The sequence below is a fragment of the Oncorhynchus kisutch genome, linkage group LG1 (genome assembly GCF_002021735.2).
Source record: "Oncorhynchus kisutch isolate 150728-3 linkage group LG1, Okis_V2, whole genome shotgun sequence".
NCBI lineage: Eukaryota > Metazoa > Chordata > Actinopteri > Salmoniformes > Salmonidae > Oncorhynchus > Oncorhynchus kisutch.
In genome coordinates this window covers 19,040,463-19,184,641 of record NC_034174.2, presented here as the reverse complement: position 1 = coordinate 19,184,641, position 144,179 = coordinate 19,040,463, and the positions used below count along the sequence as shown (strand labels likewise).

Genomic DNA, 144,179 nt, shown 5'->3' with positions numbered 1-144,179 from the left:
ATCTGGATGGAAAATTACTGAGGATAATAGCGGACAATATTGCCACTCCTATTTGCCACATCTTCAATTTAAGCCTACAAGAAAGTGTGTGCCCTCAGGCCTGGAGTGAAGCTAAAGTCATTCTGCTACCCAAGAATAGTAAAGCCCCCTTTACTGGCTCAGCAGACCAATCAGCCTGTTACCAACCCTCATATATTTCACAGTAAAAAAATTGACAACAGACTTTCAGCACGCTTATAGGGAAGAACACTCAACAAGCACAGCACTTACACAAATGGCTAACGATTGGCTTAGAGAAATCAATGATACAATTATTGTGGGGGCTGTCTTGTTAGACTTCAGTGCAGCTTTTGACATTATCGATCATACGAGCGGTTTGCTGCTGGAAAAACATATGTTTTATGGCTTTACACCCCCTGCTATAATGTGGATAATGAGTTACTTGTCTAATAGACCACAGAGGGTGTTCATTAATGGAAGCCTCTCAAACAAAATTCAGGTAGATTCAGGAGTTCCCCAGGGTAGCTGTTTAGGCCCCTTATTTTTTTCAGTCTTTACTAACCTCTCTGGTATAAGTGGGACGGTAGCGTCTCACCTCGACAACAGCCAGTGAAATTGCAGGGTGTCAAATTCAAAACAACAGAAATCCTATAATTAAAATTCCTCAAACATACAAGTATTGTACACCATTTTAAAGATAAACTTCTTGTAAATTCAACCACAGTGTCCGATTTGAAAAAGGCTTTACGGAGAAAGCACACCATGCGATTATGTTAGGTCAGCGCCCAGTCACAGAAAACCATACAGCCATTTTCCAGCCAAGGAGAGGGCTCACAAAAGTCAGAAATAGCGATTAAATTTGTCACTAACCTTTGATCTTGTCCAAAAACCTCAGTTGAAATTGGCGCGTTATGTACAGTAATCGTTATCTCAAACAAACATCCGGTGAAAATGCAGAGCCACATCAGATTACAGAAATACTCATAAACATTGATGAAAGATTAACATACATTTAGAGAAACTTATCCTTAATGCAACCGCTGTGTCAGATTTCAAAAAGGCTTTACGGCGAAAACACACCACGTGACTATGTTAGGTCTGCGCTTAGCCACAAAAACCATACAGCCATTTTCCAACCAAGGAGAGGTGTCACAAAAGTCAGAAATAGCATTAAAATTAATCACTTACCTTTGATCTTCAACTGGTGGCAATCCCAGGTCTCCATGTTAGGCAATAAATGTTTGTTTTGTTTGATAATGTCCCGGTTTATGTCCAAAAACCTCAGTTTTGTTTGTGCGTTGCCTAAAGACTGGCCACATGTAGAGGAAGCTGTAGAAATCGTGAACTGGGTCCTAAGTCTTTGTATGGTGGATAGGCTTTCAATGGAAAAACAACCTTTCAAAATAATAGTACTTCCTGGTTGGATTTTCCTCAGGTTTTCGCCTGCCATATCAGTTCTGTTATACTCACAGACATTATTTTAACGGTTTTATTAAACTTTAGAGTGTTTTCTATCCAAGTCGACTAATTATATGCATATCCTAGCTTATGGGCCTTAGTAGCAGGCAGTTTAATTTGGACACGCTTTTCATCCGGAGGTGAAAATACTGCCCCCTACCCAAGAGAGGCTAACGACATGCCACTTGAATAATGCCAGTGTGTCTATGTATGCAGATGACTCAACACTATACACGTCAGCTACTACAGCAACTGAAATGACTGCAATATTTAACAAAGAGCTGCAGTTAGTTTCTAAATGGGTAGCAAGGAATAAGTTAATCCTAAATATTTCCAAAACCAAAAGCATTGTATTTGGGACAAATCATTTACTAAACCCAAAGATTCAACTACATCTCATAATGAATAATGTGGAACTTTAGCAAGTTGAGGTGACTAAACTGCTTGGAGTAACCCTGGATTGTAACTGTCATGGTCAAAACATATTGACACAACAGTAGCTAAGATGGGGAGAAGTATGTCCATAATAATGCACTGCTCTGCCTTCTTAATAACAACACTAGTATTATTTCTTACATTGTTACCCCAGGAAATCTTAAGTCTTATTACATACAGCCGGGAAGAACTATTGGATATAAGAGCAACGTCAACTTACCAACATTACGACCAGGAATACGACTTTCCCTAAGCAAATCCTCTGTTTGGACCACCACCCAGGACAATGGATCTAATTCCAGTAGTCGACTCAAAACAACAGCGCTGCAGAAGGGGCAGATGAAGCGGCCCCCTGATCAGGCTCCGTAGACGTGCACATCGCCCACCGCTCCCGGGTATACTACTAGCCAATGTCCAGTCTCTTGACAACAAGGTATACGAAATTTGAGCAAGGGTTGCCTTCTAGAGAGACATCAGAGCTGGTAACATTCATGGAAGTATGGCTCTCTCGGGTCATGTTGTCAGAATCAGCCACCGGGCTTCTCCATGCATCGCGCCAACAGAGATTAAACACGTCTCTGGAAAGAGGAAGGGTGTGGGTGTATGCTTCATGATCAACGACTCATGGTGTAATCATAACAACATACAGAAACTCAAGTCCTTCTGCTCACCAGACCTAGAATTCCTTACAATCAAATGCCAGCCATTTTACCTACCAAGAGAATTCTCGTCAGTTATAGTCACAGCTGTATACATTTCCCCCTCAAGTAGACACCAAGACGGCCATTAAGGAACTTCACTGGACTATATTCCAACTGGAAACCATATATCCTGATGCTGCATTTATTGTAGCTGGGGATTTTAACAAGGCAAATTTGAGAACAAGGCTACCTAAATTCTTCCAGGGTGTAGATTGCGCTACGCGCAAGTGCAATACGCTCGACCACTGCTACTCTAACTTCCGCGATGCAAACAAAGCCCTCCCCCGCCCTCCCTTTGGCAAATCCAACCATCTTGCTCCTACCGTCTTATTAGCAGAAACTCAAACAGGATGTACCATCGACAAGAACCATTCAACGCTGGTCCGATCAATCAGTAGCCACGCTTCAAGATTGTTTTGGTCACGCAGACTGGAATATGTTCCGGTCAGCCTCAGAGAACAACATCGACCTATACACTAACTCAGTGAGTGCGTTAATAAAGAAGTGGATTGGAGATGTTGTACCCACTGTGACTATTAAAACCTACCTTAACCATAAACCAGGGATGGATGGCGGATTTGCGCAAAACTGAAAGCGCAATTTACTGCATTTCACCACGGAAAGAAGTCTGGGAATGTGACTGAATATAAACAGTGTAATTATTCCCTCCGCAAGGCAATCAAACAAGCAAATTGCCAGTACAGGGACAGGGTGGAGTCGCAATTCAACCGCTCAGACATGAGACATATGTAGCAGGGTCTAGAGGAAATCACGGACTGCAAAAAGAATACCAGCCCCGTCATGGACACAGACGTCACTCTTCCAGACAAAGTAAACACCTTCTTTGCCTGCTTTGAGGATAATACAGTGCCACCATCGTGGCCCGCTAACAAGGGCTATGCCCCTCCCCCTTTCCTTCTCCGTGGCTGACGTGAGAAAAACATTTAAATATGTTAACCCTCACAAGGCTGCTGGCCCAGACTGCATCCCTAGCCGTGTCCTCAGAGCATGCGCAGACCACCTGGCTGGTGTGTTTATTGACATATTCAATCGCTCCCTATCCCAGTCTGTTGTCCCCACATGCTTCAAGATGGAAACCATTGTTCCCGTACCCAAGAAGGCAAAGATAACTGAATGAAATGACTATCGCCCCGTAGCACTCACTTCTGTCATCATGAAGTGCTTTGAGAGACTAGTCAAGGATCATATCACCTCCACTTACCGGACACCCTAGACCCACTTCAGTTTGCATACCGCCCCAAAAGATCCACAGACGACGCAATCGCCATCACACTGCAAACTGCCCTATCCCATCAGGACAAAAGGAATACCTATGTAAGAAATCTGTTCATTGACTACAGCTCAGCATTCAACACCAAATCAAGCTGGATGTCACGCCCTGGCCTTAGTATTCTGTGTTTTCGTTAGTATTTTGGTGAGGCCAGGGTGTGACATGGGGATTTGTGGTTTGTTTTGTCTGGGGTTGTTTGCAGTAATGGGATTGTGGTTAGAGTAGTACTCTAGGTAAGTCTATGGTTGCCTAGAGTGGTTCTCAATCAGAGGCAGGTGTTTATCGTTGTCTCTGATTGGGAACCATATTTAGGCAGCCATATTCTTTAGGTCTCTTGTGGGTGATTGTTCCTGTCTTTGTGTTTGTGGCACCAGATAGGACTGTTTTGTTTTTTTCACATTTCTTGTTTTGTAGATTGTTGTATTTTCATCTTTATTAAAGATGTACAAAACTAACCACGCTGCATTTTGGTCCGCCTCTCTTTCACCAGAAGAAAACCGTTACACTGGAGGCCCTGGGTCTCAACCCCGTCCTGTGCCATTGCGTCCTGGACTTTCTAACGGGCCGCCCCCAGGTGGTGAATGTAGGAAACAACATCTCCACTCGCTGACACTGGGACCCCACAAGGGTGCGTGCTCAGCCCCCTCCTGTACTCCCTGTTCACCCACGACTGTGTGGCCATGCACGCCTCCAACTCAATCATCAAGTTTGCAGATGACACAACAGCAGTGGGCTTTATTACCAGCAACAACGAGACAGCCTACAGGGAGGAGGTGAGGGAACTCGGAGTGTGGTGTCAGGAAAACAACCTCCCACTCAACGTAAACAAAACAAAGGAGATGATCGTGGACTTCAGGAAACAGCAGAGCACCCCTCCTATCCATATCGAAGGGACAGTAGTGGAGAAGGTGGAAAGTTTTAAGTTCCTCGGTGTACACCTCACAGACGAACTGATATGGGCCACCAACACAGTGTGGTGAAGAAGGCGCAAAGGCTCTGGAGCAACGAACCGCCCTTGCTGTCTCTGCCTGGCCGGTTCCCCTCTTTCCACTGGGATTCTCTGCCTCTAACCCTATTACAGGGGCTGAGTCACTGGCTTGCAGGGGCTCTCTCATGCCGTCCCTGGAGGGGGTGCGTCACCTGAGTGGGTTGATTCACTGTTGTGGTCATCCTGTCTGGGTTGGCGGCCCCCCTCCCCCCCTTGGGTTGTGCCGTGGCGGAGATCTTTGTGGGCTATACTCAGCCTTGTCTCAGGATGGTAAGTTGGTGGTTGAAGATATCCCTCTAGTGGTGTGGGGGCTGTGCTTTGGCAAAGTGGGTGGGGTTATATCCTTCCTGTTTGGCCCTGTCCGGGGGTGTCCATGGATGGGGCCACAGTGTCACACTGTCTCAGCCTCCAGTATTTATGCTGCAGTAGTTTATGTGTCGGGGGGCTGGGGTCAGTTTGTTATATCTGGAGTACTTCTCCTGTCCTATTCGGTGTCCTGTGTGAATCTAAGTGTGCGTTCTCTAATTCTCTCCTTCTTTCTTTCTCTCTCTCGGAGGACCTGAGCCCTAGGACCATGCCCCAGGACTACCTGACATGATGACTCCTTGCTGTCCCCAGTCCACCTGGCCATGCTGCTGTTCCAGTTTCAACTGACCTGAGCCCTAGGACCATGCCCCAGGACTACCTGACATGATGACTCCTTGCTGTCCCCAGTCTACCTGGCCATGCTGCTGCTCCAGTTTCAACTTCCACCTGACTGTGCTGCTGCTCTAGTTTCAACTGTTCTGCCTTATTATTATTTGACCATGCTGGTCATTTATGAACATTGAACATCTTGACCATGTTCTGTTATAATCTCCACCCGGCACAGCCAGAAGAGGACTGGCCACCCCACATAGCCTGGTTCCTCTCTAGGTTTCTTCCTAGGTATTGGCCTTTCTAGGGAGTTTTTCCTAGCCACCGTGCTTCTACACCTGCATTGCTTGCTGTTTGGGGTTTTAGGCTGGGTTTCTGTACAGCACTTTGAGATATCAGCTGATGTACGAAGGGCTATATGAATAAATTTGATTTGATTTGATTCAACCTCGGAGTCTGAAGAAATTTGGCTTGTCACCCAAAACCCTGACAAACTTTCACAGACACCTACAGCACCCGATGTCACAGTAAGATCAAAAAGATCATTAAGGACAACAACCACCTGAGCCACTGCCTGTTCACACCATCCAGAAGGCGAGGTCAGTACAGGTGCATCAAAGCTGGGACCGAGAGACTGAAAAACAGCTTCTATCTCAAGGCAATCAGACTGCTAAACAGCAATCACTAACTCAGTGAGTCTGCTGCCTACATTGACACCCAATCACTGGCCACTTTAAGAAATGGATCACTAGTCACTTTATACAATGCACTCTAAATAATGCCACTTTAACAATGTTGCATGTATATACTGTATTTTATTTATAATGTTTACATATCATACATTACTCATATCACATGTATATACTGTATTTTATACCATCTATTGCACCTTGCCTATGCCGCTCGGCCATCACTCATCCATATACTTATGTACATGTACATATTCTTATTCACCCCTTTAGATTTGTGTGTATTAGGTAGTTGTTGGGGATTGTTAGATTACTTGTTAGATATTCCTGCACTGTCGGAACTAGAAGCACAAGCATTTATCTACACTCACATTAACATCTGCTATCCATGTGTGTGACAAGTAAAATTAGATTTGAACCAGGTTTAAAGGCATACACAAAGGTACAGACACATGCACGTTCATTGTGATTGTTTTATGGTGGTATCAAACATGTTGTATTGTAGACATGTGGTGGTGTAATAATGTTACATGATGCCTGTTTTATCTTTTGTTTTCTATGTAATGTAAGTGCTTTAATATGTTTGGACCCCAGGACGAGTAGCTGTTGCCTTGGCAGCAGCTAATGGAAATCCCTAATAAATATAAATCCAAATACCTTGATGAATAGACCTCTCAGAAAACGTTTTTGGACAGAAATGAAATCCTTAATCACAGGAGTGAAAAAATGTAACAGTATTTCTCAAAGACTTTCTCACACCGAGAAGTGTCATGTGAGTGGTCCTCAGTCTCTCATTGCTTTTCCCCATGCGTGTGTACATAGATGTTAATACTGACTTAGGCATAGCGATGAGTCATATAGGGCCCCCAGCATCCCTTGCTGCCTGCCTATTTGCCTAGGCAGGCCTCCAGGCAGGCAACTATCTGCCTTCCTTCCTTCCTTCCTGCCTGCCTGTCTGAAGCATTAGGACGGTCGCACCAGGGCTAATTGATCAGCGGATGTCTCCTCAGAGAGTGCTAATGAGGGACTTTCACATTGCAAGCCCACGCATGAGTCCAGCTCCATCTCTGTGGATACCAAACAATGCAAGTTTTCCTTCTAAAAGAATACAAAAGAAAGTACATTAGGGAGGGAAAATGGTTTAATATATCCCTTCTAGAGGTCAAGAGTCACGTTTTGATTATGAGGTGACAAACTGCCCTTGCCCTGAAAACGGTGTCATCACCAATATCCTCACTAAAATCCACAGCAGGTTTTCCTTTCTCACTCTGTCAATGATGGTTTTACTACCATTTTTTGGGATGAGCATTTGTTCCCCCTGTATGATGTATGGCAGAGAAATCAGCTGATGTTTGAACCATTCCTGCCAATCACCATGGTTCACTTGAGATGTGTCCTGCCTACCATGCCCCTATCCCTCCTCTCCTCTCACTCATGGAGCTGCTTCTCAAAGATAGATGGAAGGAGGTAGGGAGAATCACTTTAAAGATTTATCACAAAGTGACTCTCAACTAGCATCACTTTCTCTATGAAATCTCACCTGATATAAACCCTCCTGAACTCAGCAAGGTTGTCAAGCAAATAGGCTATACACACCATGGAACAATATGTTGTTTTTTACGCTCTTTAGTTCAAGCCTTTAAGATCTATGGTTTGGTACAATAACTGTAAAGTAATAGCATGTTTTCCAGTGGTTTATTCACTTGAGATACACTTTGCTAAATAGATTTTTTATCATTTTCCCAGCTTGTCTCACAGCTCTATATGTACATATGATATGATGAAGATTCACACCACATCCATACGATATGTCCTAATTTGCAGCCCCACTAGCACAGCAGGCTCTATGGGAAGTACAGGGTTAACATCTGACGTGTTTCTATCATCTCCTTCAGTGGCGTATGCTCAGGGAGTTATTTACACAGCCCTCTGCAGCCCTCCCAGTTCCAGAGACAGGCCCGTCACACAGAAACCAGGGACAAGCACAGAGCTGACAGAAAGAAAAAAACATACAAATCTGACTCCAGTCAACAGATGGCCAATTAAATGTTTGCATAATTCTAATGATGTGGTGGGGTGGTGATGAAGATGTAAGGGCCCAGCTGTTGTTGTCCATCTCAGGCAGAGCTGAGCAGAGGAGGCAGATGAATATTCATGCGGCATTTTACGACTTTTCAATTGCTCCGTACTCATCACAATGTGCTTTACTAACTAATTAAATGATCTTGATGCTCATGTTCATTAACGATGGCCATGGAGATACGTATAATTAACAATGGCCGTGGAGATACGTAACCGTCAGGGCAAAAGTGTTTCTATAAGCAATTTAAAATGCCAAAAGACAAATGTAAAACTTATAGGTCATAGTCCACCGGAAGTTATGGGGCAATGCATATAAATACATATGGGCTACATACAGTATTTACATCCAACCTACATCATCGTCCTTATGTGCGTCATTGTCAAGAAACATTTCACACTGCTTCAACTGCTTTCAGTATCAGAGAGAGAGGGGGGGGGGGGGAGAGAGGGGGGGGGGGAGAGAGGGGGGGGGGGGAGAGAGAGAGAGGGGGGGGGGAGAGAGAGAGAGAGAGAGAGAGAGAGAGAGAGAGAGAGAGAGAGAGAGAAGACTCACATAAAGGCAGATTCCGTTTTGACACTTGAATAGCCTGATAATAAACAGTATTTTAATAATATATGCAATATGAGCTTGGCTTGTTGATGCAGAATAAGTATGTTAGAGTCAACTCCATTGGCCTATGAGTAACAAAGGTCTCCATAGCCCAGGAAATGTCCCTCTGCTATCATAGGGAAATACCTTTGCATTTCTGACATTGACTGACTTGCATGTTTGAGTCTAACTCAGTCTAAAACCCTGGTAACACTTTATTTGGATAGTCCATCTGTAAATGCTCTACAGACTATCGATAACATTTAAACTAACTATCTACTAACCCTAACCACAGTTCTAAACATAACCTTAACCCTGACCCTGACTGTAACCTTAGTAAACAGCTGCTTATCAAGAGATAGTTTGTTTATCCAAATAGTGTGATCAAAACCCTTAATTTTTCTGAGACATCCATGACTTCCAATTTCCAAATGTGTAAATTGAAAGAAAACATAACACTGGACAAAACAGCCAAGGTAAGAGGTTTGTTTTTGAGTGCAAATTTGTTCCAGCACAGCAGTGCTGTGATCCCTATGTTAGTAGTGTAATAGAGGGTGAAGGAAGTCAAACACAAGCTCCAAATAGCTCTTAACTTCTGAGTGAAGAGCTCTGCACTGTGTTCCTCTTTGTCAAAAGCTTCTGCTCCAATAACTCTGTCTATACAGTTATCAGGCTTTCTTCCTTTATGACGCAGGAACTGGGTACTTTCAGATAAATGATTCAGATGGATCTCCTATAAATACCACTCTGTTAAAAGGAGTGAGGAGATGTGTCCCCAAAATGTGTCTACAGTATGTTGCATCGGCTTTACGTAGCGCTACGGTTTCATTTATGTCTCACTAAGAATTTTGGTGAGTAAGACAAAGCTAACTTCAGAGCTTTGGGATTTGACAGAGTCATGTATTCATTAAAATGAAAGAATGACAAGACTGCACACAGAGAGAAACTGCCTGTATGTTGTGTTTGCAACGTGTGTATTTTCTATATAATATATAATTATTTTATCTGTTTTAAAGTCTAAAAACAACATCCTACCTGAATTCCCTACGAAACAGATTAAAAAATATATTTAAAAGAAAATGTGCCTGTAATTCTAAAACCGATGATCTCGTGATACATCAAAAGCATAAGTATAGTCCAGTATTTTGAAAATTGTATTTATGAGCTGAATGTGTCTCTGAAAATGTACAGAATGTGTGAATGAGAAAGTGAAGGCAAAGTGGGGCGTTGTTCCTCTGCTGGTAAAGCAGGAGAAAGACAGTACGGCAGGAGTCCAGCCTCCTACAGATACACTCAAGGGATGCACTACTGGTTGAAGATTTATACCTCTATTAACATGTACAGTACACACTCACAGGACAAAAACGTTATCCCCGAAGTATTGTAGACGCCAGGGTTCAATAACAGAAGGAACATGATGTTTTTGATTTGATTAAATCAGTAGCTGAAACTTCACAAGGTTTTTCTGAAGTTCATGTTTTTCTGAAGTTTCTAAAAATTAAACAACTATGTCGTATTCCGTATGTGGTTATGTGCCATGGATCTCTTATAATGTGATGGTTGATAAGTGATATTGGGGAGTCCCTAAAACGAAGCAGAACAAATAAGTGACGTCTGACAGCAATCCCAGTTTACTGCCAGCTTAGTGCCAGCGTGCTGACTGACTCATAAGTAGTGAATAATAATAATTAACATACCAATTAGACATCTGCTCCATCTCCAGCACTGTCGTGAGGATTAAGTGATTACAATTAAAGTCAAGTGCTCAAATGAGCAAAGAAACACACATCATCCCTTAATTGGCAGCGATCAACAGGCCGATGGGCTTTAAAGTGATGGGCTGAGGAGTGGAGTTTGATTGTTTTGTGAAGAGGGGGCCCACAGAGCTTGTCATATCTGATTAAGTGAAGGGAGATAAGGGGCCAAATGAGCTGGATTGAGCTGTGAGCACCACATGTGGCACAACCACTGGGTGTCAGCACCAATCACATCACGTCACAGCGTCCCTCCATCTGACAACTAAATCAATGGTCTAATTGACCGGCACCAAGGCCACTGTCACAGCAGCATTAAACACACAGGACGTAGGGACCATCCAGTTATGGCCTGTGCTTTATGATAAACCAGTTATAGTTCAGGGATAACCAAGGGAGGGCAGTGAGCGAGCCAAGTACTCAGGTTTAACCACGAGATGGCACAGTTAGACCACAAAAAGTAAAGCCAAAATGTAATCTATAGTCCATTGACGGGAGTTCATGTTTCAAACTGGCTTTTGTTTTATGATGTACAGATTAATTACTTGAATTCATTCAATATACTAACACAAACTGAGGAGGGAGAAATTAATTAACACTTCAATATTATCATAAATGGGCCATCTACACTGTACTTTTAGAGTGTAAGCACTCATCAATATCACCATCAGTGTGGGAGTTGCATTGTACTGTACAGTGCATAATCAGGAATGCAACCTCAGTCGATATTTTGAAAGAGTGAAATCTATCACCCGGCCCTCTGACCTCTGCTTGTCCAGGTTCACAGGGGTCACATGACAGAGGGGAGGGAAACTCTAGCTCATATTTCCAGCTATTTACCCCCTGGGCCAGGGAATTCAATGTGTCCAACGTGTTTACATTCAGCGTATGTCTGCCCTCTTCTTTAATACTTCTCTGAATGAAAAGGTGTCAAATGTAGAAAAATAGATTTTAGATTTTGATTCAATGTTTATTTAGTCAAATGCACAGAGTTGCAGATGTAGTTGCAGAGTACAGTGAAACTCTTAAGGTCTGAGCTCCAGCAGTGCAGGGGTGAATGAAACAATAAAACAAACAATAATCATTCTAATAATATATACATGTTTACAACTGTGTGATGTGACTATGGTCTTCATCAAAACCTTTGAATACATTGCTTTGTCAAATATTGACTAAGTAGGCCTATATAATCACAGAGCATGTATATACTTTTAGAAACATCCTGATGGGAACAAGGAAATATTTTCAACATTTCTTACAACCTTCCAAATGACCAAGAGTTCATGTCATCTATCTTTGTATCTTTGTTATAATTCAACACTATTATTACAATTTGTTAGAACAGACCGTAAGAAGATCACATGAGAGCACCAAGCCAATGCACTGAGAAAGAGCAACACCACTCATTTCAGAGGCTTCTGTCTATCTGCATATCGACAGACAGACAGAGCATGTTGATCTGTCTGCAGTCTCTGCACCCATCCCTGTTTCCACGGCAGCGCAGCAGCCTGCTTGTGCATTCATAGAAATCCTGCCTATTAATTTCCAAGAACCAAGGTTAGCTCTACGCTGATGAAATATGTGCGAGGAGGAGCAGAAGCAATTTCTATCTTTAAGCAAACAGACACCCCTTCAGTTTATTCTGTTTTGGTTGGCTGGGGCTGGTAGGGGGATGGGGAGGGTGGCTGGGGTTGGCTGGGGTTGGCTGGGGCTGGTAGGGGGATGGGGAGGGTGGCTGATCATTTTTTAGCCCGGCTGTGGGTTCCTGCATTTCAATCAGACTGAGAAAACACAATCTGGCCGAGGTCGGAGGGATGTTTACTCAAAACATACAATATATAACAGTGTGCACATACAGGCTGCCATCAAAGGAATCAATGACTTAATATCAATGTCTACACTTATATGTTGTATACAACATGAGAATGCTGATTTAGAGTTTTTTACGCTGTATTATGTCTATCCAAAAGTCCAAAGGTGTAAGTTTAGCCCAGTGTATTCTTTTCAGTTCATTTGTTCTTGTTTCATCAAGTAAAGGTTTATTTAACCTTTTGTTAACTAGGCAAGTCAGTTAAGAACAAATTCTTATTTACAATGACGGCCTACACCGGCCAAACACGTACGACGCTGGGCCAATTGTGTGCCGCCCTATGGGACTCCCAATCACGGCCGGATATGATACAGCCTGGAATGGAACCAGGGTGTCCGTAGTGACGCCTCTAGTACTGAGATGCAGTGCCTTAGACCTCTATGCCACTCAAGAGCCTATATATGACATCTCTTACATGCAGAGACTATATCACACAAGCCCTGCTAGGTTACTGTATGAATGATTCACCAGCACACTGACTATGGGTGCATGCACTGCTCTATGGCTGCTCTCTGGTGGAGTGAATCAGTATGCAGGGACAGAGTCAGAGGCATGCCTGCTTGCAGAGTGGAGCTGCAGGTTGGTACCCATCACACATCAGACAGGATCAAAACATCTCAACCTGTTCTTCCCTGGCTCCTGACTGACATCAAATCCATTCTATGGGAGTGTTGCCATCCTCAGTGGAGTCTGCAATAAGACTGCAGCTCATCCAAACTTTACATAACATCTATGCATCGAATTACGTTTCCCAGTTCCCACTGGAATGAAGCATGTGGGACTGACTGACTGACAAGCTGACTGCGTCAGAATGGCCTTGGGAATTATAAGCATGCAAGAACGGTTCCCAGTTCCCACAAGGGTGCGTGCTCAGCCCCTCCTATTCTCCCTGTTCACCCACGACTGCGTGGCCATGCACTCCTCCAACTCAATCATCAAGTTTGCAGATGACACAACAGTAGTGGGCTTTATTACCAGCAACAACGAGACAGCCTACAGGGAGGAGGTGAGGGAACTCGGAGTGTGGTGTCAGGAAAACAACCTCCCACTCAACGTAAACAAAACAAAGGAGATTATCGTGAACTTCAGGAGACAGCAGAGGGAGCACCCCCCCCTATCCACATCGAAGGGACAGTAGTGGAGAAGGTGGAAAGTTTTAAGTTCCTCGGTGTACACATCACAGACGAACTGAAATGGTCCACTCACACAGACAGTGTGGTGTAGAAGGTGCAACAGCGCCTCTTCAACCTCCGGAGGCTGAAGAAATTTGGCTTGTCACCCAAAACCCTGACAAACTTTTACAGATGCACAATCGTTAGCATCCTGTTGGGCTGTATCACAGCCTGGTACGGCAACTGCACCGCCCTCAACTGCAAGGCTCTCAAGAGAGTGGTGCGATCTGCACAAAGCATCACCAGGGGCAAACTACCTGCCCTCCATGACATCTACAGCACCCGATGTCACAGGAAGGCCAAAAAGATCATCAAGGACAACAACCACCCGAGCCACTGCCTGTTCACACCGCTATCATCTAGAAGGCGAGGTCAGTACAGGTGCATCAAATCTGGGACCGAGAGACTGAAAAAAAGCTTCAATCTCAAGGCAATCAAACTGCTTAACAGCAATCATTAACACAGAGAGGCTGCTGCCTACATGGAGACCCAATCACTGGCCACTTTAATAAATGGATCATGAGTCACTTTATACAATGCCACTTTAAATAATGCCACTTTAATAATGTTTACATATCTGGTATAACTCATATCACATGTATATACTGTATTTTATTTATAATGTTTACATATCTTACATTACTTATATTATAAGTATATACTGTATTTTATACCATCTATTGCACCTTGCCTATGCCGCTCGGCCATCGCTCATCCATAAACGTACATGTACATACTCTCATTCACCCCTTTAGATTTGTGTGTATTAGGTAGTTGTTATTACAGCACTGTCGGAACTGGAAGCTCAAGCATTTCTCTACACTCGCATTAACATCTGTTAACCATGTGTATGTGACAAATAAAATGTGATTTGATTTGACTAAATCAATGCACTCCTCAAATTCATCTAAGACTGACTTGGATGGATGGATTACATGTTAAAATATTCAGAAGGTCTTAAGCCCATCTACCTCATAGGTAGCACCTAAGGTTCCATTTGTAAAGGGTTTATAAAGGGTTAGTAATTACCTTATTAACAGTTATTTAATGATTTGTAAATGCATTATAAATCATTAATAAATGGGTTATAACAAATTGGTCCAAATAGTGCGATAAGTCCTTGCCAGATAGTGAGCCACTATTTATCTATTTCCTGCCTATTGCAGCTTTAAAAGTATCTTTTCAGAAGTTAAAAATGTTGATAACCCATTTGTTAATGGTCAGTGTATTGCCACTTTAAAATAAGGTATCATTTTAGCAATTATAAATGTTTATAGGTCTGTCACTTTAAAATCAGGAATAGTTTTAAAAGTTATTCATGTGGGTAATCATTTCTAGGTGATTTGAGAGTTCACTCAGAGCTTATACTTACAGGTAGTATTGGGTACTCATCACTTCATACATAAGAGAAGATTCAACACTTCACTCAATGAATGGTGGGTATGAAGACCAAAACATTCAATGTTGTGAGAGGATACCTCCTCCTCACCAACGTGATTATGGTTACCATTTCACAACAGAGCGTTCACCATACGTAGACTATCACAGAGAAGTGGGTGTTGATATAATCTGGTAAGGAGAAATAATGATTGAATAATGTTCTGGATGTAAATTTGGCCAGAGCATCAGGGTTTCAAAGACACATCATGAAAACCAACCTCTTCTGTTCCTGGGACAGAGCAACAATGCATCACACCCAAAAGTGAGAAAATAACTATAGTGCAACTGTGCAACTATTGCAAACAAGGTTACGTTATGATACATAAGAGTTCGTCTTAGAAGTGTTTTTGTAAGTGCATTTATAACTGGTTAATAACTGGAGGTAAATATTGGCTCACTGACCAATAATTTCACTATTTTGACCTTTGCGATATAACCGTTTATTAATGGTTTATAATGCATTTTCAAATGATTAAAATGCCATTAATAACATCATTATAACTCCTTTATTAACCCTTTACAAATGGAACCGTATTGTAAAGTGCTACATAAGCAAACACGTATGTACCAAATGGCAAATCAGAGTCAAAATAAAGGTAAAAGGAAGCTCATCCTTATCTGTACATTACTGAGCTTTTAACATCATCACCATTATGTCAACAGCTGATGCAGCATTATCACTGTCATCATGATTATCATCATCCATCCTCATCTCTATAAAAATCAAACACATTATCAAATGTAAAAAGTGGATACATAATCATACTACTCAGGGTGTCATATTGGAAGCTTTTATAAACAATCTCCCAGGCAGGAAGACAAAGAAACACTCATAAATCCCTATGGAAACAGAGGAGTCCATTATCAGTGAGTTGATAAAACAGCACTTCAGTAGCAGCGTTGCCATACTGCGGAGACGTGGAGTAGACGGCTCATCACCATCACAGAGCCCTCTCTCTGCCTCTCTCTCTCCCTCTCCCTGTCTCTCTGTCTCTCTCTGTCTCTCTCTCCCTCTCCCTCTCTCTGCCTCTCTCTCTCTCCCCCTCCCTCTCTCTGTCTCTCTCTCTCTCTCTCTCTCTCTCTCTCTTTCTCTCTCTGTCTCTCTCTGTCTCTCTCTACCTCTCTCTCTGTCTCTCTCTGTCTCTCTGTCTCTCTCTACCTCTCTCTCTCTCTCTGTCTCTCTCACTCTCTCTCTCTCTCTCTGCCTCTCTCTCTCTCTCTCTCTCTCTCTTTCTGCCTCTCTCTCTGCCTCTCTCTCTCTCTCTCTCTCCCTCTCCCTGTCTCTGTCTCTCTCTCTCTCTCTCTCTCTCTCTCAATTCAATTCAAGGGGCTTTATTGGCATGGGAAACATATGTTAACATTGCCAAAGTAAGTGAAGTAGATAATATACAGAAGTGAAATAAACAATAAAAATTAACAGTACACATTACACTCACAGAAGTTCCAAAAGGATAAAGACATTACAAATGTCATATTACATATATATACAGTGTTGCTCTCTCTCTCTCTCTCCTCCATCTTTGCCTCTCTCCATCTCTGCTTCTCTCTCTGCCTCCTATCTTTCTCTCTGCCTATCTCTCTCTCTTTTTCTTTCTCTCTGCCTCATTGTATCAGTTGGTATGCTGATGAAATAGAAACTCTCCTCTCTTGAGAGATAATGTGTACGGTCTCTTTCATAATTCAGTCTTGATGAATGAATAAGGGGTCTACAGTAGAAATTAATCACATCAGTGACTCGTCACCAAACATTTGTCAACGTGCAGAGAATACTATTTAATCAGGGGAGGAAAACACTGAGGCTGCATTGTCGAGAGCTATTGAGAGGTGGAAAATATATGTTGTCTTGTCCTCAGTGTGGATGAGAGGATCATTTGACAACCAAATAGAACAGCAATACAGATTAGGTTGCATGTGTGCACTAGCCATGCAACCTCTTGTGTAACTAAATACGGGCAAAATATCATTGATTGGAAAACCTAATTGATTATTTTTAATACTTTTAAAACCAGCCTTCAAAGTCTTCTACATTCTTGTAGATCTGAAGAATATGTAAATAACACAAAAAAGTCCCCCTCGCTACCCTGGCCTTTCGCCTTTCCTCTGCTGTGATGTGTTGATTCCAGAGGGAATTCTCTTAAGCCTTTGCCCCCCCCTCTCCTCATCCCTCCTCCTCCTCCCTCTACCCTCCTCCTCCTCATCCCCCCTCCTCCCACTCCTCGTCCCCCTCCTTGTCCTCATCCTACCCTCCCTCCCCCTCCCTCTCTCCCTCCCACTTCTCCTCATCCCCCTCCTTCTCCTCATTCTCTCCCACCTCCTCCTCCTCCTCCCCCTCCTAGATCGCTCATTAGGATTGGTTGGCCGGGCACTCAGAGTTTTGTTTGGATGGCTCCCAAATGGAAACACACATTTGGAGTGGTGCCAGGCTTTCAGCTTCTTACATGATTTGAAGTGTGAATAATGGCTGCTTGTTGGCGAGAGAGGCCCGACATACAGTACAGGGCAGTCACAGGAACCCATCACAATCCTCCAACAGTGTAACAGAGAAAGTTCTGAGTCAACTCAGGCAGAGTTTAAACATTTTCCTGGTGATGAATACTGTGAAGAAGAATTCCTGATTCTAAGAGAAGGCTTTAAAACAGACAATTCATTGCAACCTCCCTAAATGTACACAATCATACATCCAATAAGAGCGGTTTAGCAGTAATACTGAAAAACACCCTGATCACACATGAAAGCATGACCTAGTCCATCCAGCAGTAAGGCAGGTTGGAGAACACAACACAAATCCAAGGCCTGCACAGATTCTTTCTCTCCAGAATGAACCAAGCTGTGTGACTACAGTGATTAAGGCTTAAGACTAAATTGATGGTGCATCCACTGCAATTAAGTCCTATTAATTACTAAGTCGGCGATGTGGAGTATTATGCAGGTCACATACATGTATAAGTGAGGTTCAGTGAGTAGGTCAACAATGATTATACACTGCATCAAACAGGAGGTGAGCAGCCATTTGTTCAGTAGTAATTAGCCCCAATGATAAAGCAATGCACTACATTAAACGAAAGAGGATAGAACATGTCCATCCACTTTAACACTGGGAAATTAAGACGATAATAGACAATAAAGGTCAGACAATCTGAATGAAGACAACACAATCTTTTTCACCCTCTGATCACGGTAAGACAACAGCAGTTTTCAGAGAATTGCACTGGGTACTCATTAGTCCAGAATTGGTTCGTAACGAGTTCATTTCCACATGACATCAATCAAAAAGGATTCTGTAAAAAGAGACAGTGTATCGTAAAACATTTAGGCTAGCGTTGTGTAAGACTGCTTAGACAGGGACAGAGCCATATATCAGGTTGTCGGGCTGTGTAAATGGTCCCAGAGAGCAGCCGAAGCCATGCCCTGAGGTGCAGACAGATGGAGACATGACTACTATCAGAAGCTGGGTTTCTGACTTCCAGGTACATCTGCTTTACAAGCCTCTCAAGGCACCAGAGTTCATCAATAATTTACCGCACGGCCGCTGGTGTTAACACTATTCTTAAACGCAGTCATTATGTATAAGAAACACACACAGACGCACACATGAGCACGGACGAACACGCACACACACACACACACACACAGATAATGTGAATGTTATGAAATGATCCTCATTATCTCATGTCATCATGATAAGGTAGGTATAATAGGACAATAATGGCAGGCAAAGACGATACAATATGGCCAGTGTACAAATGAGGGCAAAAGAGGATTCAAGGCAGAGTCAAGTATCCTAGAAAGTATGGATTGTCTGAAATAAACTCTATACTCAATATCAGTTCAGTTCCTGGCACAAATATGAACAAAACACAGACCTGTTCTTGAACAGAGATTTACAGTCCCAGCTTTGCTCAATAAATCCTTTATCATTGGGATTTTTATGGCTGTTATGATCTCAGCAGACAGATAGATGGGAGACAGTGTTAAAATCGTTCTGACTTAACCAATCCATGTAGACGGGCACTATAAGACAATAGCAATAACTGCAATATAGTTAGTAGTTACGCATCTATCACAAATCATGTCTGCTCTTAATGTGCTACTTGTGTTTTTGTCAACTCATGAGGAACGGGTTGCTATCCATTTTTCTCACCAGCTCAGCTGTTGCTGCTGGCAAAATAAGGGAAAAGTGTTGAAAAGATAATTGGCAACAGTTATTAGCATCGTTCATCATCATCAACATTCATACGCCTAATGTAAGCTGCAGAGACTTTCTGTCTGGAAATGAGACCACGAAACAAACCACCATCTCTGCCAGTCATGATTAGTCTTGGTCATTAGAGGGGAATTCCTGTCCTCAGACTAGAGATCAGTGTCATATTGACTCTAACCCATCAAACTAAATGGCTATCCTTGCTGATTGCAGTAGATGAATGAGATGTGTGTGTGTGTGGTGTGTGTGACATGTATTCATAATAACAAATGCAAAGCTTTTCAGCTGAATATCTCAGCAACTACATTAGGGTTAGCAAAATGTAGCATGTTTGCTGGAGTCTTCTGTTGGAGTGAGAAAACCTAATGATGTTCAAGGAAGCAGTGGAGGAAAATGTCCTTTGTAAGCATGTGCTCAGTTCAATGTTCTGAAGTGATTTGTCTGTGCACCAAACAACAACATGTATCAAATGGACTATAATCATCTTTTCTGTCAGCTGTTAGAGTTCGAAGGGCATGTCCCACTGGTTGAATCAACTGGTTGAATCAACATTGTTTCCATGTCATTTCAACCAAACGATTGAATGTGATGATGTTGAATCAACATGGAAAACTGATTGGATTTGAAAAAAAGTTGTCAATGTCAGGCAATTGCGTCTTTTTTTCACCCAACTTTTTACCTAAATCCAAGTGATTTCTCATTGAATTCACGTTAGTTGACAACTCAACCAAATGTAAATCTAAACTAGACGTTGATCAGTGCCCAGTGGGGGGGAGGGCTTGTAGAGCTGGGCAGAGTCAACAACCTCTAATGCACTCCAAGCCACGGCAGTTATGAAGGTGTTAACACTGCGGTAAAAAATTATCCACCAGGAAATGAAAGAAATGCAGCAGAGATTGCACTCAAGAGATTCCGAGGCACGAAGAAACTGTTTATCTCAGCGGGGGTGCTTAACAAGAAGAGTGCTTTGATTTCAGTTCCTGACTGGTATACGGAGAGGCTCTCAGAGGGGTCTGACTTGTGAGGAGGGAGGGAGCGTGTTGAGTGGGTTGAGAGCTGCAGCTCAGTACAGGGCCTGGCTGTCTGAGGAGATGCAGGTGGCTGTCACCCCCAGGTGGTCCCCTCTCCTGCTACATTACCTGCTTAATACACACTGGTAACCATACTTCCAACCTGCCATACATACACATAGATAACACATGCATTCTGCAAAATGTCAACATCTAGTGGATGAGAATGCTAGAATCATGGGGCAACCTGGGAAACAAACATGAGAAAAATCGTTTCACATTTTCGCTGAACTAATTGCCTTGAGACAAATGCAAACTTGAAGTAAGGTCTGCATAGGGAGTGAAAAAGAAGATGGCCTTGCTCAGGGGCAAACTGGGTCAGAAATTCAGCCCAGGCATTTCAGCCATGCCAGCCCACATCACCGCTACTTACACACACAGGCAGTAATGCTACTGACAATGCCTTATAAATGGTATATTACCTTTAAAATAAAGTGTTACACTGTTTTCTTCTGTTTAATTATATGTAGCCTAATATTTAAACACTTATCAAATCAAAGTTTATTTGTCACATGCGCCGAATACAACAGGTTACCTTACAGTGAAATGTTTACTTACAGGCTCCAACCAATAGTGCAACAAGGTATTAGGTGAACAATAGGTAAGTAAAGACATAAAAACAACAGTAAAAAGACAGTGAAAAACAGTAGCGAGGCTACATACAGCAACGAGGCTACATACAGTAGCGAGGCTTTATACAGACACTGGTTAGTCAGGCTGATTGAGGTAGTATGTACATGTAGATATGGTTAAAGTGACTATGCATATATGATGAACAGAGAGTAGCAGCAGCGTAAAAGAGGGGTTGGGGCACACAGTGCAAATATTCTGGGTAGCCTTTGATTACCTGTTCAGGAGTCTTATGGCTTGGGGGTAAAAACAATTGAGAAGCCTTTTGTCCTAGACTTGGCACTCTGGTACAGCTTGCCATGCGGTAGTAGAGAGAACAGTCTATGACTGGGGTGGCTGGGGTCTTTGACAATTTTTAGGGCCTTCCTCTGACACCGCCTGGTGTAGAGGTCCTGGATGGCAGGCAGCTTAGCCCCAGTGATGTACTGGGCCGTACACACTACCCTCTGTAGTGCCTTGCGGTCGGAGGCCGAGCAATTGTCGTACCAGGCAGTGATGCAACCAAATCAAATCAAATCAAATTTATTTATATAGCCCTTCGTACATCAGCTGATATCTCAAAGTGCTGTACAGAAACCCAGCCTAAAACCCCAAACAGCAAGCAATGCAGGTGTAGAAGCACGGCCAGTCATGGCTCTCGATGTTGCAGCTGTAGAACCTTTTGAGAATCTCAGGACCCATACCAAATCTATTTCGTTTCCTGAGGGGGAATTGGCTTGCTTTGTCGTGACCTCTTCACGACTGTCTTAGTGTGTTTGGACCATGTTAGTTTGTTGGTGATGTGGACACCAAGGAACTTGAAGCTCTCAACCTGCTCCACTACAGCCCCGTCGATGAGAATGGGGGCATGCTCGGTCCTCCTTTTCCTTTTCCTGTAGTCCACAATCATCTCCTTAGTCTTGGTTAAGTTGAGGGATCTAAAGTGGGCAGGAGGGAACACTTGAAATGCACTATTTGAAATATGTATTTAGGCTGTTATAAGGTATTATATACAGTAAGCCAATGGTCACCTATAAGGCATTTATTCAGTGATTTTCTTCTTTGTCTAATATATGTGTTTATTCATTCACCACAGCTACATTATGGGAATGGGTCATTTCTCTCTTTCCCTCTCTCTCTGTTTTCTTCTATTGAATTCAATATCCAACATTCTATGTTGGTCAAAAAAGCAGTGACGGGCCTTTCAGCGAATGAAATAAGCGGGAGATAGGTGGGACTTTCCAGACTTCAGTTTAGTGGCTATTTTTATTTTTTTTATTTTTTTTATTTCACCTTTATTTAACCAGGTAGGCAAGTTGAGAACAAGTTCTCATGTACAACTGCGACCTGGCCAAGATAAAGCATAGCAGTGTGAGCATACAACAAAGAGTTACACATGGAGTAAACAATTAACAAGTCAATAACACAGTAGAAAACGAAGGGGGGGTCTATATACAATGTGTGCAAAAGGCATGAGGAGGTAGGCAAATAATTACAATTTTGCAGATTAACACTGGAGTGATAAAAGATCAGATGGTCATGTACAGGTAGAGATATTGGTGTGCAGAAGAGCAGAAAAGTAAATAAATAGAAACAGTACGGGGATGAGGTAGGTGAAAAGGGTGGGCTATTTACCAATAGACTATGTACAGCTGCAGCGATCGGTTAGCTGCTCAGATAGCTGATGTTTGAAGTTGGTGAGGGAGATAAAAGTCTCCAACTTCAGCGATTTTTGCAATTCGTTCCAGTCACAGGCAGCAGAGTACTGGAACGAAAGGCGGCCAAATGAGGTGTTGGCTTTAGGGATGATCAGTGAGATACACCTGCTGGAGCGCGTGCTACGGATGGGTGTTGCCATCGTGACCAGTGAGCTGAGATAAGGCGGAGCTTTACCTAGCATAGACTTGTAGATGACCTGGAGCCAGTGGGTCTGGCGACGAATATGTAGCGAGGGCCAGCCGACTAGAGCATACAAGTCGCAGTGGTGGGTAGTATAAGGTGCTTTAGTGACAAAACGGATGGCACTGTGATAGACTGCATCCAGTTTGCTGAGTAGAGTGTTGGAAGCCATTTTGTAGATGACATCGCCGAAGTCGAGGATCGGTAGGATAGTCAGTTTTACTAGGGTAAGCTTGGCGGCTTGAGTGAAGGAGGCTTTGTTGCGGAATAGAAAGCCGACTCTTGATTTGATTTTCGATTGGAGATGTTTGATATGAGTCTGGAAGGAGAGTTTGCAGTCTAGCCAGACACCTAGGTACTTATAGACGTCCACATATTCTAGGTCGGAACCATCCAGGGTGGTGATGCTAGTCGGGCATGCAGGTGCAGGCGGCGACCGGTTGAAAAGCATGCATTTGGTTTTACTAGCGTTTAAGAGCAGTTGGAGGCCACGGAAGGAGTGTTGTATGGCATTGAAGCTTGTTTGGAGGTTAGATAGCACAGAGTCCAAAGACGGGCCGAAAGTATATAGAATGGTGTCGTCTGCGTAGAGGTGGATCAGGGAATCGCCCGCAGCAAGAGCAACATCATTGATATACACAGAGAAAAGAGTCGGCCCGAGAATTGAACCCTGTGGCACCCCCATAGAGACTGCCAGAGGACCGGACAGCATGCCCTCCGATTTGACACACTGAACTCTGTCTGCAAAGTAATTGGTGAACCAGGCAAGGCAGTCATCCGAAAAACCGAGGCTACTGAGTCTGCCGATAAGAATATGGTGATTGACAGATCTATGTAATGTATGTATGTAATCCGACACTAGAGTTACTACAGCTCATAAACTCACTTGCTGGGCCGAAGAGACTGAGATACAAAAGCTAATAAATATTGATAAAACAATGAAAATACACAGTCCCCAAATTGTCCTTTATTGTAATCAGTGCTGGGAAAGTACCCAAACATCTTACTTGATTAAAAAAACTAAAGATACCTGAATAAAAAATGACTCCAAGAAAAATCACCCAGTAAGATACTACTTGAGTAAAAGTCTAAAAGTATTTGATTTTAAATATACTTAAGTATCTGAAGTAAATGTAATTGCTAAAATATACTTCAGTTTTAAAAGTAAAAGTATAAATCATTTCACATTCCTTATATTATGCAATGATTTTCTTGTCCTACTTAGCATTTGAAATGTAACAGGTACTTTTGGGTGTCAGGGAAAATGTATGGTGTAACAAGTACATTATTTTCTTTAGGAACGCAGTGGAATAAAAGGAAAAGTTGTCAAAAATATAAATAGTAAAGTAAAGTACAGATACTTAAGTAGTTCTTTAAAGTATTTTTCCTTAAGTACTTTTCATCACTGATTGTAATACATGATGACTTGTGTTTGGTAAACAACACTGGAAAGATGTCTAGTAGATACTATTGTCTTACCTATGTGTTATAAAAGCCAATCTAAAGACTTAAGCTATATTGCAATGTTCCCCTGAATGCCACTTCCCTAATTAGCATATACAGCCAAAATATTAGGCCTAACTGGCAGTAGTACGCTACATGATCTGTGTCAGTGTGCATGAGCGTGTCTTTGTCTGTTTTCTTCCTACTTTGACTGCATCACAGCAGATGATCTATAATTTCTCACAGACACAGACACAGTACTCGGACCAGCAGAATCAGAACTTTTAGCAAATAAGTTGGTTAATTTCACACATTTAGCAGCGTCTGCCTCAAGAGACGTTTTTTGGTATCTCCAACTTTTTTGGCAACACAATTTTTATTTATTTTGACTAAGCGACTGACAGTCAGAGCAGGTTTCACTCTCTTTGATGATATGCGTTTGACTTTGAATGTGAATTTGCACCACTTTATCTCAGCCAATCAGAATACTGGGCCAGGCGAAATAGCACAAAAGTACTTAGAAAAAACAGGCTCATGGGCCGCCAGCTGTGTCAATTATCGTATTTTACATCTCATTTTTTAGGTACATTTTGACCAGCCCACCCTACTAAAAGATGGTCCGGCCATTCTAGCATTTGCCAGACAGCCAATCCGCCCATGGCCTTGCTTTAAGACTAGTCTACCACTGATTATGCTTGGAAGCAGATTAGTGCTATCACATTTTGCAGATCATGGACAATACTTTGTCTCATACCCACTTAATCAAACTGGTGTTCTACCAATGCTCTGGATTCCCCGTTTAGCTAACACGCTAAACAGACTACACTTTATGTCTTGAGAATCATTAAAATACAATATATTTTCTGCCTAATCTCTACATGATAAATTAGCCATTACTGTACCATCAAAATATTTGGAATTGGAGAAACATCAGGCACATTTTCTTTCTGTTAAACAAATTGTTCAGCATTTGGTCTCATGATTTCCTCTGCGCATAAAAGCTGCTCTCTTATCTGCAGATGTTCTCCCCTTCCTCACCACATGGATCAATTCACAGTGCAGTGCAGGCCGGTGAAGTCTTGGCTGGAGGAGAGGTTCTCCAGGGGAAGAGAGCCATCTGTTGGGACCTGAGTGTAGCAGAAGCCATTCTGAAGACAGTCTCTCTCTTTAGGGGAGAGTCTGGAAGACAGGCAGAGTGGAGTAAGCAGCAGGGAAGCCCAAACCCTGTCACTGGATAGCCCAGACTTTACAAGGACTGTACTGAACCACAATAACTACTGCACAATCTGAGACTAGAGCCACAACAACAGGTGGAATAGGAGAAAGGGCAGCAAGGTTTTATGATTTATGTGTAAAATTCTACTTAGTTGCTCTTTATACTTAGTTGAGAAGCCTGGTCTCAGAGTAGACATAACATAGTAAATGTAAATCCGGGACACTCAAATTAGTATGATATGTTATGGTTGGTATGGTTACATAAGACAGATGGCTACTTATGGCAAAAACTAAAGTAGGTTGGTTGGTCAGTGGATGGTTGAGCGTATAACATGTCTAGCAACCTAAAGGTTGCAAGTTTGAATCTCGTCAAGGACAACTTTAGCCTTTCAGCTAATGAGTAACTTTTCAACTACTTACTTCTTTTTAGCTATTTTTCAACTACTTAGCGTGTTAGCTAAACCTAATCCGAACCCTTGCCTAAACTTAACCCTTTTAGCTAACCCTTCCCCTAACCACTACCCTAGCTATGGTTAACCAGGTAGCTAACGTTAGAATTCCTAACACGTTTTGCAAATTCGTAACATATTGTCATCCAGGTTATGACAGACAGCAGAGGGCTGCTGCTTCTGCTCTGAGCTCAGCCTCATCCCACTGCCTGAAAGAGCTTCACTGACCTGCTGCTCTGCGAAACAGCCTCTAGGGAGGAAGGTGCTCCCTAGCAGACTTTCCTGGGACCGTCTACGTGTAAGGATGGTTCTGCCCCTGAACAGGCAGTTAACCCACTGTTCCCAGGGTGTCATTGAAAATAAGAATTTGTTCTTAACTGAGTTGTCTGGTTAAATAAAGGTATAAAAAAAAAAATCTCAATCAGTGACAGTGCAGGAGACTGTCTTGACGGCTGATCTGTGAATGCAGCCAGATATGACTGATAAAACATGGAAGCTACAGCTCAGGTCACCTTGCTCAATCTGAGGAAGAAACACCCAAGGAATAGACAACTTTAACAATTTTATTTGTGAAAAACTACACTTAAAATGCATAAATAGACATTTCTATTTGAAGCAGAGGAAATGATAAGGTAGCCAATAAGCATAATGTCGTGCACATGCCAGGTAACATGTAGAATTCAACATTGTATAAGCTAGTAGACAAGAAGCGGTGATCCTGTGAAATTCACTCCATACATTTCCACATTATGGAAGTAATGGCACCATCTCACAGGGTGACCAATGACACATCAGCTAGTAGTAAGAAAGGAAACAGAAAGCAAAACATGTATAAATATACTGACCCTACATACTTTTACTGAGCATAAACTTTAAAAGCATTGTACAAGACATTGTAATAGAGGAAAATGAAAAGAGCTTGTATAATACATTTAAATTGGAAATTCACGAGATTAATGTTATGTAGTCAGTAAACAAGCATTCTATATTTGGGTCTCTGACAAACAAAGCTAAAAAATGTAACCATCTTTACACAGTAAATTAAGGTTACTGGTCGCACACAAGAACATAACTGCTTGCGCGTAAAAGAAACAAAGAAAACTGTTCAGCTTCAATGCCATTATTCTCACGATGGCTCTTGCACAATTTAAAATTATACATACAAGCAAAGTTTACAAAATGCCCATTTTTCAATAATTTAACATACAATTAATCAATTATATAATGTCACAGAAGTCAGTCAAGTGAATATGGTTACGGGTAAGGCATGTGAAAGATAGCTTTTTAGGCCAATTTCTTCTAGATTGCATTACAAAGCAAAGATTTAATATGCTCATTAAAAATGATTGATAACATAATTTTCTTTATATCTCAGCCAGACACCTCAATAATCCTGTTCACATTGCATATCCTCCCTCATTCAGTCTAGAGACTCCATATCTTTGCAAAATAATGTAGTTTAAATACATGACATATAATCATACGGCTGAACAGCAAAATGAAACTCATGGAAGAGTCTGAAGTTACAACGTATGCTTATTGGACAACAAACATTGCTTATTCACACTACACAAATATGATTATACTCTCTACAACTGAAAATAGACAGTAAGGCCTTTACCTCAACACTTGCCCTATAGACTCATGGTCATAGTAAATTAGAAGGGCATGCCCAACTTGCCTGACCTGCTTTAGAGGTCTGTAGGGAGAGATTAAACTAGCCTGCTCAGGCCAATTGGTTCTCTGCAGGGGCAGATACTATACGGAGGAGAGTGGAGCAGAGCAGAGGCTCAGATAACAGGGTTTTCCATGGCTCCAAGAACTTCTGGAAACACTGCCGAGTTCAATACAGCTCATTGCTTAATGACTGGTTCTCATTGCCTCTAGTCTAGTGTTCACTGAGCAGAGCAACTAACTTGTGTTCTCCGAGTAGACACTTGTGATTGAAATAATGGTTAGGTGTTCAAATACAGCTCAGAAAACATGTCAAGTTTTGCTGATCCTCAGGTTTATGTCAAAGTTGAGTTGTTAAAAAAGTGGAAAATAATTACACCGTTAAAATGGATTATATTAGTCTTTATTTAAAATGTATTTCATTTCACACATTTTATAATTGCATCTCAAATTGTTATTCATTTGTCTATGTATCATGTCATTATGAAATTCCTTTGGTCCTTCAATAAATAAAACTAAGATATCATATACACATTTATTCTTTATACAATTTATTACAGTTAAGAGGAAATTGTGTTTGTCTATATTTGTCTAAAGGAGAATTAGAACCATTTAATTGGTTATTTAGGTAAGCTGTAACTGCTTTGAAAATTCAAAACAAAATGCAATATTCTATTATATCATCTACTTGCAATGTTTCTGCCTTCATTTGCCTACATATTGGGAGTCTTAAATATATCTTATCAGAATAAGTCACTCAAATCAATTCTCAATCTGTCCAGGCATTTGCACAAAACGGACTGGAAAATGACAACTTTGTAAACAGAATTTGAAAAGAAGATTAGTAGGCTAAACATTAGCTAGGACTTATTACAAGCTGAAGTCCCTTAGCGTCAGCTGGATATTATAAACGGTACAGGGAATCACTATATTACAGTTCAAACTCTGGTCTTAACAGGTGGATCTAAACTTTCCTTCAGTCATTACAGAAATAAACCTGTCTCAAAGCAGAAGGTCCCGCTCCATCCCTCAAATGGCTAACCAATATTGAAGCGACGGAATGCAAAAAACATCAACAACTTTAGTGTTTTTCACTATCGCCTACACCATACAGTTAGACAGGCGATCAATTCTATATCAAACTAAATCATAGACAAAGAAAGCTAGAAGAAAACGTTTGGTGTGTTGAGTTTACATCGTAGGATTTTCAAATCAAACAGGTTACCTTTTTATGCTGCACATTGACCTCTACATATCAACCTGAAAGACCAGACTACAGAGGTCCACACTCTCACTGTAGGAGAGTGATAGTGTGAGAAAGAGTGGACGAGAGAAAGAGAACATTTCTGGGTTATTAGCACTTTGTTGTATTGTGTGAACGACCATCCCACGTTGGAAACTGTTTCACAGTCTGTCTCTATCTAGCACCATTGTGTGGGTGTATCAAGCCTTGTCCTATCCTACCAGTACAACCATCAAAACTAGTGTCAAAGGGAGCGATAGGTAGCACTACAAAGCAAAGCCTCAACAAAAAAAGTCTAAAAGTATACAGGTGAAACAAGTAATAAATAAGGGTAATAATATTTCAGAGTTGTTAAAATGGTGGTTATTGTGCAGATAATTTCTTTATACAAAAACAAAAATGTTGAATCAGCCACATATCCACATACAAATATAAAACAATACATTATTCCTGTCAGCCCCACTCTCCCGCATGGGCCATGCACAACGTGTACCCATGGTTAGACGTTAACCATCAGGCACACGCTGGGGCCGCTCCAATCAGCGAGCTCTCTCAGCATCCAGGGATGGTGATGGAATGGAGATGGATGCAGGGGGTAGGGCAGCAGTAGGAAGGTGAAATATCTCCCCCTAAGGGATCCCATCCACAGAGTCCTCTCAGAGCACCTGGACTGGAGGGCTCAGAAGGACTCATCTTGCCCCACAGAGAGCTCTCCTTTGGGAGTGGAGGTGCGAGTCGAGCTCTTGTCCATGCTCTCGGAGCCGGAGCTCTGATGCTGCTGCTCAGAGCCTGCGCTGGATGTCACGGTGGACGAGGATGTGGAGGAGGAGCGGGTCTTCTCCTTAAAGTCTGTTATGATGACCGTCACGTTCCCCACCGTTATCGCTAGCTGCTGGGCGGTGCTCCGGTCAATATTCTTCAGTTTGGGCCTAGTCGGCAGGGGAAAACACAGGGTTAGAATTACATTGATAAAACTGCCTTACTAAGATACAACCATAGATGTGGCCAGCCCAGTGTGGGTGATTAGACCCAACTGCTCATTCCAACAACAACGTGAGCAATAACAAGATCAACCAGAAGTAAGAGGGAGAAAGTGAGAGTGGATGTAGAACATACAAATATAATTTATGAATAACTCGATTTTTTTCCAACAGTGGCCTTTAAGAATAGCTTGAACGAGTGGCAATTTAAATGCCATGACAGGTTTTCACAATGTCCAACGGCAAGATACTGTCAGTACTAGTAGCAGAGAGAAGAATGACCAACCTGGAGATGTGAGAGTTGTTGGTCTTGGTTGTTGACTTCCCAGATTGTACACTGTGTTTATCACTAGGTGGACTCTGGTGAATGTCTGTCTTGGGTCTGCACAGGCAAACACAGGAGTTATATTAGTAAAGTTCATGTCTATAGACAGATGATGCTTAAACAAACACGTGCCTCTGTACAGACATATTATTTCTTTAACTACACACTGACCTGATCTTTTTGATGCTGGATTTCTTGGTGATGGGCCTGGCTAGGCTGATCTCTTTGATGTTGGGTTTCTTGATGATGGGCCTGGCTAGGCTGATCTCTTTGTTATTGGGTTTCTTGGTGATGGGGCTAGTTGGGTTGATCTCTTTGAGGCTGTTTTTCTTGGTGATGGGCGTGGTTGGGTTGATCTCCTTGAGGCTGTGTTTCTTGGTGATGGGTCTGGTTGGGCTGATCTCCTTGAGGCTGGGTTTCTTGGTGATGGGCCTTGTTGGGCTGATCTCCTTGAGGCTGGGTTTCTTGGTGATGGGCCTGGTTGGGCTGATCTCCTTGAGGCTGGGTCTCTTGGTGATGGGCCTGGTTGGGCTGATCTCCTTGAGGCTGGGTCTCTTGGTGATGGGCCTGGTTGGGCTGATCTCCTTGAGGCTGGGTCTCTTGGTGATGGGCCTGGTTGGGCTGATCTCCTTGAGGCTGGGTCTCTTGGTGATGGGCCTGGTTGGGCTGATCTCTATCTCCTCTTTCTCATCCTCTTTCACTTTCTCCTCCTCCACTTTCTCCTCCTCCTCCACTTTTACCTCTTTAACTTTCTCTGCTTTGTCATTGTCCGGTGTCTCCTTCCTGCCGTTATCCAGGGGAGATTCTCCTTCATCTGGCCTCACTCTCTCCGGACGCACTGCCTCATGGTGCTCCCCCTCCACATCCACCAGCTCCCCGTCTGGGTCGTGCTCCCTCTCAGGCCTCTCCTTCCTCTCCTTCTTGGGTGGGGGAGGCGTGGCGTACTGCTGAGCCACCTGCTGGGCCACCAGCTGGGAGTTGATCCTGGGTTTCCTGTAGAAAACAGGGAACAAACAGGGATTAGCCGGCAGCAGCGTCTCTAGGCTGGGCTCACTCAGGGCCAGGGCTGACATGACGATAGCCCCTGCCTGACCACATAGCAACACACACTGCATCATCTTATAAGGAGTTGGATGGATTGAGCCACAGGCTGGCTGGCTGAGTGTAAGTGACAGCTCTTGGTCGGCTAGTCTGGTTGAAGGGTAAACTCATTAGCTCAGTGCTGTAATAAAATGAATGTGGGGGATCACAAGGTGGGACATTTGCAGCCCGTCATTTACGTCCTCTAATCTGATTACTGCAGCGTTGGCCCCATTTGTCAGACTGGGATCCACAGGGACGTGCAGCCACTCACTCAAGCTGGCGCGACAACCAGAGCAAGCAGAATGAAGTCATTGTTGCCCTCTGTGGTCTCTCTCACACACACCTAGCCTATTATTTTTGAGCCCAACCATTCACATTCAGCAGGCAAATGCATCCTAAATCAGAGAGGGAGACAATTAGTGTCTTCGCGGATGAATACAAAGCTCTAGGATGAAAGGCTCAGTGGAAGCTCATCACTCTTCCACCTAAGAGGTTACAACGGGTGTTTCATGAAAAACTGTTTATTCTCCTAAAACACAAGTCAACTGTAAGGACAGCATATTTTAAGTCCCTACTTAAATTCAGAGCAGGGTCTCAGGGGGAAGAGACAGAAGACCAGAGAGCGACAGACAGGCTCCAAAGACCTGACTCTTGACAGGCCAGAGAATCACAGCTCCGTGAGAAATACCAGCGTAAACCAGACATGTATGCACCGACCCACCCACCCCAGAATGGTGCATGGTTTGCCAGTTACTCGGGAGGCACATCCACCCATGGCAAAGATGGTATAGCCTCCCCATCTCATCTACTGCATTGGCAGGAAGTCCTCCTTATTGTGTAGCTGTTCAGGGTGTCATGATTAAAGGAACTCTGCAGGACTGAGGACAGATGGGGAATTCCATAATTTCTGATGCTTCTCTCTAAGCCTCAGACTGAACTGATAAACAAGCTCTGTCTGGCTCATAGAAAATGTAGCCTACCTGTTGACTGCAATACAGATGAGGTACTGACTGAGGCTCTCGCTCTCAGTCTTATCTTTAAGTGGATCAGGTTCAGGGGCGGGAGGTAGCCTAGTGGTTAAAGCATTGGGCCAGTAACCAGAAAGGTTGCTAGATCGAATCCCCAAGCCGACAAGGTAAAAATCTGTCCTTCTGCACCTAACCCACTTTTCCTAGGCCGTCATTGTAAATAAAAAAATGGTCCTTAACCGACTTGCCTAGTCAAATAAAGGTTACATTTAAAAAGGTAAAACATGAGCAGAAACTTGATAACTGAGTGTGGCTGTTACAGCTGGCGCTGGCCAAGACATATTTTAGACAACATGGCCCTGAGGTTTGAGATGGTTCTTTTTCTGTCTAATTTGGTTGGGTACATTGTTAATGATGCATGGCTGAAGAGGTCTGTCGAGAGGAGAGTAGTTTTCACAAGGCTGCTGGAGTGGTTTAACTCAGAGATCGCACGTCCCAGATATCATCTCACATCTCTCTAATTCCCCGTGCTCCCACCATATCCCCAAACTGCCTATATATCCCCATTCTGCGACAGAGAACCCACCCTCTATCCCTCCAGCCGATAAAAAGGCAATCAATCGCTTATTGCGTCATGACATAGCGCACGTGACACGCTCCAAAACATGCAGACGGTGATGAATGCGCTGATGAGCAGGGCCCAGTGGCACCACCCACCACAGCTGCAACGGCTCTGGAACTACATGTAGCTAGCCTACTCACTCCACCTGCAGAGTCAATGCATGTCACACACTAGAGAAGAGGAGAGGGATCGACATGCTCACGTTCAGCAGCATCTGGATGATAAGACACTCATGGCAACCTAGTGACATAAGGTTAGAGCAACTTCATATCAATTTCAATTCTCGATCCCCCCCCCGAGGAGACTAGCTTGTACTGTCTGATTAGCACAGGTCACTTTGCAACACGCACTCAAACACACAAAACTATTTGTCTCTCTAACTGCAGTACTAACCCCATGAAGTGTCACTGATCAATCACAGGATTTGGCAGGATGCATGCAGCCCAAACACTCGTAAACATGTTCTCAGGTTCCCGTGTCCGACAGGCTCAGAAATAATTTCCTGTGGCAGGGTAAGCTTTTAGCAGAGAGCTGGAGGTAGAAAGTGAGTGTGATTGATTGATAATCTCACACCTCCTCGGTCCGTCACCCCAGTCCCAGAGATGTGTGTCAGAGGCAGCAGCAGAGCTCAGCTCAGAGAGAAGCAGTAGAAACAGCCCCAATAGTTAAGCTATGATTTAGTGCCAGCTGTAACTCAGCCATGGAGTTGTTGCTGGCATGATAGGAGCGCAGCTCCCAGTTGGCCTGCCCCATGGTGCTGTTACTGTACAGTATATTATTTATTTACCAGCTACGTCACCGCTGCTCTGAACACCACCACTGTGTCCCATTAACACTGCTTGCTGGATCCAGATCATGGGCCAGCCACACTCACCAACAGACTTAAATACGCACTCCAGCTATATTTACTCTTCCCATTGAAAAACAATATCCCACATAAATAAATCTACAGACAAAAATACATATTTTTTTAAACAAGTTGAAACTTCATGGTGTAGTCCATTCAAGGATTTGGTCTGATGGTTCCCTCTGATGTCGTCAGCTTCCCCCCTTGCTTGCGGGAACAATAGAGCACACAAGAGGTAATATGACACAAGTGGGGGGGTTTATGAGGACACCTTGAGCACCTTTTAAGATGTGCCTATGTTAAGTAAAACAGGTGATAAATGAGGTGAAAAGGAGACTGAGTGTGACTAATACATTTAAATATGCAGGACATCATAACCAAGGAGTCTGTACCAAGCCACTTCTCACTGAGAAACACCAGATAAGCCTAGATCAAAAACCTTCCTCCTTTTCACACCTCCATAGATAATGATTGACATCATCGCCTCTCTGACTGACACTTCAATTCTTCTTGATACAGTGGTGTGGAGTCTAACTCAGCACGAGCCAATGAAATGACTCATCAGCTCAAAACACTAAATCCAGGCGGATTGAGAACTATGGTTACACTGCCAGCCACACCCACGATATTGTCCCAATCATAAGAGTTCTGGACTTCACAGGAACTAGTCCTGCATGTCAATATTAGCCTCCTACCGAAAGAGCACAGAGAGTGTGGAAGATCGAGACAAATAATATACAGTTGAACAGTTTGTGACAGATTGACAGAAACAGATGACCACAGGAAAGCTCATTAACACAGCTCTTTATTTCAAGTGCTGTGTGGAGGACAGGCAATAACTCCCAGCCAGCAACAGACCAGGAGCATGCAGCAGTGGCAGCTCAAAGAGGGAGAAGACAGACAAAAATGTTTCCTCTACCAACTGCAGTCAGAAGGTAAGACATCAGAATCGAAAACTACTCATTTTCTTTTTTAATGTCAGGCTATGTAATAGCCTTTTTCTTAGTCAAGAGCGTTACATCTGCAAATTGAATTCTCTTGGTATAAAAAGTCACATTTCCTTCCTCGGTGTAGACCTAATCATGACCGGATTGTCTACTGTCACAGCCACATTGTGCTCAGGCTTCAGATTCAACATGGTGTGATCCATTGGGCTTCTGTTTGATCAGAACACTTCTCTACACCATGGCAACAGAGCATCAACATCTTGTTCCGCACCAACGTTCACAAGCTGCTGCAGTCGGTGCCTTGATCACTATGAATAAGTAACCCCTCAGCACAGAGATGGACTAGTGGAGCGGAGTGGAGAGGCAAAGCTGGCTGTTCTGTAATATGTTAAACAACCTGTGGGACCCAGCTCCCATAAACCAGTCTGTGAACTGTGCCTGTTGCCTCCAGCCGGTGATGAATACAGTACAGTACTATACTGTGTACGAGTATTCAGAAAGCACCTGGAGTGGAGAGAAGCTCCCGGCTGCAGCACTGCTTGCCTGCTAAAGTCAAGGACATTATTAAACATTAATCCATCCCCTCCAGACACAGGATACTGCCCCCCCCCCCCCCCTAAGGGGGATGCCTGCCTCCGCATGTCCCCCATGCCCCAGGTACTCAGTATACAAAGTGGGCCCCAGCACAAACCCCTCCACTAACACAGCCCTCCATTATGTTCCCTCAGAGAAGAGCACAAAACAAGGCATCTGAGCGTGACATTGTAGTTCCCACGGTGATGTGGTGAGACAACACTATTCGGGACAGTTGACAAGAGGGGGGAAGAGAGAATCCATAAATATCATTTATTTAAAGGGAAAAAAATTATGCAATTTTTCAATGAAGAATGTATTCATGTGTCTAACCTCCCACTGATAGACATTCCCTCCCATGTCTGACCTTCAGGCTACAAACTGCCTCATCAGGGTGATTGACAGCCAGTCGTGAAAGCAATAAGCATGTATGCGCTCCCTTCATCAGCTGCTCCATAGTGCATTCCTGTTTATCACTCTCTCCCCCTCTGTGGTATAATTTTCTCCTTCTCTTTACCTCTATGGTATCACCCACTTCCTCTTCAATCCCATTTTTCCATATGCATCCATTTCTTCCCTGCTATACCTTTTCGGTGCAATTTCACTCACTGCGTTTCCCTCTTCCGTCCATTGTTATTCCTCATTCAGTTCCTCTCTCCTCTGTGTTTGTCTCTGTCTGCTGGACCCAGTAACCCTGCTGCTGCCGTCCTTGGTTGGCCTGATTCAAATTAGTTCAACAAGTTATCAAGCAACACTGCTCAGGAAGCATGTTGTATCTTATAGTGTTTCATGTAGTGTCTATACAGGACCAAAACAAAAACAAAGCATGCAATTACAGAAACCCAACAGTGCTTAATGCTAGACAAACACTACAAATTCGCTTTCATGGAAATAACACTGCTCTAGTCTCCTAGTGACTAATTATTCTACACACAGATTGACATGACCTATTCAATGTCAATCTTGACTGAATAAACACAATCCAATATATTTCCTAGATGACTACTCCTGAGCTGTTCCTCTCCCCAGTCTCGTGTTAAGTGACTGACACCCACAGAGTTGTGATCCAGAGAGATAGCTGTGGTGGTAAGCAGCATGTGTGAGGGCCTGCCCAGTGCTTCCCTTCCTGGGTAATGATGTGCTCCATTCTGTCATCCCCCAGGAGACTCTTGGCTGAGTGAACACATGTCCCCCCCCGCCCGCCATCCATCACACCCAGCAGAACTCACCCCCCTCCTTCCCACAGCCTGGAAACACACTCTCCTAATAATGTATACAGTGCATTTGGAAAGTATTCAGGCACCTTGACTTTTTCCACATATTGTTACGTTGCATCCTTATTCTACAATTGATTTTTTTTTTATTATCTTATCAATCCACACACAATAGCCCATAATGACAAACCTTTACATAAGTATTCAGACCATTTACTTAGGACTGTTGAAGCAACTTTGCCAGTGATTATAGCCTCGAGTCTTCTTGGGTATCACGCTACAAAGCTTGGCACACCTGTATTGGGAGAGTTTCTCCCATTCTTCTCTGCAGATCCTCTCAAGCTCTGTCAGGTTGGATGGGGAGTGTTGCTGTACAGCTATTTTCAGGTCTCTCCAGAAATGTTTGATTGGGTTAAAGTCCGGGCTCTGGCTGGGCCACTCAAGGAAACTTCTGAGACGTGCCCCGATGCCACTCCTGCAATGTCTCGGCTGTGTGCTTAGGGTCATTGTCTTTTAGCAACTCCAAGTGGGCTGTGATGTGCCTTTTACTGAGGAGTGGCTTCTGTCTGGCCACTACCATAAAGGTCTGATTGGTGGAGTGCTGCAGAGATGGAAGGTTCTCCCATCTCCACAGAGGAACTCTGGAGCTCTGTCAGAGTGACCATCAGGTTCTTGGTCACATCCCCGACCAAGACCCACATCTCTCCATTAAGGAGTATGGCTTGGCAGAAGTCTTGATGGTTCCAAACTTCTTCAGTTTAAGAATGATGGAGGCCACTGTGTTCTTGTGTACCTTCAATGCTGCAGAAATGTTTCGACCTCATGGCTTCGTTTTTGCTCTGACATGCACTGTCAACTGTTGAAAATTATAGAAACAGGTTTGTGCCTTTCCAAATCATATTCAATCAATTGAATTTACCACAGGTGGACTCCAATGAAGCTGCAGTTACATCACGGATGAACAAAGGAAACAGGATGCGCCTGAGCTCAATTTCAAGTCTCATAGCAAAGGGTCTGAATACATACGTAAATAAGGTATATTTTTTATTTTAGAATAAGATTGTAACAAATTGTGGAAAAGTCAAGGGCTCTGAATACTTTCCAAATGCACTGTATAGCCTGTGCATCACATTCTCTTAAATCCCATGAAGTAATTAAGTACTTTTAAATCTGCCAATTAACACATTAAGACTAGGACCTACCCACTCATGCTTAAAGTTTAGTGCAGATGCTGATAATGCTGGATAAGCTAAAGCAGTACCTCTGAGCGAGTGGGGCTGGTGGTGTGGCGGGGATAGGAGATACAAATGGAGTCCGTGCCAGCATGTCCCACTCATGTAATTCCATTATCCCTGAAAATGTGTTAATGTGACAGTAGTAAAATCCAGAGATTATAATGACCTTATTGCATAATTTGAACCTCTCTGGGATATGTGGGACGGTAGCGTCCCACCTCGCCAACAGCCAGTGAAAGTCGGGGCCAAATTCAAAACAACCAAAATCTCATTATTAAAATTCCTCAAGCATACAAGTATTTTACACCATTTTAAAAAAAGATACAATTCTCATTAATCCAGCCAGTGTGATTTCAAAAATGCTTTACAGCGAAAGCACCACAAACGATTATGTTAGGTCACCACCAACTCACAGAAAAACACAGCCATTTTTCCAGCCAAAAAGATGTTGATGAAAATACAAATGTTCTACATGGAATTAGAGATGTACTTCCCCTTAATGCAACCGCTGTGTCAGATTTCAAAAAACCTTCACGGAAAAAGCAAACCATGCAATAATTTGAATACAGAGTTCAGACAACAAAACAGCCAAAAAGATATGCCATATTGTGTAGTCAACAGTCAGCATTATAAATATTCACTTACCTTTGATGATCATCAGAATGCACTCCCAGGAATCCCAGTTCGACGATAAATGTTTGATTTGTTCGTTTATGTCCAAATTTGTTTGGTAAATAAATCCAAACGAGCCTTCAGGTCCAGCCGAACGTCAGACGAAAAGTTCAAAAAGTTATATAACTAAGTATAGAATCAATCTTTAGGATATTTTTATCATAAATGTTCAATAATGTTCCAACCGGAGAATTCCATTGTCTGTAGAAAAGCAATGGAACAAGAGCTAACTCTCTCGTGACCACGCCTCAGAGCCTGTGGCACTCTGCCAGACACTTGGCTCAATCAGCTCTCATTCATCCCCACGTCACAGTAGAAGCCTGAAACAACGTTCTAAAGACTGTTGACATCTAGTGGAAGCCGTAGGAAGTGCAAGATGGCCCCATTTACACTGTATTTTGGAATAGCAAAGAGTTGAAAAACTACAAACCTCAGATTTCCTATTTGGATTTTTCTCAGGTTTGCGCCTGCCATATGAGTTGTTATACTCAGACATCATTCAGTTTTAGAAACTTCAGACTCACGAACATCACAACGTCGATATGACACATCAACAGGTTGCACTCTGTACATATCTAACAGCGGAGTTAACACAATACCAATAATTTGGTTTGGAACACAAGAATCACCAGCATTATGCACAACAGCACTGAGCAAAAATTCCTACCTCCTAAACATGTCTGGAATAAAGTGGCAAGCAACAAGTCACGGGGAACGTCCTATCCCCAAAACCACAGACAGCCAAACGGCACGGGTCCCCGATACCAACCATTAATCAAGTTAAAAAGGCCCTGATTGATTCTCCCTGGAACAGGGACCTGCAGCATAAACACAGCACAGTCATAAGGAAAACTGATCAATCCGCAAGGCATCACATTCTAGCAGCAGAGTGATTGGTTTTAGGTGCTGGCTACATCTGAATATGACAGCCGCAGGATAATAAATTATAATTTAGTCAGTGCTTATATTTTTTCAAGACCAAGGCCGAAGCAAATCGAGACATGGCCGAGACCAGAAAAATGCAACTCCAATTCAAGACCATGATTGTAATTGTCAAATCATCACCATAATGAGTTCAAAATGTCAAGTATTTCTGTGTTCATATTTTCAAAAAATAGATTTTTGTTGACATTCAGTGAAAAAAATGCATGCAGAGGGAAAATAGATACTCCACAAATTATTACTAACCCAAGTACAGCGGAGAACAATAGGCCTAGCTAGCTAATGTTAGGCGCTGTGTTTTTAACTTGCCACATAACACTGCTAATAGGCTAGCGTATCTATTTATGATTAAATTCATATTCCCAGCGTTAGTTACATTCGTCCGTTTTTGTCCAGAAGAGTGTCATTGAAACTGAAACGAATAGAAGCAGCAAACAATGTACCAGGCCAGCTGTGATTTACAATCTGATAGCAATATGTTTTGGACTACCAAGAAAGGTATTGGTGAATTAGATTAATCATGCATTGAAGTGCATCCATCTATTCTGCCAACAATGCCTTAGTGAAAGTCATGGAACATTGAGTCAAATAGAACCTATTTTTAAAACCTCTTATAAAGTTGGTTTTGTAGCATAAACTGGGAATTATATATTTTTGACTGTTTCATATCGGCAAAATAGTTCAAAGTGTTGTCAGCTCCACTTTAAAAACTTTAGGCGACTTTGCTAAACATTAAATGCTTTGTCCAATGGGAAGTAATCGTTGTACATTTCGATTGGGAAGTGCTTAATGGTTGTGCTTCTGCATTGTTTGCCGTTTTATAATGAGTTTCTGTATAAGTACTAACATCTGCTGATGTAAAATGGGCTTTATAAATATATTTGATTGATTTGAGTTTTTGTATTCTTATGATTGGGACCTACTGGCTTATTATGATGTCAGAGTTTATGGATTGTTATCCTTTAACATCATGCTGTATGTGATTGCGGTCTTCCCATCAGGCTCGATGCAGTGGTGTATACTCTAACTTCGCCTAAAAGTTCCCAAACTGCCCACCCAGCAAAGGAAAGGCACCCTGTGTGAAAAATCATGTTTTCCTAGGGCTTATGAGTTTTTCTAACTCTAAAAGCACTTTATGTTTTTGAAAAAAGGCAAATTGACTTCAAGGTAGGGCATAAAAGGGATAACGAATCCAGTTGCTTGTGTCATCCGTTTCAGGAAAGTACTTATGTAATTGCACACCCAACTCACTCAGGTGCTTTGCTATATGACATTTGACATTGTCCGAAAGCTTGAGTTCCTTTGCACACACAAAAATCATACAATGATGGAAATACCTGTGTGATGTCCTTGTTAATGCAAACAGAGGAGAGCTCCAACTTCTTAATCATAGCCTCAATTTTGCCCCGCACATTGAATATAGTTGCGGAGAGTCCCTGTAATCCTAGATTCAGATCATTCAGGCGAGAAAAAACATCACCCAGTCGTGTGAGAAACTCGTCATTATTCAAGTGGTCAGACAAGTGACAATTATGGTCAGTTAAGAAAACTTTAAGCTCATCTCTCAATTAAAAAAAACGTGGTAATACTTTGCCCCTTGATAACAGCGCACTTCTTTCTGTATGTTGTAAAAGCTTTACATGGGTCGCTGCCCATTTCATTGCATAATACAGGAAATACACAAGAGTTTAGCGGCCTTGCTTTAACAAAGTTAACCATTTTCACTGTAGTGTCCAAAACATATTTCAATCCGTCAGGCATTCCCCTTGGCAGCAAGAGCCTCTTGGTGGATGCTGCAGTGTACCCAAGTGGCGTGGGGAGCAACTGCTTGCATGCGCGTTACCACTCTACTATGTCTCCCTGTCATGGCTTTTGTGCCATCCGTACAGATACTAGAGGTCGACCGATTAAATCGGAATGGCCGATTAATTAGGGCCGATCAGTGTTTTTGGGCGTCGATTTCCGAATATATAAAAAAAATATAAAAAAATACACCTTTATTTAACTAGGCATGACAGCCTAGGAACGGTGGGTTAAAAGCCTTGTTCAGGGGCAGAACGACAGATTTTTACCTTGTCAGCTCAGGGTTCCAATCTTGCAACCGCACAGTTAACTAGTCCAACTCTAACCATTGCACTCCACGAGTAGCCTGCCTGTTACGTGAATGCAGTAGAAGCAAAGGTAAAATGCTAGCTAGCATTAAACTTATCTTATAAATTATATTATATAATTATATAATTGTATTATGACATACATTGAAGGTTGTGCAATGTAACAAGAATATTTAGACTTAGGGATGCCATCCATTAGATAAAATACCGAACGGTTCCTTATTTCACTGAACTAATAAAGGTTTTGATTTCGAAAGGATAGTTTCTGGATTCGACCATATTAATGACCAAAGGCTTGTATTTCTGTGTGTTATTATGTTATAATTAAGTCTGATTTGATAGCGCAGTCTGACTGAGCAGCAGCAGGCCCGTAATCATTCATTCAATCAGCACTTTGTGCGTTTTGCCAGCAGCTCTTCGCAAGCACAACGCTGTTTATGACTTCAAGCCTATCAGCCTAATGGCTGGTGTAACCAATGTGAAATGGCTAGCTAGTTAGCTGGGTGTGCGCTAATACGGTTTCAAACGTCACTCGCTTTTAGATTTGGACTAGTTATTCCCCTTGCGCTGCAAGGGCCGCGGCTTTTGTGGAGCGATGGATAACGATGCTTCGAGTGTGGCGGTTGTCGATGTGTTCCTGGTTCGAGCCCAGGTAGGGGCGAGGAGAGGGACGGAAGCTATACTGTTACACTGGCAATACTATAGTGCCTATAAGAACATCCAATAGTCAAAGGTATATGAAATATAGATAGTCCTATAAATAGTCCTATAAATACTATATTAACTACAACCTAAAACCTCTTAACTTGGCATATTGAAGTCTCATGTTAAAAGGAACCACCAACTTTCATATGTTCTCATGTTCTGAGCAAGGAACTTCAACGTTAGCTTTTTTACATGGCACATGACTTTCTTCTCCAACACTTTGTTTTTGCAATATTTAAACCAAATTGAACATGTTTCATTATTTATTTATTTGAGGCTAAATTGATTTTATTGATGTTTTATATTAAAGTTAAAATAAGTGTTAATTCAGTATTGTTGTAATTGTGATTATTACAAAAACAAAATAGAGGTCTTCCTTAATTTACCCCCTATACACGTAAACGGACATATACCAGGAGCTGTACCCAAGCCCGCCACGTCTGTTGACTCATCCAGCTGTCACGCATAGAATTCACTGGCTGGTATACGAAGCAGTAATTTTTTCAAAAGTTTTAGAACCTTCAGAGTGTTTTCTATCCACAACTACTAATAATATGCATATATTAGTATCTGGGACTGAGTAGGAGGCAGTTTACTCTGGGCACGCTTTTCATCCAAAAGTGAAAATGCTGCCCCCTATCCCAATGAAGTTAATTGCGAAATAACGCAATGTCAAATACAAGTACCCTAGACAAATAATTAACATCCAATCACATTAACCGGTACACTCTCTCGGGAATTCCGCTAACAGTGCAAACGTAGCTGCTGCTCCTTCCGTTTGCCCGAATTTTTTTTTTTTAAGTCTCAAAGCGTCCATAGACAGTAGCAGTACTACCAGTAGAGCTGGTATCTACCAGCGGTACTACGCCTGCACCTGTCGACAAGTTGTTGTGCTTCCACGAGCATATCCAATGCTAGCATCAGTAATTCTACATTTGTTAGCCCAGCTAGCATGGACAGTGACAGTTATGAATCTGATGCAGCTGAAGAGCTACTGCCCCCTTACCTGGGAAAGCACTGAACAACAGACAGGGAAGTTGGACCATCAAAGAGGCGCAAATATGATAACTACATTTATTTGGGGTTCACTTATATTGGGAGTAGTGCCTATCCTCAGCCAGTGTGTTATATCTCAAAACTCGATGAAACCTTCACTCTTACGCAGACATTTAGAAACAACATGCCAGTTTGACAAATAATCCAGGGGAATTTATTTAGCTAGAATTAAGACAGACACCTCTGCACAATGGCCAAGACCAGAGAGCTGTGTAAGGACAATAGGGCTCAAAATGTAGACCTGCACAAGGCTGGAATGGGCTACAGGCAATTATTAGAAAATGGAAGAAGTTCAAGATGATGGTCAATCACCCTCGGTCTGGGGCTCCATGCAAGATCTCACCTCGTGGGGCATCAATGATCATGAGGAAGGTGAGGGATCAGCCCAGAACTACACAGCAGGACCTGGTCAATGACCTGAAGAGAGCTGGGACCACAGTCTCAAAGAAAACCATTAGTAACACACTACGCCGTCATGGATTAAAATCCTGCAGTGCACGCAAGTTCCCCCTGCTCAAGCCAGCGCATGTCCAGGCCCGTCTGAAGTTTGCCAATGACCATCTGGATGATCCAGAGGAGGAATGGGAGAAGGTAATGTGGTCTGATGAGACAAAAATATAGCTTTTTTGGTCTGAACGCCATTCACCGTGTTTGGAGGAAGAAGGATGAGTACAACCCCAAGAACACCATCCCAACCGTGAAGCATGGAGGTGGAAACATCATTCTTTGGGGATGCTTTTCTGCAAAGGGGACAGGACGACTGCACCGTATTGAGGGGAGGATGGATGGGGCCATGTATCGCGAGATCTTGGCCAACAACCTCCATCCCTCAGTAAGAGCAGTGAAGACGGGTTGTGGCTGGGTCTTGCAGCATGACAACGACCCAAAACACACAGCCAGGGCAACTAAGGAGTGGCTCCGTAAGAAGCATCTCAAGGTCCTGGAGTGGCCTAGCATGTCTCCAGACCTGAACCCGATAGAAAATCTTTGGAGGGAGCTAAAAGTCTGTATTGCCCAGCGACAGCCCCGAAACCTGAAGGATCTGGAGAAGGTCTGTATGGAGGAGTGGGCCAAAATCTCTGCTGCAGTGTGTGCAAACCTGGTCAAGAACTACAGGAAATGTATGATCTCTGTAATTGCAAACAAAGGTTTCTGTACCAAATATTACATTCTGCTTTTCTGATGTATCAAATACTTATGCCATGCAATAAAATGCTAATTAATTACTTAAAAATCATACAATGTGATTTTATGGATTTTTGTTTTAGATTCCATCTCTCACAGTTGAAGTGTACCTATGATAAAAATTACAGACCTCTCCATGCTTTGTAAGTAGGAAAACCTGCAGTGTATCAAATACTTGTTCTCCCCACTGTATGTGTGTGTGTGTGATATATATATATATATATATATACACACACACACACACATATATATATACACATACATACACATACATACACACATACATATACATACATACATATACATATATACACATACAGTGAGAAGAACAAGTATTTGATACACATAAGCAACAGATACCATTTTAATAAGGGTCTAGAAGCGTCTTATTGGTGCGCTGCAGAGTGGCTAGGACAAGCTGCCGCAGATATAGCTGGGACAATGCTGCGGGAAAAGGCACAAAAAAACTACAGACATCCCACCAAAGTGTCCGATTTCAAATAGGCTTTACAGCGAAAGCACCACAAACGATTATGTTAGGTCACCACCAAGTCACAGAAAAATTCTGCCATTTTTCCAGCAAAAGAGGAGTCACAAAAAGCACAAAGAGATCAAATGAATCACTAACCTTTGATGATCTTCGTCAGATAACACTCATAGGACTTCATGTTACACAATACATGCATGTTTTGTTCGATAAAGCGCATATTTATGTAAAAAAAAAAAATCTCTGTACACATTGGCGCGTTACGTTCACTAGTTCCAAAAACATCCGGTGATAATGCAGAGAGCCACATCATTTTACAGAAATACTCATTAAAAATGTCGATGAAAATAAAATTGTTAGACAGGGAAATATAGATACACTTCTCCTTAACGCAACCGCTGTGTCAGATTTCAAAAAAACTTTATGGAAAAAGCCAACCATGCAATAATCTGAGTACAGCTTTCAGACAACAAAGCAGTCAAAAAGATATCCGCCACATTGGGTAGTCAACAGAAGTCAGAAATAGCATAAATATTCACTTACCTTTGATGATCTTCATCAGAATGCACTCCCAGGAATCCCAGTTCCACATTAAATGTTTGATTTAGTTTGAAATATGTCCATCATTTATGTCCAAAGAGCTACTTTTGTTAGCACGTATGGTAAACAAATCCAAAGTCATGAAACGTGTTCCCTAGTTGCAGACGAAATGTCAAAAAGTTCCGTTACTGTCCGTAGAAACATGTCAAACGATGTATGGAATCAATCTTTAAGGATGTTTTTAACATAAAAAGTCAATGTTCCAACCGGAGAATTCCTATGTCTGTAGAAAAGCAATGGAACAAGAGTTAACTCTCTCGTGACCGCGCCTCAGAGCCTGTGGCACTCTGCCAGACACCTGGCTCAAACAGCCCTTATGAGCCCCCACTTCACAGCAGAATCCTCAAACAAATTCCTAAAGACGGTTCACATCTAGTGGAAGCCCAATTTCAACTGCCTACAACTCATCCCCAGAAGATATGCATATTATTTGTTTCTAAATCTGTTTGAATCATGTCTGTGAGTATAACAGAATTTATGTAGCAGGCAAAACCCCGAGGACAAACCATTCAGATTATTATAAAAAATTGAAGGTCACCCTCTTTTCAATGATTTTTCATTGGGATTCCAGATTTCTAAGGGACTTGCTTGCAGTTCCTACCTCTTCCACTAGACGTTCAGTCTTTAGAAATTGGTTGAGGTTATTCCTGTGTAATTAAGAAGTACGGCCATCTTGTACGAGTGTCACGTCATGTGTTCTGTTTGATAGAGGCGCAAGACCAGAAAGCATGCTTGAGTTTGTTTTCTTCCTGTATTGAACACAGATCACCACATCTTCAATTTGATCGATTATTTAGTTGAGGTATTTTTAAAGTTCTATTACAAAAGTAGTTTGAAATGTTTTGGCAAAGTTTACAGGTAACTTTTGAGATATTTTGTCGTCATGTGCAAGTTGGAACCGGTGTTTTTCTGGATTAAACGCGCCAAATAAATTGACATTTTGGATAAATATGGTCGGAATTAATGGAACAAAAGGAACATTTGTGATATTTATGGCATGTCAAAGGCATGATTTATATTTTTATTTCTGCGTTTTGTGTCGCGCCTGCAGGGTTGAAATGTTCTCTCTTTTGTTTACTATGGTGCGATGCTCAGATAATAGCATCGGTTGCTTTTGCCAAAAAGCCTTTTTGAAATCTGACATGTTGGCTGGATTCACAAGATGTGTAGCTTTAACTTGGTATCTTACATGTGTAATTTCATGACAGTTTGATTTTTATAGGAATATATTTGAATTTGGCGCTCTGCATTTTCTCTGGCTTTTGGCCAAGTGGGACGCTACCGTCCCACATATCCCATCTTCTATTGCGGCTGAAAAAGATGGCTTATTCTCCCAGTATCCAACTCTGTAAGAAATGGATGGTTGAAAAACATTTGCGTCTCCTTTAAAATGCATTCGTAAATATCCTTTAGAGTCTCAACTACCTAGAGGCAGCTTCACTTTAACCTCTCTGCTGAGTGTGCCAAGTCTATATAACATACAAAAATCAATACACCTTTAAAGCTAGAACCCTAAATTTAAACAATAAGTTCTCCCCCGCCCGTTTCAATAAAAGGGCTAAGGGATGGGGCAGGAGAAACCACTCAAATTCATAGAGCTATCGATTCAAGGACTGACCATCCATGATTTCAAATGTATAGTTAACCATGTTGAGGATATACAGTATTTGTTTACATTTACGTTGTTAACTTATTTTGGATAGAGGGCAGCATTTTCACTTTTGGATGAATAGCATGCCCAGAGTGAACTGCCTCCTACTCAGTCCCAGATGCTAATATATGCATATTATTAGTAGTATTGGATAGGAAACCCTCTGAAGTTTCTAAAACTGTTTGAATGATGTCTGAGTATAAACAGAACTCATATGGCAGGCAAAAACCTGAGAAAAATGAGGAAGTGGGAAATCTGAGGTGTCGTTTTTGAACTCGCCCCTATCGAATACACAGTGGGATATTGGTTATTTTGCACTTCCTAAGGCTTCCACTAGATGTCAGCCATCTTTAGAACTTTGTTTCAGGCTTCTCATGTGAAGCGGGGCCGGGCCAGATGGGAGCTGGGTCTGCCTGCAGCCTCGTTCTCTGTCACGCGCTTTCACATGAGAGGTATCTCTCGTTCCATTGCTTTTCTACAGACAATGGAATTCTCCGGTTGGAACATTGAACTTTTATGATAAAAAACATCCTAAAGATTGATTCTATACTTAGTTCGACAAGTTTCTTCGACCTGTAATAACTTTTTGAACGTTTCCTCCGACTGGACCAGATTGCGCTTTTGGATTTGTTTACCAAACAAAAGAAGCTATGGACATAAATTAAGGATATTATCGAACAAAACAAGCATTTATTGTGGAACTGCGATTCCTGGGAGTGCATTCTGATGAAGATCATCATAGGTAAGTGAATATTTATAATGATATTTATGAACAATGTTGACTACCCAACATGGAGGATATTTCTATGGCTGGTTTGAGCTCTGAGCGCCGTTCTCAGACTATGCTTTTTCCGTAAAGTTTTTTTGAAATCTGACACAGCGGTCGCATTAAGGAGAAGTGTATCTAAAGTTCCATGCATAACACTTGAATTTTCAGCAACATTATTAATGAGTATTTCTGTGAATTCATGTGGCTCTCTGCACAATCACTGCATGTTTTGGAACTACTGAACATAATACGCCAAAGTAAAATGAGATTTGTGGATATAAATATGAACTTTCCCGAACAAAACATACATGTATTGTGTAACATGAAGTCCTATGAGTGTCATCTGATGAAGATCTTCAAAGGTTAGCGATTAATTTTCATCTCTATTTGTGCTTCTTGTGACCCCTCTCTTTGGCTGGAAAAATGGCTGGGATTTTCTGTGAGTTGGTGGTGACCTAACATCATCGTTTGTGGAGCTTTCGCTGTAAAGCATTTTTTGAAATCAGACACTGTGGCTGGATTAACAAGAATTGTATCTTTAAAATGGTGCCTAATACTTGTATGTTTGAGAAATTTGATTTATGAGATTTCTGTTGATTTGTATTTGGCGCCCTGCAATTTCATTGCTGCTAGCGGAACCCCAGTCCTAGACAGGTTAAGTCAATAAGTATTCAACCCCTTTGTTATGGCAAGCCTAAATAAGTTCAGTAGAACAAATTTGCTAAACAGGTCACATAAGTTACATGGACTGACTGTGTGCAATAGTATTTATCATCATTTTTGAATGGCTACCTCATCCCTGTACCCCAAACATACAGATAATTCTAAGGTCCTTCTGTCGAGCAGTGAATTTCAAACAAAGATTCAACCAGAAAGACCGGGGACATTTTCCAATGCCTCTCAAAAAATGGCAACTATTCGTAGATGTGTAAAGAAAAAAGCAGACATTCAATATCCCTTTGAGCATGGTGAAGTTATTAATTACACGTTGGATGGTGTATCAATACAGACAGTCACTACAAAGATAAAGGCGTCCCTTCCTACTTCAGTTGCCGGAGAGGAAGGAAACCGCTCAGGAATTTCACCATGAGGCTAATAGTGACTTTAAAACAGTTACAGAGTTCAATGACTGTGATAGGAGAACACTGAGGATGGATCAACAACATTGTAGTTACTCGACAATACTAACCTAATTGACAGAGTGCATAGTAGTAAAGAATAAAGTATTCTAAAACATGCATACTGCAAACAAGGCAGTAAAGTAATACATTTTTCTCCTGAATACAATGTGTTATGTTTGGGGCAAATTCAATAAAACATATGTACCACTACATATTTTCAAGCATAGTGGTGGCTGAATAATGTTATGGGTATGGTTGTAATCGTATAGGACTGGGGAGTCTTTCAGGATAAAATAAATTAATAAATGGAATGGAGCTAAGCACAGGCAAAATCCTAGAGGAAAACCTGCTTCAGTCTGCTTTCCACCAGACAATGGGAGATGAAGTCACCTTTCAGCAGGACAATAACCTAAAACAAGAACAAATCTACACTGGAGTTGCTATCCAAGAAGACAGGGAATGTTGCTGAGTAGCCAAGTTTACAGTTTGACTTAAATATACTTGAACATGTATGGCAAGACCTGAAAATGGTTGTCTAGCAATGATTAAAAATCAATGACAGAACAAAGAGTTTTGAAAAGAATGGGCAAATGTTGCACAACCCAGGTGTGGAAAGTTCTTAGCCAGAAAGACTCGCAGGTGCCAAATGTGTGACTACAAAGTATTGACTCAGGGGTGTGAATACCTATGTAAATGAAATATTTATGTATTTATAAAAACATGTTTTCACTTTTTCATTATGGTGTTTGTGTGTAGATGGGTAAAAAAATGAAATTGTAATCCATTTTGAACTCCGGCTGTAACAAAAATGTAGCATAAGTCAAGGGGTATGAATACTTTCTGAAGGCACTGTTTTTTGGGTTCTTTAGGAATACGACAGTTGAACTAAGCTCGAGGCATTTATAAGGTATATTCCTCAAGAATCAATGGCTATTTATAAGTTAAAGACGAGGATTCTAGCTTTAAAACAAACAAAATAACGACAATCTGAATGAGTGTGCGCATCCAAGCAAATAAGTCTACCTGCTTTCTTTGAACTCTCGACACCAGCAAAGATATACTGTAATTAGTGAGCAGATTATTACGTCATCTTCACACAAAGGCCCCTTCAGGCAAACTAACTAGCTAGATAAAAGGAGTAAAGACAAATCACCACCACACGCACTCCTAAAGTGTGGATCACTTGGCTGAGAGCAAGCTGCTCTCCCCATGCTCCACTGGATTACATCAAACAGAGAAAATATGCCCAATTAGTGCTCATTATAAATAAGAGACAGAGTTACAAATAGCAAACAATTGCATCAAAGGTGAACAATTGAGAACAAATGGGGATGTGACAAACCACTTCAGTGATGTCATGCGATTCCATTTAACAAATAAGAGGCAATTGGGCTGCTGCCAAAAGCTCAATAGTAAGGGGTTTTGACATGCTTCTCATCATTTCCTGCCATTAACAACAAAGCATGCTAACCCACATTGTGACATATTACCAGTATCAGCTGCAGGCAACAATTTAGTTAGAATAAATAAATAAATCAGAGGAGAATAAATAAATCAAAGGAGACAAAAAAAATGTAAATACAGTACCCACAACTTTCGATTAGTGGTAAAACCAGTCAGCGTTTTACCAGTGGCAGACTTAGAATGAGTGCTCTGCTGACAGCTTAACACAGCTGGAAAGGTGGGGGGACTCTTCTGCAGGCTCACAAATGACTCATCCATCTCTAGATCTCATCAGGCAGCTGATTAGAAGTGACTGAACTCACACTCTGACACAGACAACTTATCGGCAGTATCATTCCCCAGAACACAAGTGTGAGTGGTAAACATTCAAATACAGAATGCATATCTTGATTGTATCATCTCAGTTTCCCATAACAGAGGGCCTTCTGACAGCCATGAAATAGGTTTCTAACTGTGACTTCTCAGAGTGGCTCTATTTTACTCAAACAACAAACTATCAGGGGTTTGTACAGCTGTGGTATGCATATGACTGATCAGAAGTATGACAACTAAAGGAAAGGATTTCAAATAAGTAATTAACATGTTGTCAATCATATATTATTTATTGCCTTACCCGCTCATGCCATTTGCACACACTGTATATAGACTTGCTTTTTTCTATTGTGTTATTGACTGTACGCTTGTTTATTCCATATGTAAATCTGTATCGTTGTTTCTGTCACACTGCTTTGCTTTATCATGGCCAGGTCGCTGTTGTAAATGAGAACTTGTTCATAACTAGCCTACCAGGTTAAATAAAGGTGAAATAAAATTACAAAAAATGCTCATAACACCAATATCTAGCCAGCAAAATACTAATCAAGACATGTACTGCAGTGATATGGTAGATCTATGATAGGTCTCAAGTAGGCAATGTAGTAGTTAGTAACACTAATTGGTTGACAAGAAAAATGCATTAATTTCATAGATCAGAGAGTACCAACAACTTAACAGTTTCCATGGTATGGTATTTAATCCTACTGGTATGTGATACATTCTAACAGATATTTAAAGCAGCAGAATTCTTGTTTCGACCCGTTGATTGAAGTCAAATTCAGAGCTTTCATTGTAGCAGCTCTACAGCCATTATAAAGTAAAGTCCCTCATCTTCCTCCCACCCCTCTCTGTGCTACCGAGGCAACCGGCAGCACACCTAGCCGACTACATTCAGTCACTAGTATCCATACAATAATGAATTGCATGGCCACCCTGGAACATGTCTACAACAACATCGATCAAAATGTCCAAACATTAATATAAAAATTGGTAACCGATTAAATTCGATTTCAATAAATTGCTATGCTTTACAGCAGGAGTAAAGAAAATAACCTTAGACGTACCTTGTCGATGTGCCCTTCCTCACATCGCAGATGCTGCATTTAAAAGCCTCTGCACTGTTCTTGAAGGTGCAGACGCTACAGTCCCAATATCCGTCGTCAGCACTTGGTTTAGCTTGTCTTTTCGGCCTTAGAAAAAGAGACATGTCAAGTGAGTTGATTACATATCATTTATATGATTAGTTATGACTGTTAGTGGTGATGACATGCAGTACCCCCACCTTTCAATGAGCAAACTTAAACTAATACATAAAATATTGGTTGGTTGTCAAATTATCCATTCGAATTCCTAATAATAGTTAACCAGGGCGAGCTTCTTGAATAAATCCATCACTGGCTAAAATCAAGCGACCTAGATGATGTTGGTTAGCCAGTTAGCTAGCTAGATACAACATTTGGTTGCATCGCTAGTCTGGCTAGCAAGCAGACTAGCTACATATTTTAGCTCGGGGCTAAGCATGTTAGCTAGCAAAACGAATGTCAAATAATGTCCATTCGACATTGAGCTTCGAACGAGTTCTGTTGACACTGAATATCATTTCCTAGAATGCCAGGCGTATCCACAGAAATTTTCCCTTTGTCTGAGAGTGTCTGGTAGAGTAGGGAGCGAGAAGCCGCCATAGTGCCTGTGCACTATTCTAGCTCTGGCATACAAACTGAAAAAAGGAGAAACACTCCTTGAGAAAGCATCCGAATATCAACCCCAAACGGCACGGAATTCTCGCAAAACAAGTCTAAATCGACACAAAACGGACTGGGGTACGCGGTTAAATACCTGGTAGGGCTCTTCTTGTCGCCCATGGTGAGAACGGTCTTCCAAAAGAAGAAAAGGTCTTCAGTAATTATCAGTAATTGTCGTAGGTTGTGTACGGAGGATCCAGATAGAACCGCTGCTAAAGCTGGCAGACAAGATCGCGTTCAGCGACTGCTCGAGGTAGGGCAGAGCGATTGAACACCGCGTGACTCCATGACGCCCAATCACCGCATGCCTCGGTTTAAAAGTCTGGTTGGAAATAAGAAAAATGGTTAGCTTGCTAGAATATTCCCATAATATCCCATTTTGCAATTAGATTATGTGGTTTACATAGTCGAAATGTAGAATAGTGCATTCTCAGGATTCATGAGTGTCATACATTCCTGTGCTACAGCATGAGCTGGGTCGTATGTCATTGTATTTTATGCAGACTCGTACTGAAGATGGTTGTATTTTATGCAGACTCGTACTGAATATAGTTGTATTTTATGCAGATTCGTACTGAATATAGTTGTATTTTATGCATATTCGTACTGAATATAGTTGTATTTTATGCAGATTCGTACTGAATATAGTTGTATTTTATGCAGATTCGTACTGAATATAGTTGTATTTTATGCAGATTCGTACTGAATATAGTTGTATTTTATGCAGACTCGTACTGAATATAGTTGTATTTTATGCAGATTCGTACTGAAGATGGTGGTGAAGTTTATATTGGGACACTGCTGCATAGAAAGTTATTCATCACCATCCCCGTGCAATCTAACTGCTGTCTGTGTACTAACCAAATGCAAAAGTAATTGTTAAGTAAAAGCTCTCGAGCTGCTAGGTATTCTTTACCATTCCGTCATCAGATTTGCCACCAATTCTCCTTATAGGACACATCACATCACTGCACTCTATACTCTTCTGTAAACTGGTCATCTGTATAAACGTAGCAAGACACACTGGTTGTTGCTTATTTATAAAAACCCTCTTAGGCCTTGTGCTGTTGTCTGTGCCCAACAATGTCTACCATGTTTTGTGTTGCTACCATGTTGTGCTGCTGCCATGTTGTGTCGCTACAATGTTTTTGCCATGTTGTGTTGCTACCATGCTATGTTGTTGTCTTTGATCTCCCTTTATGTAGTGTTGTGTTGTCTCTCTTGTCATGATGTGTGTTTTGTCCTATATTTTTATTTATAAATAAATACATTTTAATCCCAGCCCCCATCTCCACAGGACTTTTACCTTTTGGTAGGCCACCATTGTAAATAAGAATTTGTTATTAACTGACTTTGACTAGTTAAATAAAAATATTAGATGTAACACACTGTGTAGTAAGGGCTGCATGGGACAAACACCTGCCTACTGTCATTGCATTTAGACGGAAATGTTTCAGTTGTTTCATTCTCTGTGGTTGTAGTGTGTCCACTTGACAACATTTGAAAGGACTCAAGATACTAGTGATTGCCTAATGTTTCAGAGATGGAAGGAAGGAATGCTAAGGAATCTCAGATACTCAGTGCTTGACTTGGGCAGGAGCTCACCGGAGCTGAGTACCGACACCTCACATTTTCTACTGCTTGAGCTTCTGTTTCTCTTATACAATATTAGCTCAAAAGTATTGTGGAGCTCCTGCACCTAAATATAAACAGTACCGGCACCCAAAATGAGTACTGGAAACTATTTCAGTCAAAGTCAAGCACTGCAGATACTAAACATTGACCTTGAATTAACATTTGTATTCAGATACAAATGTCCTTCTTGCTCTTAATTTCCATCAAAATTCCAGACATCTTGGAGGACCCCCTATATAATCTGCCTGTGCTCCTGGCTTTAGCGGGCTACTTCATCACGGAATGTGTGGGGGCAAACGTTGCACTCTTTGGAGGCCTCCCTCCCTCCTGCTCAGGACAAGGCTCTCTGTGGGGGAGATGAAGCGTGAATCATGTAGCCTCATTAGCCTCTTGCTACGGCTCCAGGACCTATTGTGAACCCCTCCCTTTTTCTGTTCACCAAGAGGAGAGAAGAGTATATGTACTGCTGCTGCTTCACTCCTGTCACACTGGCTTTGCCATCTACCTAGTGATTGTGTCTGCTTAGCTCATAGCATGCCGCTATAATAGAGGGTCATCATGTTACTGATAACCTGAATTAAATCAAAACAACATTCAGTGTTGCCTGGTTGATTCTGTCATTAATTCAAGTGAAAATTTGGCTTTTTGACCATACAGTAACAATAATAATGTGGGTGCTTATATTTGTACTATTTCAAATGTGTTTTTTTGCATATCCCAACTTTTTTGCATATCCCAATTAGGGTTAAGTGCCTTCAAGGGCAGGCACATCGACAGATTTTTCACCTTGTGAACTAGCAACCTATCGGTTGCCGAACCAATGTGCTAACCGCTAGGCTACCTGCCACCCCAATAAGGGAGACATTATAAAGAAACAGTGAAAAGAGAATTGGGGGGAGGGGAGGATGAGGAATCATACCAAACAGAGACAATAAATAGTACCGTGCATTAGGCAATACAAGAGTGTGACTGAAACAGCTCTACCCACCTCAGTGTTCCAATTCCCTTCACCGAATCTTGTTATTGTTCAGAAAAATCATCTGTTATTTGTCATGTTACTAAACTGTCAACATCCAAAAATGCACCATAGTTCTGACATACATTTCCTTTGACTGAATCTCACATGGTGGCAAATATAATTTTTTTTCTCAAATTAGACAATCTAATGTACTTGTCCTGCTCAGGTTTGCACCGGGGCCTCCCACTCCTCTTTCTATTCTGGTTAGAGACAGTTTGTGTTGTTCTGTGAAGGCAGTAGTACACAGTGTTGTGTACAGAACAAGTGTACAGAACAAGAATAGACTGACGAGTTTCAGAAGAAAGTTCTTCGTTTCTGGACATTTTGAGCCTGTAATCGAACCCACAAATGCTGATGCTCCAGATACTCAATTAGTCTAAAGAAGGCCAGTTTTATTGCTTCTTTAATCAGGACAACAGTTTTCAGCTGTGCTAACATAATTGCAAAAGGGTTTTCTTATGATCAATTAGCCGTTTAAAATTATAAACTTGGATTAGCTAACACAACATGCCATTGGAATACAGGAGGGATGGTTGCTGATAATGCCTCTGTATGCCTATGTAGATATTCCAGTTACAATAGTCATTTACAACATTAACAATGTCTACACTGTATTTCTGATCAATTTGATGTTATTTTAAAGGACAACATTTTTTGCTTTACTATCAAAAACAAGAACATTTCTAAGTGACCCCAAACTTTTGAACGATAGTGTATGTTTTTATTGATCACTGGAAATCTGTGGGCATCTTTGCAGGCAGTGAGAGGACAGGACTTATTTATGGCTGTCACACAAAATGGAGACCAGACCCCCCCCCTCCCCCTCCCACACACACACACACACACACACACACACACACACACACACACACACACACACAGACAAATTCCTTCTCCATTTAATCTCCATGCCCGGACAGTGTGGGTGTGGGGAGATTGTAGTGTGGTCAGGACCCTGAGGAGTTGAGGGTTGTGTTGAGAGTTGTGGGCGATGTGTTCAAGTGTCCAGGGAGGGGGTTAGGGGGCGGTGGCTGAGGACAGTTTCCTCCTCCAGCAGAGGAATGTCTCCATGCATGTTCCTGTTTGGAGAGGCAGCTCACAGCCCAATATGTTGGCAGGAAACCACATGCTGCTCACACTACACCGATAAGGAGCAGGGGGAGGCTTTGCCAAACCTTCAGGAAGGTAGATTATCCCATGAAATGCTGGCAGCGCTTCAATCTTTGTGCATCAGAGAGAGAGAGAGAGAGTGTGTGTGTGTGAGAATGTGAAAAAATGATTCTTCAGCTCACTCAGCAGTAGAGAGTTTCACTGAATTTAGGGAAGACTCCACAAAAGGCAGCAGTACAAAAGGCCTGCAAGCTGAGAATGTGCAACGCAGAGGCACGGCCCAATCTCACGGTTTGTTAACTCAGAAATGGTGAATAAAGAATAAGACAATCATGCATCACTTGTCAATTACCTCCCTGATGATAAAGAATAAGAGGGTGATTTCATTTGTGGGTGGTTTGCGTTTCCCAAATTCCCATATATCAAAGAGATTATATATTACATCTACTCCATTATCTCAAATTCACAAAATCATGCAATTTGCATTTTCAAAAATAGGTGAGAAATGAGCCAAGAGGGACACATATTTTAGGTAGAATAGTCAACCATAGTCAAATGTCAAAACATGAAAATATGACCAATGCATCTCCGGTGTACAGTATGTGCATCAGGTCGTCGCTGGCTAAGCATTGGGAGAGAGATTGGAAGGGTTTTCTGCAATGTTCTTATATAGTAATTCCCAGAAGTACACACAATCTACTGGACTATAAATCACTGGCCCTAGGGTGAGGTTTCAGCCAAGTATGGATAGTGTTTATAGTGTTTAGACTGGATCCAGCTGTTTGGTCACACACAATGCTGCAGAGATGCAATCAATTTGGCAGATTAGTGCATTGACAGACAGAGCAACATCCAACCAGCAATCAATACATACTTGTTAAGTGTTTACTTAAAGCACTGATACAGTAACCCAGGAACGATTCCCTCCATGGGCACTCATGTGTTGTATCTTTCACCCCCACCCCCCCAGGAATGGCTATCTAGCTGTCCTCTGAAACTAAACACTCTCCCCTTCTCACCAACTGCTAAGGGGTGTGCCTACCCCAAGTAGGACAGCCAAATCAAGAAATCAGACAAGACATCCATCACTATCTAGCAGGGTGGATGGAGTAAATGACCTTGATGCAGTCTTCAAACTCATTTTCAGATACCCTTGGACTCTATTATGGAGAGATTTAAGCAGGGGGAGAGTGGCCAGCCTTCACATTAGATTCTTATGATACTGGACACGATGCAGAGAGGCTTGAGAGTAAGAGGAGAGGCGAGGGAAAAAGAAAGGGTAAGGAAGGAAGGGTGCTAGGAAAGGAAGATAGAGATGGAAAGTGGTTACGGGCAGAGAGAGTTAGAGGTTGAGCGCTTGGCAGTAATAGGAGGTAGGTACAGGAGAAGGAATGGGGAGATGAGAGGATGAGGTTCAGAGGATGGACCTCTACCTCTCCTTTAATAGGCTCTATGGATAGAGTGTGAGGCGATCTTTATTCAGCAGACATTTTTTTGATGTGTATGGTTGACTTTACATGTAGTTTTAACGGGTTGTGAGCTCTAATTGATAATAATCTCAAGAGTGATTCATCACAAAAGCAGCACAGAGGATTTTGTGTTCTCCTGTAAGTGGCATGCAATAATTGAAAAAGCATTGTGTCTCCTCTTAACTTGAAAAACTCTTTGCACAGATGACTGTTCATAAACAGGGTCAAGAATAATTAGGTTGATTCGGTACTTCTGTATGAATAAAAATGTTGGAAATCTTAATAATTGAGCACCTCACAAGCAACCTGCTAGTTATAGTTTTAATTCAGATATAGCCCATCTTCTCATTTTGATCTCCTAAAGATTGAATCCATGTTCCTGCGTGTTACTCTGTTTTACACAATGAAAGGTGTGAGCCACTGTAGCGTTGAAGTGCATTGTGGTCTCCTTGGACTTAATTTAGCAGTCAGTGAAACACCATCTACAGCTTTGAGTGGCATCATTGGCAAAGGTCACATGTGCTCACTGTGAAATTATCCACACATGAATTTCTCATTGACTTCTTAATACACCTGCATTTACTTGCCTGAGGTGATAGTTTGCCCTTTCCTGTGTGAGGGGAAATTATGCTTGCCACTGTGTGTGTGTGTGTGCCTGATACATGATACAATTCACCAGTTGTTGTTATTACCACTGACTCCTGAGTTTGGAGTCTAGAATTGGACAATGAATACACACTGAAAAAGGTAATTGTCAAATACACCAAACTATGGAGAAGGATAGTGGATATTCAACAGTATATGGATACTGGACCTACTTATGCAATGTCAACCTTTCTTCTAAGGAAAATAAAGCAAGGGCCCAAATCATTCTCCACCCATTTTCATTGCATATATGCACACAATAGCGTTACAATGTGAACAGAAAATCTCATTTTGAACAGCGTACCATCACCATTTGGACAGGAGACAGAAAAGGGCTTTTTACACAGACCAGTGGTCAGAGGAGTCAGGGAGGGTTGTGGCATGTCCAATGGAGTGGGTGTTTTCACAGTAAAACATGTGCCTAGGGCAGGTCATGTGTAATGCATTGATCCATGTGCTGTAAGTGCAGTTGTAAAATCTCAAACTGATACAATGGCTGCTGCCAAGTGCCTAACCAGATTCATCCAATGAAATCTATGAGCATCAATCAGCTACATTGACAGAGCTCATCATTGACTTGATTCATGTTTAATATATGTTAAATAGATATTCCCACCACTTGGCAGATGACAACATGCCTCGTCTTCTCTCAATATAGTGATTTAAAATCAGTTCTGTTTATGATTAGAGGCTGTCACAATGTGCTCAGTGTTTCACATTCTTGTTCAGGCTGACCCTAACGCTGCCAAGCTGAGCACCTCCAAGAATGGGACAGTCAGAGTGCCAGGCCTACAGCAACTTCTGGCACCAAACCCTCTGACAGAGTATCTATCACAGACAAAGACAATCATCCTCTCATGGATTGAGTCACTGCAGCTGCCAAGAGCTGGAATTGTAGCTGTCAGTTGTATTTCAAAATCTTGAACCCTTGACAAAAGTAAACCTACATAATGTTAATGCTCTTAACTAAGATCATCTGTTCAGCAGACACACAACTCAGATACATTGTTGTCTGTGTAACAATCTAACAACAGCATGTGACATTTGAGTACCATTCAAAATTCTTTATACCTGTTTTGTATGCTGCACATTCCCACAAGCTTCATAATGTCTGTACTACGTACAGTAGAAAGTGTCCCTGCGTTACCCCATGCAGCTGGCCTGGGGGGGAAGGGAAGGTGTGTCCGTGTTCGTTTGTGGTTCTAATAAATCTGGGAGTGCTGCTAACACTGTACAGATGTGAGGAGGCTGGAGTTTCCCCTGACTTTAAACTGGGAGCCCACAGTCTACCACCACAGGAGATGAATGGTGTGTGGGTGGGCACCTAATTGATTAGTGCATATTAAGGTTACACACTCAGGGATGGGATATATTAGAGTGGAACATACCCCTTCAGCCACCGTGCAAATTCCTCCCATTTCCAGCTCAGAGGTTGGACTGGTCTGGTCCCATGCAGCAAGGACTTGTAGGACTTGTGTCTGTGGTAGCACAGTGTTAAGCTGCAAGGATACAGAGAGGATTCCTCTGCATAGATCGCAGAGCTGTGGGCTGTGATGCCTGCCACCATCACAGCCCTGCCTCTCCCTCAGCTCTACCTAGTGCTTAGTCACCAGCTCTACCTAGTGCTTACTGCTTAGTCACCACCTCTACCTCTGCCATTGGATCTCAAGCACTGCATACTCCTCTAACAACACAATCACACCACAATCAGCTGTGCTCAGCTGGACAATGCTGACTGGTGAAAACAGAACAGCTTTTGACCCATATTTCACCCTGATAAAAACAGCTTAAAACATTCAATAGTCCAAGTGAGGAATGCAATCCTCAGACTACCCCCATAAACAAAAAAGAGAATCACCCACAGGCCCATTTAATTATCAACAAGCACTATTGAGTGGCCCATCTAAAGGTCAGTTCCAGCTGGCAATTGCGTTATTGTTTGATTATGTAAGAGCCTGTTCCCCCAGTGGAGCTCTTACAGAAAACAGAGCAGTTTTATTACCCATTAGTACTCTTTATCTCATCTGACACACTTTCCAGGGAGTGACACAATGTAGGCTCAAACACCATTAGCATACTACATTGGTATTCCATTGCTGTGATGTCAGGAACATTTCATGAACTGCCAATCACACCACAGTAGACATACAGTACTGTACTCAGATGAACAGAGGTCTGTGCTTTACCACCCAGAATACTTAAAGAGCTGACGTCCCAATCTTTTTGTCGTTCCTGTCTTTCTTCTAACATGCTTATTTGAGTGTTTTATTTTGCCTCAGGTCTAATCCTTTGATGAGCATCAGCAGGCCCCAGACAGTCATGTGACATGCTGTAATGACATGCCACGCTGATGGGAATCTGCTGCTCCCTCCCACATTTCCTCCCGCATTTCCTCCCCCCGTCTAAACCTATTTTCTCTCTCTCTCTCTCTCTCTCTCTCTGTCTGTCTGTCTGTCTGTCTGTCTCCCTAACCTTTCCCACTCTCCCCCTCTCCGCGGCTGCTGTGTGTCAGCTGGGAGGCTCTCTGCATGCATACAGATGTAATCTACACCTCTTAGTGCTGTGAGCAGCAATGAATCGCAGAGGGTGGCCTCCTCGGTGACAGGCAGGCTTGGTGTAGCGACACGTAAGGAGATCTGCTTTCATACATGGTGTCCCAGGGGACTGCAGTGATGGCGACTCTTGTGATGTGTACAGGGGTGAAACAGAGGCAGCGGAACTCTGCAGGCATGTGACAGCCAGACTCATGGCATGGTGCAGAGACAGAGAGGGAGTGAGAGACAGAGGTAGAGACGGTGTGAGATGTCGAGAATTAGAGTGAGAGAGGCCAGGAGACAGGGAATAAAAGAGAGAGAGATAGGGAGGGGTGAGAGAAAGTGAGAGACATTGAGAAAGAGCGAGCATGATAGAAAGAGAGAGCGAGAGAGTGAGCTCATGGGCTCCTGAGTCCTTCTGCAAAAAAATATTGAATTAAAGTTGGATAAATGTAGATAAACTAGATTATTTTTTCTCGCAAGGACTTATACAGGATACTAACCTCAACATTAAAACCTTCAATCAAAATCAAAATTCCATACCTAAAAAACTTAGATTTTGGACTAAATTACTTGAATGGACTATTACTACTAAGAACTATCAAGAGAAAACGTCTAACGAATTTGCAGAAGAAACACAGCGGAACCTGGAAATACCATCCAACACAAAACTGAGTGAGTAATATTCAGTCTGATGCTACTTCTGAAGCCAAAAAGTAAAAGACAATAATCTCTAGGTAATTGTGTTATATAAAGCTAAGTAAATACGCATACTAAGCTACCCAGCTGCTATTACAGAACCGACCTGGAGGCACCTTCAATTAGCACTGAAGTGTGAAAACTTTTGAGCCCAACAATGGCAGGAGAGTTTCACAGGGTAGAAACAAGTCTGGGACAGTAATGGTGCAGGGCATACTCATGCAGTTTCAGCAGAACTATTACAGGATCAAAGAGCAAGCACAGCAGGAAAAGATCTCTCTCTGTGACGACTCCCCCATCCTGACTCAGATCACACCTCTTCAAACTGTCCTGCAGACGAGGATAGTCACCCCCAGCACTGAACACACACAGGCACCACAACTGCATTGCTCCTCCATAATTGAGAGTGATAAATTCACAGAGCTGGAGAGAGACATTGTGGAGCTCAGAGAGCTAGTCCACACAATCCAGACAGAACATACCCACAAAACAGACCAGCACAACAGACCAGCACAACAACTGTGCTTCAAAACCTGTAAACCTGGCCCACCACTCCACCCTGGACTTGAACAGCCTTTAGGACCAGGTCCACCTCTACAAGGCGGCAATCCCAACCTTTGCCAGGACCCTGAAGGACATCACCCTCAACCGTAGCCTCAGCGCCTCACACAGGAGCTATGGACACCCTTCCCAGACCAGCGAGACCCCCTCCCAGGCCTGCATTGAGAGAACCCATGCCAAGAGGACCTACACCTAGAACACAGCAGCACCAGCCACACCCCAAGCAAACCCTGGCCACACCTTATATAGGCCCCCCCATATCAGACCAATGTCCCATCTGCCCACACCATGCCCCCCGCCCCTGCGGCAAGGACCTCAACACGACAGCAGGATATATGCCCAGGGTGTGAGCAGAACAGGCCCAACCCCCGCCATTAAAACCACCCAAGCCCCATCCCTTAGCCTAAGAGGTATGTATCAACATGCTATGCTCACACCTACTGTGATGGTCCTATACCACAAAAAAAACAACACTAGACACTATGGAACACAAAGAGTCTCATCCTGCAATTTACAAGGTCTAAAGTCATCTGCCTTTGGCCTAAAGAGCAGAAACCCAGACTTTATAAAAGAAATCGGAAATACAGATTTTGTAATCTTACAAGAAACATGGTATAAAGGAGACAGACCCACTGGTTACCCTCTAGGTTACAGAGAGCTGGTAGTCCCAGCCACCAAACTACCAGGTGTGAAACAGGGGGTATGCTAATTTGGTATAGACCAAACCTAACCCACTCTATTAAATTAGTCAAAACAGGAACATTTTACATCTGTCTATCCCCCCAATAGAATACCAATACTTTAACGATGACCTCAACCCAGAGTCACTTAGAGGTGTCAGTGGACTGACTGAACGCTCTGTCAGATCACTCCAAAATCACACTCTACTTGAACAGAGTTATGATCAATCTTTAGGCAGCAAAGTCAAAATAACTGAATAATATTAAGAAATGCTATAGATGGAAGGAAAATAGTGTGGAAATCTACCAAAAAACAATTAGGTGTAATAGTTTTCTTCATCTGAAGGAGAGGCGGACCAAAGCACAGAAACACAGAAACTACACATGAGATAACTAACAAAAACAACAAATGTGAGAAAACCTAAAACAGTCCCATCTGGTGCAAAACACAAAGACAGGAACAATCACCCACAAACACAGTGAAACCCAGGCTACCTAAGTATGATTCTCAATCAGAGACAACTAATGACACCTGCCTCTGATTGAGAACCATACTAGGCCGAAACATAGAAATACCCAAATTATAGAAAAACAAACAGACTGCCCACCCAACTCACGCCCTGACCATACTAACTAAATACAAAACACAGGAAATAAAGGTCAGAACGTGACAGTACCCCCCCCCCCCCCCCAAAGGTGCGGACTCCGGCCGCAAAACCTTGACCTATAGGGGAGGGTCTGGGTGGGCGTCTGTCCGCGGTGGCGGCTCTGGCGCAGGACGCGGACCCCACTTCACCATTGTCTTAGTCCGCCTTATTGTCTGCCTCCGTGGCTTTCTCACCATGGCCACCCCTCTCAATGACCCCACTGGACAGAGGGGCAGAAGCTCTGGACAGAGGGGCAGAAGCTCTGGACAGAGGGGCAGAAGCTCTGGACAGAGGGGCAGAAGCTCTGGACAGAGGGGCAGGGGCTCTGGACAGAGGGGCAGGGGCTCTGGCGCCTCTGGGCTGAGGGGCTCTGGTGCCTCAGACTCCGGCAGCGGCGCCGGACAGGTGGTAGACTCCGGCCGCAGCGCCGGACAGGCGGGAGACTCCGGCCGCAGCGCCGGACAGGCGGGAGGCTCCGGACAGGCGGGAGGCTCCGGCAGCGGCGCCGGACAGGCGGGAGGCTCCGGCAGCGGCGCCGGACAGTCGGGAGGCTCCGGACAGGCGGGAGGCTCCGGCAGCGGCGCCGGACAGGCGGGACCACCTGCAGGGAGGAGACGGAGAGACAGCCTGGTGCGTGGGGCTGCCACAGGAACCACCAGGCTGGGGAGACCTTCAGGAGGCTTGGTGTTAGGAGGCACCTGAAGGACCGGGCTGTGGGGGAGCACTGGAGCTCTGGTGCGCAACCTTGGCACCACTTCCCCAGGCTGGACCACTACTCTAGCCCGGACCCTCCAGAGTGCAGGCACAGGTTGAACCGGGCTGTGGATAAGCACGGGAGATCTAGTGCTCACTACACGCACCTCTCCCCTAGGATCCACTCCCACATTTGCCCGGCACGAGCGGAGCACAGGCAGAGGACGCACTGCACCCTCCCAGCGCCCCGGAGACACAGCACGCAGAGCCGGCGCAGGATAACCTGGACCAAAACTGCGTACCGGCGACCAGACCCGCTGAGCAGGCACCATACGCCCTAGCTCAATGCCCACACTCGCATGGCACTTTCGGGGGGCTGCCCTATAGCGCACGGGGCTATGGGCACGCATAACACGGTGCCTGACCAGTAATGTGCGGCTTATAATAAGCACGAGGCGTGAGCTCAGGTCTGCTACCTGGCTTAGTACCACACCTCGTCTGCCCCCCCCCCATTTTTTGGGGGGGGGCTGCCTCTCGTACCTGTCGCACTGCCGTGCTGCCTCCTCATATCGCCGGCTCCTCTCTCCGGCTGCCTCTGTTCTCCTAGCTGCCTCCACCTGTTCGCATGGAAGGCGATCCTTTCCCGCCAGGATCTCCTCCCAGGTGTAGCAACCCTTGCCGTCCAATACATCCTCCCATGTCCATTCCTCCTGTGATGCTGGCCGCTGCTGCTGCTGTCGTCGCTGCTGTTTACCACGCCGCTTGGTCCGAGTTGGTTGGGTGACTCTGTAATGGTTTTCTTCATCTGAAGGATGAACCAAAGCGGACCAAAGCACAGCGGTTATTCATATTCTTTAATTTATAAAGAAACTACACATGAGATAACTAACAAAAACAACAAATGTGAGAAAACCTAAAACAGTCCCATCTGGTACAAAGACAGGAACAATCACCCACAAACACACAGTGACACCCAGGCTACCTAAGTATGATTCTCAATCAGAGACAACTAATGACACCTGCCTCTGATTGAGAACCATACTAGGCTGAAACATAGAAAACTCCAAATCATAGAAAATCAAACATAGACTGCCCACCCAACTCACGCCCTGACCATACTAACTAAATACAAAACACAGGAAATAAAGGTCAGAACGTGACATTAGGCAACAAAAAATGCAGTCCCTTCTAAACAATTCCCTGGACAAAAGGTTTCACTGTAATAGTGAAAGTGTAAACCTGGCAGTAGAAAACCTAAACAGTTCATTTAACCTCTCATCTCAAAAAATGTCAAGTTGACAACCTAAGAAAATGAACAACAATGACAAATGGTTTGATGAAGAATGCAAACACCTTAGAAAGAAATTTAGAAACCTATCCAACCAAAAACATAGAGACCCAGAAAACCTGTACCTACGCCTTCACTATGGGGAGACACTAAAACAGTACAGAAATACACTATGGAAAAAGAAGGAACTCAATGTAATTAAAGAATCCATAGAACCTAACTATTTCTGGGAAAATTGGAAAACTCAAACTAAACAAACAACAAAGAGTTGTCTATCCAAAACAGAAATGTATGGATAAACCACTTCTCCAATCTTTTTGTCTCTATAACAAAGCACAGCAAAAACATATACATGATCAAATACTAATCTTATAATCAACAATTAAAGACTACCAGAACCCACTGGATTCTCCAAATACATTGAATGAACTACAGGTCAAAATACAATCATCAATCATCATGTCAGGTAATCCTGGGGCATGGTCCTAGGGCTCAGGTCCTCCGAGAGAGAGAAAGAAAGAGAGAAGGAGAGAATTAGAGAACGCACACTTAAATTCACACAGGACACCGAATAGGACAGGAGAAGTACTCCAGATATAACAAACTGACCCTAGCCCCCCGACACAAACTACTGCAGCATAAATACTGGAGGCTGAGACAGGAGGGGTCAGGAGACACTGTGGACCCATCCGAGGACACCCCCGGACAGGGCCAAACAGGAAGGATATAACCCCACCCACTTTGCCAAAGCACAGCCCCCACACCACTATAGGGATATATTCAACCACCAACTTACCATCCTGAGACAGGGCCGAGTATAGCCCACAAAGATCTCCGCCATGGCACAACCCAAGGGGGGGCGCCAACGCAGACAGGATGACCACATCAGTGAATCAACCCACTCAGGTGACGCACCCCTTCCAGGGACGGCATGAGAGAGCCCCAGTAAGCCAGTGACTCAGCCCCTGTAATAGGGTTAGAGGCAGAGAATCCCAGTGGAAAGAGGGGAACCGGCCAGGCAGAGACAGCAAGGGCGGTTCGTTGCTCCAGAGCCTTTCCGTTCACCTTCCCACTCCTGGGCCAGACTACACTCAATCATATGACCCACTGAAGAGATGAGTCTTCAGTAAAGACTTAAAGGTTGAGACCGAGTTTGCGTCTCTTACATTGGTAGGCAGACCGTTCCATAAAAATGGAGCTCTATAGGAGAAAGCCCTGCCTCCAGCTGTTTGCTTAGAAATTCTAGGGACAATTAGGAGGCCTGCGTCTTGTGACCGTAGCGTACATGTAGGTATGTACGGCAGGACCAAATCAGAGAGAAAGATAGGAGCAAGCCCATGTAATGCTTTGTAGGTTAGCAGTAAAACCTTGAAATCAGCCCTTGCTTTGACAGGAAGCCAGTGTAGAGAGGCTAGCACTGGAGTAATATGATAATTTTTTTTGGTTCTAGTCAGGATTCTAGCAGCCGTATATAGCACCAACTGAAGTTTATTTAGTGCTTTATCCGGGTAGCCGGAAAGTAGAGCATTGCAGTAGTCTAACCTAGAAGTGACAAAAGCATGGATTAATTTTTCTGCATCATTTTTGGACAGAAAGTTTCTGATTTTTGCAATGTTACGTAGATGAAAAAAGCTGTCCTTGAAATGGTCTTGATATGTTCTTCAAAAGAGAGATCAGGGTCCAGAGTAACGCCGAGGTCCTTCACAGTTTTATTTGAGACGACTGTACAACCATTAAGATTAATTGTCAGATTCAACAGAAGATCTCTTTGTTTCTTGGGACCTAGAACAAGCATCTCTGTTTTGTCCAAGTTTAAAACTAGAAAGCTCGCAGCCATCCACGTCCTTATGTCTGAAACACCTGCTTCTAGCAAGGGCAATTTTGGGGCTTCACCATGTTTCATTGAAATGTACAGCTGTGTGTCATCCGCATAGCAGTCAAAGTTAACATTATGTTTTCGAATAACATCACCAAGAGGTAAAATATATAGTGAAAACAATAGTGGTCCTAAAACGTAACCTTGAGGAACACCGAAATGTACAGTTGATTTGTCAGAGGACAAACCATTCACAGAGACAAACTGATATCTTTCCGACAGATAAGATCTAAACCAGGCCAGAACTTGTCCGTGTAGACCAATTTGGGTTTCCAATCTCTCCAAAAGAATGTGGTGATCGATGGTATCAAAAGCAGCACTAAGGTCTAGGAGCACGAGGACAGATGCAGAGCCTCGGTCCGATGCCATTAAAATGTCATTTACCACCTTCACAAGTGCCGTCTCAGTGCTATGATGGGGTCTAAAACCAGACTGAAGCATTTCGTATACATTGTTTGTCTTCAGGAAGGCAGTAAGTTGCTGCGCAACAGCCTCTTCAAAAAAATTTGAGAGGAATGGAAGATTCGATATAGGCCAATAGTTTTTTTATATTTTCTGGATCAAGGTTTGGCTTTTTCAAGAGAGGCTTTATTACTGCCACTTTTAGTGAGTTTGGTACACATGACCATGCTGGTCATTTATGAACATTTGAACATCTTGGCCATGTTCTGTTATAATCTCCACCCGGCACAGCCAGAAGAGGACTGGCCACCCCACATAGCCTGGTTCCTCTCTAGGTTTCTTCCTAGGTTTTGGCCTTTCTAGGGAGTTTTTCCTAGCCACCGTGCTTCTACACCTGCATTGCTTGCTGTTTGGGGTTTTAGGCTGGGTTTCTGTACAGCACTTTGAGATATCAGCTGATGTACGAAGGGCTATATAAATACATTTGATTTGATTTGATTTGATACAAACCCTCCAACCCAAAAAGGCCTGTGGGGTTGATGGTTTTCTAAATTAAATGATTAAATATACAGACCACAAATTTCAATTGGCTATACTTAAACTCTTTAACATCATCCTCAGCTCTGGCATCTTCCCCAATATTTGGATCCAAGGACTGATCACCCCAATCCACAAAAGTGGAGACAAATTTGACCCTAGTAACTACAGCAATTTTGGGGAAATCCTATGCATTATCATTAACAGCAGACTTGTACATTTTCTCAGCTAAAACAATGTACTGAGCAAATGTCAAATTGGCTTTTTACCAAATTATTGTACAACAGACCACGTATTCACCCTGCACACCCAAATTGACAAACAAACAAACCAAAATTAAGGCAAAGTCTTCTCATACTTTGTTGATTTCAAAAAAGCTTTTGACTCAATTTGGCATGAGGGTCTGCTATACAAATTGATAGAAAGTGGTTGGGGGAAAAACATGACATCTTCCCCGCGAGCGCTCGAGCCGGGCTCCCCAGCATTACGCACTCCTGCCACCATCACTACGCACACCTGCCTTCCCTCGTCACGTGCATCAGCAATTTATTGGACTTACCTGGACTCAATCACCTGTTTATTACCTCCCCTATATTTGTCAGTTCTCCAGCTCTGTTCCCCGCTGCTGCATTGATTGTTGTCTGTCTTTGTATTCCCATGTTCTGACGCTATTCCTGTCTTGTTACATGTCTGTTCCTAACTAAATGTTGACTCCCCGTACCTGCTTCTCATCTCCAGCGTCGGTCCTTACATGACATTATAAAATCCATGTACACAAACAAGTGTGCGGTTAAAATTGGCAAAAACCACACGCATTTCTTTCCACAGGGCCGGGGGTGAGACAGGTATGCAGCTTAAACTCCACCCTCTTCAACATATATGTCAAATCAAACCAAATCATGAGAAAACAAAAAGATAACTACTTGAATTTACAAAAAAAAGAGGAAACTACAATGCTATTTGGCCTAAACAGAGAGTACACATTGGCAGAATACCTGACCACTGTGACTGACCCAAAATTAAGGAAATCTTTGACTATGTACAGACTCAGTGAGCATAGCCTTGCTATTGAGAAAGGATGCCAAAGGCAGACCTGGCTCTCAAGAGAAGACAGGCTATGTGCACACTACCCACAAAATTAAGTGGAAACTGAGCTGTACTTTCTATCCTCCTGCCAAATATTAGAGACACATATTTCCCTCAGATTATACAGATCCACAAATATTTTTTATTTTTTTTGGATAAAGTCCCATATCTATTGTGAATAATAATAATAAGAAAAGAGCAACCAGTGAAGAACAAACATCTTTGTAAATCAACCTATATTTATTTATCTTCCCTTTTGTACTTTAACTATTTGCACATCATTACAACACTGTATATAGACATAATGACATTTGAATTTTAAAAATTATTTTGGAACTTTTGTGAGTGTAATGTTTACTGTTACTTCTTTTTGTTTATTTCACTTTTGTTTATGATCTATTACACTTGCTTTGGCAATGTCAACATATGTTTCCCATGCCAATAAAGCCCCTTAAATTAAAATTGAGAGAGACATACAGAGAGGCTAATAAAAGGGAGAGAGACTGGGAGAGAGAGAGACAGCCTGAGTTTAGAGAGTGAGGTTCTAGAGACACAGCACTCATGTTATACTGAATGTGGATTATTAACAGAGTGAGATAAGCTCTTAGAGATTTACACAGAAAAACTCACAGCTGTAATCGCTGCCAAAGGTGATTCTGACATGTATTGACTCAGGGGTGTGAATAATTATGCAAATGAGATATTTCTGTATTTAATTTTCAATAAATTAGCAAAAATGTCTAAAAACATGTTTTCACTTTGTCATTATGGGGTATTGTATGTATGTGGGTGTTAATCCATTTTTAATTCAGGCTGTAACACTTTCTGAAGGCACCATATATTTTTTGATACATATTTAACCACTTTTTTTAGGTACTAAACTACTTCCATATATACAAAACGCTGTGTTCGAGAGTCTCATCTTTCCAAAGAGGGGTCATATTAGTTAGTTCGGAAGCTACAGACATTTTTGTGAGAAGACTGATTTTCGGGATGTCTCATGGCCTGACAAACACCTCAGTAGCTCTGCCACCTTCCACCGCAGATACAAAAGACCGACATGGACGGATACGATGGATTGAGACGTAGCCCATGCAAAAAAAAAACACATCTCTAGCTTGAACAGACTGATTTGTATGGGCATTTGCTATTATGCTAATTTGATTTCCGCAGTGGCACAGACATGGACTCTACTGTAGAGTGGATTTACAGAGAGTGTGCATGTGTGTAGAATCCGCTATCAACGCCAAAAGCCTGTGTTTAGAGTGTCAAGGGATCTCGTTTGCAGAGCGCGTAGGGATACGTGTGTGTGTGGAGAGCCTTTGTTCCTGGTCTGTTAGCTACAAGCTTACGTCCATGAGGCATCATTAGAGTGCAGGCAAGTCTGTGCTGAGCGCAGAGTGTAGGGGAGAACAGACACGGGCACTTCAGAGAGTGGTCAGAGGTCACACCAGCCACAGAACAAACACAGCCCCTGCTATGCTGGCTGCCTCTGAAGCTGACATGTGACATGACCGGGCTCTTGCTCAGTGCTACCGCGCAGAGTTTTTGCTTTGAGGGAGAAGTATGTGTTGAAACATGTAAGCACCTTTATGATGATTGTAAATCCGGCGCTCAGCTTAAAATTAAGTGATACATCAAGAGCTCCTTTTTAAAAATATATTTCATTTATAGGCGCTAGTTCATTTCAGGACTCATAAAAGAAGCACTCTGTTCAATGAAAAATCAGAGGAGAGGAGAAGACAGAGGGAGGAAGAGAGAGAACATCGGAACAACTTTGGTTTGTTGTTTCCAACTCCCTCAACACTTACTGGCTCCCCCCAGTAGTATCTCATGCTAAAATATGACAGCTGTTTAAAACTATAAAAACAAATAAAGGATGGTCGTTTTTCAGATAATACACACAGACTGTCATCACCATTTATAGACAGGCTAAGATAAGGACTGGGAATATCAAAAATAGAAACAAGAGGGATATTATATTAGGTGGGGCAACATTTAAAACACTCCAGGTAGAATGTTAATATGACCCTATGACCTATCCTGGAGGAAAATAATTTAGCTTGCACCTCCACCTCATGTCTGTTTCTCTGGAACCGCCAGGCAAAGCATGGTGTTAAAGGAGACTGACAGTGTTGATGGGGTATAATGATGAGAGAGGAGTGAGATGCTGTGCAAGTGCACACCCGACGAAGAGCAGAGGTAATTTGCTGCATTAAGCGACCTGATAAATCACTCCTCACTCTCAATGGAAGAGTGCTAACAGACATTGCTCACACAAATTAGGGTGAATCAGTGAGGCAACGCTGCGGAAGACGAGTGTATGCAGGCCCTGTCAAAACACACACATACACACACACACAATAGATAGGGGTATCCTGTTTCCAACATTCCATATTAATCAAAAGAAGTGCAATAAACTTTACTTGTAGAAAGCCAACAGTTCAGTGCTATATCATGGCCTATACTGTATATCAACACTGAAGTATAGCATATTGGTATCACAGTGAAAACCTTGTGAAAGGCTACAGAATAGCTGAGAGGGACAGACACCTCACTTTCCTGAGGTCACATATGCTCATGTCAGTCATGTCTTGTGGGAATACAAAGCATGACAGAACGAGGTAGTTGACTGGACACCTGACTCCTTTCCTGTGCTCTGAAGCTGGAGCTGCACTTAGTTTCAGCGCCATGCAGCCTGGGGAAACATAATACAGTAGGCCAGGGTCACAAAGGGAGAACGGAGCCGCATGCCTGCCTGCCCACGCCACAGAGCACCAAGTGAGCACAAAATAAATTATATTTGCACACCCATTGGAGGAGTCAAGTCCTGGAGACCACCTGATTAATTTCTTCTTGAGGGCTATTCATCTTTTCAAGCACCAGAATCACTTTGCCTCTCAGGAAGGGGAGACAAGATTGACTTTTATATTAGTATGAACCAAGAGCCGCTGCTCTCTGTGTGTGGGAGAGAAGGACTGTGACTATACTGTCCTTGCCCCCCTGCCCTCCCATTGAAAAAAAGTGCTTTCTGTCAGGATAATACTTATAAGGTCGATTTCATGTAGGAATTTCCACCGTTGCAGTGTGCTTAGTACTGAGGAGCAACAAGGTCTCAGCAAATAAGCTTTAGCAGTGACAATAAGCTGCTTCATCTGTAAGTATCCACCATTGGCAAAACGTGTCTTCAGAGACATTTGACTCAAGACATCCATGATACTATAGATCCTCTGTTCAAGCCCTATTGACCACATACTCACACAAAGCCAACTCAGTGGCCTTGTGGTTAGAGTGTCCGCCCTCAGGTTGGAGTTCGAATCCTCGGCCGTGTCGTATTAAAGACAAGAAATTGGACCCGATATGTCTCTGCGTGGCACTTAGCATTAAGTAGATAGATTGGGGGTAAGGCCCTGCGATAGACTAGCATCCTGTCCTGGGGATGTAGGCTACTTGTACATTAAGCTGCCTCACACTACAGAAACAGGAGATAGACTCCTGCTCCGATGTGCCGTTCTGGTTCGCCCAAGGCTTGTGTAAGGCTACTTACTTACTCACCAACTACATTCGGGTCTAATCCTATCTATCTTCAGCAGTGATGGATAAGTGGCAGGCAGCTACAGGGGGAAATCTCTGTCATTAGCCCAGAGAAGAGAGTAATTACTGCAGTGTGTTGACCTCACTGGGGTCAAAGGGCAAGCACACTGCCACAGAAGGGGAAAGGGGATACCTAGTCAGTCGCACAACTGAATGCATTCAACAAAAATGTATCTTCTGCATTTATCCCACGGCTGGCTGCCTTAATCGATGTCCAGGTCAGCGGCACCTGTAGAGTAGTTGTTGTTGGGTGTTAACTGCCTTGCTCAAGGGCAGGACAGCAGCTCTTGCCAGCTCAGGGATTTGAACCAGAGATCTTTTGGTTACCGAGAAGTAGGCCTAGTAATTAAATCTCTGTCAAAACACAGCATACACATTCAATTAATTAATGCCTTGTATAATTTACAAGGCACATGACTTATACTGCCGGGGTAGTCCTTTGAAAAACACCTGGGTGAACAGTATGAATTTCAGACTAATACTTCATCGAGCTCTGAGAAGGCTGCGGTTATGGGGACATGCAAGCCACTTTAAGATGAAAAACAGCTATTGTCACTTAATCAATGTGTCACTTAATCAATGTGAAACCACAGTGGAGAAGCAGCCCGCAGGGCCCCACAGTCCCCAGAATGGAGGTGTCTTTAAAAATGGGCTGTAGTCTCATCCCAGTCACACTGTGCATCGGTATGTATGGAGTGGTGGTTTGTCTCTGCCTGCTCTCTGCTCTCCGGCCCTCTGCTTCTCCATCTGTGCGCTGACTCGGGGAGCTCTTTTCTCTCAAACGAACAGCTACCGTGCTCCGCTCCACACAGAGCCCTCATCCATCTGCCTGACATGTGCTTCCTTGTTTGTTTTCGCTCCACGCCCCCGAGACGCAGGCAGCTGATGGTATTGAGCTGTGTTGACGGCACTCCTCCATTCATGCCAGATGAATCAATCACTCCTCCTGCACGCTGCGGTGAGTCCCTCGTTTAGCCACCAATCTCCTCTTCTCCAATCAATATGGAGTTTCTGCAGGGGCTTACTGTACTGCTGCCTCTACGAGCAAAAATATAAAATCTCTTCCCTGCAAGTCACCCCAGCAGCTAAACTGTACACATGAATGAACAATGACAAGTACTCAATAAGTGCCTTGAAAAGCAAATAAGATCTAACTTTGGACATTTGACTTCAGACAGTAACAATGTGTGAACATGTCTGAGTTGAACCCAAAGGTTTCTTAGTGTTGTCAGGGTACTAACTCTTTTGGGCGGATAGACACTGCATACATGAAAACTCAAATGTCTCAAGATACATTTTAAAGCAGCAGCTGATATTTCCTGTTGGGGTCTGTCCAGTTTTGTTATCTCCCAACAACCACCACTATCTCTTTACTTGAGAGGAAATGGCTGTGTGTGAATTGCATGTGCTAATCTAACAGCCTGCAAACAAAGTGCAACGCAATGACCGCGTCACCTTGAGGACACTTGAGTGCATAATTAAACACATACGTTGTATTATCAAAATGCTTAGCTTGGTATGAATAGCCTTCATCAAAGAAACACCTGCACTGAGGCACAAAGTACAGGAGCTTTTTGAAACTCAAGTAAGCCATGACACTTAACTAAAATGCCATGTATCCAATACAAAACATGCAACATTTCCATGTTTGATGAAATGTCTGCATGAAGATAGAAAATACAAAATTAAGAATCAAATCAAATCATCAAATCTAATGTTATTTGTCACATACACATGGTTAGCAGATGTTATTTGTCACATACACATGGTTAGCAGATGTTAATGGTCACATACACATGGTTAGCAGATGTTCATGTGAGTGTAGTGAAATGTTTGTGCTTCTGGTTCCGACAGTGCAGTAATATCTAACAAGTAATTAAACAATTCCCCCAAAACTGCCTAATACACACAAATCTAAAAAGGGGTGAATGAGGATATGTACATACAAATATATGGGGGAACGATGGCCGAGTGGCATATGATATAAGTAATGTAAGATATGTAAACATGATTAAAGTGTCATTGTTTAAAGTGATCCATTTGTTAAAGTTACCAGTGATTGGGTCTCCATGTAGGCAGCAGCCTCTCTGTGTTAATGATAGCTGTTTAGCAGTTTGATGGCCTTGAGATAGAAGCTGTTCTTCAGTCTCTCGGTCCCAGCTTTAGAGAAGTCATCATCATTGATTGAATGCAAACAAGCTGTCATTCATGTACAGTACATAGAGGTAATTACGGCATATTCTCCACGACGCCCATCTAATGATCATCATCAATATCATCCTCATCAAGATCATCATCAGTATCTGGTTTGACGATCAGCAGAGGGTTTCTGCAAGGACACGGCTCTAGGAATGTCCATGTGCGGTTAGTAGCTGTGGAATTAGCAGTATTGACTGTGACTGTATCAGGCTGTGAACAGTCTCTCTCCGCCTCTCCCTGTGTTCTGCTTCTGGAATGCCTGCTGCCCACAGGCTGTGCAGAGATCCACAACCCCTCATTTGCCCTCTCTCCCAGCTCCTGGATCAGCTGGCTGGGGCTGTCCGCAGCAGAGGGGAGGGCACTGGTCTTCCTCTCGGCTGACACGAGAGCAGCACAGGACTCCTGGGAGAGTAGGGGGTAGGCAAGTTGGAGGAGGCTGGCCTCGGCACACTCTCCTCCTCTTCCCCCCTCTGTCAGCACAGTCACGCTCTTGAGTTCTGTCAGACTCCTCTCTGCTGTGTGACTGGGGAGTTCTACTGGAGCTTTTCTCCTCTTCCTCTACCAACACCACAGTTTCCAGAACCTCCAACTCCAGCTCCAGGTCAATTTTCCTTAGGGACACTTTCTGTAGGGGATCAGCCAGAGGGGTCACCTTCCTGGACCTGACAAAGAGAGAGAGGACGGGATGAGAAAGTCAGGCAAGTACATCAAAGATGGATCAGTTTTTCTTATTAAAATATTTAGAAATCCCAAAACCCCAACTGAAACCATTTGAAGAGCTGCTTTTCCAACACTGAGTTGTGGGTATTATGACTAATGCTGTATGTCTGCCTGCATTTCCTACAAAAAATACAGCAACGAGATCTCAATCTACAAATCTAATATCCATTACCCAAATCCCAGCCTCATCTGAATGCTAAGTAGACAGCAATTCACAGAGGCCTGAGCTCAATGAAATATTGAAGTAATGTTTAATAATCATGTAGGAAGACGAGTGTGTCTGATATGCAGGTTCTGCCCCCTGAGTCTCTGCCTGAAGCTCTCCCTGCGGGAGGTGATAAGAGAGCGAGGAGGATTACAGAGATTACAGGACTCCATCCAGCACTGCCATCTCCTTTTCCCCACCCCCACACAGACAGACTGACACAATACAAAAAGCTGCTGCTGCTGGTACTGCATGGAGCTACTGCACTCTGGCTTCTGGAGGGATAAGAGTAAGGCATTCTGAAGAATCTGTCAAAACCCATTCTGTATTCCGACAGTGGATTTTTCCTCTAGATAGGAGCAGAATGTTTATTTTTCCGGACACCAGAAAAAGTGATGAAGACATCTTGTTCTTGTGTTTCAGTTATTCCCATTCTGGTACATCAAAGAGACATTTTTAATATCTCAATGGTCAGCAGGGATTGTTTTTAGTGACGATGGTGGTATTCTGTAAAGAATTCTGCTTGTCATGAGGAGAGACTCCCATTAGCATCTATATTATATACAGGGAACTGCCAAAATAAAGGAAACACCAACAAAGTGTCTTAATAGGGTGTTGGACCACCACAAGCCATAACAGCTTCAATGCACCATGGCATAGATTTTTCAATTGTCTGGAACTCTAATGAAGGGATGCAGCACAATTCTTCCACAAGAAATTACATAATTTGGTGTTTTGTTGATGGGGGTGGAAAACACTCTCAGGCGCCACTCCAGAATCTCCCATAAGTGTCCAAAATAATGCCCTGCCCTAAGAATTATGGGATGTTAATTTGCTTAATTAAATCAGGAACCACACCTGTGTGGAAGCACCTGCTTTCAATATACTTTGTATCCCTGTGGTAGAATTATTTTGGCAGTTACCTGTATATTAAGAGGTACTTCTAATAATAATACAATAAATCATTTATATTCTAAATGTTTTTTTGCCATCTATATTCACATTCTGTACCAAAGTCAACCTTCCGACTGCAGAAGAAAAAGGAGACCAACAAGCTATAGAACACGGCAAGAATAAATTCAAGGGTTGGATAGAGTAAACGTGTCAAGTAATCTTAAGAATAGTCAAATAGACACCAGGCACACAACCAGCATTTACTGTGTCAATAAATGTTGGGTCAAAAAAGTCAAAATTCAGACTCCTTTGAATAGATAGATGCAAATGTAGAGAGAATGGACTCATCAACTAGCACATTGAAGCATGTTGATATCATGCATATTCTATCCCAAGGATCGCTGCCACATTACATTGGATTTCTATAAAAGAGTAGTTTTATCCCAAATAAAAGGTCTCCTCAAACACCCATAATGTAAAGCCACTGGGGAATTGGGAGTCCCGGGCCTTATACATTATTCATGAAGCTAAACCAGCGCAGGATGTTGGCAAAACTCAAGTGGCAGCTATTTTTCCACAGTGCAGCCGTAGTGATTAATAGCTGACCTTCTGCGGGTCGGCCTTCTGCAGGTCGATGTCCAGCGGGCCAGCCTCCCGCTCCATTCAGGGCGAGATAAAGGACGAGCCTGCAGTTCTCCTCAGCCACACTGAGGCCCCTGCTGCCCCCCTCAGCCCAATTAACCCACCGCTGAGAGCCAAGACAGCTCCTTATAACCGCAAAAGCTTAATGATCTCCCACTCCGGGGAGGAAACCATTTACACAGCAAACATGGAGGGATGTGTACTCATGTAGGACCTCGGAAGAGACTGTGTTAACATATCTTATAGCTAGTGGTGGTGCTATATCAAATTAAACATAAAATGTCCATTCAGGAAATGAGAGTAAGAGTATGGAGAAAGAAAGTACAAAGAAAACATGACTGACCCATGACTCAAGTCCTACAAAAAAAACAAGGAATTGAAGGAGAACAATTACTCTGACAGTGAGTAGCGGATGGTTAGGCATACATATGACCAATAATAACACCCCCACCAGTGTGTGCAGAGAGTCAGACCCCACATGGAGACTGTAGACGATGGGTCTACAAAAGCCCTTCCTGGAGTAGAGCAGGCTGGCTGACTGGTTCTGGCTGGAGAGCCTCCTATAGCACTGCCACTTCAAAGCAGCACCCCCCTCTTCTACCCCCCTCCTCCTGTGATCTTTTTCCCCTGTGGGAAGTCATTATTGAGTTAACATTGGAGGCTCTGTGCTTGTTTTCTCGCCTCCCTCTCTTTCTCCCTCACTCTGTGCTGCGGTGGGAAAAGCCCGGCTTGCGGTGAATACAAAGGCTGCTTTTGGAGAAAGGGAATAATGTTGTACACAGTTCAGTCATTAATAAACCACTGTTGTGGGTTGCCCTTATTAACTGAGGAGGGACGGCTTTTTAAGGTTGGAAAACTTTCTTCCATCTGTCAGACACAAAACTTCTTGGATGAGAACGGGAACAGGGTGGTAGGGAGAAGGACAGCTAGACTGAGGCAATTACAGACATGCATTTCTTTCATTAGCCTCATGTTCAATGACGTCATAAAACATTCAACACATGTCCCTACTCATTCTCCTTAGGCTTGGATTTCCTGACTTCCTGAGTTTGATGGAGTGTGTGAAGGAGAGTGTGAGTAACACTGAAGACCTGTGTCAGAGGCATTATGCTGTATAACGAGGTGTTTGGAGTCCTATCAGGTGGGTTACACAGTCAGTCACTTCTCTCCAGCCATGTGTTGGTACCCTGCTATGCTGCCCACCTTTACCTCCCCACTGATCTCACAACACCCCTCTCACGGGACAGTTGACAGTCAGTGGATCTTACAACAACCCTCTCACAGGACAGTCATCACATTCATAGTAGGGATTGTAATTTTAGGAAGTATGTCAGAGTGCTTCCTTACTGTATAGAGAGTCAATTAGTTGATGTGCAACATGAAGAGAGTTGGTAGAAGCTAGTTGTAGAGTTTGTTGTTTACCTAACTCCTATTCAAAATGAGGACTCAAGGAGAGGAACTTCCCTCATACATTATTAGTATACCATTGATGCAACAGCACCGTCAGTGTTTCTCTCTCCCTCTGTGTGTCGGGCTTCCTGTGTAAGTACACAAAAGCTGGACGTCATGCAGAGAGGAAATCTGAAGTACTTATCCCTGTTAGCTGTGAGACAGTCTTGGCTTTGTTTAGCCCAGCGGGACACAGAGAGGATCTGCTGTCTCTGTGGTGGGGAGGGCTGAAATCAGACAGACTAGATACAATATCTATCTATCTACTACCTCACAGAGAAGGCCCAGGACAGGACAAGCTCCTGACAGAGACATGTCTGTAGTGTAGTTACAGAACATAGCCTTCCAGAGAGTGATTGTGTCACACTAGCTGCATTCTGGAAAGTAGTACAACCAAAAACCTGTAAGGAGAAAATAAAGCTCACCTGTATTCCATTTCCAACATTTCTACCATTTCATGAAAAGAATTGTCAATGCAGCCGAAACCCTCCAATTAGCTAGCTTCCGAATTTAACAAGAGACGCATTTCTAGGAATTACTCAAGAGCAATTTAACATTTCCAAACTAACCTCCCACTGGGCACCACAGTGTAAATTCTTGCCACTGCTGCACATTTTAAAACATATTATACAGTACCAATCAAAAGTTTGGACACGCCTACTCATTCAAGGGTTTTTCTTTATTTTTTAAAACTATTTTCTACATTGTAGAATAATGGTGAAAACACAAAAGTGTTAAACTAATCAAAAGATATTTGAGATTTTTCAAAGTAGCCACCCTTTGCATTGATGACAGCTTTGCACTCTTGGCATTCTCTCAACCAGCTTCACGAGGTAGCCACCTGGCATGTATTTGAATGAAGAGGTGTGCCTTGCCTTAATTTGTGGAATTTCTTTCCTTCTTAATGCATTTGAGCCAATCAGTTGTGTTGTGACAAGGTAGGGGTGGTATACAGAAGATAGACAAATCAAATGAAATTTATTTTTATAGCCCTTCGTACATCAGCTGATATCTCAAAGTGCTGTACAGAAACCCAGCCTAAAACCCCAAACAGCAAGCAATGCAGGTGTAGAAGCACGGTGGCTAGGAAAAACTCCCTAGAAAGGCCAAAACCTAGGAAGAAACCTAGAGAGGAACCAGGCTATGTGGGGTGGCCAGTCCTCTTCTGGCTGTGCCGGGTGGAGATTATAACAGAACATGGCCAAGATGTTCAAATGTTCATAAATGACCAGCATGTTCGAATAATAAGAAGGCAGAACAGTTGAAACTGGAGCAGCAGCACGGCCAGATGGACTGGGGACAGCAAGGAGTCATCATGTCAGGTAATCCTGGGGCATGGTCCTAGGGCTCAGGTCCTCCGAGAGAGAGAAAGAAAGAGAGAATTAGAGAGAGCATATGTGGGGTGGCCAGTCCTCTTCTGGCTGTGCCGGGTGGAGATTATAACAGAACATGGCCAAGATGTTCAAATGTTCATAAATGACCAGCATGTTCGAATAATAAGAAGGCAGAACAGTTGAAACTGGAGCAGCAGCACGGCCAGATGGACTGGGGACAGCAAGGAGTCATCATGTCAGGTAATCCTGGGGCATGGTCCTAGGGCTCAGGTCCTCCGAGAGAGAGAAAGAAAGAGAGAAGGAGAGAATTAGAGAACGCACACTTAGATTCACACAGGACACCGAATAGGACAGGAGAAGTACTCCAGATATAACAAACTGACCCTAGCCCCCCGACACATAAACTACTGCAGCATAAATACTGGAGGCTGAGACAGGAGGGGTCAGGAGACACTGTGGACCCATCCGAGGACACCCCCGGACAGGGCCAAACAGGAAGGATATAACCCCACCCACTTTGCCAAAGCACAGCCCCCACACCACTATAGGGATATCTTCAACCACCAACTTACCATCCTGAGACAGGGCCGAGTATAGCCCACAAAGATCTCCGCCATGGCACAACCCAAGGGGGGGTGCCAACCCAGACAGGATGACCACATCAGTGAATCAACCCACTCAGGTGACGCACCCCTTCCAGGGACGGCATGAGAGAGCCCCAGTAAGGCAGTGACTCAGCCCCTGTAATAGGGTTAGAGGCAGAGAATCCCAGTGGAAAGAGGGGAACTGGCCAGGCAGAGACAGCAAGGGCGGTTCGTTGCTCCAGAGCCTTTCCGTTCACCTTCCCACTCCTGGGCCAGACTACACTCAATCATATGACCCACTGAAGAGATGAGTCTTCAGTAAAGACTTAAAGGTTGAGACCGAGTTTGCGTCTCTCACATGGGTAGGCAGACCGTTCCATAAAAATGGAGCTCTATAGGAGAAAGCCCTGCCTCCAGCTGTTTGCTTAGAAATTCTAGGGACAATTAGGAGGCCTGCGTCTTGTGACCGTAGCGTACGTGTAGGTATGTACGGCAGGACCAAATCAGAGAGATAGGTAGGAGCAAGCCCATGTAATGCTTTGTAGGTTAGCAGTAAAACCTTGAAATCAGCCCTTGCTTTGACAGGAAGCCAGTGTAGAGAGGCTAGCACTGGAGTAATATGATCCAATTTTTTGGTTCTAGTCAGGATTCTAGCAGCCGTATTTAGCACCAACTGAAGTTTATTTAGTGCTTTATCCGGGTAGCCGGAAAGTAGAGCATTGCAGTAGTCTAACCTAGAAGTGACAAAAGCATGGATTAATTTTTCAGCATAATTTTTGGACAGAAAGTTTCTGATTTTTGCAATGTTACGTAGATGGAAAAAGCTGTCCTTGAAATGGTCTTAATATGTTCTTCAAAAGAGAGATCAGGGTCCAGAGTAACGCCGAGGTCCTTCACAGTTTTATTTGAGACGACTGTACAACCATTAAGATTAATTGTCAGATTCAACAGAAGATCTCTTTGTTTCTTGGGACCTAGAACAAGCATCTCTGTTTTGTCCGAGTTTAAAAGTAGAACGTTTGCAGCCATCCACTTCCTTATGTCTGAAACACCTGCTTCTAGCAAGGGCAATTTTGGGGCTTCACCATGTTTCATTGAAATGTACAGCTGTGTGTCATCCGCATAGCAGTGAAAGTTAACATTATGTTTTCGAATGACATCCCCAAGAGGTAAAATATATAGTGAAAACAATAGTGGTCCTAAAACGGAACCTTGAGGAACACCGAAATGTACAGTTGATTTGTCAGAGGACAAACCATTCACAGAGACAAACTGATATCTTTCCGACAGATAAGATCTAAACCAGGCCAGAACTTGTCCGTGTAGACCAATTTGGGTTTCCAATCTCTCCAAAAGAATGTGGTGATCGATGGTATCAAAAGCAGCACTAAGGTCTAGGAGCATGAGGACAGTTTTTGGATTGTTTTTGGATTGTTTATAGACCAAGTCCATATTATGGCGAGAACAGCTCAAATAAGCAAAGAGAAATGACAGTCCATTATTACTTTAAGGCATGAAAGTTGGTTAATACGGAAAATTTCAAGAACTTTGAACGTTTCTTCAAGTGCAGTCTCAAAAACCATCAAATGCTGTGATGAAACTGGCTCTCATGACCTCCACAGGAAAGGAAGACCCAGAGTTACCTCTGCTGAAAATGATAAGTTCATTAGAGTTACCAGCCTTTAGAGTTACCAAATTGCAGCCCAAATAAATGCTTCACATAGTTCAAGTAACAGATACATCTCAACATCAAATCAAACTTTGTCACATGCACCGAATACAACAACTTGTTTTTACCGTGAAATGCTTACTTACAAGCCCTTAACCAACAGTGCAGTTCAAGAAGAGTTAAGTAAATATTTTCCAAATAGACTAAAGTAAAAAATTATACCTAACACAATAATAATAACGAGGCCATATACAGGGGGTACCGGTACCGAGTCAGTGTGCGGGGGTACAGGTAGGGGTGAAGTGACTATGCATAGATAATAGACGAGTAGCAGCAGTCTACAAAAGGGAGGGGGGGGCAATGTAAATAGTCCAGTGGCGATTTTATTAATTGTTTAGCAGTCTAATTAATTGCTTAGGGGTAGAAGCTGTTGAGGAGCCTTTTGGTCCTAGACTTGGCGCTCCGGTACCACTCCCGTGCGGTAGCAGAGAGAACAGTCTATGACTTGGGTGACTGGATTCTGACAATTTTATGTGCTTTCCTCTGACACCGCCTATTATATAGGTCCTTGATGGCAGGAAGCTTGGCCCCAGTGATGTACTGGGCCGTTCGCACTACCCTCTGTAGTGGTCAGATGCCGAGCTGTTGCCGTACCAGGCGTTGATGGTGCAGTTGTAGAACCTTTTGAGGATCTGGGGACCCATGCCAAATCTTTTCAGTCTCCTGATGGGGAAAGGGGTTTGTCATGCTTTCTTCACAACTGTCTTGGTATGTTTGGACCATGATAGTTCGTTGGTGATGTGGACACCAAGGATCTTGAAACTCTCAACCCGCTCCACTACATCCCCGTCGATGTTAATGGGGGCCTGTTCTGCCCGCCTTTTCATGTAGTCCACGATCAGCTACTTTGTCTTGCTCACAGTGCTCACATCCTTTGTCTTGCTCACCACACTGCCAGTTCTCTGACCTCCTCGCTATAGGCTGTCTCATCGTTGTCGGTGATCAGGCCTACAACTGTTGTGTCATTAGCAAACTTAATGACGGTGTTGGAGTCGTGTTTGACCATGCAGTCGTGGGTGAACAGAGAGTACAGTAGGGGACTAAGTACACACCCTTGAGGGGCCCCAGTGTTAAGGATCAGCGTGGCAGACTTGTTGTTGCCTACTCTTACCACCTGGGGGCGGCCCGTCAGGAAGTCCAGGATCCAGTTGCAGAGGGAGGTGTTTAGTCCCAGAGTCCTTAGCTTAGTGATTGAGCTTTGTGGGTACTATGGTGTTAAACACTGAGCTGTTGTCAATGAACAGCATTCTCAGAAGTGTTCCTTTTGTCCACATGGGAAAGGGCAGTGTGGAGCGCGATTGAGATTGCGTCATCTGTGGATCTGTTGGGGCGGTATGTGAATTGGAGTGGATCTAGGGTGTCAGGGAGGATGCTGTTGATGTGACCCATGACCAGCCGTTCAAAGCACTTCATGGCTACCGATGTGAGTGCTACGGATCAGTAATCATTCAGGCAGGTTACCTTTGCTTCCTTGGGCACAGGGACTATGGTGGCCTGCTTGAAACATGTAGGTATTACAGACTCGGTTGGGGAGGGGTTGAACATGTCAGTGAAGACACTTGACAGTTGGTCTGCACATGCTTTGAGTACAAGTCCTAGTAATCCGTCTGGCCCAACAGCTTTGTGAATGTTGACCTGTTTAAAGGTTTTGTTCACATAGGTTACTGAGAGCGTGATCTCACAGTTATCCAGAACAGCAGGTGCTCTTGTGCATGCTTCAGTGTTGCTTGCCTCGATGCGAGCATAAAAGGCATTTAGCTCGTCTGGTAGGCTCGAGTCTGGGTTTACCTTTGTAGTCCGTAATAGTTTTCAAGGCCTGCCACATCAGACGAGTATCAGAACCGGTGTAGCAGGATTCAATCTTAGTCCTGTATTGACGCTTTGCTTGTTTGATGGTTCATCTGATGGCATAGCGGGATTTCTTATAAGCGTCTAGATTAGTCTCCCACTCCTTGAAAGAGGCAGCTCTATACAGATGTTTAGCTCAATACGGATGTTGCCTGTAATCCATGGCTTCTGGTTGGGATATGTACGTAAGGTCACTGTGGGGACGACGTCGTCGATGCACTTATTGATGAAGCCGAAGACTGAGGTGGTGTACTCCTCAATGCCATTGGATGAATCCCGGAACATATTCCAGTCTGTGCTAGCAAAACAATCCTGTAGTGTAGCATCCACGTCATCTGACCACTTCCGTATTGAACAAGTCACTGGTACTTCCTGCTTTAGTTTTTGCTTGTAAGCAGGAATCAGGAGGATATAATTAAGGTCAGATTTGCCAAATGGAGGGCGGAGGAGAGCTTTGTATGCATCTCTGTGTATGGAGTAAAGGTGGTCTTGGATTTTTTTTTCTCTGGTTGCACATGTGACATGCTGGTAAAAATTTGGTAAAACTGATTTAACTTTGCCTGCATTAAAATCTCCGGCCACTAGGAGCATTGCTTCTGGGTGAGCATTTTCTTCTTTGCTTATGGCCTTATAGAGTTGGTTGAGAGCGTTCTTGGTGCCAGCTTCATTCTGTGGTGGTAAATAGATGGCTACGAATAATAGCAGCTGCTTATCATAAGATACTCTACCTCAGCCGAGCAATACCTTGAGACTTCTTTAATATTAGACATCGTGCACCAGCTGTTATTCACAAATAGACACACACCCCACCCCTCGTCTTACCAGACGTAGCTTCTCTGTCCTGCCGGTGCATGGAATATCCTGCCAGCTCTATATTATCCATATAGTTGTTCAGCCACGTCTCAGTGAAACATAAGATATTACAGTTTTTAATGTCCCGTTTGTAGGATAATCTTAATTGTAGGTCATCAATAAAAATTTCCAATGATTGCACATTAGCAAGAACAATGGATGACAGTGGGAGTTTACTCGCTCGCCTATGGATTCTCAGAAGGCAGCCCGATCTGCGGCCCCTTTTCTTGCGTCGTCAAGCAATTTACAGAGATCAGGGCCTGTTCCAGTGAAAGCATGATATATCCAAGAAACACGAGTAATGGACATTAGACCGGTGGAAATCGGTCCTTTGGTCTGATGAGTTCAAATTTGAGATTTTTGGTTCCAACCTCCGTTTCTTTGTGAGACGAAGAGTAGGTGAATGGATGCTCTCCGCATGTGTGGTTCCCACCGTGAATCATGGAGGAGGAAGTGTGATGGTGTGGGGATGCTTTGCTGGTGACACTGTCGTTGATTTACTTAGAATTCAAGACACACTTAACCAGCATGGCTACCACAGCATTCCGGCAGCGAAACGCCATCCCATCTGGTCTGGACAATCATTTGTTTTTCAACTGGACAATGACCCAACAGTGTAAGGCTGTGTAAGGTCTATTTGACCAAGAAGGAGAGTGATGGAGTGATGCATCAGATGACCTGGCCTCCACAATCACCCGATCTCAACCCAATTGAGATGGTTTGGGACAAGTTGGACCGCAGAGTGAAGGAAAAGCACCCAACTAGTGCTCAACATATGTGGGAACTCTTTCAAGTCTGTTGGAAAAGCATTCCTCATGAAGTTGTTTGAGAGAATGCCAAGAGTGTGCAAAGCTGTCATCAAGGAAAAGGGTGGCTACTTTGAAGAATCTCAAATATATTTGGATTTGTTTCACACATTTTTGGTTACTACATGATTCCATATGTGTTATTTCATAGTTTTGATGTCTTCACTACTATCCTACAATGAAGATTAATAGTCCAAATAAAGAAAAACCCTTGAATAAGTAGGCGTGTCTAAACTTTTGACTGGTACTGTATAGATATTTCTGTAGAGACTCGCTGAAAAAAATCATAGGGAAACCACTGCTGACAACATACAATTACATTCCCCAGGCGTCTGGCCGTGGCTTGACTGGCCCACTGAACCCCCCTTAACCCAGTGGCCTGGGGTGGTCAGTCTGGTTCTAGCAGCAGCTGGTTGTCCCCCGAGGGCCTCCTGGGGCTGTGGAGAAGAGAATGCTCCTCTGGGCATTGTCATACACACAATGTGTGTAGAGGCTGAATGGACAGCAGCGAGAGAAAGACAAAGACAGAGAGAAAGACAAAGACAGAGAAAGATCCTCACTTCCTACTCCTAGACTAGCGAGCCCTTGAGCTAGACACCCACAGGTTGCCATGGTTTTTGCTCTAGGATTTAATTGACCCAATTAATTGATTGTGCGGCAGACAGCGGGTAAAGAGGGGGGAGGGGTGTGAGAATGCTGAAAGAGCAAGGGGAAGTTAGAGCCCTGCTGATTTAACTGAGGTAGAGTATCACAACACTGATCCTATGGGCTTTGGTAGACTGGCCTCAGTCAATCTACATTGGCATCCTTCCAAGCCTTTTGATGAGAGAAGAGACGGATAAATAAAATGAATTCAGTCTAACAACACTGCCGGGGTTGGGCATCAGAGGATCATCAAAACAAACCAGTGAAAGAAATGGTAAAGAGGTGCTTTAACTTGTTAGTGGCAGATCATTGGAGGAAATGTTCAGTGTATCTGACAATTCAAAGATATGTGAATGATAGAATGTCCCTCTGTAATATAGAATATGTTGTAAGCAACATTAATTATCCACTTTAAACACATTTTATCAGGACAAATACTAAATGGCGTTAGAATGATTTTCTCCACCCCGATACTACTGATCTGAGAGTGGACTGCCCACTTGTTTGTCTGTGTGTGAGTTTGTGGAACGAGAGGGTTTCACTGGTCTAAATCACAAGTTTTTATGATACTGTAAATTTGAGGCCGATGTCTGCTGTCGGAGGGACTTTAAGAGCATGAACGCATGTGGGACAGCCCAGAGAGACAGACAGTATAAATCAACCCACTGAGCAACGCATTCATTAATCACTATGTCCATCATGAACGGCTGATCGTGTCTGGGAGTCGACTGTGGGGAGGACTGACAAGATACAGGGGATTACAGCTCGTTTCATCTTACCACCGGAATCACAGAGAAAGAAAGACAACTCACTTAGCAGGAATGACAAATCCTTCACGGGGGAATATCTAACCGTGAGGAGTAGAACAATGCTAATACAATCTGTCATCAAACCTGTCACTGAGACAAAGGGCTGTCACAACTAACCATATGTGATAACAGAGCGCTGTCTATGGCATGCAAACCACAGCTGGTTGCTGCTCGAGGCCTGCCTAAAGAACAGACAGCTCTCCTCTCGCTGCTGCTTTGCATGGCAAGTGGACTGCGCTATTTTATTCCACATTCAGAAAGGAATGAAATGCAGTCTGAGGCACAATAATGTACAACAGTTATGAAATGTCTACTTGGGAATAGTTTGGCAGCAAGACAACGGAATGGAACGCCTGGGCTCTGGAGGTTTTCGAGCCAGGTGCCCTGAGGCAACCGCTACAACAGGAGGGTTAGTACCTCTGTCTGGACTCAGCCGCTCTCTGGCTGTCTACTCTCACTGTGTCGGTCTCTGCTGACACCACAGCTGAAATGAGCCAGTTCTCAGGGCAGAAAGACAAAAAAGCTTTGCTTTGTTAATTACCTGAAACATTTTACAGGAAATGGGAAATGTAACAATTCAATCACAGGTCAATGCGGCAAGCACCAGGACTAATCCATTTAATGATCGATGCGGGGTTGCAACCAGTGGAAGGCAGCGTGTTGTTAGGTCAAGCTGACATTTAGCGCTCATACACAGAGGGGGAGAGGGAGGCAGATGGGAAAGCACTCAAACTCAGATGCCTTTCTGTCGTTTCATCTCCTTGACTCTGACTGAGGTGAGACTGATTGAGTTTTCCAGTGGCTTGACAGTACTGCTCTGCTGCTGCTCCAAGCATATGCAGAGAGAGAGAGAGAGAGAGAGCTCAGGACCAAAACTCTCCGTACTCTCTTTTCCCTGTCTGCTGCAGTGTAACAGACAGATCGAAACGGACTCCAACTCTGATCTCCACCATTGATTTATTATTAATTGGCCGTCGAGGTGTTTTTTTTTCCAGAGAGAATGGGACTTCGTTGGCAAAATTCTAACCAGAGAAAGCTCCAGTAAACTCCCGGCTGTCTGCATCTGGACGAGGGGCCTACAACGTCAGGAGCACATTTCACTGTTATTTTACAGACGAGCACACCACTTGGCTAAACCCCCGCCAAGAGTAAAACAGAGCTCATTATGGAACGGTGTGCTTGCAGGCTCACATTTTCAACGTGTAAGTAATTGTAAAATATGTACAAGGGTGAGGAGAGAGCCATGCATTCCACATCAATTAAGGAAGAAACTACAAAGATCTTTCTTGAGTTAACGTACAAGCACAGATATTGTACTACACAGTGCACTGTCAATCTGCTTCTTCTCATCCTAGTACTGTCACTGAGAGAGGCCTCAGTATGATCTACTGAGACTCCACTGCAGCACGGAGGGAGACTGTACAGACCACACACTCGCCAACAGCACCTTTGACACAGGAACAGGGATACAAGTAGATTGCATCTCACAATAGCTCTGTCCGTCAAGTGGCCGGGCTGTGACAAATGACTTGTCTAATCCGCATTGACCCTGGGAGGTAATTTTCTTGCTGAGGGAGGGGGGGGTGGACTTACTTGACCCTCTGAATCAAGACACAGTAGTCTGTGATGTAGAGGTCATTCAGTAGGTAGGCCGGCTCATTCTCCTGGAAGACTTTGTGAATTTCCAACAGGCACTTCAGGACGCAAGAGTAGAAAAACAGTGTTAATCGATGGCCATGTGAGGAATGGTAACACACACACACACACACACACACACACACACACACACACACACACACACACACACACACACACACACACACACACACACACACACACACACACACACACACACAGAAGATAACCAAATAGGGCTAAAGACCAAATCCATATTATGGCAAGAACAGCTCAAATAAGCAAAGAGAAACAACAGTCCATCGTTACATGAAGGTAAGTCAATCCAGAAAAGTTCAAGAACCTTGAAAGTTTCTTTAAGTGCAGTCACAAGAACCATCAAGCGCTATGATGAAACTGTCTCTCATGATGACGGCGACAGGAAAGGAAGACCCAGAGTTGTCTCTGCTGCAGAGGATAAGTTAGTTAACTGCACCTCAAATAAATGCTTCAGAGTTCAAGTAACAGACACATCTTAACATCAACTGTTCAGAGGAGACTGTGTGAATCAGGCCTTCTTGGTTGAATTGCTGTGGAAATCTGTCCTTTGGTCTGATGAGTGTGTTGGAAATTCTACCCTTAATCAATAATGAGGAAAGGCAAAATGAATAATCAATCAAGGTATTACTTTTATTAAAAGACTTGTTACAACAAGGAGGCTCGTCGCCCCACCCCACAGGTGGTGGAGTGAGAGCCCACTGGGTGGAATTAACCTCTGGGTTACATACTATGTCAGGATAGGTGCAACTTCAGATATGACGTACAATGGTTCCAAACACTAACCCCACACATCCTGTGCCAGACCTTGGGCCCCAAATTCAAATAACTTGTTTTGTTCAGTACTAAGAACTTAGGACATTTGTTGTTACTTTGTTCTCTCCCCTAGTTCATGGTGGAAACCGGCTCCCCCTAGGAGGTGACTGACACACAGACACTGAGGAGACAAGTGATTGGTTCCCCATTACTTACGGCATCCCTTCACATGGTTTGCAATAAAGACACACAGTTCACATACGGAAACAATGTTTCCTTCTGTCCTCCTTTTCCATACTCCTTGCTGATATTCTGCATAGCAACAGGGACATGTGATAGATAAGGCTGACTTCTCCCCTCTCTGGACCCAAGGTTACTGAGGCCCATTTGAGGGAGGAAGTGCAGCTGCCAACACCAGAGTCCGAAAGGAGACATTCTAATAACAAAGAGTTTCAACGGTTGAATCATATAAGCATATTCTGTAGATAAGACATCTTAATTATAATTGTTACTTAGCTTATATGAGTTAGTTTCTTTAACTATCTCAAGCCCAATGCCTAGGCTTAAAGAAGGATATTTTAGTACACAAGCATTAGTAGGGTTAATCTCGGATAATCTCTGCATGTGTGGTTTCCACAGTGAAGCATGGAGGAGAAGGTGTGATGGTGCTTTGCTGGTGACACTGTCGGTAATTTATTTAGAATTCAAGGCACACTTAACCAGCATGGCTACCACAGCATTCTGCAGTGATACACCATTCCATCTGGTTTGCACTTAATGGAACTATAATTTGTTTTTCAACAGGACAATGACCCAACACACCTCCAGGCTGTGTAAGGGCTATTTGCTCAAGAAGGAGAGTGATGGAGAGCTGCATCAGATGACCTGGCTTCCCGACCTCAAGCCAATTGAGATAGTTTGGGATGAGTTGGACCAAGGAAAAGAAGCCAACAAGTGCTCAGCATATGTGGGAACTCCTTCAAGACTGTTGGAAAAGCAGTCCAGGTGAAGCTGGTTGAGAGAATGCCAAGAGTGTGCAAAGCTGTCATCAAGGCAAAGGGTAGCTACTTTGAAGAATGACAAATGTATTCATATTTATTTAACACTTTTTTGGTTACTACATGATTCCATATGTGTTATTTTATTATGTTGATGTCTTCACTATTATGCTACAAAATAGAAAATAGTAAAAATAAGGAAAAACCCTTGAATGAGTAGGTGTGTCCAAACTTTTGACTGCTACAGTATATTATTACACAATAGGGGAGTTGCTGGCAGAGACTGTGGTTCCTAAAGGCTTAAGGTCTCATTGTCATTGTCCCACACATCCTTTCTACAAATTATAGGCTAAACAGGCTACGGGAGATCATGGGAGCATTGTAAGTTCATACTATTGCAGACAATTTATGACAGAGTGAGCAATTAATCAACTTAATCAACTTTCCACTATATCTAGTCCAGAAAGACAACTCAAGTGGGCCTAGATAATCCAAACTGTTCATTTCATAACAGTTTAGGAACTCATTTATTTGGCCCGATTTCCCTCAAAGTGTACCATTACAAAAAGACACACACCTGGAGGGAGCCAAGTTAGATCCTTTACATTCACTGCCACAAAACCCCTTTCTCAACCCAGGCATATAAATAGCCCCTTGGTGGGACGCAATTGGCTGGTTGCAGAGCCCTCTCGTTCCAAGTCTAGATACAATCCTCCTGTCCAGCATCCACCTCCAGGATTGTCTCACAGTAACCAGAGACATTCTGTTCTTTTCAAATCAAACAGAACACTCACTCTGAGGAAAACGTTACACAAACATTTTAGTTTTCATTTAGATTTTGAGCTGTCTTACAGAGGGAGCAGAGAGAGAGAGCTCAACTTCCAACTCCAGGGCCAGGACGCAGAGTACAGAGACACAGCTCTACTCTCCCTGCTCCAAAACTCACGGTTTTACTTTTCTCTCCAGCCTGAAGAGCTAGCCTGGGAGGGAGACAGCCTGGGAGGAAGAGAGCCGTGCGACACAATGAATTCTGCACTCGTCTGTTTTACACTCTGATGACAAGTTCAGCCAGTTGATCATGTTGGTGGCGAGCCCAGTGGTTGAGCCCTGAAGCGGGTCAGACAGACAGGTAGGCAGGCAGGCCCGGGAGGGAGGTGCATGGGCACAGCAACACAGCTGCCACAGGGGCACTGCCCCCTAACATCCATCATGGCAAAGTGACAAGAGAACACAGGCAACACACAGCTGCACATACTGTATAAGATAACTGCAGACTTTGTTATGGTTTCAACTACTAGTAGGGTCGTGTGCACTTCTACAGCAGCATACATAGCCTACTATATGAGCTCATCCTTCAGTGGAGACTCCAACATTTTCTAGTGCCATATTGAAGTAGAGTGACTGCTAAATTTCAGCTAAATGTTAAAAAGACAAGGGAAAAGGCTCAATTAAAAACATGACAGAGAAATGTGAGTTTAGCTACACTGAGGAACAGCAATTACGGAACATTTCCAGCTCAGGATAGGCTAGCGCGACAGTCAACTCCAGTGGATCCTTCTGTCAGCTACACAACAACAGTCGTGCTAAACCCTCTCTACCCAGCTCTCCCTGCCTGGCGGCCCATTGGTTGCAGCCACTTAGCAGGCAGCAGGATGAGTTCCTTGAGAATAAGCATCCGTGCTGCCAGAAGGACCATCTTTTATTTGTTATTTGTGTTGGGTGGTCAAAATTGACCAAAACAATATATAAATACAAAAATAATGGACACAGCCGGCAGCCCATGGCCATGTTTTTTTCTATGACCTTTGTACCTTTTCTGTTGTCATAATCATCTACACTGAGTGTACAAAACATTAAGAACATCTGTGCTTTCCAATACCTAGACTGACCAGGTAAATCCAGGTGAAACGTATGGTCCCTTATTGATGTCACTTGTTAAATCCACTTCAATCAGTGTAGATGAATGGGAGTGTAGGGTAGGGGAGGAGGATTTTTAAGCCTTCAGACAATTGAGACATGGATTGTGTATATGTGCCATTCAGAGGGTGAATGGGCAAGACAACAGATTTAAGTGCCTTTGAACGGGGTATGGTAGTAGGTGCCAGGCTCACCGGTTGTGTCAAGAACTGCAACGCTACTGGGTTTTTCATGCTCAACAGTTTACCGTGTGTATTAAGAATAGTCCACCACCCAAAGGACATCCAGCCAACTTGACACAACTATGGGAAGCATTGGAGTCAACATGGGCCAGCATCCCTGTGGAATGCTTTCTACACCTTGTAGAGTCCATACCCTGACGAATTGAGGCTGTTCTGGCGGCAAAAGGTGGGTCCTTAATGTTTTGTACACTCAGTGTATATTGAGCATTTGGCTGGCTAGTGGGCAACGGCCGGCCCCACTCCCAAAATGGGTCGGCCCGGTTTTCTGATTGGCTGAGCTGAGGTGGCGCAAATTCACATTACAATTTAAATGAGCATCATCAATGAGTGTGAGAACCGCTCTGACTCTCTGCCAGTCATTCAGTCAAAACAGAAACAGAGACCAAAAAAGGCTTGATGTGTGAAATGAACCTACTTATTTGCAAAAAGGTCTGGCTCTGCTGGTCCATGTACTTTGTCTGTGAGACATGACAGATCAGCTGCTGTGGTGCAGTCGAGGTAGGAAGAAAACACCAATTATACAGTCAAACCATTAAGGAACTGTCCGTCTCTCTTTCTCCTTCTCTCTCTCTGTTTTCTTCTATTGAATTATGTAGCCTAATATTTAAACACTAAGTGGGCAGGAGGGAACACTTGACATGCACTCATTTGAAATATGTAGTTAGGCTGTTCTAACGTATTATCTTACCTCAATGGTCATCTACGAGGCATTTATTCAGTGATTTTGTTCTTTGTCAAATATATGTGTTTATTCTTTTACAACTAGGATGGGTAACACTTTAAGAATCCATAATAAACCACAAGGCATTTATAAATTGTATGTTCACCATTTAGTTATCATTACTCTCACATTAATAACCCATTTACTAATCATCCGTAAGGTCTTTTTGCAGTCCCTAATCTAAAGTGAGTGCTATTTATATTTTATAAATACTTTATAAATGCTTTGAGTGACCAGTGTAATTTCTCACAGAAGAAAACACAGGATGTTTAAGGAAATATGAGTGTGAATAACTAGGTTACTAACATTTGCAAATGTGGGAGTAATGATTAATAAATGGTGAGCAAACGGTTTGTAATATATAATACTGAGCCAAAATATCAATCAACTGGCAGGTAGGGGGTTGCTAGGCCCAGCACAGGCAGTGTGGTCCCCTGGTCTTCTGGTCCCAGTGATGATAGGCACAGCAGCACAGACAGCTGCTGCTGCTGCAGCCGTCAAGTATAGTGGACGTAGGGAAACAACAGAGACTGAGTGAGAGACACACACACACATATTTGTAATAATAATTAACCGTTAGGATGGGGGGGGGGACATGTATGATAGCCAGGCACTTCTATTTGCAATATAGGTAGTTAGGCTTTCATAAGGTATTATGAGCCAATGATCATCTTTTAGGCATTTATCGAGTCATCTTTCTTCATTCACAAATAGGATGTTGCTGGGTCCAGCAGAGGTAATGTGATCCCCTGGTCTGTGGGAATGGATGCTAGGCTTAGCAGAGACAGCTCAGAGGTGAGTGTAGTGGATTTGATGTACTGCCAGTTCCTCAATATGTTGGCTCTATATATAATAGCAATTAACACTTAGGAGTGACAGACAGAGTGACTGACACAGAGTACCAACAGATGAGAACAAGGAAAGGTAGACAGACAGACAGACACAGTGAGACAGACAGACACAGTGACAGACAGACACAGTGACAGACAGATATAGTCACAGACACCGCGCGCAGTGTGGCTGAAATGCCAGTTTGAATTTTCATCCCAGTCTGCCCTGGCAGAGGGCAGTTCAAATATTTACATTTCTTTCAAGGTCTTAACCTGCCGCTCCCCCAAGACATTAATGAGTTTGTTTTCCTAATATCTACCAAAGTTTGCTTTCACGGCCGTTTAAATTAAGTGCCTCAAATTAGAGCACACATTTTCATTTGCCTTATCCTGACAAATGAATTAGCTGTGCGCAGTAATGCTGGGAGGAAACGTGTGGTGCCCTCTCAGACGTACACCAGCCAGGCTGCATTACTGTAGCTTTACAGTTCATTAACGAGAGCCCTATTACCCACACTCACTCTCTCACTCCATCTGATGCTGCTGCACGGAAATAAAGACAATTACAAGCCTGAACAAAATTTTGTTGAACTTGCAGAGGGAAACTCATTCAAATGAAGAGACGTATTTGCTGTTGTTGGCCTGCTTAGTCTAATATCATCAGTTAGGCTTGGTTGCATTTTCCAGCACAGAAACAACTGGGTATGTGACTGTTTATTAACTAATGTCCAGCGTCAGGAGAGAGTGAAACGGTCCATTATAACAGGTGAAGTTGTGTGTTTGTTTCTAGAGAATTAAGGTAGATAGTGAAGTCTAGTACAAGGAGGCTTCCTTCACAGTGACTAAGTGGGATTCTCCCAGTCATCCTTACCTAATGAGGCACGGAAAAATGCTAATCTGGAGCTTAAAATAACCTTTAATTTGCAGACATTGACGAGCGTTCAAATCATCACAAACTGGATAATCTCACCCCACAGACATCCTAAATGTGTTGACACGGCAGAGCTTTCATCTACCTACCTGCGGGGCTCTGATTTAAAGATTACTTTGTGCTGGGCGATATCAAAGTCAACAGTTTGAGTCCGTATGGAACAGAAACACACTTCCTGCTTGGAGAAGTTGACTCAGACAGACAACTCTGTTAGAGAGGTTTCTTTTACACATATGCTATACTGTAGCACAAATGAGAGGCCTTTCTCTAGATACTTTATTCAGTGCATTGTTTTGAGCAGTAAATATTCTGCTTGTATGCGGGCTGCTCTGCTCTGCTTGTGGTGCTATGGTGATGTATGAATTTGGGTGCATGTTGGCTGTAAAGCAGTCTTTCTGTCAGTCTCCAAAGCATTGAACAGACAAGCTGCAGCCCACAGCTACCAGGCAGGCTTTGCCTTCCGACAGAAATGCATTAAATCACAATTTCCCATCAAAACATTGGTCAGAGTAAAGAGAGTGGTACTAAAGCAATGCTATCAAATTAAGCATAACTATCCTGTCACATTAATTGGGGGTAGACGAGGCCACATTGAGGGCTTTGTATTTGGGCACAACACTGAGGCCGCCAATACTGCTCTAACCAGCGTGGACAAACGGGCCACTAAGGTATGGAGGTGCCCGGCAGCCTCAGGGCAGGGGTGAGTGGTCACAGAGGGCATCATCTAGTCTAGACTCACCTGACTGGAAGATCCGAGCTGCATCCTGCATGGCTGCAGAGACCAGGGCAAAGTGCCTGTAAAGCGGGTAACAACACCCTCCTCCCGAAGGCCACCAGGACCTTCTGCAATGAGCTGTACGTCTGAAATAAAACAAACAAAAAAGACATGCTGCATTTTCATCATGGCCAGACACTAGACATTCAAAAAGACATGCTGCATTTTCATCATGGCCAGACACTAGACATTCAAAAAGACATGCTGCATTTTCATCATGGCCAGACACTAGACATTCAAAAAGACATGCTGCATTTTCATCATGGCCAGACACTAGACATTCAAAAAGACATGCTGCATTTTCATCATGGCCAGACACTAGACATTCAAAAAGACATGCTGCATTTTCATCATGGCCAGACACTAGACATTCAAAAAGACATGCTGCATTTTCATCATGGCCAGACACTAGACATTCAAAAAGACATGCTGCATTTTCATCATGGCCAGACACTAGACATTCAAAAAGGGACTTCATCTTAAAAGGTTTGGCTCAGCAGCCTCTTGCTTTCCTCTTTCCCTCCAGCACTAAGCAGGCTTGGCTCAGCAGCCTCTTGCTTTCCTCTTTCCCTCCAGCACTAAGCAGACTTGGCTCAGCAGCCTCTTGCTTTCCTCTTTCCCTCCAGCACTAAGCAGGCTTGGCTCAGCAGCCTCTTGCTTTCCTCTTTCCCTCCAGCACTAAGCAGGCTTGGCTCAGCAGCCTCTTGCTTTCCTCTTTCCCTCCAGCACTAAGCAGGCTTGGCTCAGCAGCCTCTTGCTTTCCTCTTTCCCTCCAGCACTAAGCAGGCTTGGCTCAGCAGCCTCTTGCTTTCCTCTTTCCCTCCAGCACTAAGCAGGCTTGGCTCAGCAGCCTCTTGCTTTCCTCTTTCCCTCCAGCACTAAGCAGGCTTGGCTCAGCAGCCTCTTGCTTTCCTCTTTCCCTCCAGCACTAAGCAGGCTTGGCTCAGCAGCCTCTTGCTTTCCTCTTTCCCTCCAGCACTAAGCAGGCTTGGCTCAGCAGCCTCTTGCTTTCCTCTTTCCCTCCAGCACTAAGCAGGCTTGGCTCAGCAGCCTCTTGCTTTCCTCTTTCCCTCCAGCACTAAGCAGGCTTGGCTCAGCAGACTCTTGCTTTCCTCTTTCCCTCCAGCACTAAGCAGGCTTGGCTCAGCAGCCTCTTGCTTTCCTCTTTCCCTCCAGCACTAAGCAGGCTTGGCTCAGCAGCCTCTTGCTTTCCTCTTTCCCTCCAGCACTAAGCAGGCTTGGCTCAGCAGCCTCTTGCTTTCCTCTTTCCCTCCAGCACTAAGCAGACTTGCCCACTCCTAATTGCAGTCTTTGGTAAACTAACGACTTCCCTTTTATAGAGGGGGAAATAGGCAAGGAACTCTTAAACACCTTCTGCAGCCGCAGCCTTTAATTGTTGGTGGTCCTTAATCACTTTTTCAGCTCAAGGCTTTTTCTGAATCGGTGGACAAAAGAGCTCAGAGAGAACCCTCTGCTTTCCTTTTTCATTCATCCTCTCTGGCTTGTTAAGACTGCGCTCAGAGAGAGAGAGACTGTCTCCTTGCATGTCATCAGGGCTCATCCCCTCTCCCTTGGGGCTGTTTAGCAGCCTGGCTGTAAATAAGACTCAGCTGCACACCAACCACCAACCCTGTATGAATGGTTACGAGGCTTGTTAACAGCTATGCCAACCCTGTCTGAATGGTTAGGAGGTTGGTTAACCCTTTACGCTCGTAGGAATTGGCCTATATGGACAGGGATAAACTGAAATGTTTCTTACAGAAGAAATATGAAATGCATAACCATGGTAGCAATTGAAAGAGAACAGTTTGGAGCTAATGGGGAAATTGTGAGGACACAACAGTTCACCTGCCACAGATTGAATCCAAAAGATAACACTTGATTTTATGTGCACTTTACATTTATTGTAATTTGCCGTATTTGTTGATAACAAAATCTGAAAATACTCTGGATACATTCAGTAACATGATAAGACTATTCCTGAAGAATGTGGAGTAGGTGCAACATAAGATAACCAAAATTACAACGTTTAAGTGAGAGGTCTAACTGGTGTCTACAAGTGGTCACACACCTCTTCAAAGTGTGCACAGTTCCTAAGCAATTCCAATGTACTTTGATGACAAAGAAATCTTCAACTATAGAGTACTTTTTTGAGCTCTCCTAGCTGTGCCGTTGAGGAACTAGAACAAGCACACTTTTAGTTGCTTAGTTTGGAACACAACCCTGCATCCCCGCCATCACGCGATTACTGTTGTTGTTTACACAATCCAAAAACGGTCCATTATAAATCGCAATCTGGGTCAAGTGGGCATGATTTTAAAGCTTGTTCTATTGCCAGCATGACTAGCTAAGTAATAAAATATGATTTTACAGTGTTAAGCTTTCACAAGGTAATTCTGAGAAACAGATAGTAATTTTGTTGAGCATAGAAAAGAGTCATGAAGTTGACGGAAATAGGCTACATCAATGGTCTGACATCTTTTCCATTTGGAGTGTCAAGTTATCGTACAAATTCTACTGATCTGCGTGCCAGTTGTTATTTTCATATGCACATTTTCATGGAACAGATTAATTTAATGTATAATAAAGTCATCACATCTACAAAATCAATGTCATGTGGTTAATCAAAACTCTATCTAAATGAAAATGTTACAAATCTAAAAGGAACTTCTATTGCCTTTGGCAAAATTTTAAAATAGCCTACATAGCGGCAACAAATAAAAACCTTGCAACCCCACCAGTAGAAAATGTATTGATTAAAATAAATATAATATAAATCACATAGGCTACGCATGGCCTGTCTGCAAAGAACTTGAAACATTGTATCAACTATTGACTTAGTCTGGATGAAGCTTGTGCTAGCAAACTTGCAACATTGTCTAAAATATTCTGGGCCCTCAGAGTTTCCTGTGCCAGTGAGCTCCTGACAGACACACAGCTGTAAGCTATTTGCGCAAGGGATAAGAAGTAATCAGATAGGCCTTTTTATGACGTTTCCACCGGATCAGAGCATGACCCCCCCCTTCCCTGCTTAGTGGACTATTGTCATTCTCAATGGATGTAAAAACAGATTTAGTTTACTTGCTGTTTGAGGCGAACGCAAAACTACTTTCAGAGGTTACACAGTGATGGAGAGTAAGACAATCAGAAAAGTACCAGATCCACAGATGGCCACATTTATAAGCCTACATTTGCGCAGGAGCGCTCTAAACAAACGATAATGAATAAATTGACAACTCCTAACGGAATGAAATTAACAAAAATTTCGCACAAGTACAGGCTAGGTTGTGCGCTCTGCAAAACGTGTTCACTCGTACAACGAGAACAGTAAGACTGTAATAATAATAATATATTGAATGCATTAACAGAAATCACCGTAACCAAACAAACATTGTAGATGATAAATTATGGTAATTAACGATAAATGTCCTTACTACTGGTGATACTGGTGTGCCATCTTAACGGTCTCCGCAATGGATTAGTCTACTCAGACAGGCATGAATTAGAAGTGTCTCATGTGCCATAACCTTTTTTTTTTAAATTGTATATTTGCCACTGCTGGATCAAAAACTCTTGGTCGACCAACAGCCTAACAACCAACCAAACAATCAACCAGTCGACTAAATGGGGTCAGGCCTAAAACAGTTACTAGAGTACAAGATACACTGAGTATACAAAACATTAAGAACACCTGCTCTTTTCAGGTGATAGCTTTCACCTGGATTCACCTGGTCAGTCTATGATTCCTTATTGATGTAACTTGTTAAATTCACTTCAAATCAGTGTAATTGAAGGGGGGGAAAAAGGTTAAATAATTATAAATATTTTTAAGCCTTGAGACAATGGAGACATTGTGATTTTGTGTCATTCAGAGTGTGAATGGGCAAGACAAAAGTTTTAAGTGTCTTTGAACAAGGTATGGTAGTAGGTGCCAGGCGCACTGGTTTGTGTCAAGAACAGCAACGCTGTTGGGTTTTTCATGCTCAACAGTTTCCCATGTGTATCAAGAACGGTCCACTACCCAAAGGACATCCAGCCAACACAATTGTGGGAAGCATTGGTGTCAACATGAACCAGTACCCTCTTGAACACTTGACACCTTGTAGAGACCATTCCTCAATGAATTCAGGCTGTTCGGAGGGCAAAAGGGAGTTCAACTCAATATTAGGGAAGGTGCTCCTAATGTTTGCTATACTCAGTTTATGTTTTGATCTGGCTACCTAGTTAGTCTGTTCTCGATCATATTTTATAGGCTAAGCATACCTGTTGCTGCAATGTCTGACTGTCTCTCCTTGAGCAACAGCTGTCTCGCACACATGCAGGTGATGCGCGCAAACACAGACGTGCTAAAGTGTCATTCCAAACCTGGCTGATATGTAGATTTGTATTTGATTGATCAAATATTTAAAAACTGTGCCTAAAGAAATTACATTAACAGAAATTATTACATTAATTTCCATTACTTTTCAGACTATATCATTTCCAAAAACTTTTCCAGGCCTGAAAAACACAAATGTTAAAATTCCATTACTTTTCCAGGACTTTCATAACTGTAAAAACCCTACACGAGGGGTTGTGGCAACTTCTTGTCGTGCGATACTCAATTTCAGAATGGCTGTCAGTCAAAACCCATACAACGCTGTGAAGCACAGAGCCAGAGCTACGAGTGTAAAGGGTTAACAGCTCCACCAACCCCGTCTGTCTGGTTAAGAGGCTGGTTAACAGCTAGCAGATGGAGGGAGGGGGGAAAGAGAGAAGGGTGAGAGTTAGACAGGGGAAGGGAGGACGAGAATAAAAGGGAAAGACAAAAAAGGGAAACAGTGAAAGATTGAGAGAAATAGAGAAAAGAGAGATATTGAAAGGGAGGGGATAGTTAAATACATAGAGAAACGGGAAGAGAGAGAGCGATACTAAGGGAGGGGATACTTAAATAGAGAGATGGGAAAAGAGACTTGGTAAAGTAGAGGAATAGAGAGAGAGAATGAGGATGAGAGAGTGAGTGAGTGACAGAGCGGCTGAGAGACAGAGTGGATGAGCGACAGAGCGGATGAGAGATGGGGTCCCGTCAGTCTCTCCCAGGCAGACAGCTCTACTGACGAGGGCTTTCAAGCAGCTGCAGGATGTCATTAGATTACCACTTCCTCCATTATCACCATTATGGCCAAACTGCTATCTCTCAGGCGTCCGATTACCAGCCCTCACTGTCAGGTTCACAGGGAAAGGTTTAAGATGAGCCGCACACTCTCGTCCTTCTTCATCCTCTGGTGCCTTCACACAAACGCCATCGATCAGGGAGCAGACAGCCACCTCGCACCCCACTCGTCTGTTTTCCAGTTGGGAAAAAACAACTGGGCTTGTTCACAGCCCGGGGGCACACCCTAATACTCCCACTGTACCTACACTCTGATGCACGCAAGCCACACATGCACACAGGTCTAAGAGGAACCAATCTGTCGTCATAGCTTTAACCTGGCCGCCTCTTCTTCTCCTAAAACAATGCTACCAGTGTACCAGTAGGAGATGACAATCAGTGGATATATACAGTGCCTTCGGAAAGTACTCAGACCCCTTGACTTATTTCACATTTTGTTACGTTATAGCCTTATTCTAAAATGGATTTAAAAAAAATGTAAACTCAGCAATCCACACACAATGCCCCATAATGACAAACCGAAAACAGGTTTTTAGACATTTTAGCAAATGTATCAACAAAAAAAACACTGATATACCTTATTTACATAATTCTTCAGGCTAGGGTCTATTTTTCTCCACTTCCTGTCTGACTGACGTGCCCAAAGTAAACTGACTGTTACTCAGGCCCAGAAGCCAGGATATGCATATAATTGGTACCATTGGATAGAAAACACTTTGAAGTTTGTAGAAATGTTTAAAAAATGTATGAGACTAAAACACTATTGATATGGTAGAAGAAAATCCAAAGAAAAACCAACCATGCCCATGCTCTTACAATGGAAAGCTATGGGGCATTTGCAATTCCAGCTCCCAGATTGCAATTCCTACGGCTTCCACCTGATGTCAACAGTCGTTGTTCAAGGTTTCAGGCTTGTTTCTTCCCAAACGAGGAAGAAGTTTTAGTACTGGGAGTCAGAGTTGGAAAGCAGTCTGTGCATGCGTGACGAAGGGGACACACACCTGCTAATTTTACTTTCCTATTGAACATACTTCTTTCCGTATTAAATATTATAGTTTAATTACATTTTAGGGTACCTGACGATTAGATAGAAACTTATTTTGACTTGTTTTAAGAAAGTTTAACGGTAGCTTTTTTGGATTCCTTTCTCTGCACGTTGAACGAGTGGATTATTCAAATCGATGGCGCCAACTAAACAGACTTTTTGGGATATAAAGAAGGATTTTATCAAACAAAACGACCATGCATGTTGTCGTTGGATTGCAAATCAGAGGAAGATTTTCAAAAAGTAAGTGAATATTTAATCGCTATTTGTGATTTTATGAAGCCTGTGCTGGTTGAAAAATATTTTGATGTGGGGCGCCATCCTCAAACAATCGCATGGCATGCTTTCGCTGTAAAGCCTATTGTAAATCGGACAATGCAGTTAGATTAACAAGAATTTAAGCATCTTAAGACACTTGTATGTACCTAGATGTTTAATATCCATAATTTTTATGATTATTTATTTGAATTTCGCGCCCTCCAATTTCACCAGAAGTTGTCTCAGACCCTTTTCTATGAGACTTGAAATTGAGCTCAGGTGCATCCTGTTTCCATTGATCATCCTTGAGATGTTTCTACAACTTGATTGGGGTGCACCTATTGTAAATTCAATTGATTGGACATGATTTGGAAAAGGCACACACACCTGTCTATATAAGGTCCAACAGTTAACAGTGCATGTCAGAGCAAAAAACAAGCCATGAGGTCGAAGGATTTGTCCGTAGAGCTCCAAGGCAGGATTGTGTCGAGGCACAGATCTGGGAAAGGGTACCAAAACATTTCTGCAGCATTTAAGGTCCCCAAGAACACAATGGCCTACATCATTCTTAAATGGAAGAAGTTTGGAACCACCAAGACTCTTCCTAGAGCTGGCGGCTGGCCAAACTGAGCAATCGGGGGAGAAGGGCCTTGGTCAGGGAGGTGACCAAGAACCCGATGGTCACTCTGAAAGAGCTCCAGAGCTCCTCTGTGGAGATGGGAGAACCTTCCAGAAGGACAACCATCTCTGCAGCACTCTACCAAGCAGGTCTTTATGGTAGAGTGGCCAGATGGAAGACACTCCTTAGTAAAAGGCACATGACAGCCCACTTGGAGTTTGCCAAAAGGCACCTAAAGACTCTCAGACCATGAGATACAAGATTCTCTGGTCTGATGAAACCAAGATTGAACTATTTGGCCTGAATGCCAAGCATCACATCTGGAGGCAACCTGGCACCATCCCTAAGCTGAAGCATGGTGGTGGCAGCATCATGCTGTGGGGATGTTTTTCAGTGGCAGGGACTGGGAGACTAGTCAGGATCGAGGCAAAGATGAACGGAGAAAAGTACAGAGAGATCCTTGATGAAAACCTGCTCCAGAGCGCTCAGGACCTCAGACTGGAGCAAAGATTCACATTCAAACAGGACAACGACCCTAAGTACATAGCCAAGACAATGCAGGTGTGGCTTTGGGACAAGTCTCTGAATGTCCCTTTGTAGAGTTCATTCTTCCAAGGTAATGTACAGAACAGAGGCGTTTATCCCACTTATACCACAGTTGCCAAAGAAAACCATATGAAATCACAAATTTACAGGTAGAAATACTTTTTTGTTTGTTGATATTTTCATTTTTATAAGCAAATTCATACTTTCTCATCTTTCGGTTGCTAGAGACACAACCCAGTCGTTCGTTCGATTATGTCTCTGCAAAAACAAATCAATGCTAGTTAACTAAGTTTTTCCTTGTTGGACCTGCGTTTACAATGTATCCAATTTCAGTTTGTGCAGTTGTTGGTTTAGCTTTCTGTAACTTTGTAGCAGGTACGGTCTGCATGTGTAGGCGCATATTATTGCAAGGTGTCCCGATATCTTTTCCAACTGTCCCATTATCTGGTTTTAATGTCCATTCTAGAATGCCCTTATAGCCAATCAGAAACAAGTATTAAACAATGCTGTGGTATAATCAATGATAATTACAGACTGCCCCCCTAATACTTACCTCAAGCCAGCAGAGTGCCACTGAGTTTTCCAATGGTCCACGGTGATTCAACACCTTGAGAGATCAGAGGTCAATATCTACACAGAGACTTCAGAGAATCAAGGTGTCAAACACACAACATGGGTCTACAACATGTGAGGATGCTATGATACCAAGAACACACTCTCACACACTCTTAAACAATCAGTCTCCAGTGTCCATTATAGATACTTTATTTTAGATGAACACGATCTCTGGAAAAGTATACTTTGTTGCAGAATCTCTATGGAGTAGCCATAACACCCCAGATGTTAATAGAACGTTCATAGAGGACTTCACAGGTAGCTGTCTAAAGTATGTATTCATAGCAGTCCTAAGAATTACAGCTCTGGGTCAGACCCAATTATGTACAGTACCAGTCAAAAGTTTGGACACACCTACTCATTCAAGGGTTTTTCCTTTATTTTTTAAACTATTTTCTACATCGTATAATAATAGTGAAGACATCAAAACTATGAAATAACACATGGAATCATGTTGTAACCAAAAAAGTACGAAACAAATCAAAATATATTTTAGATTCTTCAAAGTAGCCACCATCATATATTTTGATACATTGAATGTTAATATTGTGAACCTATGTTATACATTTTTTACCTCCTGTTTCCTCCTGCCCCTATATATAGGACCTTCTACCCCCACCTGTGATATGGATGCCTGATGAAGACCTAAGGGACGAAACATTATGTCATGACGTGGCCCTCTTTGGGTATAGTGAGTGCCTTCCCCCGCTCTCCCTCTTACACCCAGGTTCTGTTATCTCAGGTCGTAAATTCCTGGAGGAGACTCTCCCTCATGCAGTATAAAGAGAGGGTTCACAGTAGAACTAAGGAACTTTTTCTACCTCACAGAACTTGAGAACTGAACAATATCCATGTTTTGGAGAATGTGTAAACGGTCGGTGGAGAATCCAGTTATGATCGGTCCATTTTGTCTGTTTGTGACCTCATGAGAGACAATACAGCCACATTACCATAACTCTGTTTATACAAGAGTCTCCGTTATGAGATTTGCATCTAATTATTGTATAAAATGAATAAGTAAAGATTAAACTATTTGTGAAATTATGTAATGTGATTTTAAACTGTTTAATGAAAAGAGAATCCAATTCCCTTTCAAATTTAACTAAGTCATTGGCACTCCCCATGGGGCAGCCCTTTCTTGCTGTTCCGAATATAAACCCCACCTGGAGAAGCCCACTGCAGTCCAAGCATACCTCGATTACTGAGAGGGCCAAGGTTTGAGTAGAGACCATGCATTCCTCGGTTGTTGAATTCCTAACCAAACCACGTGGAACATTGGCTACATTGGTGGAAATGGTTAAACTCTGAGACTATCGATACAGACAGAATAAGATCAAATCTTCGATACTAATTACTAGTCTGCAGCTAGAATTTGTCGACTGAATGCTAAGACCGACAACCGCCGAAACAACTATTCTATAAGAACATTTCTGAATAGGACTGTGAAGTATCCATTCTAACAACGAAAGACTTCATGGGAGTGAGAGAGAAGTTCAGATGAACTTTCCAACAGAAAGACGATTCCAACAGAGATCATGACGACACACTGAGCGTAAATATATATATTGATTGCAATTATTCCTGAATGAGTGAGCGTTCATGTGAAAAGGATTAGCATTTCTATTATTATAATTATCAACCGTGTAGTGTCTTTTGTGCCCTTCTCAGTCCCTTTGTCTACCAAGCGTCATATCGGTTTAGCCCACTAGGGCACATCCCCTATTATTTCCTTGTAATCATATCTACTTTCTTTGTTTGTTTATGCATTTCTGTGATTATTTAGTTAGTAAATAAATGATTAAGACAATTGATGTATGGATGATTCATAGTGAAGGCTGGGTTTGTGCAGATAACCAACCATTCACGACGTTTGGAATGAGACTAACGTGAGGTAAAGAATAATCCATTACTTTGAAGACTAATTGATCAGATATTAAAATATCTGAAAAGTTATATTAGGAAAATTATAACTTTGTAATCTGAAGATTTTCCTTGGTGCCCTGACATCCTAGTTAATTACATTTACATGATTAGTTTAATCACTTAATAATAATTACAGAGAATTGATTTGATAAAATAACAGTCTTCACTTTAATGCTGCCAAATACACGACAGTTATTATAAATAACCTTGGAGCTTGAGCAGCAGTGTGCAGAATTTCCTTTCTGTTTTCCTAACTAGACAATCTCTCATAGTAGACCTTTACTCTCTTACATCTACCTCCATCTGTGCCGCAAAGGACTGTAGTAGGGGTTAGTGACATTAAGACAACATTGAGATCTCAAGATCCCTACAGAATATTGGTGTAAGCCCATGTTAAAGCTTTGACATGGTGGAGGATGTAGAGATTTGCCACTCAAGTCCAACTGCAATGTGACGATCTCTTGTCGGTCGTTGACTCACATTGTGCTCTACCTCTGTAGTGCGCACTTCGTAGCAGTATGCTAGGATGATGTCCAACAGGCTGAGCCACACCTGGACACAGGCCTTCTTGTCCAGGAAGTAGGAATAGTTGGTGAACTTCCTTAGTTGCTCTTTCTCATCAATCAGTGGAGGACACTGCTGCAAAACAGCAGTCCACATGTACACTCACTGGGTTTTACACAGGCCTAATCATCATGACCTGTTTTACAAATGCATTCATTTGGAAGCCCATGTCCTGTAGTGTGGGAGGAGAACACTACTATGTTGTCAGTTCATTTGGAAAGAATCAAGTCCCTAATGAGTTTCTTCGTCAGTAACTGATCAAGATACCCTTCGACCCAAATTAAATTGGTAAAGTTTTATCTGCAACTTTCAGTGCTGAAAACCAAGCTGAAAATCTGCAAGAACAGATTCAAGTCAGCACTTTCTCTGCAGCTTATGGAACAGCTGAAAGCAATCCTTCCATTTGCCTGTTGAGTGGGGTGCATGTGGGGAGGGGGGACAGCCCCTATGCTGAGCCCCTGATGTGAGAGGGGCGCTGGGTGTGTGGGCTAGCGCACAGGCACGCAGAGACCCACACACCGCAGCAGCAGTTTCAAATGATACTCTTGGCTGCACTGGGCTCTTGGCTCCGCTGGGAACTGGATTCCTGCTGCATTACGTCAGGGCTTAGATCCCTGCAGACGGTACCGGAGTCCCTCGCCAGTGCAGCTGCAGCATCCCAGCCTGGCCAAGCAGAGCACACACACCTCACCCCACCACACCTCCCCTACCACCCGGGAGATCAGCCAGGACCCTGGGGAGAAACTCAGTGTCCCACTGGCCCACATCCAGCTGTCTGCCTCAGTGTAGAAAACAAACACTGACCTGGTCCATTTAAATGATCAGGGAAAAGGATAGGGCTGCTGGCAAACAGGTTCCTTTGTCTATTTATTAGAACAGCATTAATACAGTCCAGCATTTATCAAGATGCAATAAAATGTGTATACATGCACATCGTCATTCAGTGATATCTAGCCTAAGACTTAAGAGGGCATCAGCGGCTATAACTCCTGTTTTTTCCCCACATGTAACTGAACTAAAGAGTTACGTATTTAAAACAGGATGAATGTGGGATTACTGCTGACCATTAAACTGTCAAATCACAAGCTAACTAGGCCTACATAATGCAGCCGCAGCGCTCCATCCATTCAAGAGACATCATATGTCCCATTAGATCTTCCATCCAATTGTATCCAATCTCCACGGCACTCACTAATCTCAACTTTGATCCTAGCCAATCAAGTGTGAGGGGGGAGGGAGGGTGGGGTAAGATGAATGGAGATGAATTTGTGACATAGTTCCTCCAGTCTTCTGAGCAGTCTGCCCCATAGCATGGTCCTAGCCCAAAGTCCTGATAGTGTCAGCGACATGGTGTAAATATGCCTCTGCTAAGGCTGGAAATTACCTCATATACAACTCTACTAGAGGTTGGCCGATTATGATTTTTCAACGTCAATACCGATTATTGGAGGACCAAAAAAAAGCTGATACCAATTAATCGAACGATTAAAAAAAAAAAAAAATTGTAATAATGACAATTACAACAATACTGAATGAACACTTTTCTTTTACCTTAATATAATACATCAATAAAATCCATTTAGCCTCAAATAAATAATGAAACATGTTCAATTTGGTTTAAATAATGCAAAAACAAAGTGTTGGAGAAGAAAGTAAAAGTGCAATATGTGCCATGTAAAAAAGCTAACGTTTAAGTTCCTTGCTCAGAACATGAGAACATTTGAAAGCTGGTGGTTCCTTTTAACATGAGTCTTCAATATTCCCACGTAAGAAGTTTCAGGTTGTAGTTACTATAGGACTATTTCTCTCTATACCATTTGTATTTCATATACCTTTGACTATTGGATGTTCTTATAGGCACTTTAGTATTGCCAGTATAACAGTATAGCTTCCGTTCCTCTCCTCGCCCCTACCTGGGCTCGAACCAGGAACACTTCGACAACAGCCACCCTCGAAGCCTCGTTAACCATCGCTCCACAAAAGCAGCGGCCCTTGCAGAGCAAGGGGAACAACTACTCCAAGTCTCACAACGAGTGACGTCACCGATTGAAACACTATTTACGCGCACCCCGCTAACTAGCTAGCCATTTCACATCGGTTACACCAGCCTAATCTCGGGAGTTGATAGGCTTGAAGTCATAAACAGCTCAATGCTTGAAGCATTGCGAAGAGCTGCTGGCCAATGCACAAAAGTGCTGTTTGAATGAATGCTTACGAGCCTGCTGCCTACCATCGCTCAGTCAGACTGCTCTATCAAATATCAAATCATAGACTTAATTATAACATAATAACACACAGAAATACGAGCCTTTGGTAGTTAACTAGTGATTATGTTAAGATGGATAGTTTTTTATAAGATAAGTTTAATGCTACCTAGCAACTTACCTTGGCTTCTTGCTGCCCTCGCGTAACAGGTAGTCAGCCTGCCATGCAGGCTCCTCGTGAAGTGCAATGTAAGGTGGTTAGAGCGTTGGACTAGTAATCGGAAGGTTGCAAAAACAAATCCCCGAGCTGACAAGGTAAAAATCTGTTGTTCTGCCCCTGAACAAGGCAGTTAACCCACCGTTCCTAGGCCTTCATTGAAAATAAGAATGTGTTCTTAACAGACTTGCCTAGTTAAATAAAGGTGTAAAAAACAAAAACTTGATATCGGCCCTAATTAATCGGCCATTCCGATTAATCGGTCGACCTCTAAACTCTACATCACTGAGGAGCTTCTGACATATGACTTTGGTAGTTCAGAATAATGTGGAGCACACAGGGTCCTCAGAAACTTTAATAAAGCTTCTGTCCATTGCCTTATATTCAAACATTATGCCTTGAAATGTAACTGAAAACGCAATTGTTTGAGATTTTCATTTTCTGCAGTGAACCTGCGAGTCAATGCAACGAATATAGTGATGAATCACTAAACCAGCCATAAGAAGTGCTGCAGGTCGAGACAGTGCTGTCATGTCCGATCAGCCCTGGCCACTCAGGTCATTTGGACACAGTGGACAGCTGTGGCCTGTCAGTGCTCTGGCCTCGACACGGGGAGAGAGAGGGGGCACACAGGCCCAAGGTGGGGGTTTCAACTTCATTAGCACTAGTGTCTACACCCATCTGTCAGCTGACATATACAGGTAACAGTCTCATTACTCAAATGAGGCCTTCAAAGTATAATGAAAACAGGTGCTTCCACACAGGTGTGGTTCCTGAGTTAATTAAGCAATTAACATCCCATCATGCTTAGTGTCATGTGCAAAAAAATTATTTGGGGCATTATTTTGGCTACCATGGCTATGCCCCAATAGGATGACAATGCCTCCATCCACAGGGCAGGAGTGGTCCCTGAATGGTTTGATGAGCATGAAAACAATGTAAACCATATGCCATGGCTGTCTCATTCACCAGATCTCAACCCAACTGAACACTTTTTGGAGATTCTGGAGCTTCGCCTGAGACAGCGTTTCCCACCACAATCAACAAATGATGGAATTTCTCATGGAAGAATGGTGTCACATTCTTCCAATAGAGTTCCAGACTTGTAGAATCTATGCCAAGGTGCATCGAAGCTGTTCTGGCTCGTTGTGGCCCAACGCCCTATTAAGATACTATGTTGGTGCTTCCTTTATTTTGGCAGTTACCTGTATATCTTTGTCTTAGGGGAGGTGAGGGAGGGAGAAAAAGCTGAAGAAGGTCAACATGTGAAAGCATAAGAATTTAGCCTTCCCACATGACATGTAATCAAACATTTAAAATCATAAGCATGCTATCAAGATTTTACTGCAAACAGCAACATTTGCTGACCAACACTCTACTCGACAGGCAGGGGAAGGCTGAGTGCTCTATCTCAGAATGCAGAATGAGAAGAGGGAGTCCACAGAGTTGCAGTGAAATGTAATGTTCTTTAGAGGGCTGGATTCCTCCTGCTTGCCTGCCGCTAATGGGCTGTGTATCAGTGCGGAGTAGCATTGACTGATGGCTGTTGGTCATTATGTGATCTCTCCAGAGCTAGGCAGACAGGGATCCTGGCATTCTCAACCCAACGCACCCTACTGTCATAATGCTATCTGTTTTTATCTAAATCCTTTCCTGAGTGTACCGACATCCTGCACTAACATAAGCTGTGGCTACTGGCCATGTGTTTGTTGAGGCGGTGGGAGCAGAGGAATTAGTAGGCTGTTAGTAGAGCTGGATGGCACAACTGAATTGTCTCACAGTGGAGCAGAGGCTCCATACACCCTTATCGCCCTCATCTGAGAAAGAAGAGAAAACAAACAAACCTGGGGGCCTAGCCAGCCAGCCAGCCCTGGATCACACCTTTTAAATGACTCATTGATTTCATATGTCATGGGCTGACAGAGAAAGAATAAAGAGAAAGAGGATTTGTGGGGGAGTGAGGCAATGGCGATATATACTATTTGCCAGATTCCCACTCGACCTATGTCACAACTCTCCTTCCCTGGCAATAGATACGAGTCTGGATTTTTTATTTTTTTATTTCACCTTTATTTCACCAGGTTGAGAACAAGTTCTCATTTGCAACTGCGACCTGGCCAAGATAAAGCATAGCAGTGTGAACAGACAACACAGAGTTACACATGGAGTAAACAATTAACAAGTCAATAACACAGTAGAGAAAAAAAAAGGGGAGTCTATATACATTGTGTGCAAAGGTAGGTGAAGGTAGGTAGGTGAATAATTACAATTTTGCAGATTAATAACACTGGAGTGATAAATGATCAGATGGTCATGTACAGGTAGAGATATTGGTGTGCAAAAGAGCAGAAAAGTAAATAAATAAAAATAGTATGGGGATGAGGTAGGTAAAAATGGGTGGGCTATTTACCGATAGACTATGTACAGCTGCAGCGATCGGTTAACTGCTCAGATAGCAGATGTTTGAAGTTGGTGAGGGAGATAAAAGTCTCCAACTTCAGCGATTTTTGCAATTCGTTCCAGTCACAGGCAGCAGAGAACTGGAACGAAAGGCGGCCAAATGAGGTGTTGGCTTTAGGGATGATCAGTGAGATACACCTGCTGGAGCGCGTGCTACGGATGGGTGTTGTCATCGTGACCAGTGAACTGAGATAAGGCGGAGCTTTACCTAGCATGGACTTGTAGATGACCTGGAGCCAGTGGGTCTGGCGACGAATATGTAGCAAGGGCCAGCCGACTAGAGCATACAAGTCGCAGTGGTGGGTGGTATAAGGTGCTTTAGTGACAAAACGGATGGCACTGTGATAAACTGCATCCAGTTTGCTGAGTAGAGTGTTGGAAGCAATTTTGTAGATGACATCGCCGAAGTCGAGGATCGGTAGGATAGTCAGTTTTACTAGGGTAAGTTTGGCGGCGTGAGTGAAGGAGGCTTTGTTGCGGAATAGAAAGCCGATTCTTGATTTGATTTTCGATTGGAGATGTTTGATATGAGTCTGGAAGGAGAGTTTACAGTCTAGCCAGACACCTAGGTACTTATAGATGTCCACATATTCAAGGTCGGAACCATCCAGGGTGGTGATGCCACCCTGGGGGGTGGCTGGGAAGAAAAGGGCAATTGTGTTGAAATATACATTTTAAGGAAAGGTTTAACAGTTGAGTACTGAAACGAGGATCTATTCTAGACAGAATACATTCTATAAACAAAGGCAACCAAATGAACCAATACAACAGGGAAACATCTCCAAATTACATTTAAAGAACCAACTCTGTAGTCTCAATGTCAACCTCATCATCAATCCAGTGAAATGTTATCACCTACTGCGAAACCACAACCTCACAACTGACAGTACCCAGAAAAACAATTAGGAATACTGAATATACAATGTTTAGTACTAATTACGTATACATTTAACATACTTTATCAAGTCAGTTCCTTCTTTGTTGTCTGTATTTTTACACCACCTGCTGGTGGGAATCTAACTTTGTCTGAGCTGAGCTACAACTATAGGTTACTACATTAATTACAGCATACCACAGATATAAGATCAAATTAATGTAAAGTGTTAGCATCTGATTTGGGGATGAACTATCCCTTTACATGTAGTGCTTTTGGAGGAGAGAGAAAGGATGAGCTCACCTGCCTTTCTCTGCAGGATGGAGTCTGGGCTCAGACCAGACCACCAGCAGAACTTCAGCTGGCCCTGGATCATTTCGTCTTCAAACAGGTCAGCACTACAGAGACAAACAGGTCGGTGTCATGACAGATTATAATGTAATAAAACGTATACAATCCGTGCAGTAGTTAAATGTCATAGAATTACTAAATTATGGGGTACTATTCTTTGGATAACTCACAGGTAGGTAATGGTCATGGCAGAATATGGACGTCTCGGCGTCTAGCCTTTCCCGTCTCCTCTCTGATGCTGTGGTCCTATCTGGGTTTCGGACATCACTCAACTCCTCCTGATTGGACAATCCTCCATCAGATTTTCACATGCTGTACTTGATGTAATGTTTTCCTGCTTATATGACCAGAAAGAACTCCTGGCCTTTCTTATGTGAACTATAACAATCACAATCTAAACCTGCTAGCAGTGATTCCAAAAGAAACCATTCCACTACTAATTTCTAGTCATTGTCTTCAATAATTAAAAAAAGTATTATTTAAAAAAATATATAATCATTATTGTCCCATCCACCTCTTCAGAGGACAAAAGTAACTTTGTTTTACATTTTTACAGTTATTTTGTTACATATACATTATTCATACAAGCCAATGACCTTACCTGCAGTCCAGTGAACACTCCGGACCTCTGATTCCCAAAGCCATACTTCTGCAGTTTATTCAGTTGCTCCTTCAAGGTCTCCATGTCCACCTGCTGCTCAACCTGCCAGTCAAACCCATCTTCATCATCCTCTTCCTCACCTTTCAGACTCCCACTGCACACCTCTGTAATGTAAAGCATCAATGTCTTCGGGAGAAACCAGACCATTCAGCCAAATGGTATTACTAAAATCACCAATGACTAAATCCAGTGGGGTTTTCTGTTCTCAGTCCTTACTCAAGCAGTTTCATTGGGCTTCATTTAAACAACAATAAGGCTTCCAACCACATACTGCTAAATTAATATAATCTAACAGTATCATCAACCAGGGCACAGTTTTTAGAAAGTTATCTATCTGGATTTCGCCTATTGCATAAGATTAAATGCATAGAATTAGAATGAATAAAACAGGGGTCTCCATTCAAGTCAATGATTAGTCCATTCTATTTCTATGCATTTTATCCTATCCGATAGAAAAAATTCAGATAGATACCTTATGAAAAACTGGAGGCAGGATACTCTTCAAGATACCCAGGTCTTCCAACAGAGGCTTGGGTGAGCGGGAGCCGTTGGGATCCAGGAGACTGGTCAGCATCTGGAGCCCTTCAAAGTGCTCCCCTGCAGTCTCCTTGAGGACGCACAGGGTAAGAAGACCTGAGACATATCACAGAGAGAACATCAGGGAGCAGTTGAAACAAGTGGCACCAATAGATTGTTTAGCTGTTCAAGGTGTATAGATGTAGACAATGTGGAAGCAAATGGGATAGAATTGTCTTCCTCTAAACTGTCCTAAAGCATCAGAAAATGTTTGTTAATCAATTAGATATGGCTCCTTACATGTACAGTAAATGTTAATGATAAATGCATGATTGAATCTCTGCAGAACAGACACCTTCAGTCTAAAGTAGAGGTTTAGTTCTCTAAAAAGAGCAATTAAAAAAAAGAGAGAGACTACACAATCTATAAAATGTGTGACCATTCCTTCACGTCTAGCCAAGGAGATCATTTGTAACATTTTAAAGAACTCGTAAAACTTTCAACACGGAGTATTTATCTTAAAAATGCTTTATGCTAGTTGGCTAATTGCCATGGCTGTGTGCCCCTAAAGAAGCATCTTAATGATTTCTAATTGCGAGTGCAAACGGGGATACCCATTAGAGAAGGTTTATTAGCAGCAGTTAGTGGCTTATTAGACAGTTTGTCAAACAGCGCATCGCTGATCGAGGGCCAATGAGGTGTAAGTGTACAAAAGGCTAACGCTCCACCGACCCAACGTAATTAAGAGATCATTGGAAATGAAACTCATTAAAAAGAGAGAGAAGTGTTCCATTCCTAACTGATAAAATTGCTTTGCCACTTACACTAGTAACAAATACTTTGAATCAAAGTAGCCTCACGAGCTGGTAAATAAAATAAATACATTAATTTAAAAAAAGCCAAGTCTCACTAAGTAGGCATTCATTATTACATCACTGACAGCTCAAATTGCCCTTCACATCTAATAGTACAGCTAGCGATTAAGCCTGGGTGACTGACTGACTTTAGTAATACTTAAAGAGCACCAGAGATCAATCCCACTGACTGCTATCAGCCCCATGACTCCGGGTCCTGCTAGAGTATCTCTGACTAGCTGTAGTACTAGTACTCGCACACTGTGGAGTCTAGTGAGAAAAGAGAACATCCTCCTAATCACCAGTAAAGCAGATCTGATTACTAGGAGGTCAAACGCACCCACCGAGATAGGGTCCCATTGCTTTTGAATGATTGTTAGTTCTTCCCCTATATTCAATTAGCAGCTAAATTGTTTCCGATACTCCAAAAAATATAATCATATATATACACACACACACAAACAAAATCAAAATCAAATCAATTTAATCCTCATCTATACACAATACCCCAAAATAAAAACAGATATACCTTATTTACATAAGTATTCAGACCCTTTGCTATGAGACTTGAGCTCAGGTGCATCCTGTTTCCATTGATCATCCGTGAGATGTTTCTACAACCTGATTGGAGTCCACCTTGTGGTAAATTCAATTGATTGGACATGATTTGGAAAAGCACACACCTGTCTGTATAAGGTCCCACAGTTGACAGTGCATGTCAGAGCAAAAACCAAGCAAAGAAGTTTGATGGAATTGTCTGTAGAGCTCTGACACAGGATTGTGTCACGGCACAGATCTGGGGAAGGGTACCAAAACATTTCTGCAGCATTGAAAGTCCCCAAGAACACAGTGGTCTCCATCATTCTTAAATGGAAGACGCTTGGAACCACCAAAACTCTTCCTTGAGCTGGAAGCCCGGCCAAACTGGGCAATCGGAGGAGAAGGGCCTTGGTCAGGGAGGTGACCAAGAACCCAATGGTCACTCTGAAAGAGCTCCAGAGTTCCTCTTTGGTGATAACAGAAAATTCCAGAGGGACAACCATCTCTGCAGCACTCCACAAATCAAGCCTTTATGGTAGAATGGCCAGACGGGAGCCACTCCTCGGCAAAAGGCACATGACAGCCCGCTTGGAGTTTGCCAAAAGGCACCTAAAGGACTCTCAGAAACCAATATTGAACTCTTTGAACTGAATGCCAAGCATCACATCTGGAGGAAACCGGGCACCATCCCTACGGTGAAGCATGGTGGTGGCAGCATCATGCTGTGGGGATGTTTTTCATTGGCAGGGACTAGGAGACTAGTCAGGATCGAGGCAAAGATGAATGGCGCAAAGTACAGAGAGATCCTTGATGAAGTCCTGAGTGCTCTGGAGCAGGTTCTCAGACTGGGGCGAAGGTTCACCTTCCAACAGGACAACGACCCTAAGCACACAGCCAAGACAGCGCAGGAGTGTCTACGGAACAAGTCTCTCAATGTCCTTGAGTGGCCCAGCCAGAGCCTGGACTTGAACCCAATCGAAGTCTCTGGAGAGACCTGAGAATAGCTGTGCAGCGAAGCCCCCCATCCAATCTAACAAAGCTTGAGAGGATCTGCAGAGAAGAATGGGACGAACTCCCCGAATACAGGTGTGCCAAGCTTGTAGCGTCATACCCAAGAAGATTTGAGGCAGTAATCGCTGCCAAAGGTGCTTCAACAAAGTACTGAGTAAAGGGTCTACGTAAATGTGTTATGTCCGTTTTTTTATTTTGTACATTTGCACCAAAACATTTTTTTGCTTTGATATTATAGGGTATGTAGATTGAGGGGGAAAAAAAACATTTTATTCATTTTAGAAAAAGTCAAGGGGTCTGAATAGTTTCTGAAGGCACTGTGTATGTACAGTCAAGTTTGGACACACCTACTCATTCAAATCAAATCAAAATCAAATCCAATGTTTTTATATAGCTCTTTGTACATCAGCTGATATTTCAAAGTGCTGTACAGAAACCCAGCCATTCAAGTTAGATTTTTTATTTGAACTATTTTCTACATTGTAGAATAATACTGAAGACATCAAAACTATGTAATAACACATATGAAATCATGTAGCAACCAAAAGTGTTAAACAAATCAAAATATATTTTATATTCTTCAAAGTAGCCACCCTTTGCCTTGGTGACAGCTTTGCACAATTCGCATTCTCTCAACCAGCTTCATGAGGTAGTCACCTGGAATGCTTTTCCAACAGTCTGGAAGGAGTTCCCACATATGCTGAGCACTTGTTGGCTGCTTTTCCTTCACTCTGCGGTCCAACTCATCCCAAACCATCTCAATTGGTTGGGGGATTGTGGAGGCTAAGTCATCTGATGCAGCACTCCATCACTCTCCTTCTTGGTAAAATAGCCCTTACACAGCCTGGAGGTGTGTTGGGTCATTGTCCTGTGGAAAAACAAATGATAGTCCCACTAAGCGCAAAACAGATGGGATGGCGTATCACTGCAGAATGCTGTTTATTTAGAATTCAAGTGTGCCTTGAATTCTAAATAAATCACAGGCATTGTCTCCAGCAAAGCATCCCCACACCATCCCACCTCCTTCTTCATGCTTCACAGTGGGAACCACACATGCAGAGATAATCTGTTCACCTACTCTGCGTCTCACAAAGACAATGGCGGTTGGAACCAAAAATCTCTAATTTGGACTCATCCGACCAAAGGACAGATTTCCACCGGTCTAATGTCCATTGCTCATGTTTCTTTGCCTAAGCAAGTCTCTTCTTCTTATTGGTGTCCTTTAGTAGTGGTTTCTTTACAGCAATTCAACCATGAAGGCCTGATTTACGTAGTCTCCTCTGAACAGTTGATGTTGAGATGTGTCTGTTACTTGGGGCGGCAGGTAGCCTAGTTAGAACGTTGGACTTGTAACCGAAAGGTTGCAAGATCGAATCGCCAAGCTGACAAGGTAAAAATCTGTCATTCCGCCCCTGAACAAGGCAGTTAACCCACTGTTCCTAGGGAGTCATTGCAAATAAGAATCTGCTCTTAACTGACTTGCCTAGTTAAATAAAGGTATTAAATTTGATAAATGTGAAGCCCTTATTTGGGCACACTGGTAACTCTAATGAACTTATCCTCTGCATTAGAGGTAACTCTGGATTTTCCTTCCCTTTCCTGTGGGGGTTCTCATGAGAGCCAGTTTCATCATAGCGCTCAATGGTTTTTGTGACTGCACTTGAAGAAACTTTCAAAGTTCTTTACATTTTCCGGATTGACTGACTTTCGTGTCTTAAAGTAACGATGGACTGTCGTTTGTCTTTGCTTATTTGAGCTGTTCTTATCATAATATGGACTTGGTCTTTTACCAAATAGTCTTTAACCAAATAGGGCTATCTTCTGTGTACCAACCCCACCTTGTCACAACACAACTAATTGGCTCAAACTATGCCACAAATTAACAAGGCACACCTGTTAATTGAAATGCAGTCCATGAAGCTGGTTGAGAGAATGCCAAGAGTGTGCAAAGCTGTCATCAAGGCAAAGGATGGCTACTTTGAAGAATCTCAAATATAAAATATATTTGGATTTGTTTAACACTTTTTTGGTTACTTCAAGATTCCATAAGTGCTATTTCATAGTTTTGATGTCTTCACTATTATTCTACAATGTATAAAAGAGTAAAAAATAAAGAATTGTTCCATCTTTCAAGAATTCCTGAGCTCTAAAACAGCAACATTTTCTCTCAGCCTCATGGTAAAATTTGTAGAAATGCATGAGATTAGCTATTAAACTGCTAATCTGACGGATTAAACCAAAACTCCGGACACATCTTTTAGGCATCAAAGTTTTGAGAGAAATATTATTTAAATTCAAAGAGGGCTATTGCAAGAAACTACAATGTACTTTTTCAGTTAATATGATTTTTTTGGCGAGTTTGAAATTGGGATCCTTTGCTCCGGACAAGGGCATTTCCAGGCATAGAGCCGACATGGAAATGAGCAACATAGAAAATATTAAGAAAATTCCAAAAACAAATGTTCCCTCATAAAATTCCCCTAAATGTACATTTTAAGCTCAAATAATGCAAAAAATAAATAATAAATACTACTTTAAAAATCATGTTTCTCTGTCCCGACTTTCAAGAATCCCTGAGCTAATTTCCTGCTATTCTACACTATTTTCCTCAAATCTGAGATAACGTTTAGCAGTTTTAAAGCTAAATTCCTGTAATTCAAAACATTTTTTCATGGCTTGTGATTTGTATTTTTTATTTTATGGCTTTTGCAAAAATTTCCAGAATTCCATGAACAAAACAAATATATTTTAGAAACATTACCTTTATCAATGTCAAAGGAGGCTTTTTCCCTCCCATCCTCCAATATTGTTTCCAGGTAAGGTCAGTCTTGATAAGAGATTAAAATGTTAGAAATCTGATATTAGAACTAAACATGAACGTAGCCTATCAGCATTTTGACACACTTACAGCATATCATGGTGCATTTACTTACTATATACAGTGGACCTAATACTTTTTTTTAAAATCCTTGAAGTAAGTGACTTCAATACTGGCAGCACATAACTTTAACTGATGGTCAGTCACTCACCTGAGAAAGTAAGGCTCGGCGTAGAATTTGAAATCATCTCCATTGATGTAGAGATCGAACTCTGATGTTCTACTGTAGGGCACATGGAGGTTTAGGATAAGGAAAGCTGGGTCCTGGCTTAACTCAAACGCTGGAGTCATCATAATGAGCACAACACCCGCAGGTATATGGATCTACAGAAGTCTGAGAGAGCTGTAGAAACAGTAGGGGAATTAAATTATCACACAAGATATTATACACATTTCACAATGTTTAGCACTGCTTGACATCATACTACTCTTGTCCTGTGGCCACTTATTTCTTCTTATATCCTGGAATTGGGGACTCACAGAGCTTCAATACTTTTGTACCAGCAACCAGTAACACATGCCAGGGTCTGGTTATCCTTATCATTTATTTTAAAATGTTCACGGCTTTAGCCACAGGTTGCGCACCTCTCTGTATCTGGTTCTCCCTCTTAGTGGGTGTTGTCATTGTTTATTGGAAATGTTCATGTTTATAGCCTATTGTGTAGTGTGTTAAGTATGAATTATTATGTGAAATGTGAATTTGTGCTATTGCTAATGAATAATTTACCTGTTTAAAAGGTGTGAATAGTTTATGCCAGGTTAGGGCAGGTCTATTTGGATGCCCATGCTCCTCATTCTAGGTCTTGGAATCTGACAGCTGCTTGTCAAAGTAACATACAAGTTACTAGCTCTTTTTTATTCTATTGACACTGGCTGTTTTTACACAGGCAGCCCAATTCACGTCTGTTTTTTGTTATGCCTTTTTTTACTATAGTTATTTTGGCTAAGTAGCTAAGTTTATTATTTTGTAATCAACTTTGTCATGTATCACCATCTGTATATTTTGTAAATAATCTTTGGCTCCAGTCATCACCTGCACTATCATACCTATTGATTCACCTGAGCCTCCTAAATAGGCTGCCGGGTCCTCTGGGCTGGAACAAAACCTGTGCTCCAGGCCTATGAATCCACAAGACCACGTTCGAAAAATGGCAAACAACTCCACCGTGTGGTCGGTTTTGTAGCAGAGTGTGATGTGATGTTTACGTTCCACGTGCCAATGAGCCCCTCAGTTGCCTACAATTACCATAGCTTAAATTACCTAACGTTACAAAGAACTGTTACAGTAGCACCCTGCTAAATATTTCAAATACATTTCAAATGAATGGCCAAAGACTGATTTAAATTGTGTAGAGGTAAGATTACAAGTATATTTGCGACTGAGTACGCTAGCTGCCTAGCCTAACGTTATGTTTATTAAAACTGATGCTAGCTAACTAAGTTAGCCAATTGAATTTCTGTCCAGATAAAATAAAAACCTGTTAACGTTACTCAAACAATAGCTATGTAGGCGGTTTACATGTATTAACAATTCAGTCACTTGCGGTAATTTCGTGTTCTTTTTTTAATGAGCCTCATAAGAAATTAAGCTTATGTCAGAATCGGAGAGTGAAATACTACACTCGTCTCTACTTAACATGCAGGCTCAGCATTCCGGAGTTGTGCCGAAAAGCTCACCCTTGCCAGAATCTGCCCGCCCTTATTGTGAACGCGCACGCACTCAAATCTTCGTTGATGCGACTTGCTTGAACGAGCACGTACTCAATTCTTCATTGCTGCGACTTGCTTGCTAGTTGAGATTTCTGATCATGTTCGGCTACGTTCCATTTTATTTTTATGTCGGTTTGATAGCGGGGGAGGCACGAGCAATGTCTGAAGTTTTCGGTTTGGCTATGTGTTTCAAGTCTATAAATAAATCTCTGCCAAAATCCGTCATCTCTCCCATGTCTTATTCGACTAGTAGTTGTTCTGAAATGTTTATTGCTTGCCTACATTTTACTCCCTCTATGTTTATTATAACACACATACATTAATTATTAATTTCGGATGCCTACGTGAAGTTTGTTCTATAGATAGTATTTGACTCTAGACACAAAATTAAGGAAATTAATGGGGGGGAGGCATTTTCTTGCCTGCCAAAATTCTCCCCCCCCTATTTTGGGACTGCAAGGCCTGGCACACTTCTGAATAATTTTGGTAGCTCATGTTGGTCAGTAGTGTGTTCCACAGAAAGTATTTGACAAGCCACAAAATTAAGGAAATTAGAAGGGGGGGCTGTTGGAGGATTTCGGCAAGGCCATTTTCTTCCGTGCCCCCTCCTCCCCTTCTGTCTTGGGACCGCAAGGCCTGGCACACTTCAGAATCATTTTTGGTGACCAATCATGCCCTCTGATGTATGCCACGGGATGCATGTTTAATAATGTAGGTACAGCAGTAATAATAACAATAACAGTAATACATCTAAATGTTGTACTCGGTGCAAAAAATACATTTCAAATATATTAGTCTACATGTGTGCATATCCATAATCACAGTAAAGTTATAATATAAGAAAAATAAAATGCATAATATTATAAACAAAACTATGACTGAATGTGCCTCCATGAAGAATCCTCTCCGCCAAAAGGTCCTGTCGCCCTCAATATGTAATGATGGGGCGGTGAGTCGGAAGCAGGTGAAACATTTTAATAAACCAACAAACCACCACTTACGAGGCAGCACACCGATACACAAGAACAATACCAACTGGTGAGTGAACATGGGAGAGAACATGGGAGAGTGACATATAAAGGGGAGAAAATTATGAAGGTAATGGAGTGCAGGTGTGAATCATAATTCACACGTGTGCGTAATGTTGAGTGCCAGGACCGGTGGTTAGTACTCTGGCGACGTCGTACACCGGAGGGGAGGAGCAGGAGCAGACTTGACATAATAGGACACCCCCAGCACCTCCACCCTCCCCATCAACCTTAAAAGACAACAATGATAATAATAATATAAATTAAAATAAAAAATTATATATATATATATATATATATATATATATATATATATATACACACATGTATAGTACATATACATAAACATATTCACAGGACACTCAACGTATCTCTTTTCCTACATCAGATATGCAGGTGACATTTCCACCTGGATGACAGCACATAATCAGCAAGACGGAGATGCTCTTCATCCGAGGGAATGCCTGCCCTTTCTCAGATATTAGATAATCCGAGATGATCACGTCATTCAAGCCCTTCTCAGCTCCAGATTTGACTACTTCAATTCACACCCTGCAGGAATCCCTGCATTCTCAGATCCCCCTCTGTTATTAATCTCTATATTGTAATCAAAGTATTTCAAAATACTGTACTTCTATTAACATATGTCCAGATCATTCCTGAGAGAGAAGGGGTGTAAATATCTCCAGATGGGTGTGTGGTACCCTTCCTCATCCATGCCAAAAATATGTTACTTCTTGTGGGGTCTTTGCCTTGAAAGTAAGTATGAGTATAAGTAATGTACAATTAAACTACTGAAAGTATACGGACTAAAAGGAAAAACAGAACTGTCAAATGATATTATAGCTGTGTCGTTGTATACTTATGAATTAGAATCTTAAGTGTAACAATTTTGTTTGGGAAAACTGAAATGCACATCAAATGTTTTTCCCCAGTTTGCTGAATGTGTTCTGAAGGAGGAATCGATTGTCTTTTCAAATACAGACAAAGATGTTAACATCATGAGAGAGGAAATAGCAGTCACTCTCCTCAAACAGTGGCATGTTCAATTTCTAATTTAATATAATTGTAGATATTAAAAATGTATATGGATCTTTCAAGGTTATATTTAATTAAACATTACAAAATGTTTTTTTTATACTCCAATTGTGCTTTCTGTGGCACACTACTGGTTAACATGAGCTAAAAATGATTCTGAAGTGTCAGGCCTTGCAGTCCCAAGATACTTTCTGTGGCACACATAAGTCAAATAGTTTCTATAGAATAAATTTCACATCAGGATAGGCCATCGAAATTAATAACTAATGTGTTAAATTAGAGGGAGTAAAATGTAGGCAAGCAATAAACATTTCAGAACAACTACTAATTGAGTAAGACAATGGAGAGGTGACGAAGTTCGGCAAATAGACTTATTTAGACTAATACACTTGAAACAAATAGCCAAACCGAAAACTGCAGACATTACTACTGCCTCCCCCGCGATCAAACCCACATAAAAAATCCATTTAGACGCAGCCTATTGTGATCAGAAATCTCAACTAGCAATCAAGTCGCAGCAATGAAGTATTGAGTGCCTGGGCGTTCCCACGATGGGCGGGGGGAGAATTATGTCACAACACCGGAACAGTCCCATCCACCCTCCCCATCAACGGAGCACACTTCATTTCAAAGTACTTTACCTGTTGATCGCCGATTTTGCCCCGATTTAGGAGGTAATCTGATACCACATATTAACAGGGAAGCATCATCAACCCGACATTCGGTTTGTATTTCTGCCAAATTCGAAATAATCATGACAAACTTGTTTACGAACCACTGAGCAGAACAGCTCCACGGGAATGCAGTTTTGATGCTTTTTTTTTTATTGTTGGAAAAATATTTATATTTGCAGTTTCCGCAATGAAAGGGAACATTTGGAGTTTGAATATATTTTTATGTAGTCATAGAATATATTGTTTGTTAGTGGTTTTAGTGACGCCTGGGAGACTGCAGGGATTATCCAACAGTTGCCACAGGGTGCAGCTAAATCTGGGTTTGAACCATATTAATAGTGTGCCATACGGTCCGAACTACTTTGCAAAGGTATTTTTAGACCAATCACACTCATGGAGGCTACAGTCACAGTATTCCCCTGGAGTTGCACTGTTCCATGAAACACAGTGACGTGTGAACATTTGAAGTGTTATTCATCCTCAACGACACAACAAAATTCACATGGACATTTGAGATAGATCTGTCGTTCTCATTGAAAGCAAGTCTAAGTGGTAGATCTGTTCAACCAGGTCGTCACTGGTTACCACAGCATAACCCCCGCCTATTTCTTCCATTTCTCTTCTTAAAATGTGATTTTAAAGCTAACCCTAACCCCACTGCTAACCTAATATTAAGACCAAAAAGCGAATTTTTGTTTTCATTAATTTTTGACTTTCCGGCTATAGTTACTAGTTGAAACTGTTCGAGTCGACATGGGTGGATTTTTTTCGCCTAAATTTCTTTATTGTGACAAATGATGATGGAAACAGTGTTTTACGAATAAATTATGATTGCCGAATAATTTAAGGTATGCGGGTTACTAGTCTCTTTTATAATCCGAGAGTGAAATACTTACTCTCGTCAATAACATTTAGCATTATCAACCCGACCTAAAGTATGCTGTTCTCTAAATTGTTTGTATTTCCGGTTTTCTATTTTCAGTCTTGACAATTCCCATTAGACAAACACTTGCACAATATGGCTGAGCCTAACCGAATCACAGACCGAACATTGTCCCACACAATCAGATGATAAATAATGAAACAAAATTAAACTGATTGAGAGGAAACGCGCTTTGATCGACTACGTTCGATTACATTTGGCTATTGTTTAAATATTGTGCATCACGTGCAATGTGTACGGAGATAAGACAGAACCTACCGGTGCGAAAAAAGTTACACTACAAAAAAAAGGAAAACCACTTTCCTGTGGGTACCCTATCTCCACCTCCTATCGCCAAAAGGACCTACAGCACGGACAACCGGTAAAGTAAGTGTAAATATCATTTTATTCAACATTCCGGCTTGTAGAGACTCTTGCGTCTTTTGTAGTCAGACTTCTTTCAAAATGAATAGCCAGCCATGTGGTAACCATGGTAACAGCCTGATGTTTAGGCAAGTGGGGCATGTGATGTCAACACTTAACTATGAAGCTACACTCCACACTTAATGCTACAGAACCTTTAGAAAGTATTCACACCCCTTGACTTTTTCCACATTTTGTGTTAGTCTGAATTTAAAATAGATTAAATTGAGATGTTGTGTCACTGGTCTGTGTCATGTAAAACTCTTCCCAGCGTGAAATAGTTCCCAATCGTTCTGATTGTGTTCTGATTGTGACGTCATGCATATTTTCTCCGAGCTTGAAAACGTTCCCGTTTCAATAATTGAAATAGCGTTTTCTTTATGTGGATGGCTGAGATTGTGTGGCTGTTTCAGCATATAAACACCCGACTCGCGCGTCAAAATGCTGAGGGTTGATGTGAGGAGAGATTTTTGCGATTGCAAAAACATTGGCGCTACGAGAGGGTGTGAGAGAAACATCAGCTCGAGCTTAGCCCTCCACATATAGAGACGCAGGTGCATTTATTAAACTGGGAACATTTTCACGCTGTGAGAATTTTTAAAACACACGTCATAATCAGAACACAATCAGAACGATTGGGAACTACTCAACGCTGGGAATATTTTTACATGAGAGCCTTCACACAATTCCAATGGAATTATGTTTAGAGAAATGTTTACAAATTAATAAAATCAAATTATTTATCTTGAGCCAATAAGTATTCAACCCCCTTGTTATGGCAAGCCTAAATAAATTCAGCAGTAAATATTTGCTTATCAGTCACAAATTGAATGGACTCACTCTGTGTGCTATAATAGTGTTTAACATTGTTTTTTTTATGGCTATGTCATCTCTGTAACTCACACATATAATTATCTGGAAGGTCCTTCAGCCCAGCAGTGAATTTCAAACAGAAACGGAACCACAAAGACCAGGAATGTTTTCCAATGCCTTGCAAAAATGGCACCTATTGGTAGATGGGTTTATAAAAAAGCAGACATTGAATATCTCTTTGAGCATGGTGACGTTATTAATTATACTTTGGATGGTGTATCAATACACCCAGTCATTACAAAGATACAGGCATCCTTCCTAACTCAAATGCCAGAGAGGAAGGAAACGACTCAGGGATTTCACCATGAGGCCAATGGTGACTTTAAAACAATTAGAGTTTACAGCAGTCATGCATTAGGTGTAAAACTTATGACTCAATAATCTATGCTTTCAGGGAATGCTATGAGATCCAAATATTTTTGGCGGAGCTAGAAAGTTGTCTGTCAGAAGTACTATGATATAAACTTACTTTTAATCTGTCTGTTTGTATATTTCAAGACATGGCATGTTTGGGTGTAGTGGGCTGGACGATTCACTCATCACTCATCTTGAAAAAACAAATACTAAAAACTTGGAAATCAATCCACCATCATGAACGCAATGGAAAAATCTAATAATTTATTATTTAAATATTGAAAGAGCATGGCTGACCAAATTAAAACAAATTGATACAATTTATGGCCAAGTGGCAAGCAATAATAAAGGCTATTGGGATGGAGGTGTGAGCTTGCGGGTCTGGGCAGATGAGATGTAGTCATTGTTTGTGTGAATCTGTAAGATGTTGTTTGTATGTATACATCTGTGTTCGAAGTAAAACGTTTTTTTTTGTTTACAAACAGTTACAGAGTTTAATGCCTGTGATAGGAGAAAACTGAGGATGGATCAACAATATTGTAGTTATTCCACAATACTAACCTAAATGACAGCGAAAAGAAGGAAGCCTGCACAGAATACAAATATTCCAAAACATGCATCCTGTTTGCAATAAGGCACAAAAGTAAAACTGCAAAAAATGTGGCAAGGAAATTAACTTCATGTCCTGAATACATAGCAGTATGTTTGGGGAAAATCCAACACATCACTGAGTACCACTCTTCATATTTTCAAGCATGGTGGTGGCTGCATCATGTTATGGGTATGCTTGTCATCGGCAAGGACTAGGGAGTTTTTTAGGATAGAAATAAATGGAATAGTGCTAAGCATAGGCCAAAGCCTAGAGGAAAATCTGTTTTAGTCTGCTTTCCACCAGACACTGGGAGACAAATTCACCTTTCAGCAGGAAAATTACCTAAAACACAAGGCCAAATATACACTGGAGTACCAAGTACCATATTTACTGCCAACATCAAGTGGTAAAAATCTCTACCTGATTACAACTGGAAACACTACTGTTTTCCTACTGAACACTACAAAACTTGTGTATATTGAGTAACACTTCAACCACTACATTTTTATTCTACACTAGGTTTTTTTAGATTTAAAATGTTTCTTTAGGTGTGACATGATTACGTCCAGCACCCTAGCAGGCAATCTATTTTCTATGCAAACTTTTTTTAAATGTTGACAAAAAAATCACTGGACAAGTAAAAGCTGCAATATGTCACTTTTTGGGCAACCTGACCAAATTCACATAGAAGTCTAAGAAGTTGTAGATCTGTTTTATGTGCTCTATTTCTATGCTTCCCGTTCTTAAGTTTCGTTTGTGTATCTTTTACTTTCGGTTTTGTACACCAGCTTCAAACAGCTGAAAATACAATATGTTTGGTATTTCAAACATACTTCACCACGGTTTAGATGGTACAATGATTCTCTACACTAAACATTGCTTGTTTTGTCAAATAAACTTAGATTAGACGAACTATTACACTTTTAGCAACCAGGAAATGGCGGAGCGATTTCTGCATTTTGCAGCTTTAATGTAAACATAGCTACTGATGCATTGTGATGGATGAGTTCACATTGTGATGTCAAACAAAACACTCGCACTTCTCTTCTAAAGATTACGGTAAGAGAATATAGAAACTCCCACTGAGTGATGGCCATATACGTGGAAAGCTCCTCCTCTTCGCTCTGGGTCATCTCCGACGCAATGCAACGGAGTAGTAACAGAATGTCAACTCTAGCTGTTATTACGTATTCACAGACATGAAAGAGGAATATTGTGCTCCTCCAAATCATCAGAACAGTTTTCCACGATGAGAATTCATTGTAAAATTGTTGTGATCGCTGTCTGTTTTGGAGTTTTTTTACTTTTGTACTTTTTTGGGGGAAATGCTGCAGACGATCCGCCTTTGAAAGAAGTTGAGGAGGATAACTATTTTCCGAAGTTCTCGGGGCTTCGAAACAATGTTGCATCAAAGTTAACAAAAAAAACTCTCGATGAACTTCACATTCCACACAAACAACCACTCACGTACCGAAAAGTATCGAAAGTATCCAGTAGAGGAGGCAATGCGATCGCAAAGAGGTAAGGAATTATCGCACCATTACTCGCCTGCTAATGTTGATATGATTCATGGTTTTTTTCTTCTCCACGCCTATTTTTTCATCAACGTTTTGGAACACATTTAAAGATGCAAGATGTCTCAAAGGTTAGATGGGGATTTTTTTTCACCTTTTAACGGATTGCATGACTATCTGCTTACAGAGATAGATGGGTTTTATTCCCTGTGGAAGTAATGGAATGAGTCCACACGTATCCCGTCCTTCTCTCTTTATTCATTCAGGAAGACGTCCCCCCCCCCCATCAAAAATATACATAGGCTCAATTATGTTCAAGGACGTTGGCACCAAACAATGGCTTGGTCAGTCATGAGAGGACCAAACTTGCTTTTGTCATTCAAATCCTATTTTTATTATCACATGTATTGTTCTAAATGACCGATGGATGTATGACATTTATTGCAAAGGTATCACCTATTCAGTAAGTTGTGTGCATATTTAATTCCAACATCAGCTCAAAGAAGTGTCTTGGGGTTGTAAAAAATATTCTAATTGTGTAGCTTTGTAAACAACGGAATCAATTTGATAGTTTGACCTCGAATCTGACCTTTGTACCCCATGGTTTCTGGGTTTTATCCATTTTTTAAAAGTCCTGTGGTTAACAGGTTTAAAGGTCACCTTGAGAGAGTTTAAGATGATGGAATATACATTAGTCCAAGGAGACCCAGTCATTACACTATTGGGGATTGAGGAGCATACATTTTACATATCATTTAGAACTCTCCACCTTCAAGTCAAGAGGCTGAACTTGTCAATGTGTATAATATGATGTGTGATGCCATGTCCCTTCAAAGTAGACACGCCCAAGTAGACCAATATAGATGACCTCAACTGATGGCCATCATCCCCTCTTTCCTGTGCCTTGCAGACAATAGCTAGACAATGGTTTGTCATCATTCACTATTTCTGTCCAGGTATGGACTTGTTTTTTGTTATGTCTCCTATTATACTATTTTGGGCCCTGCTCAAATTCTTTCCCAAAACATAACATCCTTCCATTCCCTCTGTCATGGCTGTCACTGATATGATAATAGCCCAGATTTGATATTCTAAAGGCAATGTTCTAAAGGCAATGCTTTCTGTTGTAAATGTTGCTTTTACCTACAATGTCCTGTTTGATCAGTGATCTGGTTGGAAGCATTTATAAAGCATTCAGTCTGGACCATAGTGTCCTGGCAGAGACCACACCCACACACATGTGCTCTCTACTGATAAGAGAAATGGGGTGGAGGCCAATGGGGATGGAGGAAAATAACCAAAGCAGGTTTAGCAAACAAAGCAGTAAGTGCTCTGATAAAAATGTTTAAAAAACACTGCACATCTCCCATAGCTTCAGGCACTTTACCATTGGTTCTGGTGAGGGGGAGGGCTGAAAGGGAGGCATAGAATTACCATAAAATATAAGCTATTATGTTGTCTTGGTTACTCTTTCCTATTTTGTTCGTGTAATTTTCCCATCTTCATCACTTCAAACGCAACTGACTTCCTCTTACACACCTTTAAATAGACAAACATGCCCATCTTTCCTTATCAAACCATTTCCTCTTGATGTATCACTCTGCTTCCTGTGGATAAAAGTAGGGAGAAGCGCTGCTTCCCGGACAGATACCATCAGCTGTCCCAGCTCACACTAAATTCTACAGTCATAATATCTTGTTGTAGACAATTACACTGTAATAACACTTATTTTTGGTCAATATATTCCACTGCTGATGGATGTTTCACATCCAGGCTCAATGTAGCATGTATTTCTCAGTCTGTCTCACACAGTGTGTAAGGAAAGGTCATGCATGATACTGTCCCCATAAAAAAAAACTTTCCTCCCAATGGTTACATCTGATTTAATAAGCCCTTTTAAACAAATTCCTTGCCCCATCATCTGGAATACTGTAAAACAGTGTCCCCCGAGGCCAACAAGGTATTCCGTTGCACTGACATTATGTAAAGCTATAAAAATGTCATCTTGGATGACTGGAGACTGCTCTCTCTCTTTCTGCAGGGCTTTGAAATCTCCCTGCTTACCCGAGCATCCTGACAAGGTTTGAGAGACTTCTTACGCGGGCCTCATCAGGTGGAAAAAGCTCTCTTTTTGGTAGCTCACTCACTTAAGTACCTCCTGACAGAGGTTTGCGTTGAGTAACTGGGAAATCTGTTAAACAGAATGCATGTAGCTAGGGGTGATGATTCACTCAAAGATACTGTTACTTTATTGAAATCAGAGGAGGCTGGTGGGATGAGCTATAGGAGGACAGGCTCATTGTAATGGCTGGAATGGAACGGAGTCAAACATGGTTTCCACATGTTTGATACCGTTCCATTACAGACATAAGCCCATCCTCCAATAGCTTCTCCCACCAGCCTCCTCTGTTTGAAATCCATTATGCATAGGGAGGACACATTTTCTGATTTTTCTAAAACTTCTGATAGCATTCCCTTCACACAAGTTTTATGCAAGCCTTCAGCGGATTGCAGTAGTGGCTTGTATCTGATGGAATTTCTAAATAGTTGAAGTAATGTTTGATAGATTTGTTGATTAAGGTAAGCTATATTGTCACTGTGCTCTTCTAAGCTGTTTTGTCTTTCTTCATGATTTGAAAGAGATTGTTGCGAGCCCAAGGCCACGTAGGCACAGTACTCTCTGTTGTCAATAATTAGTGCAGTCCTTGTATCCCTTTAGAGCTAGTCTGAGTTTGTCAAAATGTTTCCAGATGGGTGGAAAATAGTTCTAACACTATGTAAGATTACCTCACATGAGCAGCATGTTCTTCTTACAATAAATAATGGGGCTTTGTTTGGTCTAACTAACTGTGTTCACAACATTCATTTCACTGGTCCAGGCCATCTATAACGCAATGCAGTATGTATCATAGAACAACACATTTTCTGAGCATTTATGCTTAGGTTGCAGGTTAAAAGACAATATGCCTATCCCTCAGTATTTTGTGTGTATAATTTTCCCCCTAGTAATAATGTACACAGTACATGTTCATAAACATGAATTGTTCTTGAAAGAGCCTCTGCCATCAAAGCCTAGAGGACAGGTTTCTCTGAGCTCTGCCATCCATCGTAATCGGTGTTGCATGATTGTCCCTCAGCCATGCAGAAAACCAAGTGTCACGCTTGGAGACTGTCCTGCAACCCACCTGTCAAATTTCAGTTTCCCCCTTCAGATTGTTAGGCTAAAAGAAACATTCTTTGCCTACATGAAGCTCTTGGGTAGATGTTGCACTTTCCTCTGGCAGAATAGTATGTTTCCTTTCCTCACACAAATGAGGGCTACTTCATTCTGAAGAAGGATTTTGGGACCATTCTTCCTTTGCGTTTGCTAATGTTTACATTTACACGCATCATAAAAACCACCCCATATGGTGTGTACATAAAATGCAACTCGAGGATTTAGGTCTAGTTCTACGTTGAGCTATACACATTTTTATTTTTCAGAGTGTGATTTATTCTGCTCTGCTGAATCCATTTGAATTCAATGGCAGTCTCTGTTGCTGTGCAGAGAGCATTTTTATGTCTGCTATAGAAACAACTTCGCCTTGAACATGAGAGAACAAAGCCCAGTGGGTATATACAGACCTACACTACAGGAGAGGGAGAAGGGTATGGTGAGGGAGTGCTGCTCACCGTGAGCATATGACAGGGATGTCTTGTAGGGAGCCTTGAATATGAACATGTTGGTTAGCTGTCTGTCAGTAGAAACAGTGTGATTATGTACTGTCTGGAATATGTGTCTAAGCCACATCCTGTCATGTTCAGATCTGTTCTCATGGCCGTTGACATGTCCATGAAGAAGTATCAGCGTTGCTATGTAGCGGCACGGCTCTGCCATTCTGTTGACAGTTGATGAGCAAGCCTGAGGAGCCTTCTGTAAGCGGAGAGTCTCATACTTGTTGCCCCTGTGTGTATCCCTGTAGCAGACAGAGGAGTGACATGGGAGTGGGTTGGCCCGCATCGAAGCGCACCCGTGCTGAGGAGGTCATGCACCTGGCCGTGGTGGCCTGTGGGAACCGACTGGATGAGACGCTCACCATGGTCAAGTCAGCCCTCCTCTTCAGCATCAAGAGTATCAAATTCCACATCTTTGCAGAGGACCCCTTGACCTCACAGTTTGAAAAGGGGGTAAGTATCCCCTTAACAAAGTACATGATCTAGGCTTTAGGTACGGTATGTTTCTAGAAAAGGACCACTGTAATTCTCAATGAAATATAGGACTATTTGAATATTTTCAAAGACTCATGCTTTTCATACGGACAGTATCTTGTTTAATGTTCTTCCATGCTCAGTTATAGATGACATTCACTGCCAGATCGGAGTATTGGCATGTTTAAAAAAACAAAAACAGATCTAACCTTTTTTGATCTCCCTCTCACTTGCCCTCTAACGCCTTACAGGCCTTTTATCTCAAGGTCGGATCATATATCCCCCAGACGTTTGCCTCACCGCATTAACCATGCAAGTTTTCAGTCACCGTTAGTTTATTCACGACTCAAGCTTTACGAAAGTCAATGTCTTATGCTACTGTGTAGCTGTAAACCTGAAGGTATATAGCCTACATTCAGGGCTCTCCAGCCCTATTCCTGGAGAGCTACTGTTTTAGCTTAGGTTTTAGCTCCAACCCTAATCTAGCACACCTGATTCTAATAATTAGCTGCTTGATAAGCTGAATCAGGTTAGGTAAAACTGGGGTTGGAGTGAACCTACAGAAGGGTAGCTCTCCATAAATAGGATTGGAGAGCCCTGGCCTACATAAACGAAAACACTGTGCATGCATGGGGCTACATACCCTTTATGTGCTTATGAGTTATGGTATGTTTACCATCTGAGAACCTCCCCTTTGTAATTGGCTTCATGCTAGCCAGGAAGTTGAGTTGGTTAAACCCAAAGGTTAGTAGCATGTGAGCAGGAGATGGAATGTTTCACATCCGGCCTGTGCTGATGAAACAGGAATTAGAAGCAAGCTAAAAGGTTTTTTGACCTCTGATCTGTGCACCTCGTCAGCAGAAATCCTGCCTGCTCCTCACACTGATCTTTGTCTCATGGCCAAATTGTTTAATAATGTTGATGATTATGGAGGGCTTGAGCGTCTAACAGAGCGGAAAATCGTAGGCTTCTATGTGTGACAGCAGTGTTTACTTTGAGGGGGTAACTCGACAGAATGGGATGAATATTTTCTACCTCCTTTTGTTTAGGTTAGTTTAGGTTAGTTTAACTGGGAGTTGGGCGTCGTTATAGCAATAACTGGCAGCGTTATGGTCAATGTACGACACCGCTGCACTTACTGTAAAGACATTACTTAATTGGTTTACAAGAACTTCCTTAGGTGTTTATGTAGACTTGAACTCTCAGGATTGTATCATGTGTCAGAATAATAAATATTTCCATCTGCTCTCTCAGTGATCCCTCTCCTCTACACCTCTTGACTCAACCTTTTGAAAATGCGCTCAAGTTGTGCTTTTGTTTCTTTGGAAATTAATTGAGACTTCCGGGGATTGCATCTAAAAATGGCTGTGCTACCTCTCACAGCAAATTATGATGTTTAGTAACTTTGTGTAGTTTCTCTTTCAGCTGAGCCAGTGGCCCCATGCTATCACAAACAAGTTCCAGTACAGTATCTACCCAATCACGTTCTCTGTGGGGAATGCAGAGGAATGGAAAAAGCTGTTCAAGCCCTGCGCTGCCCAGAGGCTGTTTCTCCCTGTAAGGCTGCAGCACATCGTCTCTTTTCTCTCTCTGTGTACCTAATCATAATTACTACACTGTTGGAGCTAGAAACATAGGCATTTCGCTACACCTGCGACATCTGCAAATCTGTGTGCGCGACCAATAAACTTTGATTTGAATCATATCTATCAAACATATGAACTGATTCTTGAAACTGATAAAGCTATATTCATTAGAAAATGTGTTAAGGTAATTGCCCATGTCATCAGTTTTCTTAGTACCATGCCACTCTGGGCTGCATCCTGACCCCAATGCATTTTCTATTAGATACGTTTAGCTTGATTTACGCAGGCAGAAGAATGATATACCCAGGTAATAATAGTATGAATAATTTATGATGGGTTTTACTTGTTGGTATATAATCAGTTACCTCAGTATGATAATATATGGCTTTATTCATACCCATTGACCGTTACTTAACAAACAAGCAATCCCCAGAGATTTAATTAAATAACTTAATTAAAGCATTGCCATTCATTTACTTTTTAATGGACAATCTTTAAATCATCAAACCGTGTGCACACATTGCTTTGTTTTTGTACACATTGCACCGTTGTAAAAAGTGGTAAGCAATCCATGTCTGCAACTTTATTGATTGGCAGATGATGCAACACAAACCCTATACTTTGCAGGGGCCGAGTGCTATTTGATTCTCATCAGGAACAGATTGCTTTGTGATTGTAATCTTCCGTCAAGCCAATGTGGTGCAGTGGTCTAAGGCACTGCATATCAGTGCTAGAGGCGTCACTACAGACACCCTGGAGTCGAAGGCTGTATCACAACCTGCCATGATTGTGAGTCCCACAGGGCTGCGCACAATTGGCCCTGCGTCGTCCGGGTTCGGCCGGTGTAGCCTTCATTGTAAATAAGAATTTGTTCTTAGCTGACTTACCTAGTAAAATAAAAAATCCCATATACACTACTGTTCAAAAGTTTGGGGTCGCTTAGAAATGTCCTTGTTTTTTAAAGAAATGTTTTTTTTAAATGTCCATTTAAAATAACATCAAATTTATAAGAAATACAGCATAGGCATTGTTAATGTTGTAAATGACTATTGTAGATGGAAACGGCATTTTTTTATTTAAAAAATAAATAAATAATGGAGTATCTACATGTGCGTACAGAGGCATCAGCAACCATCACCTGTGTTCTAATGGCACGTTGTGTTACGTTGTTGTGTTAGCTAATCCAAGTTTATAATTTTAAAAGGCTAATTGAAAACCCTTTTGCAGTTATGTTAGCATAACTGAAAACTGTTGTGCTGTTTAAAGAAGAAATAAAACTGTCCTTTAGACTAGTTGAGTATCTGGAGCATCAGCATTTGTGGGTTCGATTACAGGCTCAAAATGGCCAGAAACAAATAACTTCTGAAACTCATCAGTATATTTCTGTTCTGAGAAATGAAGGCTATTCCACGCAAGAAATTTCCAAGAAACTGAAGATCTCTTACAACGCTGTGTACTACTCCCTTCACAGAACAGCACAAACTGGCTCTAACCAGAATAGAAAGAGGAGTGGGAGGCCCCGGGGCACAACTGAGCAAGCGGACAAGTAAATTAAAGTGTCTAGTTTTAGAAACAGACACCTCCCAAGTCTTCAACTGGCAGCTTCATTAAATAGTACCCACAAAACACCAGTCTCAATGTCAACAGTGAGGAGGCGACTCCGGGATGTTGGCCTTCTAGGCAGAGTTGCAAAGAAAAAGCCATATCTCAGACTGGCCAATAAAAATAAAATATTAAGATGGGCAAAATAACACAGACGCTGGACAGAGGAGGATTGGTGGGGAAAAGGTGTTATAGACAGAAACAACTAAGTTTGATTTGTTCAGATCACAAAGAAGAACATTTGTGAGATGCAGAAAAGATGCTGGAGGAGTGCTTGATACCATCTGTCAAGCATGATGGAGGCAATGTGATGGTCTGGGGTGCTTTGGTGGTGGTAAAAGTGGGAGATTTGTACAGGGTTAAAGGGATCTTGAAGAAGGAAGGCTATCACTCCATTTTGTAATGCCAGTCATACCCTGTGGACGGCGCTTAATTAGCGGCCAATTTCCTCCTCCGAACGGGACAATGACCCAAAGCACAGCTCCTCTATACAATAACTATTTATGGTAGAAGCAGTCTGCTGGTATTCTGTCTATAATGGGGTGGCCAGGACAGCCACCAGATCTCATCCCTATTGAGTTGTTGTGGGAGCAGCTTGACCGTATGGTACGTAAGAAGTGCCCATCTAGCCAATCTAATATGTGGGAGGGTGACATCTTTTCAGATTACCTCAACAAATTGACAACTAGAATGCTAGAAAGGTCTGCAAGGCTGTAATTGCTGAAAATGGAGGATTCTTTAACAAAAGCAAAGTTTGAAGGACACAATTATTATTTAAATAAAAAATCATTATTTATAACCTTGTCAACATCTTGACTATATTTCCTATTCATTTTGCAACTAATTTTATGTATGGAAAACAAGGACATTTCTAAGTGACCCCAAACTTTTGAACGGTAGTGTGTGTGTGCATTATGTACCATCACTGGAATAAGAGGAAATGAATTATTCCGATAGTAACCTGATTATTATCCTAACAGGTGATCCTGAAGGATGTAGACTCTTTACTCTACGTGGATACAGATGTGCTGTTCCTCAGGCCCATGGATGATATGTGGAGTTTCCTCAAGGCCTTCAACACCACCCAGCTGGCTGCTATGGCCCCAGAGCATGAGATCCCTAAGATAGGCTGGTATAGCCGCTTTGCACGCCATCCCTTCTACGGGGTCACCGGGGTCAACTCAGGAGTCATGCTGATGAACCTCACAAGGATACGAAGCACTCTGTTCAAAGTAAGGAACATCATAAATCAATTAGCCTTTTGGTCATCTCCGTTTGTTATTTTGGTCATGCCTTCCCTGTTTTCTACCTGAAAGCTGCAAGGAGATTGGTTTTATCAATCAATCATATCTATCTGAACCCAACCAGCAACAGATGTGTCACTTATTGACAGTCAGCGTCAACAATCTGAGTGCTCAGAGTAGAGTAGACTGAGGCTCTGCGATCGCCACACTCGCATTAAAGCAATGCTTCAGCACATTCAAGCTCAAGTTGGCATCTCTCTGCAACCAAGAAAGAGCAGTAGAAATTGTAACATGGGCAATTCTTGGCTATTTTTTTTAAATTGGGCATTTCTGTAGTGTTTGATGTGTAGCTACTCCCTAGGCGATGGAGTAAACCGGTCCTTGTTCCTATTCCAGAACAGCATGATAACCAGTGGCCTGTCATGGGAGGACCTCCTCCACCCACTCTACCAGAAGTACAAGAATCACATCACCTGGGGTGACCAAGATCTCTTAAATATCATCTTCCACTACAACTCAGGTACACTCGTCCTCCCTCTCTCTTCCACTACAACTCAGGTACACTCGTCCTCCCTCTCTCTTCCACTACAACTCAGGTACACTCGTCCTCCCTCTCTCTTCCACTACAACTCAGGTACACTCGTACTCCCTCTCTCTTCCACTACAACTCAGGCACACCCTTCCTCCCTCTCTCTTCCACTACAACTCAGGCACACCCTTCCTCCCTCTCTCTTCCACTACAACTCAGGCACACTCTTCCTCCCTCTCTCTTCCACTACAACTCAGGCACACTCTTCCTCCCTCTCTCTTCCACTACAAATCTTGGCCCGGTTCCCCGATAGCGATGGAACTTAGGCTTACGAGTGTTTTTAACAATGCATCTTTCCTACAGCGGCCGAAGATGTAACACGCCTTTCCCAGAACACCATGCAGAGAGAACAGTCGCTAAGTGCATCGTTGGAGCATTTGTCGATACTGATAGGATCGAAAGAAAGGCACCGCTGCTCTCGGGTCAGCTTTCTCAATTCAAATTTTACCTTAACGTTCCAATTATTTCACAATACTGACGACGGATCAGCTCCTAGAGAGAGATTTTACCACCTATGGCTGCAAATATTGAGGTTGCTTATTCTAATGCTTAACCAATAAAAATGCATTAAATCACTGATTTGCCACATCATTTTACACACATTATAAAATATGAGACAAATTACAGTCAGTAGCCTACAAGTAGGAAAATAGAACTCAATTTATTGAACATGAAATGTACAGTTGATGTCGGAAGTTTACATACACCTTAGCCAAATACATTTCAACTCAGTTTCACAATTCCTGACATTTAATCCTAGTAAAAGAGAGAATGATTTATTTCAGCTTTAATTTCATTCATCACATTCCCAGTGGGTCAGAAGTTTACATACACTCAATTAGTATTTGGTAGCATTGCCTTAAAATTGTTTAACTTGGGTCAAACATTTCTGGGAGCCTCCACAAGCTTCCAACAATAAGTTGGGTGAATTTTGGCCCATTCCTCCTGACAGCTGGTGTAACTGAGTCAGGTTTGTAGGCCTCCTTGCTAACACACGCTTTTTCAGTTCTGCCCACAAATCTTCTATTGGATTGAGGTCAGGTCCTTGTGATGGCCACTCCAATACTTTGACTTAGTTGTCCTTAAGCCATTTTGCCATAACTTTGGAAGTATGCTTGGGAAACCCATTTGCAACCAAGCATTAACTTCCTGACTGATGTCTTGAGATGTTGCTTCAATATATCCACATAATTTTCCCTCCTCATGATGCTGTCTATTTTGTGAAGTGTACCAGTCCCTCATGCAGCAAAGCACCCCACAACATGATGCTGCCACCCCCGTGCTTCACGGTTGGGATGGTGTTCTTCGGCTTGCAAGTCTCCCCGTTTTTCCTCCAAGCATAACGATGGTCATTATGACCAAACAGTTCTATTTTTATTTCATCAGACCAGAGGACATCTTCTCCAAAAAGTACGATCTTTGTCCTCATGTGCAGTTGTAAACCGTAGTCTAGCTTTTTTAATGGCGATTTTGAAGCAGTGGCTTCTTCCCTGCTGAGCGGCATTTCAGGTTATGTCGATATAGGACTCGTTTTACTGTGGATATTGATACTTTTGTACCTGTTTCCTCCAGCATCTTCACCAGGTCCTTTGCTGTTCTGGGATTGATTTGCACTTTTCGCACCAAAGTACGTTAATCTCTAGGAGACAGAATGCGTCTCCTTCCTGGGCGGTATGACGGCTGCGTGGTCCCATGGTGTTTATACTTGCGTACTATTGTTTGTACAGATGAACGTGGTACCTTCAGGTGTCTGAAAATTGCTCCCAAGGATGAACCAGACTTGTGGAGGTCTACCATTATTTTTTGAGGTTTTGATTTTCTTTTGATTTTCCCATGATGTCAAGCAAAGAGGCACAGAGTTTGAAGGTAGGCCTTGAAATTCATCCACAGGTACACCTCCAATTGACTCAAATGATGTCACTTATCCTATCAGAATCTGTCGTTCTACACTTGAGCAATGCAGTTAATCCCCAACACCAACTGTTCCCCGGGCGCCGATGACGTCGATTTAGGTAGCCCCCACACCTCTCTGATTCAGGGTTAAATGCGAAAGACACATTTCGGTTGAATGCGTTCAGTTGTGCACCTGACTAGGTATGCCTCTTTCCCTAATGTATTTATATTTTAATGCATTTATCATATGCATTAAAATATATGTTGCTTGTTTGTATCAATTGCAAATATATCGGTAACTTTGTATTTGTAGTCAATTTTGTTCTGAAGTTATCAGTGGTCACAGGGAAACGATAAACCATGTGATTGTATGTTTAGCTTAAATCGTTTGTGTAGAAAGTGATGCGGGAGAGCAAAAAAGCATCTAATGAGTCTGAGGCAGGCGTTCAATTACGAGTGCTTTCTAGTGCAACGTCAATAATGGTGGTTTTGGGAAACCTCCTTCGAAGGTTCTAACGATGAACTTAGCCTTAATACGCTTTTGGAAAACTGGGCCCTGGTACACTCTGCCTCCCTCGCTCTTCCTCAATGTAGCAGAGTGCTGTCATTGATTTGGAATACCTTTGTTGACTACAAATAGGAAAATAAAGTTGTATTTAATGTCACCACCATTCATGGTGACAGCAAGAGCAATAGCTGTACTTAGACCTGTATCAAATTAGAATGTTTCCCCAAAATTTAATTCCAAAGGGTGTTAGCGTGAATGTCAGCTCGTACGGAATTCAATATAATTCCTTCAAGCAGGTGTAGGTATTGGTTTTCTCTAATACATCCACAAGAAATAACTATCCTGAATTAAGTCAACGCTGTGGAACTAAACCAGCCTGTGGCTGCAGCAGCAGATTGACACCGGTGCAGTCTGCGAGATGGGTATTAAGCGTTCCAAGCCTTAAGTAGACTTGGCAGGAGCATTGTTTGTCTGAGAACATGATTAGAACCTGTCCAGGAAATAACCATTCCCATAGCAGCATCCCCAAATGGAAAAACAGGGCAATGTGGTGGGAGCAGCCAGTCACTGTGTAATATCTGCCTCACCATGGAAACATGACTGATCTTTCTCTTTTACGTGTACCCATGTTTCTGGTTTAAGGGGATACTCTGTTGGTGTTATTCTCCCTTCACAAGCCAGGATTTGATGCAGTTTAAAAGGACTACAATCCTTGTAGTTGTAAAGCAAGTAATTTGATAATTGTTAAATCAGTAAAGCAAAACTTAGAAGGGTCCTGAGCGATTAGCATTGCATGTTGAAGTCATTAGGTTTATTTTTTTCCAAATGCTCTTTGGCAGTAACAATACTGGTATCAGAGAGGGTATACACTGGCAATCTTGGGGACATTGTGCAGAAATCTGATGTAACAGACGTATAACGGTGTGTTTGCAGAGTGTCTGTACACCTTCCCATGCCAGTGGAACTACAGGCCTGATCACTGCATGTATGGGAGCAACTGTAAAGGAGCTGAGGAGGAAGGCGTGTCCATTCTCCATGGGAACCGAGGAGTGTATCACGACGACAAGCAACCAGCCTTTAAAGTAGTTTATGATGCAATACACGAGGTAAGAATCTATTCATTTTAGTGGATTATTGTTTCCTTTGTCCTTTTCTCCTTGGACAGCAAACGGTGTGGACATGTTTACATAAGGAAATCCTTGTCACACAGCAACATCAGCCCCCTCTGCTGTCCATAGATATGCCTTTTATTAGCCAGATGATATGATTCATAGGCATTCCCCTCTACAGTAAGCAATGGTACTGTTGATTTCTGTGTGGTTTGATAAGCTACCACTACTGGTGTCTAACTCTGAGGCATGCAATGGTTCTGTTTCGTAGTACCCCTTTGAGGACAACTTGTTCCAGTCGCTGTTCTATCCCCTCCAGACCAAGTTTCTGGACACAGTCAACACCCTGTGTGGTCGGATTCCCCAGGTGTTCCTCAAACAGGTGGAAAAGTCCATGAGGACCGTGTACGAGAAGAAAGTGGTCCGTCATGTGAGGCCTCCACCAAAATAATTACAGGAAACTGAACAGAGGAAGTTGTCTCTGACATCACTATGGGAATCTTTCTGTGGAAGATGTGCAATGTCAGAAGTCCCCAGACCAGAAGGAATCCGTATGCATTACACAGTGTTTGTAATACAAAAGATCATGGTCTAGTGGACATGATGGTGGTATGGATCATGATCGTGTAGAACACGTGTCAAACTCATTCCACGGTGGGCTGAGTGTTTGCTGGTTTTCGCTCCTCCCTTGTACTTGATTGATGAATTAAGGTCACTGATTTAGTTAGGAACTCCGTCTAGGTCTTAATTGAAACGAAAAAACAGAAGCCAGCAGACGATTTGCCCTCCATGGAATGAGTTTGACACCCCTGGTGTAGAAGGACAGGCACACTGCTTGTCAATGATGCTGTGTTTGGGGTAAACTTGCCTTATCATCCACCCACTAAATGTTTTACAGAACCTGATTTACATGTGAAAATGTGATGTGAGATTTCGTGGTTTTTTTTTACCTTTAAAAAAAGTCCAATGTTTCCTTATGATTAGGGTAAGTCCCAGGGGAGTATTAAGTGAGAATTTAAACATGGCAGAGGTTGTTTTTGTCAACATGATTTTGAGTGTTTTTCTCTTAAATGGGCAACACAAATGTCTTCCGTAAGGCCGCTATACCATAGCCTTCTGGAAATGGTTTGAAATGGTCCCACTCTGCCTGTAGGTTGCTGCCTAATTGATCATTTCATGTCATGCAAAGCTAATATGGGTCTTTGCTTAAGCAGAGCTTTCTGTTTATGTTGCATGTTGCAATTGTCCAAAAATAAAGTGAATATGTTACATCAACAAAATCCCTTGCATAGCAGCGACAGGAGGTCTAGTGGTTAAGAGCAGTGGGCCGGTAACCGAAAGGTCGCTGGTTCGAATACCTGAGCTGCCTGGGTGAAAAAATATTTTGATGTGCCCTTGAGCAAAGCACTTAACCCAAATGTTTCCTGTAAGTCTCTCTGGATAACAGCGTCTGCTAACGGACTAAAATGACTATCTGTACAAGAGGGAATATGATTCAACTTGTCCAGTTCTCCAAATACCAACTGCAGTATTAAACATAGTATGAACATATCATACACTAAGCAATTACCATTAATATTGTGTACAGAAGATGTGTAGATAAATGCACTTTTGTATTTCTGTAATAGTTCAGCTTGTGCGATTAGGACAGGACGTGAATACCATTTCTCCCCTATTCAATTGTCAAAGCATTGCAAATCCCTATCTGAAAAAGCAGTGTGGTTGTCTCTGAACAAAACTTCCAAAGTGCAAGCGCTTATAATAGTGGTACAGTATTTTCAAGACAAAATGTACCATATGTATATTTACAAACTCTCTTAAGTTTTCTGTGTACGAAAAGGACAGCCAACTTAATGAGGAAGTGTCTTAGTGTATTAATGTCATACTATCAGTGATCCAGTATGTGAACTCTGAGACTGTAAATGCAAGCATTTATAATGTGATGTTTGTGTAGTCTACTCCATCAGTTTGATGTTTGTGTAGCCTATCAATTGTCAGGTGTGTTTACCGGTAATAATTTAAACTGGAAACTCCAGATGGTTTTATTTATACATGCTTATGTTTACTCTTTGTTTCTGAATAAAGTTACTGTGCCATCAGTTCTGTTTGTCTTAGGAGGCCTATTGTGTAATTGTAATGTATTGATAAAAATACAGTGCATTCAGATAACAACATTCAGACCCCTTTACTTTAACCAATTTCCTTTCCTTTACAGACTTATTTTATATGTATTCAATGTTTTTCCTCTTCAATCTACACTCAATATCCCATAATGACCGTTTTTGCAAATGTATTAAAAATGCAAAACAGAAATACCTTATTTACATAAGTATTCAGGCCATTTGCTATGAGACAAGAAATTGAGCTCAGGTACATGCTGTTTATATTGATTATCTTTGATGTTTCTTCAACTTGAATTGATTGGACATGATTTGGAAAGGCACACAACTGTCTACGTAAAGGTACCACAGGTGACAATGCATGTCAGAGC

The 144,179-nt window shown here is 42.4% G+C and overlaps 2 protein-coding genes and 1 pseudogene across 12 annotated transcripts; 1 reads left to right on the top strand and 2 right to left on the bottom strand.

Moving 5' to 3' along the window:
- Nucleotides 1-26,540: 26,540 nt before the first annotated feature.
- LOC109898130 (RING1 and YY1-binding protein) lies at nucleotides 26,541-52,823 on the bottom strand. 3 transcript variants are annotated; one of them, XM_031792613.1, is made up of 6 exons: nucleotides 52,617-52,823; nucleotides 51,845-51,970; nucleotides 30,871-31,206; nucleotides 30,385-30,825; nucleotides 30,175-30,270; nucleotides 26,541-29,837 (listed from the first exon to the last, which is right to left on the bottom strand). In XM_031792613.1, exons 1-6 carry the CDS (start codon nucleotides 52,640-52,642, stop codon nucleotides 29,588-29,590), a joined length of 1,275 nt encoding a protein of 424 aa, XP_031648473.1. In that variant the 5' UTR covers nucleotides 52,643-52,823; the 3' UTR covers nucleotides 26,541-29,587. The 3 variants fall into 3 exon arrangements, with proteins under 3 accessions (XP_031648473.1, XP_031648531.1, XP_020348537.2); XM_031792671.1 differs by having other exon boundaries at nucleotides 30,385-30,839; nucleotides 30,885-31,206; XM_020492948.2 differs by having other exon boundaries at nucleotides 30,385-31,206; nucleotides 52,617-52,822.
- A 22,283-nt stretch (nucleotides 52,824-75,106) lies between these two features.
- Nucleotides 75,107-120,175, bottom strand: LOC109877262 (protein SHQ1 homolog; annotated as a pseudogene).
- Nucleotides 120,176-125,295: 5,120 nt separating this feature from the next.
- LOC109898139 (glucoside xylosyltransferase 2) lies at nucleotides 125,296-143,802 on the top strand. 9 transcript variants are annotated; one of them, XM_020492975.2, is made up of 8 exons: nucleotides 128,574-128,976; nucleotides 132,932-133,136; nucleotides 134,571-134,714; nucleotides 137,326-137,577; nucleotides 137,986-138,109; nucleotides 138,482-138,600; nucleotides 141,513-141,685; nucleotides 141,960-143,802. In XM_020492975.2, the coding sequence occupies exons 1-7, from the start codon at nucleotides 128,705-128,707 to the stop codon at nucleotides 141,663-141,665; spliced, it is 1,269 nt and encodes a 422-aa protein (XP_020348564.1). In that variant the 5' UTR covers nucleotides 128,574-128,704; the 3' UTR covers nucleotides 141,666-141,685; nucleotides 141,960-143,802. The 9 variants fall into 9 exon arrangements, with proteins under 9 accessions (XP_031648212.1, XP_020348564.1, XP_031648243.1 ...); XM_031792227.1 differs by having other exon boundaries at nucleotides 128,575-128,976; nucleotides 134,583-134,714; XM_031792296.1 differs by lacking the exon at nucleotides 138,482-138,600 and adding an exon at nucleotides 131,011-131,050 and having other exon boundaries at nucleotides 128,576-128,976; nucleotides 134,583-134,714.
- Nucleotides 143,803-144,179: the final 377 nt, after the last annotated feature.

What these genes read in the sequence shown, in the direction of transcription:
- LOC109898130 (XM_020492948.2), bottom strand. Translation starts at nt 52,642, where the DNA reads ATGGGCGACAAGAAGAGCCCTACCAG. An exon ending in AGGAAGGGCACATCGACAAG is followed by an intron (nt 31,207 to 51,844) that starts GTACGTCTAAGG and finishes TGTTTTCTACAG; the next exon opens with GAAACCCAGGATCAACTCCC. An exon ending in AACAACTCTCACATCTCCAG is followed by an intron (nt 29,838 to 30,174) that starts GTTGGTCATTCT and finishes CCTGCCGACTAG; the next exon opens with GCCCAAACTGAAGAATATTG.
- LOC109898139 (XM_020492956.2), top strand. Translation starts at nt 128,705, where the DNA reads ATGAGAATTCATTGTAAAATTGTTGTGATCGCTGTCTGTTTTGGAGTT. An exon ending in GGCAATGCGATCGCAAAGAG is followed by an intron (nt 128,977 to 132,931) that starts GTAAGGAATTAT and finishes GTATCCCTGTAG; the next exon opens with CAGACAGAGGAGTGACATGG. An exon ending in CCTCACAGTTTGAAAAGGGG is followed by an intron (nt 133,137 to 134,570) that starts GTAAGTATCCCC and finishes AACTTTGTGTAG; the next exon opens with TTTCTCTTTCAGCTGAGCCA.